The sequence below is a fragment of the Vipera ursinii genome (assembly GCF_947247035.1).
Source record: "Vipera ursinii genome assembly, chromosome: 5".
Lineage (NCBI taxonomy): Eukaryota > Metazoa > Chordata > Lepidosauria > Squamata > Viperidae > Vipera > Vipera ursinii.
Genome location: NC_139518.1, coordinates 191,495 through 326,736, shown reverse-complemented (window position 1 = coordinate 326,736; position 135,242 = coordinate 191,495). Strand labels below are relative to the sequence as shown.

At 56.7% G+C, this 135,242-nt stretch overlaps 7 protein-coding genes and 1 long non-coding RNA gene across 16 annotated transcripts in view; 1 reads left to right on the top strand and 7 right to left on the bottom strand.

Moving 5' to 3' along the window:
* The window catches only part of ATP13A3 (ATPase 13A3), a 40,540-nt gene extending 20,952 nt beyond the window's left edge, over positions 1 to 19,588 (bottom strand). Inside the window, exons 1-9 of one of the 2 annotated variants that reach the window (XM_083363874.1) lie at positions 19,509 to 19,572; positions 11,874 to 11,944; positions 7,973 to 8,047; positions 6,364 to 6,537; positions 5,284 to 5,478; positions 4,905 to 4,975; positions 4,727 to 4,807; positions 4,358 to 4,427; positions 48 to 182 (exon numbers count right to left, since the gene is read on the bottom strand). In XM_083363874.1, coding sequence (XP_083220000.1) covers positions 48 to 182; positions 4,358 to 4,427; positions 4,727 to 4,807; positions 4,905 to 4,975; positions 5,284 to 5,478; positions 6,364 to 6,537; positions 7,973 to 8,020 — 774 coding nt within the window. In that variant the 5' untranslated portion in view covers positions 8,021 to 8,047; positions 11,874 to 11,944; positions 19,509 to 19,572. Of the gene's footprint in view, positions 1 to 47; positions 183 to 4,357; positions 4,428 to 4,726; positions 4,808 to 4,904; positions 4,976 to 5,283; positions 5,479 to 6,363; positions 6,538 to 7,972; positions 8,048 to 11,873; positions 11,945 to 19,508 lie in introns of both variants that reach the window. The other variant, XM_083363875.1, reaches the window with a different exon arrangement.
* A 4,888-nt stretch (positions 19,589 to 24,476) lies between these two features.
* On the bottom strand, positions 24,477 to 41,715 carry LSG1 (large 60S subunit nuclear export GTPase 1). 2 transcript variants are annotated; one of them, XM_083363958.1, is made up of 14 exons: positions 41,596 to 41,715; positions 41,354 to 41,474; positions 41,171 to 41,270; positions 39,522 to 39,608; positions 37,623 to 37,709; positions 37,178 to 37,238; positions 29,956 to 30,132; positions 29,166 to 29,552; positions 28,233 to 28,334; positions 27,809 to 27,951; positions 27,349 to 27,473; positions 26,678 to 26,757; positions 25,718 to 25,900; positions 24,477 to 24,970 (listed from the first exon to the last, which is right to left on the bottom strand). In XM_083363958.1, exons 1-14 carry the CDS (start codon positions 41,665 to 41,667, stop codon positions 24,791 to 24,793), a joined length of 1,905 nt encoding a protein of 634 aa, XP_083220084.1. In that variant the 5' UTR covers positions 41,668 to 41,715; the 3' UTR covers positions 24,477 to 24,790. The 2 variants fall into 2 exon arrangements, with proteins under 2 accessions (XP_083220084.1, XP_083220085.1); XM_083363959.1 differs by lacking the exon at positions 41,171 to 41,270.
* Positions 41,716 to 45,669: 3,954 nt separating this feature from the next.
* On the top strand, positions 45,670 to 47,618 carry FAM43A (family with sequence similarity 43 member A). Its single transcript, XM_083363987.1, has one exon. It carries the CDS (start codon positions 45,710 to 45,712, stop codon positions 47,087 to 47,089), a length of 1,380 nt encoding a protein of 459 aa, XP_083220113.1. The 5' UTR covers positions 45,670 to 45,709; the 3' UTR covers positions 47,090 to 47,618.
* A 14,149-nt stretch (positions 47,619 to 61,767) lies between these two features.
* On the bottom strand, positions 61,768 to 67,539 carry LOC310641215. The gene is made up of 3 exons (XR_014492690.1): positions 67,307 to 67,539; positions 62,980 to 63,057; positions 61,768 to 62,566 (listed from the first exon to the last, which is right to left on the bottom strand). It is a non-coding gene; the product is annotated as an uncharacterized lncRNA (long non-coding RNA).
* Positions 67,540 to 68,847: 1,308 nt separating this feature from the next.
* XXYLT1 (xyloside xylosyltransferase 1) lies at positions 68,848 to 72,598 on the bottom strand. The gene is made up of 4 exons (XM_083364015.1): positions 72,043 to 72,598; positions 71,591 to 71,738; positions 70,539 to 70,671; positions 68,848 to 69,763 (listed from the first exon to the last, which is right to left on the bottom strand). Exons 1-4 carry the CDS (start codon positions 72,478 to 72,480, stop codon positions 69,367 to 69,369), a joined length of 1,116 nt encoding a protein of 371 aa, XP_083220141.1. The 5' UTR covers positions 72,481 to 72,598; the 3' UTR covers positions 68,848 to 69,366.
* A 708-nt stretch (positions 72,599 to 73,306) lies between these two features.
* On the bottom strand, positions 73,307 to 100,158 carry ACAP2 (ArfGAP with coiled-coil, ankyrin repeat and PH domains 2). 2 transcript variants are annotated; one of them, XM_083363926.1, is made up of 23 exons: positions 100,050 to 100,158; positions 99,262 to 99,319; positions 94,267 to 94,386; positions 93,890 to 93,943; positions 92,698 to 92,756; positions 91,722 to 91,905; positions 91,191 to 91,235; positions 90,584 to 90,679; positions 89,841 to 89,915; positions 84,446 to 84,558; positions 81,186 to 81,237; positions 80,631 to 80,731; positions 79,725 to 79,830; positions 79,291 to 79,496; positions 79,095 to 79,164; positions 78,736 to 78,830; positions 76,933 to 77,078; positions 76,381 to 76,464; positions 75,852 to 76,054; positions 75,587 to 75,696; positions 75,352 to 75,462; positions 75,103 to 75,158; positions 73,307 to 73,504 (listed from the first exon to the last, which is right to left on the bottom strand). In XM_083363926.1, exons 1-23 carry the CDS (start codon positions 100,100 to 100,102, stop codon positions 73,401 to 73,403), a joined length of 2,301 nt encoding a protein of 766 aa, XP_083220052.1. In that variant the 5' UTR covers positions 100,103 to 100,158; the 3' UTR covers positions 73,307 to 73,400. The 2 variants fall into 2 exon arrangements, with proteins under 2 accessions (XP_083220052.1, XP_083220053.1); XM_083363927.1 differs by lacking the exon at positions 75,352 to 75,462.
* Positions 100,159 to 101,217: 1,059 nt separating this feature from the next.
* On the bottom strand, positions 101,218 to 110,657 carry PPP1R2 (protein phosphatase 1 regulatory inhibitor subunit 2). Of its 3 annotated transcripts, XM_083364042.1 has the most exons (6): positions 110,406 to 110,657; positions 110,196 to 110,303; positions 110,025 to 110,099; positions 107,365 to 107,474; positions 106,338 to 106,532; positions 101,218 to 102,425 (listed from the first exon to the last, which is right to left on the bottom strand). In XM_083364042.1, the coding sequence occupies exons 1-6, from the start codon at positions 110,588 to 110,590 to the stop codon at positions 102,358 to 102,360; spliced, it is 741 nt and encodes a 246-aa protein (XP_083220168.1). In that variant the 5' UTR covers positions 110,591 to 110,657; the 3' UTR covers positions 101,218 to 102,357. The 3 variants fall into 3 exon arrangements, with proteins under 3 accessions (XP_083220168.1, XP_083220169.1, XP_083220167.1); XM_083364043.1 differs by lacking the exons at positions 110,025 to 110,099; positions 110,196 to 110,303; positions 110,406 to 110,657 and having other exon boundaries at positions 106,437 to 106,532; positions 107,365 to 108,892; XM_083364041.1 differs by lacking the exons at positions 110,025 to 110,099; positions 110,196 to 110,303; positions 110,406 to 110,657 and having other exon boundaries at positions 107,365 to 108,874.
* Positions 110,658 to 117,768: 7,111 nt separating this feature from the next.
* LOC310641125 (very long-chain specific acyl-CoA dehydrogenase, mitochondrial-like) lies at positions 117,769 to 134,472 on the bottom strand. Of its 4 annotated transcripts, none has more exons than XM_083363919.1 (21): positions 134,337 to 134,472; positions 133,887 to 134,039; positions 132,661 to 133,202; positions 127,005 to 127,123; positions 125,991 to 126,063; positions 125,802 to 125,866; positions 125,570 to 125,704; positions 123,283 to 123,427; positions 122,798 to 122,927; positions 122,561 to 122,686; positions 122,150 to 122,348; positions 121,950 to 122,054; positions 121,661 to 121,747; positions 121,290 to 121,352; positions 121,075 to 121,176; positions 120,505 to 120,602; positions 120,258 to 120,330; positions 119,661 to 119,733; positions 119,253 to 119,325; positions 119,104 to 119,179; positions 117,769 to 118,163 (listed from the first exon to the last, which is right to left on the bottom strand). In XM_083363919.1, exons 2-21 carry the CDS (start codon positions 133,940 to 133,942, stop codon positions 118,026 to 118,028), a joined length of 2,478 nt encoding a protein of 825 aa, XP_083220045.1. In that variant the 5' UTR covers positions 133,943 to 134,039; positions 134,337 to 134,472; the 3' UTR covers positions 117,769 to 118,025. The 4 variants fall into 4 exon arrangements, with proteins under 4 accessions (XP_083220045.1, XP_083220047.1, XP_083220046.1 ...); XM_083363921.1 differs by having other exon boundaries at positions 132,661 to 133,034; XM_083363920.1 differs by lacking the exon at positions 121,661 to 121,747.
* Positions 134,473 to 135,242: the final 770 nt, after the last annotated feature.

The window sequence follows — 135,242 nt, the reverse complement described above, 5'->3', positions numbered from 1 at the left end:
GAAAGGGCTCAAGTCTGCCACCCCCCCGCAAGGCTTTTCACACCCACCTTTCGGATGCTGTACAGAGAGCTGGCGATGGAGATCAGAGACATGATCACAATGGCGATTGCATAGTAGTAATATTCGTCTGTGCACCACAGGATCACACTGAACAGCTGGAAAATGTAGAAAGGATTGAGGACCTGCCAGGAACAAGAGAGAGAGAGAGAGAAAACCAGAAACCAGCGTTAGATCACGACCTCTCCTTCACCTGGACCCTCCAATTCTGAATTCCCTACTCAGGGTGAACGTCCAGAGTCCCCCCGATCGGCTAGGGCAGAAAGGGGAAGGGCTCAGCACGCAGAGTGGGCCCGAGAAGCAGGAGGCCCACAAAAGGCTTTGCTCACCCTTGTAAAAGGCTCCGGAAGGCTGAAAGCCGAGTGCCCACCCTCCGCCCCACTTGCAAGTGGACAAGGAGAGGACCCCCTTCCACCTCAGGGTGAGGCTCCGCATGGGGGCAAAGCCTTTGCTGGGGCCCAGCCAGAGGTCACCCGTGTTGGACCGGAAGCGTTTGGTCTTCCAGAAGACTTAAGTGGGCAGAAAGGAAGAAAGCGCCACCGACTTTCCCTTCGGATGGATGCGGGAGGCTGTCCTTTGCACAAACAGGCGGCAGAAGAGGTTCCCTTGGCTGGTCAGGCTGATTTTATTAAAAGTCACAGGGATCGGACCCTACGGAAATGTTACTGAAACCCTTGTGTCAAACTTCACGTCCACGGTGCAGGCACGGTGGTGCGTGACATGCCAATGGCACGTATTACTTGTGTCCGCTGTCAGTAAGCGAAGTGAGTTTGGGGAGAAAGCAGGACATCCCGTTAACTGGGGCATCTGAGGTTAAAAGGTTAAAAGCCCTTCAACGACACAGTAACTTACTTCTTGGGAGTTCTTTGCCGAGTGAAATTTTGCAGTGTGAATAACATGTCTGAGAAGAGCTCACTGGATTACGACAGAGGGCAGTTTTAAAAATTAACCCTTGGGGTAAGGTTAATATTCTTAAAATAAACATGCAATATTGTAGACCCAGCGTGGAATTCATACGCACACACAAACATACCTACAAAGTATTTTCCAACGTATAGTAACTACATCGTTTCCTAAATGGCTGTGGGGGAATGACCTTGGAAATACGTGCAGCTGTCTGTCAGAGGGGAGAATCTGGCTTTCCATATCTTGAATTAGGCCTCTGGCATGTCTTATAGCGCCAAATTGTGGATGAACGAACAAAGATTTGCAACAGAAATCAAGGCTAATAAAAAAAAGTTCCTTCCAACATATTAACAACAAGAAAAAAGTTAAAGAAACTGTAGGTTTCCTTAAAGAGAGAGGATGGCAAGGAATAACAGTCCACAGGGAGAAAGCAGAGCTGCTTAACTCGTTCTTTGCATCAGTCTTCACATAAAAAGAAACTGCAGCCCAACATAACCCAAAAAAACCACTGCAAAAGACAAACTAGAAAACAAAATTAAAATAAGCAGGAAAATGGTAAGAGAACACCTATCCAACCTTGACGGATATAAATCACCAGGACCCAATGGATTACATCCCATTGTTCTGAAGGAACTGACAGATGTTATCTCAGAACCACTGCACCATATCTATCAAAAATCCTGGAGCATCGGGGAAATTCCTGAGGATTGGTTAAGTGCTGATGCGGTTCCCATCTTCAAGAAAGAGGGGGGAAAACGGACCCAGGAAACTACAGACCAGTCAGTTTAACATCAATACCTGGGAAGATCCTAGAAAAGATAATCAAAAAACGGATCTGCGAACAACTAGAAGCAAATAAAGTCATAACTAGTAGCCAGCACAGGTTTGTTGAAAACAGATCGTGCCAAACCAATCTTCTCTCGTTCTTTGATAAAGTGACTAAACTACTAAACTAGATCAGCGAAATGCTGTGGACGTCGTATACTTAGATTTCAGTAAAGCATTTGACAAAGTAGACCACAACCTACTCCTTGGTAATCTAGGAAAAGGTGGAATAGACACGATCACCACCAGATGGATCTGCAGCTGGCTGGCAAACCGTACTCAACGAGTAGTCCTCAAGGGCACCACGTCCACACGGAGAGAAGTGAGCAGTGGGGCACCACAAGGCTCCGTCTTAGGCCCAGTACGTCATCTTCATCACTGACTTAGAATTAGATGAGGGAATTGAACGGGAACTCATCAAATTTGCAGATGACGCTAAACTGGTAGGAGTATCCAACATCTCAGAAGACAAACTCAGGATCCAGAAAGATCTTGATAAACTTGAACAATGGACCCTATTCAACAAAATGAGTTTCCATGTGGAGAAAAGGCAAAGTTTTATACTAGGCAGGAAAAAAATCAAAGGTACAAGTACAGATTAGGTGAGAGACCTGGCTTAAAACAGCAACTGTAAGAGGGACCTTGAGGTCCCAGTGGACGATCAGTTGACCGTGAGCCAACTGTGTGCAGCAGCAGCCAAAAAGCGAATACAATCCTGGGTTGTATAAACAGAGACACAGAATCAAGATCACGCGAAGTATTAGTACCACTTTATAAAACCCTAGTAAGAGCCACACCTGGAATACCGCAACCAATTTTGGCCACCATATCACAAAAAAGATGTTGAGAGTTTGGAAAAAAATCAGAGAAGAGCAACTAAGATGATCAAAGGCCTGGAGATTAAAACATAAAAAGAACGGCTGCAGGACTTGGGTTTCCACCCTAGAAAGCTGAGAGCAACTATTAAATACTAAGTCTCTCTCTCTCTCACACACACACACTCACACACATCCAGTTGCACTTCATACATTTGTGTGGTAATGAATCGGTCGGAAAGGCAAGCTTTAAAGTTACAAGAATTCCAGCTGTCTTCAGCCATTTCCCTGGGAAGATGCTATCATCAGTACCAAAAGTCTCACCAGAAACTACGCAGTACTTCATTCAACAAAAAATTACGTACAGTATTTTGGACTTATTGGAATCCATTGTGGCTATGTGGAAAAAGCTTGAATAAATATCCATTTAACCAACCCCTAGGCTGCCTGAATATCGTAAGGGCAACTCTTGGTGGCTTACAACATGCTGACGGTGCAATAAGATAAATCTTTCATTTAAATGCTGCGTGTCCCAAAAGCTTTAAAACTCAATTTGAGACAAGATTTAATATCAGAGTCTTTTGAGCTATATTCTTTATTGTGTGAAAATTGGCACCTGGACAAGGAAATCGAATCCTGTGTGTCCTACTTAAAATATTTTCCAGCACAGGAAAGATAAATACAGGGCCTCAGCTATTCAAAAGCTGGCAGAGCTGATGTCATTAGCAGTTTAGGACTGAGTCAGTTATTGAAGTAGATTAGCTATAGACCAGGGGTGTCAAACTCAATTTCATTGAGGGCCGCATCAGCATTGCGGTTACCCTCAGGGGGCCAGGTGGGTATGGCCAGGGTGGGCGTGGCCTACTGGGTGGGCGTGGCTAGAGTGCGTATGGCCTACTGGGTGGGCGTGGCCAGCTCTACATGGTTCGCATCAAGGGTCATCAAGGGTCCTATGGGGGCCTGGGCAGGACTGGGACAGGGGATCTGGGGGTCTCTGGCAGGAGGGTCTCTGGGCCAAGGCAGTGGGGGCCGTTCCCTCACTGTTTCCAGGTTGGCTTTGCGGGCCACATGAAACCACTTTGCGGGCCGGATCCGGCCCCCGGGCCTTGTGTTTGACATGTCTGCTATAGACGATTGCAAAGAAAGACAGCCTCCACTGAAATGCCTTTGTATATATTCTAGTTTTGAATTTTAATTTATTTTCCTTTTTTCTTTATCATTATTTTTCCTTCCCTTTTCTTTTGTTTTTAACTCATCCAACAGAAGCAAAAAGAAATCAGGCGTTGCAGAGTGATTCACGCTGGCTGGGGAATTCTGGGAGCCCACAGGTCTCAAACTTGCACTGGACGGACACCCCTGCACTACAGCCCCCCCCCCAGGGCGATGGCCCAGCCTGCTCCCCTCCATCCCTTTCTGTCCTTGCCTGGACCCCTCCCACCCGAGGGTCCCGGAAGGCTGAAGCAGAGCAACCGGGCTCTGTTTAACGAGCAGGAATCTTTTTTAAGACGATGTGGCAGGTTAAAAAGAGGCAGGCCAAAGATTCTGGAGCGTTCCTGTGGACAACCCAACCCTCTACCTGCGTTTTGAGATAAAAGCCAACCGATTCTCACAGAAACTCACCTAGGCAGCAGCAGTGTGAGACAGAGGAACTGAAGGGCTGCTAGTTTCTCCCCCCACCCCCGCTAACGCTTTCTCAAGACTCAGAGGGCCAATAATAGCAGTTCCCCACCTCCCTTTCACAGCAAAAGACTCACCTCTTTAATCAACAGTTTAAAAATGGAAGGCACTTTGACCGCAATTTCATTCGGTCCGTAGAAAATCTTCCTGCATCCAAAAGGGATAAAAAATGAAAGGGCATGAATTTAGCTCACCGCTGCCGCCCAACAGCCACCCAGCACCAAGAGGGCCAGCCTGGAGGAGGAAGAGCTGGCGGATGGGAAGGAGAGGAAGGCAGGGAGGGTTCCTGGGCACCCCTGGGCCCTCTCCGGATGGCCACGAGCGGTGGAAGCCGAGTGGGGAGAGTGGTGGACGAGGGGCAGGGAAGCAGCCGGAGCGGAGGGAGGCCGAGAGGGAGGCTGGCGGGGAGCCCTGCGCCGAACCCCGTGCCCCTCGCAGGGGCTCACCGGTAGTCCTGCATCTCCTTCGTCAGCCCCGTGCTGTGTTCCCGGTGGATGGAAGCGCAGGAGGTGGAGTCATCCAAACCCCTGCAGGAAAGGGAGAGGCGCAGGCGGGTTAGTCGGGAGGAGCCCTCCTGCTGCCAGGGCCTCTCTCTGGGCATGGAAGGCGCCGTCCATCTCTTACTTTATGGAAATGAAGTTCTGCACCGCGTCATCCCAGAAATACTTCACGCTGTGGTGGGTGAAATAGCGCAGCTGGAAGGCAAGAAATGCAGAGCGCGTTGCTGCTTCAGGCAGAGACTCAGCAGGTGCTGCTCATAAAGGCGGACTGAGTTTTGGCGGCCGTACACCCCACGCTTCCGCCCGCTGCCCTCCCTCCACCCACCCCGCCTTCCCTGGGTCACTTTACCCGCAGGAGAGGCCAACGGAGCGTGGAGCGCCCTTGTTTTTCTCCCCACTGCTGTGGCCCCATCAGGCAAAGCCCCCCCCTCGGGAAACGAGGCCTAAGCAGGCTGCCCTTGGGGAGGGAGGGGGGAGGGCAGCCTTCTGGCGGTGCTGGGTACCTGGAGGAGCTGTGGGGCCTGGGAGAGGCCGTTCAAGGCGCTGCTGCCCTTCTCTTCCGAGGGAGGGAGGCAGAGAGGGGTGCTGGAGCCATTGGACATCTTGTCCGAGGCCAGCTCTGCCGGGGCCTGCAAGGGGTGGCGCCCCGGGGACAAGACGGTGCGGACCTTTGCGCAGAACCAGGTCTGGAATTCATCCTTTGGAGAAAGGGGGGAAGAAGGGATGGTTTTGAGGAGGAGTTCCTGGAACCACAGGAGACCAAACAGGTCCAGCTGCCAACCCTTGTGCCGGCTTGGCAGATCCCTCTTCCTTCCCGCAGAGCGGCCTGGCCACGCCATAGGGCAGACTCTCTGGGGCCAAGGCGGCAAGGGTGGAGGCACCCAGGACAGGGGTGGCAGGGGCTCAGAGGCCAGCCCAGAGAGCCTCCCCAGCAGACACACCTGGCCTGAGAAGGCCCACTGCGGGATCAGGCCAAAAGGGCCAGTTCTGAAGCTAAGCCAGGGCTAATTCTGAAGAGCTTCTGCCCTAACCCGAAGCCTCTTGTCCCCCCCTTCTCCACGGCAGCCGATCTCTCTGAATTCTCCACCTGGGTATTTGCTAAGCCTTCCTTTCCCGAGCTTCAAATGATCCTCCTGGCCACCTTTTCTCTCCACAACCCTCCTGTCGCTCGATGCACAAAATGGCTGCGTTTCAAAAAGCCACAAAAACACAACTTCTCCTTCTCCTTCCTCTTATACCTTGAATCTCTCAGCTCTCTTGCGGCTCAAACAGTCCTCAGCTCTTTGACTAGGTGGGAACCGCTAGCGACAGTCTTAGCATGTTGAGCATTAAGCTGTTATTAACTTACGTGGCCCCACAAACTGCATTTTGTTAACCCAGTTTTAGGTGCTAGCATGTTGGCTGAACCTAACCTCGATTTTCTTTCAAGTTTTCTGCTTTTTATTATTATTACTGAGAAGGATGAAAGACAAGCAAGTCCAACTGCTTGGCGTTAAGAACAATTCTGGGATCCAGAGGAGCAGACGGGCCTTTCGAGATGCCCCCGAGGTGACCCCCACAGCCCCCCCAGGCCACGGACTTACGGTGGTTCTCAGCAGGGCCACCTGGCAGCGTCTCAGCGAAGCCCTTTGGCAGGTGGCCTTCACTCGCCACTCCGGCATCCAGTAGAGGAGGAGGAGGAGGAGGCCGCCCGAGCACAGCACCCCTCCGGCCACAAAGACCAGCTTCCACCGGCAAAAGTTGTACCCGTAGATTTTCTGCACAGAAAGAGAGCAGGCGGAGCATGGCAGTTCCAGCAGGGTATCTGGGGGGGGGGCTGGGTGCAAGTGCCCCCCTGCCCCGCAGTCCGGCTGTGGGTGGCTCACAGCTACCATGGGACCAAAGGGCTTTCGTGGGCCTGGCGCAGGAGGAGTGATCTTATGTCAACGCAGCTAAAAAACGAATGTTATTGCTTGAGAAGGGATGAAGTAGTAGCCATTTCGTATGTTAAACTTGTGTATTGCTTTAAAAGATTGAGTTTAAGGTTGGGAGGGGGGACCAGTAGGATTGCACCTTCAAGGCCATCTCTCTAAAGCAGATAAGACCTTGGCGGTCTAACGGAAGGGAAACTGATTCTTTAAATTAATTGGAGAATATGATTAATGACAAAACTAGAAAGATGGAGAAATGTGTTTTAATATATTGTGCAAGGGGCAGAGATTTCATATTCCAGCTTCCTTTGAGAAAGCATTTGCAGGTGTATTAGGCTAATAAAGGACTTTTAAAGTAAACAGTCACTTGAAAAGCCCTTAGGTCGGAAACTTGACATGTTACTGGCCTCCCCCTCAACATCGTTTTGGGAAAAATCACGCAAGAGGCCTAAGGAATCCCACCCACAATACTGCAAAGAGCAATAAGCTGACTTTGTAATAATGCCGCTTGGGGGGGGGGGCGAAAGCCCTAATAAGCAGGCATATACATAGAATGAAGGCTATTGCTAAGCACATTGGTTTGTGCTTAAATTGTAAGCCGCCCTGAGTCTTCGGAGAAGGGCAGGATATAAATGGGATTAAAATAAAAGTAAAAAAATAAAGAGCGACTAGCTCAAAGGGGCTAAATTTAAGTGGGCCAAAGTGAGAACAGGACAGAGGTCCACACTGAGTCACCCAATGACGCCCCTTTTGATCTACGAGGCTGCTCCTGCCTCAGCCGAAGGGCCTCCCAGGCTTCCCTCTGAGAGCCTGCAAGCAGACCCTGCCTTTGTTGGGGGGGGGGGGAGGAGAGGGGCAATTTCCCTACAGATGGTGTCGGCAGCTGGCTGGAGGGAATAAAGTCACCTGTGGGAACCAGGCCCTCCACACCTCCCCAGGAAAGAGGAAGGAAGGGAGGGAGGGAGGGAAAGGGAGGGACTGTTTGAGGCATTAGATTCTGTCTCACGATTTTCCAGGCCTAGGTGGTCTCTATGGGCATTTATCTCCCCCAAACAGCCCTGTGAGGTAGACTGGGCTGAGAGAGAGAGGAACTTCCATGGCTGAGCAGGGCCTGTTGAATCCTTTGCTCTCCCAGGGTAGGATCAGAAAGGCTGCAGCAAACCTTTAACCTCTGCTCCTTGGGGGGTGGGGGTGGGGGTGGGTGTCCATGCCATGCAGTGGGGGAGGGAGGGAGGGAGGAGGAGGAGGAGGAGAGGGAGAGAGATGAGGATTAAGGAACTACCAGCTCCTCCTCTTCGCCTTCCTGGAGCAGGCTTTCTTCGTTCTCCATGATGTCGAATTCTCAGTCCCAGGGAACCTAGGATGGGGAGAGACGAGGGAAGAAGCCTTGAAAACAGCCTTTCTCAAACTTGTGGACTTCAACTCCCAGCATTCCCCAGCCAGCTGCAGCCCAGACCTCTTAAAGGGCCAAGGTTGGGAAATGCTGTTCTTAAACCACGTTTACAAAGAGCGGCTCTGCCTTGGCTTCCTTCAAGCGTAGCACCCCAGACACGCTCGAGGTGGGGAATACGGGGGGAAACACCGCCCCAACTCTCCCCCCTCTCAATGTCCCCCCCAACGTCACCCACTGAGAAACAAGCCTGGGGGGGGGCAATAGCTTAGGGCAACAGCCTGGAAGAAACTCAACTACAGAGCTCTTAAAAGCACGCAAACGTTTTGCTCCTTGTCACCCTTCTGCTACAAAAGGTGGTAAACCCTTCGTTTAGTGACCGTCCGAAGCTGTAACTGCAAAACTGCATGACCATTTTTCACACTAACCAACCGCTGCAGCATCCCCGTTTGGGCACTTGGCATGTATGCATGAGGGCTGCAACGTCCGGGGGAGGGGAGGAAAGGTGTCACTTTTTTGCAACCTTCCCAGCCAGCTTCCAAGAAGCAAAGTGAATGGGGGAAGCCAGATTCGCTTCACGACCACATGTTCCACTTAACAACGGCAGCGATTCACTTGAACCATGGCCAAAAAAAGATTGCTTAGCAGCTGTCCTGCCTAGCAAGGGAGGTTCAGGTTCACTCCAGGATTACCTGCACATAAATCCTGTTTGCCCACCAAACAGAAACCAAACCACCCAGCCATGGAAGGCAGCTCAGCCTGAAGAGTCGCACCCGGCCTCGTCTCCTCCTCATCCTCCTCGGCATTTTCTCTGCCACTTAAATCCCCCACACCACCCCGGTCTCTGTCCCTCCGCTGAAGACACGAAGGGGATGCTTCCAGGCGTGCTGAGCCCATTCTTTCGCCGTGCCGGGAAATAATGTGATATTGCCATCGACGCCTCCGATAAGGGGTTTGATTAGTTTTGATTACAGATCTCAAACGAACCCAGAGTTTTACCACCGTGCATCGGAAGCCCTTGGCCACATGTAGCGCCCACCTGAAGCCCTGGGCGTTTTCCCCTTGGGAAATGGCAGAAGGACGACTTTTTTTTTTTACCACAAATCCTGAGTGGACGTTCGCTCTCCCCCCTCCCTGCCAAGGGGCTCCACCTAACTTCCACGTCTCTTGGAGGAAAAAGACCACTTCCCAGATGGCAAACGCAGAATAACAGAGTTGGAAGGGGCCTTGGAGGTCCTCTAGTCTAGGGCTCCTCAACCATGGCCACTTTAAGACTTGTGGACTTCAACTCCCAGAATTCCTCAGCCAGCTTTGCTCGCTGGGGAATTCTGGGAGTTGAAGTCCACAAGTCTTAAAGTGGCCAAGGTTGAGGAGCCCTGCTCTAGTCCAAGTCCCTGCCCACGGCAAGAGACCTTATACTACCCTGGTCAAATGGTTGTCCAGCGTCTTCTTGAAAGCCTCCAGTGATGGAGCAACCACAACTTCTGGAGGCCACTCCCGTTCCACCGGCTGATTGTTCTCAGGAAATTCCTTCTTAGTTCTAGGTTGGGTCTCTCTTCAATGGTCTTCCACCCGGTGCTTTGGAGAAGTGATCAAACCCCTCTCCCCTGGGACAGCAGCCCCTCCAGTACTGGAAGACAGGCTAGCCCTAATCCTTCTCTTCCAACAGGCTAAACATGCCTAGCCCCCTTAACCGTTTCTCATACAATTTAGCCTCCAGTCCCCCGATCCTCTTTGCTGCTCTTCTCTGCACTCTTTCTAGAGTCTCAACATCTTTTTCACATCGTGGTGACCAAAACTGGATGCAGTATTCCAAGTGTGGCCTTAACAAGGCCTTGTAAAGCGGTATTAAGACTTCGCGTGATCTTGATTCTATCCCTCTGTTAATGCAGCCCAGCACTGTGTTGGCTTTTTTGGCTGCCGCCGGACACGGCTGGCTCACACTTAGGCGATTGTCCCTTAGGACTGAGGACTCCAATCTTTCTCACGTGATGCAAATGGGCCGGTGCTACCACCCACGTGACACTCGCTAGCACCGCCACGTTTTTGCCGTGTGGCGCCCGTTTTCACTGCACGGTGCCGTTTGTGTAGCGGCTGCAGCAGCACGAATGGGGGGGTGAGTGCGCACACACACATGCGCACACTGGCCAGCCTGTTCCGGAGCCCAGTGTCCAGTAGGCCATGGCCCGGTAGTGCCCTGCAGCCCACAGACTGTGGACTGCTGCCTTAGGCCTCCATAATCCCTCTCACATTCACCGGTGCTACTGTTGAGCCTATTCTGCGCCTGTGGATTTGGTTTTCCTTACCTGTTTTGGCCTGCATTCCTATTTTGTCTTTTACGGTGCTGCTTTTCATAGATTGGCCTTCCCCCCCCCCCCCCGTTTTGTCTAAAGACAAATGCAAATAATGAATTAAGCAGTTCTGCTTTCTCCCTGAAACCTGTCACCTCCTTGCCATCTCCTCTTATTACTGGGTCAATCATTTCCTTGACTTTTTTTCTGGTTTTTTTACATGGTGAAACTTTTTAAATTACTATTTTTGACATTTGTTGCATGTCTCAGTTCATTCTGAGCCTTAGCTTTCCTGACTTCTTCGTCTTTGCAGATTCAGGCTATTTTGTTTTACTTATGTCTCCTACTTTTCATTTTTTGTACTTGTCCTTTTTGTGTTTCAGTTTATCTGAGAGTTCTTAAGCAACCATGCTAATTTCTTCTATGATCTCTTATTTTTCTTTTTCAGTGGTATTGTTTTGGACTGGACTTTTCTATAATCTCATTTTTCAGATTTTCCCAAGCTTCCTGAGTTGTTTTCCCTTTAAGTTTTTCACCCACAGAATATTTCCCAAGCTCTATCTTTCTTGGAATCAGCCCTCTTAAAGTCCAAGACACTAGTTTGATTTTTTCCCATTGCTTGTGTCTACGTTATATTGAATTCCAACATGACACGGTCACTCAGCCCCAAAGTTCCCACAACTTTCAACCCCATCTATAATTTCAGTTCTGTTGATAAGAATTAAGTCCAGTATAACTGACCTTTTAATCTCCTTCTTTACCTTCTGGGAGACAAAGCTGTCAGCTAGGTTCATCAGGAATCTGTTGGATCTCCCACCAGGTGCAAAGTCTGTCTCCCAGCTGATAGTAGCTAAACGTCCCCAAGGAGGCTGTGGGGCAACCGCTCTTTCCCACAAGCAAAGCCCCAGGCCCTGGGACAGCCTCACTGGGTAGGAGAAGCTGAGAAGCTCTTAAAACTCCTCGGAACACCCATTTTTTACTCGACTAGTAAAGCCAAGTTAGGAGCTGGAGTTAGAGGTCTGCCGTTTAGATCTGGACCCCAGGACGAAGCCCCTCCCTCCCATCTGCCGATTTAGAATCTATGCTGCTGTCTGAGCAGATCTCGGAATGTCTCCTTGGGAAAAGCGGAAACAGAAACAAAAAAAAACCTCCACTCTGCGATCACCTGTTCTGGGTGGGAAGGAGGAGGAGGAGGAGGAGGAGGAGGAGGAGGACACATACATACAGACCACCTGGGCATCCTTCAAACTGACCACGTCAAGCACACTGAAGCCAAGGAGGAGGTTAGAAACGAAGGTATCGGGGGAGCGGAGGAAGATCTTCAAGGTCCAAACTCGGAGGGGGAAATGCCGCCAAGGCCATCAGCGCCTGGGCAGTTCGAGTCACTGCACACACCGAGGGAACAGTGAGCTGGACTCAAGCAGGACTGAAAGCCCCGGATAGGAAGGCCAGCAAAATAAGGACAATGGATCCACACAGCCATGCTGACAGGCTCTACTTACCAAGGAAAACAGATGGGCGGGGAATGCTGCAAGCCCCTCAGAAACTTGAAGAAGGGTCACTGGAAGAACATCTGAAGGACAGAGAAGAAGATGCACTGAAGCTAGTACACCAGGAAGGCTTACTGACCACTGGAGAGGCCAAACTGGCCTACGAGAAAGACCAAATGGAGAACAGGAAAAGACGCGGGAAGACAAAGTAGCACACGCGGCCTCTACATTTTAAAAAAGCAAAACAGCAGGCAAAGCAGGTAACCACAAGACCTGGCCATGGCCAAGAGCAGGGAAGTCGAAGAGAGAGACCGAGAGGCTAATATTGGCCGCACAAGACCCAGCCTTGAGGACCAGTGCACTGAGAAGGCCACAACGAAGAGCAAATGCCACCTCTGCAAAGAAGCTGAAGAAAGAGCGGGCCGCTTAATTCGCTCCTGCAAGAAGATCACTAGGGCCGACCACAAGCAACAGCATGACAAGGTAGCAGCAACGGCGCCTTGGAATAGCGGCAAGAAACGCCATTTGCCTGCAAGCAAGAACCGGTGGTGTCATAAAACAGAGACAGTCATAAAAAATGAAGATGCTCTAAAGAGCTCCGGGACTTTAAAATGCAAATCAACAGAGACCAGCCACGTAACATTCCAGACTTTGCAATTTTTGATAAGACAGGCAAAAAAAATCTGAATAATCGATGTTGCAATACCTGGAGACACAGAATAGAAAAACTGGAGAAAATCCAACATACGAAGAGCTGCAAATGGAAGTTGAATGACTGGCAAAAGAAAGCAAGGCTCACACCAACAGTAACAGACGCTCTGGGTGCGATCGAAAAACGCCTGAAGCACCCCTTGAACACCAGCAGCGTTGACAAAATCGCCATCGGTCAACTGCCAAAAGCAGCCTGCCTCAGGAGGGCTGACCTTCTGATACCATCAAGCGACACCACATGCCTATCCCAGGTACCTCCGAGTGGATAAAAATGCCAAAGTCCCTCTAAACATCTGGCTGATCAACCCTAATCAATAATAATAATGTTGCCGCTCTCCATGTGTTGTCCCACGGAAGGGCTGGCTCTGCCCCTCGGAAAGGGCAAATGGCAACAACCGCTTTGCCAAATCGGAAGTCGTAAGAAATGATAAATGGGCACAGGGCTTATTTTATAAGCAATAACGCCGTGCTTGGTTCTCAAAACTATTTTGCCCTTGCAAGCAACGCACCTTCGCTGCCGGGCACCTTTGGCAGCCGAAGGGAGAAAAGCAACCCAGCCGACCTCAGAAAGCCGGAGAGCGTCAACTCCAGCAGAAAGCAGCCCCCCCTGCCCTGCCCCCTCTGCCGGTCCCCTCCTGCCCCGCTCTCTTCTGCTCCTGCCTCCCTGCCCATCGTCTCCTGGCCCCCAAAGCCACTCGCTCACCGGCTGGCTGGCGAGGTAGCCAGCGTCAGAAGGGTGAGCCGGTCGCTGGAGAGAGTTAGACGGACTTGGACGGACGGCCCAGCTCCCTCAGCGCCAGCAGCTCCCCTCCATCCTCTCCGCTGCCTGGCCGGCTTTTATCGCCGCGGCCGGTTCTTAATGGCCATCTTGCTATCTCGGAGGAAGTCCTGCCAATGAACTGTTTTGTCAAAACCTTTAAAAAACAAAAGTCTCCAAAGTGCTTAAGCTCTTTTATCAAGAAAGCTCTTGGCACAGCTTGCCTTGGAGCGCAACCACCAGAAAAACCCAACAATGGCTCGCCTGAATGGGGGGGCCGGGCCGGAGGATGTGCCGGCAGCCCCCAGACGGAGGGTGCAGCGCACTCTATTCAAAGCACACAAACGGCCTGCTCGGGGCCGAGGGCCCGTGCGGCAGGAGTCCTGATGTTATCTGCAGGGCTGAAGCACGGAGGATATGATGCCTCAGACCAAACCCTTCCTCGCTCCCACAATGGGCGGCTTTGTGCTCAGAGCTGGGGAGACCACAAGACCCCAAAACGGGAGAACAGGCGCCGGCGCTCTGGCCCTGGACATAGGGCGGTTGCCACTGGCCCTGGGGAATAAACCTTGCAGGGGGACCCAGCAGGGACGGCCGCCCAGATGTGCCGCCCAAAGACACCCGGCCCACAAAGAAGCACCCGGCACTCACAAGGCTTGGGGGCTGCCCGGGAGGGAGGGAGGGAGGCAGGTTGGGCCCAGGCTCGCAAACTGCCCGCATGATGGGTCCATCCAAGAAAGAGGACATACCTGCCCACCCCATCCCACTCTTCCCTTTCGGAGAAAACAGCAGACGAGTAAGAAAGGGAAGAAAAAGGAAGGGGGGCCCCCTCAACCCCAGCCCCGTTCATTAACAGAATTACAGAGTTGGAAGGGACCTTGGAGGTCTTCTAGTCCAACCCCCTGCTCACGCTAGAGACCGTGGCTGTCAATCTCTTCTTAAAAACTTCCAATGTTGGAGCATTCACTTCAACACTGGAAGTTTTTAAGAAGAAATTGGAACACCTTTGTCTGGAACGGGATAGGACTTCCTGCCTGAGCATTAACTCTCCATACCTTTATGCAGGCTCCTCCTGCACTCCCGTACCTCTTCTTTAAGGGTCTCAGAACAGCCAGTGGGACCCCGTCTCCACCTCCCTCCAGCTTCTTCGCCGTCACCGTGCCTGCCCTGCCACAGGGGCTCCCCCGAGACTTGGCTGGCTGCCTCTGAAAGGGCCTTGAAGACCCCCGCCCGGGTCAGAGCTGGTGGGCTAGCGGCTTCAATTGCCGGTGTGCACGAACTGTCCTTGGCACAGCACACTATGTATTTTGGGTGGATTTTTCCCTGTTTTTGTTAGCCAAAATGAATCACATGGTAAGTGGGTAGTCATAGAAATGGGTCAATCTCTTCCTTCTTCCTGTATTTATTACTAGTAAAAATAACGTCTGTATTAAGCTGCATGCTTTGAACTGGCTTTTGTTTATTTCCACATAATAAAATAGGCAGATGCATCTGAGCTCCTGCCTCCAGGGTGGACAGCTCCCAGGAAGTTGCTGGGCTGGCTAGCAAGTTCACCTTTAGCTTCTGTAGCACAGAAAGAGAATTTGGGGGAAGCTGGGCTTTGGCCGGACGTGTGGCAGCAACGAGGGATCTTGTCCGCTCCCCATCAGCAGAGACGTCTGCATGCCGCTTGGGCCGGCCTCTCACCATTAATGCAAAGCGTTCCCTCTCCTCTGCTCTTTTAGCAGGCTGGAAAGCTCAGGACAGTGTTTCTCAACCTGGCTGGGGAATTCTGGGAATTGAAGTCCACATGACTTAAGAGTTGGCAAGGTTGAGAAACACTGGCACAGAAGACAACCCTGCCCAGGATTCAAACTTGACACGCCCGGAAAGGCTTCCCCAAGAAGATATTTCCTGGTTCACGGAACAACTTCCTACACGGAAGGAACGGAAGGGCCGAGGACCAGGTGCGGCTCAAACAGGGCAGCCGGCCTCGGAGGCATCAGGTCCGGCCCCCAACCTCCATTTCACGTCTTCTTGCGAGAAAAGCTGTAACAAGCGCACAAATCCAGAAACGCTGCCAGCGCAGAAAGCATGCACAGAATCCATCCACCTTGCGTCCTTTTATGACGCAATCATTTATTTACTCATTCATTCTATTTGTATGGCTGCTTGCCGAGGAAGCAGCTCTGGGCCACTGACAACACGAAAAGCAACAATTCAATCACCGCGGTCAACCAAAACAAGACACAAACGCTGCAAACAAGCACAGCTTTGGGATCAAAATTCACCACATGCCAATCCTGGCAGCTCATCCAAGGAGGGAAGAGGCAAGCCTTCAGGGCATTCCAGACCTGGGGGGGGCTGCAAGGGGGGGGCGGAATCCACTAGGCAGGAACAGCGGCAGCCCTCGCTAGGGAATTCCGAAGGAAGTGTGTAACTTTGTACAGGGCTACGTGGGCCTTCTTAGAAGAGGCAGAGCTGTGACAGTGACAAGAACATCTGCACGCAGATGTTGTGGGATCCTCACGTGGGCATCACACCGACCCTCAGGTAGAAGTGACCGTCTGCCTGGATTTCAGAACGACCCGATGCTCGTCCGGCCTGTTTCCGAAGCAGAGAATGGTCCATTTACAGTGCATTTTCTTTGGGGCTCCCCATCTTCTGAAGAGAGGGTGAAGCTGGACCAGGGAAGCAGCTCCCCCCAGATCCCCTGGGCTCTCTGCCTCTCCGTCCCCCCCCCTGCAGCAAACGGCCCAGGACGGCAGCCGCGGAGCGTCCAAGCACATTCCGAGAAGGGCGCCTCCCAGAGCGGCCTGAATGACCCAGCGCTCAGCAGAGAGAGGGCAGGCCAGATGAAATCACAGAGGAAGTTGGCAAGAGCTACTCAGAGGCACCTAAAAATAGGGTATATTTTGCTTAAACAATACCTGAACTATGTCACGCAGCAGCAGCAGCCGCCCTGTCTGTCCTTGTTCCTATCTTCTGAGCGATAACATTTCCAAGGGGCACGTTATGGAGGCTGCAGGGGGGGGGGAGAAGGCCCGGCCATCCCTGCCATGAGGAGAACCAACCGCCCGGCCCTGCCACCCCCACCGAGCGAGATTCCCACCCCTGCCACTCGCTTGTGTCAGAGGCTCCTCTGCGACCCCCGCCTCCCCACTCTGCGCTTGGCTCAAGGGAAAATGAAAGCCCCCCCCGTAGGAGACGAGAAGGACGGCGATGCTTCCCTTTCCCCGCCCAGGAAGAACGTGCCAGAGCGCACCCCGTCACGGCCCCAAGGGACCAGGGCACCGGTCTGGGCAAGCGCCGGACAAGGGTGGCCGCAGGCAAAACGTCTGGCGCCCCTGGTTGGTGTGAGAGGGCGCACAACTGTAAGGCAGAGATGGAGACGCTCCTCCTGCCGCGAAGTGCACAATGGCTCCCTCACATCTGCCACCCCTGAGGTGTTCTCCTCAGGCAGAGGCCTTTTTTTCCTTCCCCCCCCCCCACTTTTTTCCTCCTGCCTCTTTGCACCCACTCCTGGGCAGCCCTTGCAGGAGCCCGCCTAGGAGCTTCTATGTGGCCAGAGGGACTCCTCCGCCACTGGACGGCCACTCGAGCCGCCCCCTGCAAGCTGCTTGGAAATCTGCATGACATCATCGCTGGATGAATACCTGGAAATTTTACAAATATGCCAGCAGCTTTTTAACAAAGCTCTCTTCTCAATGTGGCTTTTTATCGTTTCCCATCTTGGGATTTGTAGCATAATGTAAGCTTTTGTTTCAGAGTTTAGGCCTAAGGAAGACCATTGTATCTGGCACCCATCAAACTAAAACAATGTTTACATTGCTAAAAAGCGCATTCTTTACAGAAATATGGGTTTTGCTGTCTGTAAAAAAATGTGTTTAATTTGGACAGTGAGACTTAAGGCCAAGGGTATCTTATGATAACAAAGCCTTACATCACAGTTATGGTACAATGTACGGAGGCTGTTGCGTTCCCTCTAGGTATGCCCAGGTGGAGCGCTGCCTTCTTTCGCAACAGGGCAGGTGTGGAGAGCCGATCTGCTGTGTCAGGACATTCTGACCTGCATCCCATTTAAAATAGGGATTTGCATCAACAGCACAAGGTATGATTCAGGTCCAACCTGGCGGTTCAATCCTAACCATTTTAACTGGCTGCCAGACTAAACTCTAGGCCTGAGTCAGAAATGAAATCCTCACTTATCAGAGTCCTGACTAAAGCAACAGTCAAAGAAGTTTAATGAACCCTGCTATTAAAGGGCAGGGGTGTTTTTTTTCCTCAAATCTGGTCCTTTATTCTTGCCTGTACTAACCAAGATTACTGCTGTCCCTTCTAACAAAATTCTATGAATATTTAATATGTAACTTCAACTATGGGCCTCTCTCCTTAAGACTGCCTAGGTTTAGGTAATGTAAGTACGGTAGCACACACACACACCTTTCTGTTCCTTTTAAAAAGCTCTGACTTTTTTAGTACCACATTAAACAAAGAAGGAATGCAAATTGATTAAAACAACAAGTGCCACTGCCCTTTCAGAGACATTCCTCCCCCCCCCCCAAAAAAAATAGCTGTTAAGTTTTATTTTCTGAATGGACTGAACTCAGCAGGGGCAGCCTAGGCTTTCAGAGAAAATGCTGCCTTATGTCACAAGGACAAGTGGCTTGCACTGGCTTCTGGTTCTTTTTTTTTTTAAGGTAGGGGAAAATCTACATTATTTTCTGCTTTTTTTACCGCGAGACTCTCCTAAATGGGAAACATAAAGCATTAAAAACAAGTAAAATATCCAAAATAAGGATTTTTGGAAGGATATAACCACAGGCTTTTTTTGTGTGTGAAGAAATTAAGAATAATTTTAAAAGATGTGTCAGTTCTCCTTGTTCTTGGGTGAACAATGACGTGGAAAAGGTTTCTCTTGATAGGGAATCCATCAGACTACAAAACCAGATGCAGTGTCTGGAGTTAAGATGCTTTTCATCTATACGCTAATATAAACCCGATTCCTGTAACCTGGCAAAATGGTACATGTAGGGCAAAACTTTTTGAACCACGTTACCTCAAATGGGCTAACTTATAGAATGCATCCAAAACCCAGGACGCGGGATTCCTACGGAACTGAGATTTGGCAAGATATTTATCATAAAGCGACCTACATAACACAAAATGTCACTAAACATTTCCTGTGCCAACGCTTGACTATGCCGTACAGTTCGACGTGGGCGACTTTTAAGGCATGGCTGGAGGCATCCCATCTTTCCCAGCAAAGGCAGAGAAGCGCCTTTGACAGACACTCCGGGGAAACCTCTCGGGAAGGATAGCCCAGATGCGGCGTTTGCTTTCTCTGAGGATTTCCCATTTCGCCCCCATCAGCACCACCACCGGGACTGGGCCTCCCTTCCCCTGGGGCTCTGGGAAGAGCCAATTCGCCAAAACGCCCAGCCGGCAACACTTCCTAAAGCGCCCGAGGGCGTCTTCCGGCAATATTTTCTCAGGCAGGCAGGCAGGCGGGCGTTAGTTATTGCACCGTGCCCACATCTCTCGCCCGGGGAGGGAAACTTTGAAAAGTTTGTTTAATCCCCACTTGACAAATCCCAAAGCTCTCGTTTTAGGAAGGCGGAAGCACACACCTCGGTTTACTCCGAAAATCACACCTGGCACGCTACAGTTTAGAGGACCGCCGGTTCATAATGGGCGATCCGAGCACGAAGTCCCGGCCAGGAAGAGCCCAGGGGGGAGAAGCCGGCGACCGGAGGGCCTCTCTCGAACCCGGAGCCTCCGCTGGCTCTGAGACTGGGGGGGGGAGCCCCGGAAGGGCCAGACCCGCCTCGCCTCGCCTCGCCCGCAGCACCCGCGCCCGGCCCCGCAGCCCGGCCCGGCCCCGGGGGAGGCGGGGAAAAGAGCCTCCGCCTCCCCCCCCCCCGAGGGGCTCCCCAGACACGAGCCTCGGCCCCCGAAGGCCGCCCCTGGCCCGGGGGGGAGCAACGCCGAGGGGGTGAAACGGAGGGCGCCCCCCCCACCGCCCCCTCCCCCTCCGCCCCCTCCCCTTCCCGCGGGGCCGGCCGCCTGCCCGAGGGACCCCCCCCGCACGGAAGGGGCTCCGGAGACCCGCCGCCGCCCGCCCCGGCCTCGCCCCCCGCAGCGGCGCCTGGGAGGGTCCCGACCCCGCCCCGCCCCGCCCCCGCGGCTCCCCGACTCACCCGCCGAGGCGGCCCGGCCAGGCTGCACGCGCCTCCAACCGGCTCCGCGGCCCCCTCCGCGCCGGCGACGGGAAGTGACGTCACGCCCCGCGCCGGCCGGGCCACCCGACGGGCCCACGTGCCTCTGCGGGAGGGGCTTCCGGGCGCCGCCCCCGCCCCGCCCCTGCGCGAGACCCCCGACGGGCGCAGTCGAAGCCCCCCCGGCGCCTCCCCCCGCCTCGCCCCTCCCGGGAAGGACCCGGGCCCGTCCGTCGGACCCCCGGCTCGGACCCCCGGCTCGGACCCCCGCGGCCCCGGTTCCAGACACGCGCCGCCCGAAAGGGGGCTGCCCCCCCGGCCTTCCCCTCGGGGCCCCCTCGGCCCCCCGGCCGGCAGGGCTCGGAGGGGGCGGTCGGGGCAGCCCTCGGACGGAGGATGCTCCCCGCCCGTCTGCCGGTGGCCGAAGCTGCAGGGAAAGCGGAGGACGGGGCGCAACCTCGTCCTCCCGCCCCCCGCCGGCTTTCCTCCTGGACGTGGCCCCGGAGCAGCCCCCCTCCCCCCCAAAGGGCAGAGAGCGGGAGGGGCGTCGTCGGGGTGGGGGGCCACCGGCCCTGAGGGTGCGGTGGGTAGAGGGAGGGGCCGGCTCTCCCCCCCCCCTTTTGTCTTGGACCACCAGGCAGAGGTTGTGACACAAGACCCAAGGGGTGGGGGGGGAGGCTTGGGGACAGGGCTTCCGTTGTGGGGCTGATGGCACAGCTGCTGCAGGAGGGGTTTTCTCTCCTCTGGCACCCGGGGTAGCTGCAGAGTCCCCCAGGGCCACCAAAGGGCCACCCAGAAGCCCCCCCCCCTCCAACATTCCAGGCTGGGCAGAGCCGCCCGCTGGCTGGGCAGCTTCTTTTTTGGCCAGGGAAGCAACCCCCAGCCCCCCCAACCAGTGCTGGAGGAGGCCTGGGGCTGCTCCACGGCTCTGGACAAAAGAGCAGGAATGGAGCAGGCCCAGCAAGGCAGCGGTTTCGGCTGAGCCCTCTGGGCCCCCCTTGCGAGAGGTTCTGGGGGGGCTGGGAGGAAATATGTGGAATGTGCGGCTGCAAAAGGAATCCAGAGGAATTGCCAGAAAACACCCATCTTTTACTGGAAGAGAGTCAAGAGCATTTACGCAAAATTGTCTGAATTACACGAACAGTGAAGGCCAGCGAAGCCAGAGAGCCCTCGTCCGCTTTCTGTACAAGCACAGCAGGGGGCCCACCAATCCCCCCACCCCGCAAAAGCTGGTGATGTCATTGGTACGTTCCTTCCACCCACTCTGCTGCTTTCAAAATAATATGAAAAAGCTCTTGCTGATCTGCCATCCGGCTCAGAGCAGCTCACAGAAAAACATGAACAAGAAGGGTGTATTTTTAAAAAATAAGGGGGAAAAAACATCCAAAGGCCCCAGTGCAGAAGTCTGCTTTAGCCCCCTCCTCAGCTGTAGTGAGCAGAGCAGCCTTTTGGGGCCAATGGGTCCACTTTGGGGCAGCCTGCTCCAGGTCAGCTAAGTTGGTTCGTTCAAGCCTTTGCGGTTTCGTTCTTCTGCCATCCTGGGTCATTTTGCTGGTTCGGGAATTGCTGTGAACCCAGAAGGTGGTCAGTTCAATAGCCAAGTTATATATCTGGTGTGGATGCAGCTAAGTGTCTGTTAGATGTTTTGTGCCAGCCATGGCAGTTACCCAAAAAGGTCATCAGATGGGAGCAAAGAGGCTTCTTTGCTTCCACTGGTGGGTCAGGGGTCCCCGGCCCCTGCAACCCCATTGGCGAGAGAGTTTTATGGTTAGGGAGGGGCTGAGACCCCCCATAAATACCTCTGCTCAAGGGGCTGTTCTAGTTCTGCTCTCTTCTAGTCTACTTCTGTTCTTTTGTTCTCTCTCACATGCAGGCATGGATGCCTGCATGCCAAGTAATTCTTTCTCTCTAATCTATCGTTGAATAAAGATCATATGATTGCATCTCTGCATTCTGCTTTTCACTTGGAAGCACCTTAACGATCCATCGACCTCGTGAGACCATCTCACAGTGTCTGCATTGGTTTTCTAGCAACTTCAAAGCTGGATTTGTGCAATGGGGTCGATTTTAGAACTGCACCACCTGCTAAGCCACACAGGAATGGAACCAAAGCTTACATAACCAAGTTTATCGTTTCTGGTTGCAGTGCTGGAATGGAATGGGTGGGTGCCCTGGGGAAAGGGGGGAAGAGATGCTGCCAGGAAAGGGAAGGAGGACAGGAGCCCCCCCCTTGTCTTAAGGTCAGGGGAAGAAACTTAGGGAGGACCCTCCCTACCTTATCAGGCTCTAAAGGAGAGGGGGGGGGAAATTGCACTTTCAGATTTGCCAGGTTCTGTGTAATCAGCTTACAGTGAAGTAGAATTGATTCATCTAGTTGTGTTTCCTTGTCTGATTTATCTTGAAAGGCCAACAAGTCCCTAGATTTTAACCCAGTTAAGTGTGTTTTGTGAAACTGGTTAAGATATTGGGTGGGGCGGGGTGGGGTAATTGAAGGGCCAGAATGAAAAAAAACCTATAGGACACAAAACAGAAAGGGTCTTAGAATACCTATCCATCATTATTCAATCAATTATTAATCCCTTTAATAAATTCCAATTAAATAGCTTCGTGGGTTTGGCAAGTTAAAGATAAGAGGAGGGAAGGCGAGGCTTGGCAAGACAGCTGCCAGTGGGAACTGTTTTAAGCAGCAAAGGGAGAAAGCTGCCCGTCGGGCAGGCAAGGCCATCTGCAGACGGGGGATGTCTCAGTTCAGTGACACACTGGGGAACCGCCCAAACATTAGGAAGCAGCTTCGACTCCAGGTTTCATTTTGCCATTAGTCACTTTGGCTTCTCCCGGGCTGAAACCAACAGCAAATAAATTGAAAAATTGCTGCCAGTTTCGAGTGGCAAGCAGGAGTGAGCCCCAGGGCCGCCCGGGATGGGCAGGAGCGCACGCAGCCCCCTGGGGTGAGAGCAGCCCTTGTCAGCACCAGGGAGGATGGCCCTGCCCCCGAATGGGTTAGCTCAGGCACAGCCTAATGGCCCGGTTCACTTGTGCTGCAAGAGGAGCCAGGCTCATCCGTAACTCCCAGCTGTGCTGAGCTGCCACCACAGCCCAATAAGCCCAGAGGGCACCCCTGGGCGTGTAGTGTAGGCAGCCCCTGGAAAGCTGCACCAGAGAAGCGGATCCGGAGGCGAGTGGGAGCCGGTCCTCTCCCAGGGCTCCTGGCTTCTCGTGGTCTTCCAGCTCAGATGGGGCTGGGCAACTGGCCTGCTCAGGTCTGTGGGCAGCTGGCAGGGCTTGCAGAGGTCTTTGCACCTGTAGCAGAGCGGCTCTGCCTATCACAGCCAGCAAGAGGCTATTCAAAGGAGCTCTCTGAGGCCGTCAGGAAGAAGACTGCAGAGGCCTATGAGACTGGGAAGGGATTTTAAAAGAACTGGACGTCTATCCACTGTCCAGAAGAAATTGACAAGTGGAGATGCCATGCCACCGCATCTTTGCCCAGACCATCCCAGCCAATTTAGCCCAGGAGCAGAAGACGGGATAATGAAAGTTCCAAAATTTCATCACGAGGCCTGTGAGTAGTTCTCACCACTACTTCACTCTGCCGTTAGAAAGAAGCTGCACAGATCTGCAAGGGTGCGTGTGTGCACCTGGAGACGTCAGGGCAAGACTAACATCTGCTCAGACACCTGGGCACCGAGACCCAAGGCTCCCTGCTCTGGCAGACGAGACGACAGAGGGCAGGTTGGGCCCAAACCAAAGTCACCCTTTCACCAGAAGAACCGGACACCAATTCTAAAGCACAGGGAGAGTTAAAAGTTACGGTCTGGAAATTCTTCAAGGCAATTGGGGCCTGCGTGGCTCACCATCCCAGCAGGCACCACGAAGCCTTCCTAGTGCCAGGGGATCCTGGAGGGCAGCAGGAGACCCATCTCTTTGGGGATGGCCAAGTCAAGGCCACCTCTATATCCCATCAAGGTGCCGGGGGATGAGTTGGGCCACGTACGCAACGCCTCAAGTGTTGCTCAGCTAAAAAACAGGCCGCGTGGAGGCGAGGGGGAAACCCCCCCTCTGTTAGATGTCAAGAGTTCCAAGAAATGCCCCTCTGAGATTGCTTCTGCCAAAAGGGGAAATGACGTGTGTGTGTGTGTGTGTGTTAATTTTTCCACAGAAGGGAACACGCATCTGTTAATTACTTGTTAAATACAAAAAAATGTCAATTGCAGTCAATTTTTCAGATTTCTTTTGTTCAATTGCATCACCCTTATACTATATATTGCTAGAATAAAGATAAAATATTAATATGTCCACATATGTAAAAGAAAATAAAGCCTTACATGGGGATGTTTTGTTAATGACTTTCCCAGGCTGCTCGGCATGGGCTGCTGTCCTTCCCCAGCCCCATAAGGGGAAACAGGCCGGTTTCTGGCTGGAATTGCCTGCTGCTAAACCAGGGGGAAGAGCGCCCCCGTGTGGGAGAGAGAGGGAAAGCCCCAGGACAGCCTGCCACCTGCTGAGAATCCCTGCAAGGACCAGGCAGTCCTCACCCCCCCCCACCCCACCCGGCGGGGAAGAGGGGCAGCCCTGGTGCCCACAGAGCCAGGCCCCCTTGGGGAGCCTAAAGCAGCCTTGTCGGATCAGAGGGAGTCCAGCATTGTCTTCTATGGAGACCAACCAGCTGCCTTTGAAAGGGTGGTCTTCAGCAGGAAACGGAGACCCCCCCCTTCCCCCCCCACCCTGCAAGTGGATCTGGAGGTAACATGGAGCCTTCAGAGCAAGACCCCTGCAGCATGAGAAGCAATGACAGGCTTAAGGTGCTGCTAAGGTCATCGTGGCTTCTACTACCGACTCGGTTACCACGATAGCCCCACCAGGCTGGAGCGGGAACCGGGTCAGGGCTTGAAAAAGGCCTCGTGGAGACCAGCAGCTCCAGGACTGAGAAAGGAAAAGACACCACTTGGGGAGTAGTTTCTGCTGGCAGGAACTCAAGTTTTTATTTATTTAAACAAACTTATATTTCAGAGGTGACTCCTGGCAGCTTACATCATTTATAAATCCAGTGCATAATAAAAAAAACCCATAAAAAATCCAACCCCCACCCCCATACCGGCAGAACCACACCATCCCGTCAGCCGGCCGATCGGCTCCGTCTCCATTCGTGATGATTCGGGGGACAAGGAAGCCCACGCGACCAGGAGACGCCACGGAGAAAGGTCCTTTATTTCGGAGGGCACCCCCTCCCCTCGGGAGCCTCTGCTTCCCTCCCGGCCTTCCGGCCTTCAGGCCTCCAGGTGCTTGGTGAGGCGGCGCAGCTTCTCCTTCTTGTTCCGGTTTCCGTGTCTCTTCCACGGCTTCCCGGCTCCGTCGGCCAAGCCAGGTCCGGAAGAGAGGTGGGCGGCCGTCTCCGCTGAGTAGCCCACTCTGGCCCGGTTGCCTCTGGTCAGGGCCCGGACATTCTCCTGGAAGACAGGCGAAGCCCTGAGGCCCCGTACAGGCAGAGGCCCAGCCCGATGCTGCACCAGAAGGGGCTGCTGGCCGGGTGGACACCGGACAGAGGGCAAACCCTCCCCTCCCCGTGAAGCAGCAGTGCGAGAGGCCTTCAGCAGGGCAGGAGGGGACCCCGGGCAGGCGAGGCTCATGAGGGCAGCTCCAGGAAAAAGCTCTCTGGGCACTTTGCCCACCCACCCTCTGCTCAGCCCCAGTAAAAACACGCAACCGCTTTAGAAGTCTGTCTGCTCCTGTTGGTGTTGAGACCTTGTGAATTTTATTGCGTTGCCGTGGCTGGGTTTAGGCTAGGCTGTGTTTGCACATGTTAACTTGGTTAGCGTTAACCCTGTTTAATTTAGGCTTTGTGCAATCTGCAAAGTTAGTTCCTCTGAAGTGAGCTTCTGGGTCAATGTGTTGGGGAAGCCAGACAAGGGTGTGTGTGTGTGTGTGTAGGGGGGGGTGTTTCCTGAGAATGAGGAAGGAGAGGTGGGACTGGGTGGGGGACGGAGGCACGTAGGAAAGGCAAATGCCAGTGCAGCAGGTTCATCTGGGTAATTCCAGCAACCCTCGCCCTCTTTTTAAATTCTGGAGACCGATTCTGTCTGAGGGGGCACCGGGCACATCAGTGCTCACTGAAAGCTGCTCTGTTCGCGGATGCCCCCCCCCCCACCGCAGCCTGGAGTGGCAAGACCAGGACCAGCGCCCCCCCCCGGCCTCACCTGGTGGAAGAAGGCCACGTCCACTGGGTTCTCCATCTGCTTTGCCCTGGGGCCCCTGCCGGACGGCGGCTGACCGTTGCACTGTGCTGCTGCTGCCCCTTTGCTGGGCCGAAGCCTCTCCAGCCCCGCCTGGAAGAGCTTGGCATCCACGCCTGGAGGCGGGTGGCAGTAGAGCAGCTTGCCCTGCGAGAAAGGCCAGGAGGAGAAGCGTTCAGAAGGAGCCGTCTGCCCCCCCCCCGGGGAGCAAGGCCGTGTCCCCACTCCCGGGTATCCCTTGCTTTCTGCCTGGGTTCACACATCGGCTTAGACCAGGGCAGTTTGGCTTGGGCTTGGGGTAACGTGGGAACCCAGAAAGGTGGTTTCCACAACAGCCCAGCCAGAGCCGAGGGCCATGCCTGTGTCCGTCCTGTGGGCTACACCAACAGTTTTTCTGGGCAGTTGCTGCATACATGCAGCTTCTTTCTCTGTTCTCGGAAATATCTTCCAATCTGGATCAGAAATAGCACCAGCCATAGCAGACATATAGTGCTGAACAGCCCTCACGGTCTAAGCGGTTTACGGAGTCAGCCTCTTGCCCCCAACAATCTGGGCCCTCATTTTACCGACCTCGGAAGGATGGAAGGCTGAGTCAACCTTGAGCTGGTCAGGATCAAACTGCCCAAACGCTGGCAGTCGGCAGCCAGCAGAATTAGCCTGCAGTACTGCATTCTAACCACTGCGCCACCACCGCCCTTATCCTGGAGTACCGTAAAAGAGGTTTCTCCTTCCTTAGAGGTATTCCTTACTGAGTAGTGGGGGGGGCCTCTGGGGGGGGGTTGGCTTTGCCTCCTGCCAGGCCGAAGAGGTGGTGCAGAGACCTCCCACTCAAGCAGAACTGCCAGCCCCCGTGTCAAAAGGAGGCACCCTGCACTTTTGAAGAGTTAGGGGCCAGCACCAGGGCTCAGGTGCCCCAAAACGCACCGTGACGTAGTCCTTCAGCACGAGACGGGCTGAGCGCGGCTGGTCTGGCTGTCCGTGATCCGTCATGAAGCCCCTCATGCCTGTGTGGAGGGGAGGGAGAAAGCGAGAGGCCGGGGGTCACACCTGCAGGACAAGCATCTTGGCCCCAGAGCCTTTGCTGGGGAGACAAGGGGGGGCAGCACAGAGCTCAGTCTATCCCAGGGTCTGGGCCCTAGCAAGGCTTTGTACCGGCATGGCAATTAGACGCTCCCCATTTCCCCTTCCAAGGAGACCTGGGTCGGAGGATCAGATGAACTGCTGAGGAGGAGGAGGAGGAGGAGGAGGAGGCAGAGGCTGCATCATTCCCCGTTTAAGAGGTTCCCAGAATCTGCCCCTGGGGAGTGACAATCCCCTTCCTCCCCTTTCTGTGTCCTCAGCCAGAAAGCTGTCTGTTCTCAGCCCAGGGGGTTTCCACTAAGTGGTTTTCTCTGACCTGAGTTCTACTTCACCGCCCCAAGCCTCACCTGTCCCGCCTCACCCCCCTCCAACCCCCCAGGTCACCCTCCAGACCAGCGGTCCAAGCTGCAGTCCCTGGCCTCGTCTCCCTGGAGCTTGTGGACTCAGCACATTCAGATCCCCCACACCCCCCCACACGCACGCTCTCAGGCCCACCCAAGGGGGTGTTTACTCACAGCCCAGGGCTGAGAGAAGCTCCTCTGAGGTTGGCGTCCGGTCAGGGTCCTCATCCTCACGTGGCCGAAGGATGCTGATCCCGTAGGTGGCCTCCAAGACTGGCCGAGGGATCCGTTGGCAGACGTGAGGGAGTGAAGGAACCACCTTTGGGGCAAAGGCCTCTTTCCCTCTTGAGAGACCCCCACCACCTCCCCTCCCCTCCTCACTCTAGGACAGCTGAGCTCCGTCTGGATGAGGCCAGCACCTTCCCCTCTGCCTCCCATCGGGGACTCTCCGGCAGGAAACCTTTACGCCCAGCACCAGTTCTCCGAGGGAAAGACCAGCCCCCCCCCATGTGAAGGCTATGAAGAACGTTGGCAGCGTCATTCACAAGCCCCTTCCCCGCCCAACGGGCTTCTCCCTTGCCTGCCCCCCCTCAGTACACCTCCCCTGCCATGCTGCCCCCCGAGAAAGGATATGAGGGTGACGGGGGGGACGTGGTCCCGCAGCTGATCGATGGGCAAGATGCCGCTGCAAACCATTTCGGCTTTGGTGGAGACGAAGGAGGGCATCACCAGCCCAGGGCAGTCGCAAAGGCAAAGGGAGGGCTCCACGAACAGCGTCTGCCAAGGCCCCTCCCCAGCTTAGAACAAGCCTCTCCCACAGGCCTTCCCACCCCGGGGCTCCTGGGGCAGCGGCAAGGGCCCCTCCCCAAAGAGGAGGACAAGGCAGCCAATGAGGAGCAAGAAGGGAAGCCGCAGACCAGGGCACACCTGTGCCGGGGCAGGTGCCAGGCCTCTCCCGGATGGAGATGGGGGGGGGCTGCTCACTGCCGTGGGGTGACCAAGCAGGAGGAGGCAGGAAGGGGTCTCCAGCCATCAGCCCAGAGAGCTCCTGGCAGTACCTGGAAGTGCTTAGTGCGTCCTGGCGTGGCAGAGACGGACACCTTCTTCTTCCCGAGGATGGCGTTGATGGTCGAGCTCTTCCCTACATTGGGGTAGCCCACCTGGGAAGGAAGGGGGGCGGGGAGGGAGGGAGGGGGGTCACTCCAACCAGCTCAGCCAGGTCGTCTTTGTGTCAGCTGTGACAAAGCAGACGGCGGCCTGCTTTCATTTCAGCTCAATCCGGGCTATTTTGGGGGAAGACCGAGGCTGCTCAGGTGGGCTTCCTCCAGTTGCAGAGCGAGGGCACCGAGTGGGTGTGTGTGTGTGTGTGTGTGTGTAAGCTACAGGAAAGCAGCCCCCCCCCAAAGGAAAACCTCACGGTGACCCAGAGGGGCGAAGGGTCCCTTTCAACGGGGGGAGGCCTGGAGTGGGGTTTCTGCCCCGAGCAGGAGCCTGGGCTGAAGACCCTCTTTGGGCTCTAAGGTTCCAGGGATTTATGGGTACAGAGCAGGAGTATTTTTTTTCAACAGGCTGTGAGGGAAGCTTAGGGGTGCAGAATGTTAAAAAAAACTGTGGAAGTGAAAAGGGTAGACGAGCCCGCAAGGCCCAGCAGCCCAGGCCCCTCTGGGCCTCCCGTCCTCAGTCCGGTCACCGTAACTTAGCCAAGAGGAAAAGTGCTCGGTCTCCCCCCTGCCCCCCCCGGGCAGAAGCCTTTTCCAGGCCCGTGACAGAGTCCAAACTTCCCCCCAGGACAGCCTTTGGCCGAGTCCATCTGGGACCAGGAAGGGGCCCCACCTGGTCTCTCCTGGCAGCAGCACTGGGGGAGGGGCTCCCTTGGAGGCCTTGCCCACCTCAGCCCCCCGCCCGGCCTGCTCTGTGCCCCCACCTGGAGGGAGGGAGGGAGGCTCGGACAGGCACCCCCCAGCCTGTCCCCAGCGCAACCATCAACTCACCAGGCCAACGGTGAGCTGCCCCTCTCTGACCTTCTTCCTCCCAGCGTGAACGGTTTCAAACATCTCCAGGAGCTCCTCTCTTTGTACCAGACGACTGCTGTTTCTGACGGGGGGGTCCCGGGGGGGTGCTGGTTGTGAGAGCTCAGCCCTGCTTCTCCCCAAGGGCACAACTGGGGTCTCTTGCTCCCCATCTTCAGAGCAAGTCAGCCAGGCCTCCTCCTCCTCCTCCTCCTCCTCCTCACAGTCCTCATACACGTCACCGTCTTCCTCCACGTCGCTATCCCGCTGGGTGCCAGGGGGGCTTTCTGCATCTCCATTGGTGCTCAGCTGCTCCCCTGGGCCGGCACCCTGGCCAGCCGGGCCTGCCACGTCCCTGGTTTCCAGCTCCTGAGCAGGAGGAGGGAGGACCCCTGTGAACAACAGCTGCAGAAGGCTGCGAGAGGCCCTCCTAGGACCAGCTTTCCCCCCAGACAGACTCGGTTGCCGCTCAATACGTTCCCTTGCGGGGGGGGGGGGGGTTGGGGGTTGGCTCGAAAGGCCTCAATCACCCAGGTGGCACAGCTGCCCGAGGACACAGGCTGCTTCCCCCAACAAGCCTGGGGGAGGGGGACCACACCGGTCAACTCAGGTCAGGCAAGGAGCTCGCAGGGCAGGAGGTTTAAGGCCAGCACCTGAAGGTAACCCTCTGATCTCTGGGAAGCCGAGCAGGGCTTCTTCGACCGGCTTCCTCCCAGCACACACACACACACACACACACACACACACACACACACACACACACACTGCTTACCTCAGGGTCGGCCCCCAGCCGGTTCCCCTCTGCCAAGGCCGACCAGAAGACCACGCGGACCCCTTCCTTCTCAAAGAAGCGGGCCCAGGCCGAGCGCTGCTCCTCCGCCAGCAGGTCGGCTTTGTTGAGCAGGACGAGGTTCTCCTTCTCCGGGCTGATTTCTTTAGCGTAGCATTCCTGCAAGATCCCAAGCGGCAGGAGAATGAAGGGCGGGGATCCCCTCCCTTTACAAGGGGCCGGGGAAGACAGCTGCCAGTTGCCCTTCACGAGGGGTGCCCTCTGGGACTGTTTTCCCGCAAATGTTTCACGACCCTAACTAGGTGACATGGTCAGTGCCAGACGTTACCTAGTTAGGGACATGAAACGTTTGCAAGAAAACAAGCCAGCTCAGAGGGCACCAAGGACCCCTCATTTCAACCCTGAGCGACAAATACTCTCCTTCGTTGGAGTTGCACTTGCGAGGAGGAGCAAGCGCCCGGGGCGAGAAGGTGAACGTGGGAATCCGGCCGAGAACATTCGGGCAGGCAGGAAACAAAGCAAATACTGGCCAGGCGTGCCCTCGACTGGCAGAAGAACCGGAGGGCGCCCTCCTGGGCCTGACTTATTCTTCAGGGAGGAGAGGCCAAGTAAAAACCCACTCGGCCAGGACAGCGACGTCCCCAAACTTCCTCAGAAACGTCCAGAGTTTTGGAGAGACCATCAAAAGCAGCTCATAGAATCGCCAGCCGAGTTCTCGCGGCCAGAAACCACCAAGTCAAAGGAAGCACAGGAGAGCCGGGAGCCATTCAACAACACAGCGGCGCAAGGGCAGATGCCACACAAAAAGGACACGGGCCTCGGAGGGCAACTAAGAGCCACACTGAGGGCTCTCCGTGGAGGGAAAGGATGGGACGGACCCACCGCTAGGATGGCAACAGCCGAGGGTGGCAGCGCTCATCTGCAGCTTCGTTTCCATTTATTCCTTAAAGGGGAACTGTGTTTGAGTCGACATAACAAGAACCCCAAAAAAGGACAAGAGAAAGGAATGCCAACCCAACATGGCTGCCCAGGGAACACACGCCGGTGATTTGGGCCAAGCTGAAAAGAAGCGCCCCAAAGCAGAGCCCGCGGCTCCCACCTGGACTCCGTTGAAAGGCTGGAAGATGATCGACCCTAGCAGGACGCCACGGGACACTCCTGAGGCTTGGGAGGGCCTTACAAGTCACACTCCCGAGCAGAGACCCACAAGCTGAGCCTCAATGGGAACAAATGGCGAGTGCCGCATCATCTGGGGGGGGGGGGAAATCCCCCGGATGGGAACATTCTGGGCCACAAAGGATCCGTGGAAAGATCTCGGTGCTTTGGAGGGGGGGGTCAGCACCCAACCGTGAACCAAGGGTGTGATGCAGACACAGCCACGAGAGAATGTGGCCGTGTTAGCGTCCCTCTCTAACCTGCACTGCTCGGATTGCACCCAGAAGCCAGTCCTAGGAAAGACATCCAAAATCAAGCAGAAATCAAGGACAAAATCAAGGGGGCCAAACTGACAGGAGGGAAGTTCAAAAGTCACTTTAGAAAGAATGACTTCACAGAAAGAGTCGTGGAAGCTGGGAACCAAGTTCCAGCGGAGCTAGTGGGTCTCATTGTCAGAAACGGAGTTTAAACATGCCTGGGAGAAACACACCTCTATCGTCCAACAAAAATTTAAAAATAATTTTAAAATGGTAAATAAATAACAGCAACAACAAAAGTCAGACTCAGTGGCCTACTCTCTTCTGCCGTCGCTTTTCTGTGTTTCTATGTTGTCCATCTGGGGCAGGTCCCAAGCAGAGCAGCCAAAACGGGCCCTGAAGGGAAAATTTATGGGGGGCAATGGGAGATGGGGGGGCTTGTTTGGTCTGGAGAAGGCTGCAGAGGCAAGAAAGCTGCCCTTAAATATTGGAAGGGCCATGATGGAGAAGACGGGGCAGAATGGTCCAGAGCTGTCCCAGAAGACAGAACAAGCATCCGTGGGTTTCAGCTACAAGGAAGTTGATTTTGGCTTTGGCTCAGGAAATGTTTTCTATTGGCAACAGCTGTTCAGCCACGGAAGAGAAACTTCGGGAGGTTTGAAAGGCCGTCTGCTGGGGATGCAACGGGGGGGGGGGGGGGGAGGTCCTGCACTGGGCAAAGTGTTGGGCCAGAATTCAGGGCTCTCTAACGTTGGCAACTTCACGACTTGTGGACTTCAACTCCCAGAATGCTGCCTGAGGTATTCTGGGAGTTGAAGGCCACAAGTTGTAAAACTGCCAAGGTTGGAGACTACGCCCGGACTAAGCTATCTCCAGAATCGGGTGGTTCTGTAGTCAGGGTCATGAAAGGATGAGTGGCCTTCAGCGGGAAGTATCAGCCACAAAAACATCCTTCTTCTTTCCGAGGGAGGAGCTGCCTCTGCTCAGTCACACGAAGTGATGCCAGCTTGTATTTATAAACTCTGTCACCCTGCGACATCAGACGGATGATGCACGGTCCTCCGAGGGGAACTCCTAAGCCGTTTGCTGAGAATTTTCTCCTTCAAGTGACAGGAGGTCGTCACCTATCCCATAGTAACCGACAGGAAAAATTTAGCGAAAGGTCTGGAATAGTGGAAAGATTGGAGGAATGGGTCTCTCTAGCACTGGATTTATTGACCAAATCTGCATGCAACCGAAAGTGTATCTTGGCCTTAATTCCAGCGCTAGATAGTCCAACTGACGCACACACACACACACACACACACCCGATGCCCAGGACTGCAGCTTGCAAGATCCCCCCTAAGTCTTAAGAGTATCCCTATGCCCTAACCCTCCAGATTGGATAATCCTCCATCCTCTTACGGAGTCCACGTTGGACCCTTTGCTTCTGGGCACTTTTCAAAGGACTGAGCTATGTTCCCTGGGCAGCCAAATTTCTTTTCTCCATTTTTTTTTTGCTACGTCCACTTAAACACAGTTCCCCTTTTAAGGAATAAATGGAAGTGAAGTTGGAGGTGAGCCCGGTCCCCCCCCCACCTGTCACTGTGCTAGCAGTGATTAGCAGGCTCTCTTGGTCAGAGGGGAAAGCCAGAAACACAGGAGGAAGACAAGCACAGCTCTGGCCACCAAGACGAGTGCCGGAGCTACAAAACCCGAGAGAGGAAAACGAAACTCAGAACGAGGGTGGCGGAGGATTTATTTACTTATCAAATCTGTAGGCCACCCGTCTGGGCGGAGGTGACTCTAAGGATAAAAAACGGTTTCCGCAGAGCTGCCCAAGAGAAAAGGATCTGCACACCAACTCTGCTCCATGGGGAAGTCCAAACACCAACAGGTAACAAAGAAAAGGCAGACCTGTTCAAGGCCTATTTTGATTCAGCCTTCACTAAAAGAAGAGGGAAAAAATGCCAGTGGGAGCTGGGCTGAAGGCTGGAGCTGAGAGAAGCGGAGGTCTGGGAACGCCTGCCTCAACCTCCAGGGGCCTGAGGAACTGACCGTCAAAGGAACGAGGCGAAGGATCGGACGGTCCTCTCTGGACTGGGAAAGCCTTTGGAACTGAAGGGGGGCAAAGAGCTGGAGAAAAGCAAAGCTGCCTCTCTGCTCGAAGGCAAGGAAGGAAAAGGCCGGGCGGCCTGACACGGATGTCCCCGAGAGACCAGATGACCAACGGAACTGGGGGAAGAAGCCCTGCAGTTGGAAGAGGCAGCTCCGCCTGGGAAGCCTTTCCCCAAGGGACCCTCCTCTCTCTCCAGTCCCTAGAAAACTAGGGGGGGGGTCCCTAGGAAAACGCTTTTCTTGCCCGCCTGCAGACCAGGCTGCTTCCTGTGTGACGATCACCTGAGCCGTGGGCCCTCCTCCCCCCACTCAAGGCCCTTCCTGCGCAGCATCACAGAGAAGGATCCGAAAGCACTTTGAAAAAATGTAATTGCCAGAAATCAGCCTGGGCCCCCCAAGGATTCTCTCTTTCCTTTTTGCTGGACTAATTCTCTTTCATTTTTTGGTTTGCTAATGTACTTAATAGACGGTTAAGGAGACTATAACTCAATACACCATCGTTAGAAAAGTAATGCTAAGAATAAGAGTTGGATAATGGAGGCACACAACCCATCACGATGCTAGATTTTCTTTCAGTGGACCTCTTAAGGCAAAGACTAGACAGGCTTTTACTTCTGCAGGAAGCCAGGACTTTGTCCCAATGGTCTAAACGGCCCCTCCGAGCTCGGTCATGCCGCGATTCATACTCTTCACTAACTACTAGCAGGTCCGTTACTAAACCATGCACCATCAGACCCAAATTGGGACTGCCCTTCATTGCACGCAGGGTCGATTAAGAAATCTAGCATTACTGAGGAAGTGCAAGTCACAGCAAATTTGGGCGTGCAGAGCTGGAACCGGAAGGGTCTGAAGGCAACACTGGACCCCATGACGATGAATTCACGTGCAGCAGGAAGCGCCACCGGCCTTCCCTCCTCACCGCTCTCGGATCTATCGCAATCCAGAGCCAGCCTGGTGCTATCAGGACACCCGGGGCGTTCTCGGCTGCTTTATCCTGCGGACAACCTCCAGAGATCAGAGGAAGGTGCCAGGGAGGCACCAGAGCTATGGAGACGCCAGAGATGAACGTTTCCAGTGCAAGAGGAAAGCCTAAACCTCAAATGATGCACGGTTTCCTGCCCGAGCAGGGGGTTGGACTATAGAAGAGGCTGAAAACCCCCAGGCTGTAGTAGCTACGCTTCTTGCACGAGATGCTGCTGGTTCAGCCATTTACCAATTCACCTGCTCCGTTGTGACAGATAAGAACTACTTTTCTGCCCATCTCAGGAGTCAGACCCCTCCTTAAAGCCCCCTGGTGATTTATCTAGGCTCTTGCTAAATGCCACTTGTTTACGGTAAACCATGAACCAATCCCTCCCGCCACTCCCCCCAAAAACAGAGGTTGGCATCTAAGCTTATCTGAGCAGTTGACTGGCAATCCTGCTGGCAGGCCTTTCGGTTAGTTCTCTGCAACACCCCATAATGTTCAGTTTCCCTCCCTGAGCGTGCCAATCTGCAGGGCTTGCTTGCAGTTTTCCAAAACTAGACCTTTGGGATCAGGAAGGGGTTTGTCATGGTCTGGATACGGCCCAGCGGTGGAAACAGGATGTTCTTGGATCCCTGGAACATTCCGTCCCTGCAAGACTGACTAGCTTCACCTGTCCCTGGTCCCAGTCCCCAGGGGAGCAATGGGTCACACCCCACAATTTTCAGTCAGAGGGACATTTTCCTAGATGGAAGCACCATGGTGGGCATGAACAGACACAGCCATTGGGGTGGCTGCCAGTTTGATGAGCGTGGACTGTCAGGAAGGCAGGATTTCTTGCTCCCAGCGCATCTCGTCCGTTTGTTCTGGTGACAAACTAGTTTTTCGTTACTCTGTCAAACCCAGAGGAAATAACGGGGGGGGGGGGGGCACGGGTTCAACGTGCACCCAGGCTCTATGGTGTGCTGCCTACTACACAGATGCTCCTTGCCTTGGTGAAAACTGGAGTGAGCTTGCCTAATGGACGCTAAAGGGGGAAAACAGAGGCTGCTGTGGGTGAAAAATCTCTGATGCGCAGCTAAGAAAGAAGCGCTTAGTCCCGGCTAGTCCCTTGGGGAGAAAAGGCCATCTGGCAAAGCAGCTCTGCAACCCTCCAGCTGAATAACTGAAGTTCAGCGTTCCTGTCTTCTCCATCTTCCCTTCCTTTGCTCATCCTTCTCCCTTGCGTCTGGCACCGACTGCAGACACGGGGCTCCTTCAGGAGGCCCAGCCCCGCAAAGGGAGCCCCTTCACACGCTGGGAAGCATCGGCCCTGCCTGCTCAGTCCCGCCACTCCCGGACAGAGGTCAGCGTCTCCGAGGGCTCCGTGAAAGAGTTGGAAGGGATCGGGAATCACCTTAGAGGTCATCTCGCCCACCCCCCCGTGGTCAGCGCAGGATCCATCAGACCACCTGAAGATCGCCAGCAAAGGAGATCCATCGCTCGATCACCTCCAACCCCCTGCCGCCGCCGCCCATCCCAGCCATCTGGAGTCACTTCAGCCTTCTCAGGATGCGGCTCAGAGGCTACTTCTGAATCCATCCCTTTTCTGGACCTGCTGAATTCACCGAGCCACAAGCTAGCGGGATGAGCTCAGCTGGGCCAGGCACAAAGCTGGGGAAAAATTAAGCCAGGCCTAAATGTCTCCATGAGGCCCTTGGCTGACTCAGAAAGGTTGCCATGGTAACACAGCCAGCTTGTGAGCGTGAATGGCCACGTTTTTTGCTCTGCCAGGAGCGCGTGGGAGGCAGCCTTCCTGAGGCCCAGGAAGGCAGGGACTCCGATAGGCCTGACCCAGCCCTGGCAGAGGTCAAAGGAAGCTTCCTGCTTCTGCCAAAACAGCCACACCTGCCCAGGTTCTCCCCCCACCCCCCAAGCCTTTCAAACCGTCTCAGAATCGCCGGTCTGAAGTCACATGGCAGGTTCCAAACTCACTACCCTCATTGTAAAACTCCCTGGTGGAGTTTTACAATATCCTGCCTGACTCAAAAGAGCCAGCAATTCCCTGAACTGCTGAAGTTCCCTGAAGTAAGAAAGAGGCTGAGACTCCGCAAAGAGTGCAGAGAAGAGCAACAAAGATGATCAGGGGACTGGAGGCTAAAACATACGAAGGACGGTTGCTGCAATTGGATATGTCCAGTTTCATAAAGAGAAGGACCAGGGGGGACATGACAGCAGTGCTCCAGTATCTCAGGGGCCGCCCCAAAGAAGAAGGGGGGCTGATCAACCTATTCTCCAAAGCACCTGAAGGCGGGACAAGAAGCAACGGATGGAAACTAGTCAAGGAGAGAAGCAACCAGGAACTAAGGAGGAATTTCCTGACAGTGAGAACAATTAACCAGTGGAACAACCTGCCTCCAGAAGTTGTGGGTGCTTCATCACTAGAGGCTTTCAAGAAGAGATGGGACAGCCCTTTGTCTGAAATGGTATAGGGTTTCCTGCCTGAGCAGGGGGTTGGACTAGATGACCTCCAAGGTCCCTTCCAACTAGTATTGCGACCTGTTGTGCATGTCAGATGCAATCTTTGGAAGAAGCCAAAACACCCCCTTGCTCTCTTTTCTACTCCCACCCTAATTTTGGCCAGGAGGCAGGATAGCTTGCCTGGCCTGGAACAGGGGTGACTTTGAGTGGGCTTCTAATGCAGAAAGTGGGGCTGCTGCCTTTGTGCAGGCACCTCAGTCGCTTTACCTACCAGATCTCGGCACCTGAACAGGAGGGGGTTCCTGGCATCCACAATCTGAACCACAACATCACTGCAAAAGAGAAGGCAAGGCAGGCTATTTCCCCAGCTGAAAGCACATCTCACTCTCACCGAGGACGGAGGGCTCAGGGCAGCCCTGGCCTATGGGATCCCAGTGGTGGGGCCCCAGGCAGCCCTAAGCTGCCACACACACAAAGCCTGCAGGGAGGCAAGGGCAGCCCCCCCCCCCCCCGCGTGCTTGTTCCCAAGGCTGCTTCTTCGTGGCAGGGGCTCCTCGCCGGGGCCACCATAATCAGGCATCCTGTCCACAAGGAGGCCCCTTTTCAGAGCGGTCACCGTCCCACCTGCTCCGACAGGCCGCCTGAGCCACCCAGCAGAGAGAGCAGGCCTCACCCCAGGAGCTGACTGGACCAGCACAATCCAAGAGCAGAGTTACCTTCTCTCAAGGACCCTCCAGAGCTGACGCCAGAAATCCAAATTTCGCTCAAATGGAGTCAGCAGGAGGTTCTCCTCTTCCTCCATCCTGTAAGAACGCAGGGGAAGAAAGAGTCCCGGGGATTTTAAGGAAGCACACGCAAGAGATGGCTTTCTAGTTAACAACCACTTTATTTAATAAACAATACCATGAGTTGAGGGCACAAATCCTGCAAAATAAAACACAGATCTGAAAGAGCAATTATGTGACGTCCATCGTCACAGACCCAATGAGATGGCTGGCCCTAAAGCGAAATTTCTTTTCCCGATTCTGGCTTCTGCCAGTTTCCCCTGGAGGTGCAACTAGGAGCCCCCCCCCCAGAGATTTTTTTTTGGGGGGGGGGTCTTTTCCTTTGCAGAAGCAATCTTCTTTGTTTGCTAACTTTGTCCTCAGGGCTGTTTCTACCACCTTATAAAAGCTTTGCTGTTATCTGAATGTTATGTAATGCTATGCTTTTCAGTCGATCTCACTTTAAGGCTGGGCCATGGCAAAACAAGCAGCAGCACAAGGACAATTTTTCTATTGCTTCATTTTGGATACTCTTGTTCAACGAGCGAACTTCCTCCTCCAGTCTTCGATGTTCATTATGTTGAAAACTTCTTGACATCAGTTGAAAAACCATCTCAAAGAAGCTGCCAACATGCCCTGTCAGTTTCTCTCTCTCTCCACAATGAGAGAAAAAGCCTCTCAAACTTATTCATGGGCTCTTAACTCGTGACTTGCCTCACTGTCTGGAAGTCTCCCATTTTTTACTTTTGTAAACTGCTGACAATTGTTGCCTGAAGACGTAACTTAAGAGGAAAAAAAGATCACGAAAAGCCATGGCTGCAAACCAGTATCTGTTAGAGCAGGGGTGTCAAACTGCTGGTCCGCGGGCTAGATGCATCAAAGCAAAACCGTGCCCACCCCATTGCCGGCAACGGCAAAAAAGTCGCGATACGTCACGACACGTCACATGACGTTGCAAGTTTGACACCCCTGCATTAGAGCAAAACACCAAGGGGCATCAGCTGCTACAGAGACATGAAAGCCAGCTGGGTGACCTCGACCCAGTCTTTCTCTCAACCCAGCCCCACTCGTAGCTGTTGTGGGGGAAATAGGAGGAGGAAGAAGCATTAACTGCCTTGGGATGGCCAAATACATATTTAAAAATTGACTGGATAGGATTTTGAGACTTTTTCTGACCTCACATTAAATCTGGCTAGAGATTAAGGATGACCTCAGCCTTTATGATTGGGGCCTGCTACAGCAGTCATGAGGACACTTGTTGAAACAAAGCATTTGCCCACTGAGAACGTTATCTGAGCATAATTTCTGATGCTGATTATATTTTTCTTTTCTGTAATGCTTGGGGACAGAGGACCTGCGGCCCTTTTGCCCAGGTAGAAGTCAGCCTTGGTTTTAAGAGAGTCCCTTCCAAAAGGATTGGATAACGAAGAACTTCAACTGCCTCCATTTCTGTCTCTCCAACAGATATGAGAGAACCTTCCCAACCAAAATAAATTAACAGAACACTTCATCTATTTTTCATTAAACAGACCACTTCCCAGGAGAATTTCAGTAATGGGTGGGTTCTTCTTTCACATTTTCATCACCAAGCTCAAACTGTTCCCGCAGTGCTAAGAGACTGACAGACCAGGGATCCATGAGTGCTGGGCATCCCTCCACCCTTCAGGACTGCGTCATCTTTGAGGGAGAATAGCCACGGAGGGCCAATCCAGGCTGCAAAAGTTGACACGAGAACAGCCCCAAGTGCAAGATGAGTCTCGTTTGCTCCACCCCCTCTCCCACTCTCCTCCACAGACAGAACGTCCCCGCTTAGGCTGGTCGGGGGCTCTCTGCTGACTCCAGGGGACTCACCACGCAAGCTGCCTCCTCCACCTCAGGAAGCTGTCTCTTTCAGCCTGCTCCAATGCCGCCGGGCTTGTTTGTTCGTCCCATGGTGGCCTGGAAAAACCAAACACAAAATTAAAAAAGAGGGTCGTTAGCCTGCTGAACGCACCACAAAAAACACTTCCTTCAGTGCACAAAATGATCCTGGGAGAGAGACTGTTTTGGTAACAGAAACCAAAAGGCACTTGGCAGAGCAGCGTTTCCCAACCTTTCTGGGTTGGCAGCCTGGTGCTGGGGGGGGGAGCGGGGGAAGAGGGGATGGTTTTGTGCAAGGGGCAGGGGTGCACATGTGCACAGCTTCATTTGTGTGAGCTGCTTGCATGAGTTGTGTGCACTTGCACACTGGCCACTGCTCATGCAGCCCCGTTGAGAATAGGCCACAGCCCTGTGGTTGTGTGGGGACCCCTGTGCTAGAGGAAGGCTGAAGTCCGCCCCAAACAGAAGAGAGAGCTGGACAGGCTGGGAAGTGACTTTCTGGTTGGTGGGCCTTTCAGGCAGTTCTTCCTGCCCCTCAGGGAAGATGGGGACCAACTTTTTGCAGGCAGCTCCTGTGCCGGAGAATGAATAGTTGAACAGGGAGGAAAAGAGAAACTGAACTCAAACATTTTGTATCTATCCAAAATTCATGGGAGGATAGATTTCACAGGACATGCGAAAGAGCTGGAAAGCAAAACAAGTGGTGGAAATTAAGCTTGAAGAGAGCTATCTATGAGTTGCCTACAGGAGATGCAGAATCATACAGTCTTAGAATTGGAAGGGACCCTGGAGGTCTTCTAGCCCGACCACTAGCCCTGCATAAAGTCCTTCCTTGGTGGCCTAGAAAAAAGGCAGGGCAAGTATAAGAACACGTCCAACCTTGTTTTCCCCAAGGGCAAAGATCTCACCAAAAGGATTCCCTTCGTATCATTAATGCTATCATTAATGCTACAGCTAATAGGTTTTCACCAAAGCAACAATCCATGTTAACACACGTTCCCTACATCAGCTCAAGAACACAAAACATCGCAAACTGTCGAGTTCTTAAAAATATTTCTCCAGAGAAAATTATTTTTCAAAAACTCAGAAGAGGCAGGAGAAAGACGTCTTGCCTGTCATTATTTGTAACCAGAGGGGGAACAGTGCACAGGCATGCGGGATTTCAAGGCTTGCAGAGACAGTTCACAGGCCCTCATTCCCACAACTGTTGCAGTAGAAATATAGTATACTTTGCTCAAAATATTCTTCACGATGAAGCAAAGCTCACAAAGACCTTGATAAGGTTAAAACAAACAAAACGAGGCACTTTTTGACAGAGTCGCCTATAATTTTAGCGAGCTCACATTGAGCTGAGCGATAAAGATGCTATTATCACCGTAGGGCGTTGGATCCAATTTGCAATCACAGCGCTGGAAAGAGGAAAGAGGCTTCAGGGGGAAGAGAGGAGCGGAGGGGGAAGGGAAGCCGGCAGGACGAGGCCCGGCAGGGAGGAGCGGGGACTCCCGCATCTGGACCGGAGGGAGGGGACGGGACCGAGGCCAGGATCCGGCAGGGCCCGGCAGCAGCTTCAGCCGCCCCCCCCCCGGCCTTCCCCGGCCAGCCCACCCACCCCCGTCCGGGAGCGGCGCAGCCAGACGCACCTTCGGGGGACGCGCAGCACCCGCCGCTCCTGCTCCTCCCGCGGGCGGCCGGCCTCCTCCGCAGCCCCGCCGGGGGGCACCAGGCGCACGTCCAGCTTCTCTGCGGGCGGGAAGCGGCGGCGTCGTCGTCAGCCGGGCACCGGCGCCCCCCCCCGCCGACCCCCTCCCCTCCCCGGCCCTCACCTGCCGCGAAGGCGGCGCCCGCCAGCTCCGCCGCCGCCAGGAAGGCCTCCAGCGGGCTCTGCTCCGTCACCGACTGCGGCGGGGGGGCCCTTCCCTGCCCGCTCAGCTCGCTCGTGTGGCGCTGCGGGGGGGGGAGGGAGGGAGACGCGCCGTTAACCGGGGCCCCGGAGCGCCCCGCCCCCGCCCCGCCCCCGCCACGCCCCGCCCGGGGAGGGGAGGGAGGGAGGGAGGGGGAGGCTCACCCATCCGGCCCCCCCCGCGCGGACCCCGCGGCGGAGCGAGCGCCCCAGCGCCCCGGCCTGCTTCTTGCCCATCGCCCGCCCGCCGCTTCCGGGCACGTGGCGAGGCGCAGCCAATGAGCGGGCGCGGCCGGGAGCGCCGCCAGGAAGGCTCCGGGAGGAAACCGCGCTCCTCGCATCTGCGGTTCCGGCGGCCGCGGCCTCACGGGGGCGCTGCAGGGCCGCCGCTCCTGCCCCTCGGTGGAGGACGAGCGGGACTAGGAACCTGAGCCTGAAGCAGCGGGGGAGCGGAGAGCCCACGGAGTGGGACACGCGCGATGCCTTCGGGCGCCTCTCCTGCGCTCGCAGCGGCCGAGGGGCCAGGCTGGCCCCACTCGGGTCCCTTCGCCGAAAACGCCCCCCGCGGGCCGACTAGATGCCCTTCCCTTCCGGCTCTGTTACTCCAGCACCTGGCCCTCCGCAGGGGGGGGCGAAGTGCCCGTCCCAACTCGGGCAGCGGCGAGGAGGGGATGCTCCGCCCGGCCCTGCACCAATGGCGGGGAGGGGGGGATGGCGTGGACGGCGGAGAGCTGCCTGTTGCCGGCGTAAGGCTCCCGGCACGCTCCGCCCGAGCGCCGAGAGGCCCGGAGTCCGACGGAGCCCCCGCCGTGGGGATGAGGCCAGGGAGCGCGAGGGGAAGAGGGTCCGCCGGAGGGAAGGAGAGTTGTGGGCTAGTTTCTCGGGGGGGGGAGGGAGGCTTTTAAGATGAGAATGACAACTTGGGTGAAAAGCCGCTCTAGCCTGCCTTCTTAAGGTACTTCTGGGCTCAGGGCGAAGCCTCCGAGCTGAGCCGCCCAAGCAGCACGTTTTGGCCTCCTCCGTTGCGAGGGCTGGGTTGGGGCAGCACCAACAGCAGCTGAGGAAAGAGCACCAGCGCCCTCTTTCTGCTTACTGGGACCAGCCTGAGACCCCCCACCCCCAAGGCTCAGATCCTGCCGGCTGAAGAATCTTTTCACTGGCCTGCAACTAACCCCACCCCGACCTCCATTTTCTCTCGCAAGGGGTAGCAATGGTGTGTTTGTGTAGCACTGCTTCTCCTCCTCCTTGCCCTCCCCCCAATAGCAGACTCCACCCAGCAGAAATGGAGAAATGATCTACTCTGATTTATTTCTTAGATTTGATTCCCACCTTCTGTTTGGCAACTCATGCTTCCTCTTCCTGCTTTCCCCCACGACAGCCCTATGAGGTAGGGCAGACAGCATGTCTTGCTTAGCGCAGGGCTTTTCAACCAGTGGTACGGGTACCACCTGTGGTACGTTTAAACCTGGCAGGTGGTACGCGACCATCCTAGAAAAGTGGTAGCGGGGGAGGGGAATGAGCTGAACCGGTGGCAGCACCGCGCGAGCCTAAGCGAGAGATGGCTGAAGCTAGGCAACTGGTGGTATTTGGATGTTGCCATATCCTACAAGTGGTACAATGGGTGAAAAGGGTGAAAAGCCCTGGCTTAGGGGGCTGATTAGACAATAGAATAGAATAATAACTTTATTGTCACTTGGAATGTATGCTAATCGGCATACCTTAAAATGAAATGTTGTTGCACACAGAGCTCTCAAAGGGTCACCACCTCCAATATACTTTACATAAATAAATAAACACAGAATTATGCATATACCTACATATATTATAAGACACAGAGAAACAACACAGTCTAGTTCGGGTTATGTACACGTGTGCATGGCGAGAAAAACGAATCTTGCGAGTTTACCAGATGGATGGCAGAGGGTTGGAGGCCAAAACATAGGACAGTTGCATGAAATTGGGTGTGCCTAGTCTAGTGAAAAGGAAGATGGAAGGGACAGGATAACAGGGTTCCAATATTTGAGGGGCTTCCCCAAAGAAGAGGGGATCAACCTATTTTCCAAAACAAAGGACAAGAAGCAATGGGGGAAAGATCATTAAAGAGAGAAGCAACCTAGAATTGAGGAGACATAAGAACGACTAATCAGTGAAACGGAAGTTGCCTCCAGAAGTTGGTGCTCCAAGAAGAGACTGGACAGCCACCTGCCTGAAATGGTCTAGGTGGGTCTCCTGCTTGAGCAGGGGGATAGACTAGAAGACCTCCAATGTCCCTTCCAGCTCTGTTATTCTGAGTTCCACAACTATGGGGAACTTGGGTCTGCCCAGGGCCAGTGCAACACCTTACCTACGGTCCATGGGATAGTCCATGGCTAGCCAGCTTGAAAATGGGCTTGAAACTCAACATCAACGAAACCAGGATCATGGCATCCGGCCCTCTCAATTCCTGGCAAATAGATGGGGAAGAAATGGAGGTAGTGACAGATTTTATTTTCCTGGGCTCCAAGATCACCGCAGATGGGGACTGTAGCCAAGAAATTAAAAGACGCCTGCTCCTCGGGAGGAAAGCCATGGCAAATCTAGACAGCACACTAAAAAGCAGAGACATCACCCTGTCAACAAAAGTGTGTATAGTCAAGGCTGTGGTCTTCCCAGTTGCAATGTATGGCAGTGAAAGTTGGACCATAAGAAAGGCTGAGCGCCAAAGAATGGAGGCCTTTGAACTCTGGTCCTGGAGAAGACTCCTGTGAGTCCCTTGGACTGCAAGGCGATCAAACCGGTCAGTCCTAGAGGAGATCCACCCTGACTGCTCTTTAGAAGGGCAGATCCTGAAGCTAAAACTCAAATCCTTTGGCCACCTAATGAGAAGGAAGGACTCACTGGAGAAGAGCCTCATGCTGGGAAAGATTGAGGGCAATAGAAGAACGGGACGACAGAGAATGAGGTGGCTGGATGGAGTCCCTGAAGCAGGAGGCGTGAGCCTAAATGGACTCCAGAAGATGGCAGAGGACAGAAAGGCCTGGAGGAACGTTGTCCATAGGGTCATGATGGGTCAGATATGACTTTGCAACTAACAACAACAAGCCAGGTTAAGGTTTATTAAAGGTTTATTAATTTTATATGCTGCCCTTCTCCCAGCATCTTTGGGAAAAGCCCCCAATGCCACCGTACTTCCTGCTCAGAAGAGTCAGCTGGAACAGGTTCATACAACTTTAGGATGAAATTGGTCATCCTGTTTGTCTCTTCACTGAGACCCCAAAGCTGAGTGAACAGGTGAACCTGAGGAAGTCACAGGCTCACATTAAAATCTGGTTTGCCAGTTCTTCCATTCATTGTGGTTTGGTGCTGTAGCAAACCCAGCTTTGTCCATTAGTCAATCAATATATCGGTCAATTCAGTAACCACATTAAATGCACAGTCATATACTTTCTGAGATGGTCAGTCAGTTTACCTCTGAAAATCTTATCCCTTTAAACCTAGAAGTGTAAGATTCTCCTTAACTCCAGCCAGAGAAGCAAAACAGATCTCAAAAGGAGGGACAAAAAAGGCCTTTTCGGAAACAACTTAATCTTGAATCGGCCCAAACCCTGAAAGCATCAGAAGCGCTTGTCCTGGCATCGACAGCTGCCCCTCCTGCTGCGTATCACCTGGCCTGACAGGCTGAGCAGGGCTGGATGAGGCCGGAGGCGCTGCGGGTCAGGAAGCGGCCCGAGGAGAACGTCTTGGGGGGGGGGCGCCGGTGGGAGGGCTGGGACCCAGAGCCAGCAGACGCGGAGGCGACCCGAGTGCGGCTCCGCGGCTGGGCGCCCGCTCGCAGCCCCTCCGGAAGGTCTCCCAAGGCGAGATGGCGCTCCGCTTCGTCCCGGGGGGAAGGGGGGGCGAGGCCAGGCTCCCTCGCCCGCCATTCCCGGGCTGGTGGCGCGGGGACTCCGACCGGCCCCGGGGGCAGCGGGAGAGGGGAGGGCGGAGGGCCGCGACTGAGCCCCCCGACCCAACGCCCACAGCCTCGGCCCCTCCCGCGCCGGCTGCTTCGGCCCTCCCCTTCGGCTCGCTGCCGGCATCGCGGGCGCCGCCTCCCGGCGCAGCGGCCTCCCTCGCCCGGCCTATATGTAGCGGCGCGGCCAGCCAGCGCCAGCAGAGGCGCGGCAGCGGCGGCGGCGGCGGCGGCGCGATCCTAGGCCAGCATGTAACGCGCGCGCGGCGGCGGCGATGGCGACGGAGTGGCGGCGGGCGCGCGCGCGGCGGCGGCAGGCGGCGGGGCCCAGGCCGGCGGTCCCTCGGGATGCGCGGGCGGCCGGGGCGACGACGGGCGCCTCCAGCTGAGGACCGGGAGCAGCAGCCGCAGCGCCCCGGACTGGCTGCGCCGGCGGGCGGCGGCGGCGGCGGCGCCGCGATGCTGCCCTGGAAGAGGCACAAATTCGAGCTGCTGGCCGCGGACGAGGGGCGCCAGGCACAGTCGCAGCGGCCGGCGCAGCCGGGCCGGCGGCGAGAGCGGCCGCCGCCGCAGCAGCAGCAGCAGCCGGCGGGCCCGCGCGACGCCTCCCCTCCGCCGTCGGGGAAGGCCAAGGACTACTGCCAGGCGGGCGCCGGGAGCCTGCCCTGCTCCGCCGCCCTGGGCTCGCTGGCCCGCGCCTGCCCGGCCGAGAGCGCCCTCTCCAGGATGGGCAGCCTGTTCCGTTCCAAGCGCAAGAAGTTCCGCGTGAGCAGCGAGGCGCCCACCTACACGGCGCTCTACCTGGGCAACGCCACCACGCTGCAGGCCAAGGGCGACGGCTGCACCGACGCGGCGGTGGCCAAGATCTGGGCCAAGAGCGAGGCCGGCCGCCACGGCACCAAGATGAAGCTGACCATCGGGCCGCAGGGCATCCGCCTGGCGCCCGCGGTGCCGGCCGAGGCCGCCTCCCGCCCGGGCCACCTCTACCTGCTGCACCGCGTCACCTACTGCGTGGCGGACCCGCGCCTCCCGCGCCTCTTCGCCTGGATCTACCGCCACGAGGTGAAGCACAAGGCGGTGCTGCTCCGTTGCCACGCCGTGCTGGTCTCCAAGGCGGAGAAGGCCCGCGCCATGGCGCTGCTGCTGTACCAGACGTCGGCGGAGGCGCTGGCCGAGTTCCGCCGCCTCAAGAAGCGCGCCGACGCGCGGCACCAGCAGCTGCAGCAGGTGGGCCCCGGGGCCGACGGCGCCATCCCGCTGGTGCCGCTCCGCAAGCTGCTCCTGCACGGGCCGGGCGGCTGCTACAAGCCGCCGGTCGAGCGAAGCCGCAGCGCGCCCAAACTGGGCTCCATCACCGAGGACTCGCTGGGCGAGGAACTGGAGGAGCGCGCCGCCGGGCCGGGCTGCGCCAACGGCGGCCGGGACGAGGACTGCGACGGCGGCGACGACGACGAGGAGCTGCTGGCCCCGCTGGAGGAGGACGGGGACGCGGACGGGGAGGGCGCGGCGCCCGCGGCGGCGTCCAGCCTGGGGCAGCTCATCTGCGGACTGGGCGAGCTGGCCATCGGCAACGACGTGGCGCTTCTCCGCGCCGACCTGCGCGTCACCCGCCTGCTCTCCGGGGAGAGCACCGGCAGCGAGTCCTCCATCGAGAGCAACGGACACGAGGGCTCCTCACCCCCGCCGCCCTTGCGATCCTGCCACAGCCCGGAGCCCGACTGCGGCTGACCAGCCCCGCTTCCTCCCGCTGCTCTGCGGGGCCCCCAGACGGCGCCAGGAAAGAGGGCGGCCCGGCGGAGAAGGGCCCGGGATGTGCGCCGGAGGCCCATCTGCCTGCCGCCCCTCCCCCCACCCGAGCTACGGCCAAATGTCGGACGGGGTGGGGGAGGGGCGCATTTGTTTACAGCCGTGGAATTTGGCGTCTGAAAGGGCGGGGCTCCCTCGTGGCTCCCGCTCTGCGGAAGCTTCTCCCGGAAAGCTGAGAAGGGGGCTTTTCTTCCCAGCCCCTTCCCCGCCCCCCCTTCTCCGGATCTTTTGCTGTGCAAAAAGAAACTGGACCGCGTGGATCTTCACTTGAGCCCGAGGAGTCGCTGCTCCCTTTGTGGGGGGGGGGGGTTCCCTGGATTTCGGCTGTCTTGGTTTGTCTTGCACACAATAAAAGAAGGCAGCAGATGAGCGGTGCCGCTGTGCTTCCCGGGCAGGCAGAGTCCTGCTCTGGCCCCTCCCACAGTCCAGCTGGCTTTGGGGGGGGGCCGGTTCTGGTGGGGCCTTGGATTGGGAAGGGGCTGGCGCTGCCTGTTCAGCCTGATTCCTGCAGCCGTTTTGTTTTTGAATCAAAGAATAAGAGGATGGCAGGACTGGATCCTGCCACCTTTTCTGGGCAAGGAGGCAGCTGGTGACATTACCCCTCCCCCTCCCTGCCTTCGTTTGATGGGGCAGCCCGCACCCAGCCCTGGCACCTCCCTGCTGGTGGAAGTGTGGGGAGAAGGTTCCTCAGCCCTCCTTGCCGTAGGTGGGCTTGCTGGAGGCTCCCCCCTGTCTGTCACCTCACAGCCTCCCCCTTCCTGCTCCTTCCTGGGCTGCCTCAGCCTCTCCCAGTCCTGCTGCATCTCACCTGCAGGCCAGGGAGCCCCACCTGTATTGCTCTGGGGCCAGTTTCATTCCAAGACCTGGTTTGGGCGACCTCGGCTTCTCGGTGGCTTCTCAGTCAAGCTTCTGTCTGGCCCAAATCACTGGAGCCCCAGGAGCCGTTGTCTAGAAGGAGCCATTCCCAGGGGGCCGTGAAGGGGCCTTGGGTGCTGCTCTGAGGAACGTGGCTGCTGGGCTGGGCCTTCTTGGATGTTGCCCCTCCCCGAGGCCCACGGCCAGACGGGTGGCCTGCTGCCGGTGTGTGCTGGACTGAGCAGCATGGGAGCGGAGAGCTCCATTCTCTGGGACGCCTGTCTGGCTGTCCTTTGAGCTATAATTGATTCAGGCTCCTGGTCGGCTTGGTTTCGGTCTTCCTTGAAGCGGTTGGGTGACTGGCCTGGGAGGCGCTTGCAGCAGGAACACCAGCAGGGTCCTCCGATGGGCAGAGACCACCTTTGGCCCTTTCGGCCCAGGTGGGCCAGAACCTGGCTGTGGCTTGTGGGGCTTTGCTCGCTCTACCCAGACGGATCTCTGCTGGCAAGGAGATTCTCTGGGCCTTCAGGCAGGAAAGCAGTACCATCATCCCCAGCCACCCTGTATCCCTCCTACTAGGGCCCCAGTGCACCTCTGCCCAGAAAGGGTCTCTCAGCCTTGGGAGGGGGCTGAGTTGCTAGGAAGAAGGAAACCTGGCCCCTGAAGCGTGAGGAGGGCCAGCAGCCTTCGGAGTGGGACTCTTTCCTTCCCCTTTGCCCTCCCGCCTTTCACCACAGCCCACCCCCTTGGGCTCAATAGGCAGCAAAGGCCGGCGTTGCTCCCTGGCTGGGCTCCGAAGGGGTCGCTGCCACTACTGGCCTCCCCATGTATATTCTGCCTATCCATCAGCCACAGCGGCTCTCCATCACTTGGAAGGGGGGGCTGGTTTTCCATGCCGGCAGCTGGTTTAATTAATTAGCCCACTGGGGGAACCCTGACCCCAAGCTACCCAAGGAAGCTGAGATTGCACAAAATACTTTTTGGTTGGATAAAAATGTGGCACCTGCAATCACCTAACATGCTAAGCCAGTGAAAGAAGGTCAAAAGCCGGGCCTAGTTTATTGTGTGAATGTAGCCAAGAGGTTTCTAACCTGAGCTGCTAAGTGTGAATCAAACCATGGTCCCGGGAGAGGCAGCCATGTTTGCTCTGATAGGAAGGTTGTGGGCAGCGCGGTTTGGTCCTGAGATGCCTGTGAAATCCTTTTCCCAGTGTTTGGAAATGCCTCTGGAGTGGTTAAAGGATTTTAATGTATTTTAATGAAGGCCCACAGCCCTTACTCAGTCTAGCTATGCCCCCCCCCATTGTCCCCTTGCTTTGTAAGAATTATGGCAGTTCTCCTGCCGCCTCCAGACAACACGCTGCGTGGGGCGCTGGATCAACCAATTCTTCTGGGTTCACACAATACCTTGGGGCAAAATCCAAAGGTATTAGAACCCTCTAACCAAGGTTAGCAAAATATTGTGTGAACAACTCTAGCAGCCAAGGCCTTTGGGTGGAAAACTGGCAGGAGGAGACACAGGGCACCAGTTGCCCCTTCCAGTGATCTGCTCTAGGCGGCAAAGGAAGCATTTGCCCCATAACTTCTGGGGGAAACGGTACAGCCCACCTCCTGGGCATCGCCCTTGCCCAATGGGGGAGTGAGCTGCCAAGGAAAGAAAGAGGGCGTGGGGGGGGCTGGGAATGGGCAATGCCCAGGGTAGAAGGGTGGGGAGCAGGAAAGGGGGCCTCGCGTGGCAAAAGGGTGGAGAGCCCCAAGGGTCCCAGGCCTGCCAGCCAGAGGAAAAGGACGGGCAGCAGTCGAGAGGCCTTCCATGCTCCACCCAGTAATGCCGGATGGGTCTCTAGCACTTATGAAAAAATTATCTTTTCATGTTGCCTTTCATTTGTCATTAATTCCACTAATATTTCCCTTTGGGGTTGAATGGATGGTTTTAATTCAAATTTTAATCTAGTTTTTGTTTAAGGGTATTTTTTGTAAATATTATTGATGCCTTCAGGATTTTTAAGCAAAGGAACGGTATAGAAATGTTTTTAATAAACAGATAATGAGGCATCTATACCGTCGGAGGCAGGAAAAGCGGACGGGGGCGGGGGGGGGGCGGCGGCGTTGGGTCTCCCGCAGCCAGAAGGGCTTTCAGGACCCTCGAGCGGAGCGGTGACTCCCGGCGCGCGTCGCCCACGGATCCCGCCCTGACCGAGGCAGGAGCCAGGCCGGCCTCCCTCCTGCGAGCCAAGGGGGCTCGGGAAGACTCCGGCTGCTCCCCGCAAGCCGGCCATTCGCCTGCCTCGAGTGACGCCTTGCGCAACCGGAGCGGCCGAGGGGCCTGCCGCGCTCGAGCCCCGAGAAGGCGGCCGGAGGGTCGGTGGCCCAGCGGGGGGCTGCCTGGCTCCCGGAGGGCAAATGCCGGCGCTCCGGCCCGGCCTCGGCCGCAGCCCCTCCCTGGAAGAAGTGGGGCCGGGATGGGGCGGCCAGGGACAGCCGCCGCCCGCAGGCGTCCCCGGACGCGGCTCCTTCCAAGCCCGCCCTGGATGAGCGGCGGGAAGCTGGACGTTTCTGCCCGTCCGGGCTTGTAGTTAGAAGGGCGGCTTCTATTTTCAGGGGACTCGCGTTCCATCCGCGAGGGCTCCGCACGACCCTCCCTCGTGCAGCTTCGGGGTCCAGACGGAGGAGTCAATCCCGCTTCCCTGTGAAGCGCCACCGGACACCCTCCCACACCTTTTGCGGGCCAACTACGGACCCCGCCGCAGGCGAAGGAGGCGGACGCCTCTCCTGGAGGGAGGAGCCCTCGCCCGGGAACAGCCCTCTCCCCCCTTCAGCCCCGGCAGGGGCTGCCTTGCAGGACCCTCAAAGCCCCAGTCCAGCCTGAGGCCGGCAGAAGCCCCTGAGCTAAAAGGCTGCGCCAGGAAGCGCCAGCAAGCTCTGGTGGCAAGGGAGGAGCAGCAGGAGGAGCAGGATGGGGGGGGGGGCGTTATGGGCACAGGCCCTCCAACCCAGTTGGGAGAGGCTGGGCAGCTGCTGCCATCTGATCAGCCCAGGAGACCCCTGGCAGACGCTGCCTGGAAAACTCTGCCCAGCAGAGCATCTGTGGGAAAGCAGCCGGGCACGTGTGCCGGATTGCACCGTCCGCAAAACAAAGGCCCAGCGGTCCTCAGCCCAACCTGCTCTGGCAGAGGTGGCAGCCATGACCGAAGCAGCTGGCCCAGCAGGAACGGGCGCTGAAGACGCCAGAGGACCAGCCTGGATTGGCTCCGAGGGGAAGCCCTGCCACCGTCACCACCTGGCATGAAGAAGCACCTCTGAGGAGAGGCAAGGAAGGAAGCCGCCCCTCCTGGCAATGGCAAAACCACCCTGCCCAGTGAGGGCTGGAGCACCCAAAGTCGCCGTAGGGTCCGAATGGCCTGGGGACTCTGGCCAGAAGAGCCCCCGGCAGGAGGTCCCAAAGATGGACTCCCCACCAGCTTTCCAAGGCCAGCGAAAGCGCAAGCCGTGCTTGGCGGTCCTGGAGGCAGGTGCTCTTTAAAGGCCGCCTTCCTTGCCTGGCACAGCCAGTGCCCTGGAGCAATCCGAGGCCCTGCACGGGCCGGAAGGCCAATCCTGGCAATCCCCAGGCAGGGCCCAAGTGGGACCCCAGAGAAGCCCAACGTGGAGGCTAATGGAGCGGAGTGATTTTGCCTGGCAAAGGAGACCAGGGCAATCAGGGTGGCAAGCCCCCACTGAGGGGGAAGGGGGGTGAAACCCACAAAGTTGCCAAGGCTGGACACCCCTACTCTGGGGGGGGGTGTCAAGCACCTAGATGAGACAAAAGGAGGAGGAGGTTATCTAGTTGGCCACAGAGCAGGGAGGTGTTGGCAAGAATGTGTAGGAAGAGCGGGCTTGTCTAGGCAGCCTCTCTTCTGGGTGCTCATGAAAACACCCAGGTCGCTCACGGGACACTCGCTGGCCGGCTGGACTTGGGGCTCTCCTGCCCAGCTTCTGCCGAGGACCGAGGGGGAGAGCAGCAGGCCGTCCTTTGTCCTGCGGAGACCTCAAGAAGGACGGAGGGAGTGGCCCCCTTCCCTCTCCTCTGCTCCGGGCCTCCCTGGACAGTCTTTGCAAGGAAGCAGCTGCAGGCAGCCTCGCCCTCCCCCTGCCCAGCCCTGCAAATTCTTTCCCTTTCCTGGCTTAAACAATGGACGTTGGGCAGCTGCAGAGCAACTGTGCAGAATTGGAGGGCTCCATTTTTTCTGCTTGATCGGCTTCCGGTCTGGTGCTTTCCGAAAATCTTATGCTTTTTGCTCCCAATGGTTTACAGGACAAACTGGAAATGGGAACGTAAAAGGGCTGATTTCGTCGTCAGTGGGTTGACCTGGGAGTTTCAGCCAGGAGGTGTCAGGCACAGGCAACCAGATCCACAGGCGAAAGTGCGAGCTGACTACTTTATTGTACTCTGCCTACATTACAGGAATCTCCCTGGACTGCTCGCCTCCTCTTGGGAGCAAACAGATAAGGCCCCACTGAACTTGGGGAGGGGGGCAGCCCAAGGTCTCTTGCGGCTGTACAATGACTCAAGCCTGCCTGCCTGCTTGATTCCTCCGCCCTGCCTGGCTGGCAGCTTCCTAGTTGGAGGAGAGGGGGGCTTGTTCTGGAAATGGTCCTGGATACAAAGAACAGACTGGGGATTTTCCTCCCTCCCTCAGGGGGTTCAAAGGCCGGGGCAGATAAAATAACAACATGTTTGGCAGCACCTTCAAGGCCTGAGCATTCCTGGATGAGATGCCAGGGACACTGCTGTGAAAACGGGCAGCTCTGCCCGAGGAGACTGTGGTACGCGGGCAGTGTGTGTGTGTGTGTGTGTGTGTGCGCGCGCTGGGTTAGGGTGTGACCTGCACCCTCTTTGGCAGCTGCGGAGTAAAACCATTCAGTTGGCAAGCAATGCCACATTAGGGGCTAAGTAAAGGCAGCTCCGCAGAAGCTTGCTTGCAGTGGGGCTGGGGGGGGGGGTCCAGGGTGGCATCTGTGTTTGTGTGTGGGGTTAATGCTAGTTCGTCTTCTGGGAAGAACTTCCTGTTGAGCCTTGAGCTGGCTGCCCCAGAGTCTAGCTTTCAGCAGCTCCTCTGATGGGGTGGGGGGTGGATGCCTGGGCACTGCCTTGTTTGTGAATCTGCCCCCCCAGCCATTCCCCCCCCCTCGCTGCAGCACCCCTAGCGAAGCCCAGCAGGTCTGCGGCATAGAAGCTATTCTTGTTGGAGGCAATTGCCAGGCTGGGTAATTATGGGTTGCTGTTGTTCCAGAACGGAGACAGCAGCTGCTCGCTGAAGGGGATGATTGCAGCCTGCCTCCGGGAGGACTCACCCGCCCCCAGCTGTGCCTTGCAGCCCCCTCCCCCCTTTCTGCTCTGGCCTTCAGCTGTGAAGCAGCAGCTTTGCTCAGCCCTCTGCAGCTTCTTCTGCAGCTTCTTCTGCACAGCCTCTGGCAGGCCTGGGGGGGGTCATGTTTTAGGACCCTGCCACCCACCCACCCTGCCCTACTGTGTGCCAGTGGCTCTGTTGGCACCTGTGCCCACAGACAGGGGCGCCTGGAGCTCTGCTCCTCCAAAAGGCTCAGCAGATCTTTGCTTAAAGGCTCTTGCCGCTCCCTGCTGCCCCCCTTCCTCCCCCCCATCCGCTTGCCTTCCATAGCAGAGCCAGGCCAGCCGCTTTAAGGGGTGGGGGCTGCACTGCCCTTCTCCTGCGCCTCCCTTGTTGGGCTTCTTTTCCTGCAGGCCCCCCAGCGTTCATCCAGCAGGGATGAAGCTTGTCTTCAACCTTGGTAATCTGAGGTAGACTGTCCCTACTTGTGTAGGCTCTATAGAACCCTTCTTTCCTCTCTGGACTTGCCTATCCCCTTTCAGAACCCAGAAAGGGAGAATGGATCGATTGGTTTCTTATGATTTGCGCTTGAGGAGCCCTGCTGGCCTTTCCCAAATAACTGCTTCATTAACTTCCTCCCCCTCCCCCCCACCCCACCCCATAACATCTCTGCCTCTCCTCCTCCCGAGGCCTCAGCCTGGATCTGGATGTACTGCCTCCTCCCAGCCCCCCATCTGTCTCTCTCTCCCCCCCCCACCAGCCCCGCTTGGCCTCCTGCCTGCAGGCTTCCCCAGGCCTTCCTGTTTTCTCCCCTTACTGAGAACTGGAATCCGTGGGTCATCCGTGGGGATGAAGATGGTTGGGCTGCCTTGACGTCAGACTTCCGATGCAGTCAGGCACTTTTCCAGCTGCCAGACCTGCGGGCCCAGCAGACCTGCGGAAGCAAGAAAATGGTCCAAAGCAAACACCTATCTGCCCCTGACCAATATAAGTCACCAGGACCGCCTGATGGACCGGACCGCCTTCTGAAGAAACGGCAGATATTATCTCAGAACCACTGCACCGTATCTTTAGAGAAACCGTGGAGCGCCAGGAAACTGTCAGAGGATCGGGAAAGAGCTGATGTGGTTCCCACCCTTAAAAAAGGGGGAAAAAGAGAGCCAGGAAACTACAGACCAATCAGCCTAACATCAATAAATGGGAAGATATTGGGGGGAAAAATCAAAAACAGATCTGCAAGTATCTAGAAATAAAGTTATAACTAGTAGCCAGCATGGATTTGTTAAAAACAGATCATGCCAAACCAATCTTATTTCATTCTTTGACAAAGTGACTAAATTATTATAGTACACCAACAAAATGCTGTGGACATAGTATACTTACACTTCAGCAAGACATTCGACAAAGTAGGCCGCAACCTGCCACTTAGTAAGCTAGAAAAAGGTGGGATAGACAACATCACCACCAGATGGATTAGTAACTGGCTGACAAACTGCGCTCACACGAGTTGTCGCTAATGGTGCTACATCCACACGGAGAGAAGTAAGCAGCGGGGTACCACAAGTCCCGGTCTTAGGCTCAGGACTCTTCAATATCTTCATCCGTGACTTAGAGGAGGGAGCAGAAGGGGAACTTATCAAATCTGCAGATGACACTAAGCTGGCAGGAGTAGCCAACACCCCAGAAGACAAACTGGGGATCCAAAAAGATCTTGCTAGACTTGAAAAATGGACCCTATCCAACAACAAGAAATTTAATGTGGAGAAAAGCAAGATTTTAAACTTAGGCAGGAAAAACCAAAGCTACAAGTACAGACTGGGTGAATCCTGGCTCAAAAGCAATAACTGTGAGAGGGACCTTGGAGTCCTAGCGGACGATCCCTTAAACATGAGCCAAGCCGTGTGCGGCAGCAGCCAAAAAAGCGAATACAATCCTGGGTTGTATAAACAGGCGTAGAATCAAAATCACGTGAAGAATTAATTGCAACCTGAATAGGAGCTGGCAATGTGGTGCAGCTGCCATAGAGGCTGGTCCATTGTCTGTGGAGATTCTCCGTCCTCCAGGTCAGGTTGTCCCAAAGGGGCTTCTTCCAGGAGGCCACTGGACTTCCCTGGGGTCTTTTGGAAGTGTTTCTCATCCAAGAAGCTCCTTCAGTTCAGAACTGATGAAGTTGCTAGGATGAGAAGGGAAGGGAAAAACCAAGGTCCAGTTGCCTTGGAGAAAGCACCTTTCAGAGGCTGGATCAGCTGCAGGCTGCCCTAGCGGGGACTCCTTTTTCCACCCTCTTCTGCTTTGGCCAGTCTTCCGCCCGAGTCCTGCCTGCAGCTCAAGGCTCCACACTCTAAAAAGGCCGAGGGGAACCGGGAGAAATTCCCGGAAAGGCCCCAAAGACGATCAAGGGATCGAAAGCTGAAGTCTGCAAATGTTTGGCCTCAAAGAGGGCCGGGAACGCGGACCGTGGGAGCTGCCTTCCGAAGCCTGATGTCACAGGGCAGAAGGCCAAGAGTTTCCCCTTCCAGACTGCAGCACAAGGAATAATGGATCCCAGGGAGTCGAGCCTCACACACACATCGCCGGCATGAAGACGCACCAATTGCTTCCCATGGAGGCCACCTGCCCCCCCACACCCACACACTGCCTCTTCTCCGCTTCATCCTGGAAGCAGTTTTGGCTGTTCCGGGGAGCACGATGGTCGGGGTCTGCAATCTCTCTGCAAAATTGACCCAGCGGGTGTGCTGAGGGACCCTAACCCTTCCCACCTGGTGGCTGAGCTTGGTGCCTGTTTGTCGCTGGCCTCTGGCTGCAAGGGAGGCGTATGTGTTGTGTGCGCAGACCAACCACAGTCCTGCTGTCTGCAGCGCATGGGCCACGCTGCAGGCCTTTGTCCATCTGAGGGCTGTGGAGTAGAGGCAGGAAGCCTTCTGCTCAGCTGACCCTCCTCCTGGCACCTTGTCTGATCAAGGCAGCTCAACCTCCACCGTAACCGAGCAAGGAAACGGAGCAGCTGCCGGGGGGAGCTCAGCATACATTTGTGGACCCTTATCCTGCACACAGTGCACACTGCCGGGTGTCTATGGAAGGGTGCACCTTCCATCCCCAGAGTCTCCACCCAACACAGTCCAAGGGTGGTCCAGCCTGTCTGGAGGGCAGAGGGGGCCACGGAGGGGGCCACCATTCCCGGAAGAAGCCCGGCTGGCTTGAGGCTGGAAGCAATGCCCAAGGAAAAAGCCGAGGAGGGCTGCGGGCAGAGCGGGCTCTCCCCCAAGGGAGCATGAGGGCAGAATCCAGGCCCAGCGCAGGGTGGAGGTGCTGAGCCTGGAGTGCCTGGCAAGTCCAGGAATCTGGAGCCGCCTGGATTTCTAGAAAGACCTTCATGGTGTCGCTAGGAGGACGACGTGAGGGGGAACCCCAGGCGCAGCTTCTGCCCACCACAATTGAGGGGCGTGGTCCCGGGCCTCTCCTGCATCAGGGTCTCTCCTCAAGAGGTCCTTCCTGGCTCTCAGCTGCCCAGCCGAGGAGTTCACAGGAGGGAAAAGGCTGGGGGAGGGGGAGAAGGAGGCAGACAATTTCCTTTGGGGTGAATGGGGGAAACAACCCCTCCCAAATCTGGGACCTCGGAAGGGCTACCCCACCTCCGGTTGGACGAGAGGGTGCTGCCCCCCCAGCAGAGAGGGCTGGTGCAAGAGGTGCTCCTTGCCTCTCCGGCATCATCGGGGAGCAGTGAGGGGGGTAGGCAAGGAGGGAGGAGCAAAGCTGAGCTTAAGGAAGAGAGAAATGGGGGGGGTCTCGGTTCTCAGCCTCCCCAGCAGAGCAGAAGGCCCAGTGGCTGCTCTCTCTGCTCTGCCTTCCCTGGGCAAAGCTTCTGGAGGGCCCCAAAGCGCTTTCTCCCCTCCCCTCCTTGCCTGGAAATGAGGCTTCCGGCCCCCAGCAGGAAGTCACTCCAGGCCGGAGAGGAAGGGATGGGACGGGCTCTCCCACGGCCGAGGCCTCCGGGTGGACCTGGGAGAAGCGGAGGGCTCCAAAGCACATCTGAGGTCCACTTTCAGGGGTTCTCTTGAGACAGGAAGCTCCCGTGAAAGAGCCCTTCCGGCTGACTCTGTGCCCTTTGCTGGGCCGAGCCCCTTGCCCAGGGGACCCTCTCAGCCCTGACGCAGAGCCCACCTGCAGCTTCACGGGAGGAAGGCTTGCCCCTGCCCCCCAGGAAGCCCTCCCCCCGGGGCCTTTCCCCCCAAGGGCCCCCAAGGGCCCCTTCTATCCTGGGGGCGGCATGTGCCCTTCATGCTGCTGCTGCTGTCCTCGCTCCGGGCTGGGAGCAGGCTGGCCCCAGCCACATTTTGTGTCTTCTAGTCTAAAGGCAGCTGCATCCCAGCAGCACAGCCTCCCTTTCAGCCCCACTGATTTCCAGGCCCCACTTTGCATGCAGGCCTTCACCAAAAGTCTGCCTTGTGACCCACACCCCCTCCTTGAAGGGCATGACTGACAGCACAGCCTGAGCATCCCCTCCCCCCGCCCCTGGCCTTGGGAAGACTCTCTTGCCAGGACAGCTCAGTGGCCGCCAAGAGCAGCACAGCTCCCCAAAGCTCGACCCCCAATCCGTGGCCCCAGCACCCCGACGGCTCCCAAGTGCCCCAGATCAAAAAGGGAAGCAGAACGGGGCCAATCCAGCCTTGGGAAGCTGTTCCACGGAAACCCAGCTGTGGCCTTCCTGCCCAGACCGCCCCAGAAGAAGGGGTTCTCCTTGGGTGGGCTCCACGGCTCCAGGAAGTGGTGCTGGAGAAACACTGGGCAGGCAGGGCAGTGCGGCCTTCTGCAACTCTGGGGCTCCTGCCGGCCGCCATTGAGCAGCTGCTCTCTGGCCCAGGAGGTTCTGGATGGCCCTCCAAGCCAGTCTAGGCAGGGGGCGTGGCCATAGAGATGGTGGGGCAGGGGGCAAGCAGGAGCCCCTCTCACAAAGGCCAGACCCGAAAGAGGGGCATGGACGGACCTATTTCTCTGCAAGAGGGCTGGAGCTACCCAGCCCTCAAAGGCAGGGGCCGTGAAAAGGGGACCCTGCTTGGGGCTCCGCTCCTGGGCCTGCTCCCTGGAGACCACAGAGGTGGAAGCAGCAGCCCGCTTAAACTGCTAACCACGCTCGGCACTGAAGATGCGACCCAGTGATGTAAGGCAACGACCGCAAGGAAACAGCCACGCACAGAGATCACCCAGGACCCCACAGTAACCCTCATGGACTCATTCTCTGCACTGGCAGGAGACTTTGAACCTCCAGCTGGGTTCACACAACACGGGAAGCCTCCCCACAAAAATCTAACCCAGGCTAACAGTAACGAAGCGCTGCTTCTCGTACGAATGTGACCGTTAAGTCACTGGAGGCTTTCAAGAACAGACCGGACAGCCACCTGTCTGAAATGGTACGGGGCACCTGCTCGAGCAGGGGGTTGGACTGGATGACCTCTAAGGTCCCTTCCAACCTGTTATTCCATGTTCTTCGGATGATCTGTTGCGTGAACCGAGCGTCAGTTGTAGTTTTTAGTCAAATATGTTTCTGTGGGCGTCCCTCAGATTTGACCGCTTGGTCCAAGCCTGTGGCCTTCCTTCCTCCGGGCTGCTGGAAGGATCAGGGTGCGAAGGGGAAGGCTGGAAGTGGCACAGAAACGCTCGGAGAAAACAGGGAGGAGAGAGACAGAGCGGGCTGGAAGACTCCGTCTGCTTTCCTGGATCTTTGCTTTGCGTGGCCTCGGGGCCAGCAGAGGGTCTGCTGAACCCCCAGAGAAGAGGGGGGGAGCCCCTGGCAGACCTGTGGGGCACTCCGTCCCTTTCCCGGCCCTGGGATTTTCCATATTTGGAAAAGCCAACGCAAAACAGTGATTCCTTTTGAATGCACGCAGACTCCCTGCGTGCATTCAAAACGCTCCAAAGCGCCACTTTGGGGAACTCCTGTTCGGCCTGGGGGAGCCTCCGAGGGCAGCTGAGCTTCTCCAGATCCAGCCAGGCTTGCTTGCCTTCAGCGCCCCCAAAGAGCTGGGCAGCCCAGACCGGCAGCCACCCCTGCCCTGAGGTGGGCTTGCTGGCCCTTCTGAAGAGGCGGGGGAGGGGGGGGCGAATGGGAGATGCGCAGAGGGGGCCTCCCTGTCTTTCCCCAGCTAGAGGAGCGGGGGGGGGAGGGGAGCGGGGGGGGGAGCCTCCTTGCCTGTTCTTTCTTCCCTGCCAAGGCTGCAATTTTCTTGCCATGAACCTCCACCAATGATGGTTCTGCTGGCAGCCCTTCCTGCACTCCCCCCCCCCCCCGCAGAGCAGCTTTGCAGGAAACAGCTGCTTCCTACCCCCCCCCAGGCCCCCCCATCTCCCACTTGGGCCCCAAAGGAGCCACCAGCTTTCCAAGGGAGATGCTTCCTTTCCCTCTGGCCTCTTTCCTGGGTCTCTCTTGCCAGCTGCCCCCTGCCTGGAGGGCATAGCAGGAGAAGCCCCCTTCAGCTGGGCACCTTGGCCAGGATTCTACTCTACTCTACTCTACTCTACTCTACTCTACTCTACTCTACTCTACTCTGTTCTGTTCTGTTCTGTTCTGTTCTGTTCTGTTCTGCTCTGCTCTACTCCGCCTCTCAGGGGAAAGAGCCCCTAGTTGGGTGTAGTGGGGAGGCTGGCTGGCTAGAGGCCAGGAGATGGTGAGTTATAGTTCGCCTTAGCCATGAAAGCCAGCTGAGTGTCTTTGGACCTCCCCTCTCTCAACCCAAGGCACCTCACAGGGTTGTTGTTGTAGGAAAAACAGGAGGAGGAAGGAGCACTGTGTGTGTGTTTGCTGCTTTCCATCCTTGGGAGTATCTCAGATGTGGGCCCCAGTCCACCCCACCCAGGGGTTTCAAGTGGGGAAACGGCCCTGAACCACCCTGAAGAAGGGCAGAGTCTGCCAGCTGCAGCCTGCTTGGCGTTAGTGCTGAGGTTCCCACATTTTTGGATTGCTGATTTCATGCACATTTTATCACAGTGTCTTGTGCAGCTTCCTGTTGTGTAACACCCCCCCTCCCAAGTCTGATTTGTCAGCTCTAGCTATTTATCTCTGGATTGGAAAAGTTAAGCAGGGCTCCTTAGGAAGAAGAGGCCTCCAATTAAGGCAGCCTCAGGCTGAGGAGAACCAGAGCAGCAGCCTCATGCAGGACAGCCTGTTCTGCCCCCCCCTCGCCTCCCCCAAAGGGACACACACACACACACACACACACACACACACGTGTTTGATCTGTTCTGGCTGGCTAAGGCTGCCCGGGAGGAACCCCGGGATGGGTCTGGCCGATGGCGGCGGCGGCGGCGGCTTCCTCGGAGGAAGGAAATCTGCAGAGCCGCTTTGATTCGAGGGAGCCTTTCTGTCCTGGGGCGGCCGCAGCCCCTGCTCCCCCCATGCAGGAGGCGTCCTCTGCCTGCAACTCTTCCAGGCGGAGCTGCTGCCATCTTCCGGAGGGAAAAGGCTTCCCGTCCGGAAAGAGGCAGCTCGGCGCTGGCAGACGAAGCCAGCCGGACGGCCCGACTCGGAAGGAGGGCAGGGGCGACCGGCGAGGCGCTCGGTGCTCGGGGCGGGCGACGGTTCGCTTGCCCTGCTTTCCGCGGAGGTCTCTCCTTTGCCGCTCCCCTCGGAGAACCACCTGCGTGGGCCCCACCCCACCCCACCCCCGGCTGGTTGGAAAAGAAGCGGCGTCTTCACCCCGGAGGGTTTTGCCCGCTTTAACGGGTTCGTCGTCTGAAGAGGCGCTGGCCGGACTTGACTCTGCAGAAGTGTGCATGCTGCCACACCTAAGCACGCACGCGGTTTCTGGGCAGAGCCAGTTAGCCAAGCCAGGCTCCCCTGCCGGAGTGGCTTTGCCAGCTGGCTCTGCCCGGGGGGTGGGTGGAACACCCCCCCCCCCCCGCAGAGAGCGACTGTGCAAACAAGTGGCTGTGCCACCCATCATCCTGGGCAGATTGGCTCGTGGCCCTGCTGTGCCTCCCCAGCCCATCCATCCGGCCCCCCGGGTTGTGCCGCCCACGGGAGCGCTGGCCTCAGGCAGGGGTTCCTGGGCAGGGCCGCGGGGGCCTCTGCGGGGGCTGCTACGCTTCAGCCATCATTACTGGCTTCCGTCGCCCGTTGGACGCAGGAGCCGGTAGGTGAAGCTGGAAGCCAGGAGCAGCCTGTCCCCACGGCGGAAGCTCGCTCTGTGCTTCTCCCGGGAACGGACGGGAGCCGCAGCAGCTCAGCAGGCCCAGCCAGCGAGCGAGCGAGCGAAGAAGCGGTTAACGCGGCCGTTCCTTATCAGGGGAAACACGCCCTCCTGGCCGGGCTCTCTGGCAGCTGCCCTCGGTCCGGAGAGACTTCCTTCCAGCGCACGCAAATGGTTTTTTCTTGGTGATCTGCAGAGAGAGAAAAAAGCCACTTCCAAATCTCGGGGCGAGTTCCAATGTTTTGTTTAAGTAGCAAACGCGTCCAGGAGGAGGCAGAAGGTCGCGTCTGCGCTTGTATTTTTGTAGCCAAAAGTCTCGATGCTGGGAATGTGAGCTTCATTCGATGGGCGCGCAGAAGTTTGCCCGACGCGGCTTCCCGCAGTCTGGGTGACTGAGTCTTTCTGAAGGGGGGGGGCTTCAAGAGAGGCTATGCCCTGATGCCCAGCCCCTCCCCCCGCCTTCTCCCTGGCAGACCGAGGACTAATTCAGCAAGGAGCTTCGGTGTGTTGTGTGAATGCAAGAAGGAAACGAGACTGCAAGTGCTGAAGTGTGAGAAATGGCGATTCAGCGCCGCTACGTGGCTGTAAAACCTCTGCAACCATCAAAGATCCTGCGCTGCTTTCTGGCGTACGAGAGAGGACCGGGGGGGGGGAGGCAGGCGGGGGACGCTCCCTCCTCAGCTGAGCGGCTTCCTTGCTCGGCCTGCTGCTGCTGCTGCTGCTGCTGACGGGTTCGCGTGCCGGGAACAGGATCGGGGGCGCGGGGGGAGGACTGGGAGCGTCTTCACAGTTAAGCTGCAGAGGAAGCTGCTTCCCCCCCCCCATCGCAACGGAAGGAAGGCCGCTGTGCCGGGAGGGGGGGCTCTTCCCACCCAGCCAAACGGTCTCTAGATGCGGTTAACCTCCGAAGTGAAGGCCGGCCCTTCTCTCACACGTTTCGCTTTGTTTTGGTTTCGCCTTGGTCGGACTTCAGGCTCCCAAGACTGCACACAGCCAAGCTCAGATGGGAGGGGGGAGAGGCTGGGGGATATCCTGCGAAGGGGGGGGAGGTGACAGTGAGTAACTCTCTGGCTGTCTAAGCCCTGGGCCGCCCAGGTCATGAGCAGACCCCCCCCAGCCCTCCCGCAAAGTCCCAGCTGTGCCAGCCCACTGGGAGGAAGAGGCTCAGTGCCCCCCTTGCTCATCCCTGGTGGCTGGGGGGTCCCCGGGACCCTGGGGGTGCCAGCGGTGGGCCCTGCTGTCCTTGGGAGACTCTGCAGGGACTCCACCTCTTAAGGACCCTTCCCAATCAAAGAGGGGGGAGGGGCAGGGCTTCTCTTGCCAGGTGTCCCCTGCTTGGGGTTGTGGGGTCCAGTTGCACTGGGACTCCTGACTGCCCCCTCCAGTTTGTTGCAGGCGTTGACCCTCCAAAGGAAGCATGTGGGGTGTGGGGATGGGGGACGTACCTCCAGAAGAACGGATTAAGTTGGCATCTGGGTGAAGTAGGTTTCCAACATGGAGCCTAGACTTCCACCTTTTCTTCCCTGTAATAAGAGCTCAGTGTGGCCTTCAGAGTGCCCTCTTCATAACAACAGCCCTGTGAGGTAGGTTTAGGCTGGCCCCAAGTCAGGTAGCTTTCCAGGGTCTCTCTGGTTCTAGCTGAACACTTCTCTGAACAAAGTTGTTATGTCACAGGGGACAGACTGTATCTGCCCTCAGTGTGGAAGGGACCGCCACTCTCAAACTGGCCTTTTTAGCCATACCAGACGCTGCTTTAGGACCTCTTTCCAGAGCACGACACCATAGTCTCTCGAGACTGAAGGATGCCAATGATGGCACCAAGAGTTGGGGGGGAGGGGAAGGCCACAAGTCTCCACCGCACCTCCTCCTCCTCCTCCTCCTCCGTGCCTGACCTACATGGCGGAAGAGGCAAGAGGAGGCCAAGAACTTAATCTGGCATTTGAGATTAAGGTCAGCTGGGCCGTCTTCGTTCTTGCTGCCGCCTCCCAGGTCGCTTTCCTGCCACTGCCGAGAGCTGCCCGGGCGGGGCCTTTGGCTTCCACAGACAGGCAGGGCTGCCGTATCGTCCCCGCTGGGAGGCAGGGCCAGAGAGGGGCTCTTGGACGTCGGCTCCTCTGCAGGGCTTCAGCTTAATGTTCTCGTGACACCCCCGACTGCTCCAGGCAGTGTTTCCTGGTCCAGACGCTCAGCGCCTTCAGGGCGGGATGGGAGCTGCAAGGCCCAGATCAGGCCTGGGTGGGTGATGCTCCTGGGGGTGGGGGCGTGGGGGACACTTAAAGGCCCCCTCTCCACCAAGTAGCCCTTGGCAGTCAGGCCTGGCTACAATCAGCAAGGATGGGAGCCGGGCCCTCTGGGTTGTTGGCCCTGAGCGCAGGCTTGCGCTGGCCCTGCAGAAAGTAGGCACGCCAGCAAGGCCAAGGCAAGAGCCCAGGGCAGCCACGGAGAAGGGCCGGTCTGTGGCAGCCCTTCCAGGTAGAAGAAGCTCAGATGTGAGCGCCACCTCTGTCTTTATGGTAAGGTTACAATGGCAGAATCTCACAGGTCTGAAAGTCCCCACCCAGCCCTCACTTTCACTCTCTGGAGAATTCCTTCTGTGTAGTAGACCTCCAGTGTCTCTCCTGGAGGCCCTCTGGATCTCCTGAAGTACCATGGACAGCACCGCCCAGGTCAGGGCCTGCCCCGCCCTCCCCCCCCCAAGGAGTGGGCCTGCCCTCCTTCACCCCTAAGCCTGCCCATCCTCTGTGGGAGCCAAGCCTGGGGAGTGGCTGGGGTGGCAATGGAGAGCCAAGCCCGACTTGGCAGGGGCTCCAGAGGGAACCTGGGTTGGAGCCCCTCCCAGCAGGAGCCAAAGGGCTGCCTGGGATACCGAAAGCTGCTCCCGACGGCTAAGCGGATGAAGGTTTGCTCCTTGGTCCCTGCTGGCCTCGGCCCGAGCCGAAGGAAGGGAAACCTGACCTGGTTGCAGTGTGAATGGAGGACCAGAGAACCCTCTTTCTTAAAGGCTGCCTCTTTGTTGTGCAATCAAGGCAACCAGACACTGGCTTAAGTCTGACATCCTGGCTTGCCTGGAAGAGCAGGAATATGCTCTCTGGGACATAGCAAGGCTTGGGTGAGGCCAAAATGTGCCCCACTCAGCCATTAGCAAGGACCACTGCCCTGGAGCTGCCAGAAAGCCGAGCAGTAGCAGAGGCTGCCCATCACAGGGAGAGGGCATAGGTCAGGACCCTGAGGAATGGGGGGTTCCAAGCGTCCCCCCGCACATAGAAAAGCCTCTATGGCAGACATGTCAAACACAAGGCCCGGGGGCCGGATCCGGCCCGCGAAGTGGTTTCATGTGGCCCGCGAAGCCATCCTGGAAACAGTGAGGGAATGGCTCCCACTGCCTTGGCCCTGGCCCAGAGACCCTCCTTCTGCCAGAGACCCTCAGATCCGTCCCACTCCTGCCCAGGCCCCCATAGGGACACTTGATGCGAACGATGTAGAGCTGGCCACGCCCACCCAGCAGGCCACACCCAGTCTAGCCATGCCCACCCAATAGGCCACGCCCACCCTGGCCATACCCACCCAGCCCCCTGAGGGCAACCGCAATGCTGATGCGGCCCTCAATGAAATTGAGTTTGACACCCCTGCTCTATGGGGCTTTTCCCACTGCCCTGGAAGACCTTGGCAGACCCTGTGGGGCAGCTCTGCAGTTCCAGGCCTTTTCACTAGGCATTGCCCCAGGGGAGGGAGGTGTCCAGGTTCAACCAGGCCCCAGTTGCCCTGGCACAGCTTTGCACCAAACTGCCCATCTTCCCCCACTGCCAGCCAGCCTGGCAGGTTCACACGCTGTGCAGGGCGCTTAAAGCGATCCTGTTAAATGTAGACTCTAAACTGGATGCTGGCGAGGCGCTGCTCCCACAATGCGCTTAAGTAGGAGCTTAAAACCTTTCGGAAGCATCACTGGGCACAACTTGCAGCGGCCTGGGGACTCAGGGCACGCTGGGTCTATTTGCGTAGTGCCAACAGTGCAGGAGCTGCACTGGCCACCAATCGGTCCCCTTGTAAAACTCCTGGTGTTGGGGGCCAGCAGCGAAGCTCTTCCTAGCCCAGTCTGCTCCTTCCCAAGAGTGTCCGCTCTGAATCAAAGACAGCTGCAGGGGAGGGGAAGGAGAGGGGGCCTGCTGTCTCCCCCAGTGGTCCAGTCCCCACTGGAAGTGAACCAGTTCCCCCCCCCCAATTATGTTTCCAGGGATTCCAGCACTGCACCCAAATGGGGATGAGGAAGTACCATGGTGCTCCTCGGTAAAGCTGCCCTGGGTTGATTATTAGCTGGTCTTTCATTGTTTTTATTCTTGTTCAATTCAGTTTATTGCCTTGATTTGCTCTAAGCCCCTCTGGGAATAAAGCCTATCGCCACTGCTCACTGCAGGACCATAATATTGGTGGCTGTTTTCCAACTTTCCAGCCTCAGGGAGGAAGCGCTATGTGCCGTGGGACAGACCTTGGAGAGGGGAGGCAGAGTGGGCAGTTGGTCATGGAAGGGACAGCCGAGTCCACAGAAAGGTTGGGGCCGCAGGAGGCCTCCCCAGTTTCTCCTAATTTCTTGGGATGTAAAAGGAAAGGTGGGGGGAGAGATGTGTTTCCAGAGTTGTGAGAGTTTGTTAATGTAACCTTGCAATCAAGATAGACTTGTACTTCTGGGCAAGTACCTTTTTGTCTGGACCACCCGGCACGGCCATTTGTTCCTACCCCGGCACTGTCACTGCCTCCCCACCAGCAGATTGGCAGCCAAACTCATAAGTGATGGCCTTGAAATTAACAGGTGTGTCATCATCAAAGCTGTTTTGGATTCCTTGAACTCTGGACACGCCTGCTGCTAGTTAAGAGGGGTGCAACCACAACAACAGCAAAGCCTTCAAAGCAGGTCATATAACACGTCTGCTCCCCACTTTTGGGGGACTATCTGAGGTACACAGGTATCTTTCTGGAAGCCTGGAAGCAACTGACCAGGCACCAAAGAAGCAGAGGCCCTCCGTGCTCTCCTGCTGAGGCTGGGCAGCCAGACCAGAGACCACCGACAAGACCCCCTCCGGCCAGGGGGAGACACCCGGCAGCCTTCCCTGCCCCCTCCCGGGGATTTGGGAAAGACCGGGCAAGCCAGACCACAGAGGCCGCACAAGCAGCCGCCCATCCCAGCAGAACGGGCTGGCCGAGTTCTCCATCGGAAGGTCTCCCGAGACGCGGCTACCACCCACTTCATTTTCTACCACTTGACAGCAGCCAGGAGGAAGCGAAACGAGGCTGCCCCACCTTCCGCCCACGGCCCAGGCCTGCGGTTGGCGTCTGCACCAGCCCGGAACTGGCATGGCCACCTTGGGTGTCAGAGGCGGGGCCAGATGGGGGAATCAGAGCTACCAGCCCTTGGCAAAGAGTCTGTGGGGGCCTGGTCCAGATGCGGTTATTGCCACCCGGCCCTGCCCAAGCGTAGCTGGGTGGGGAGGACCTGGGAGGCTGCGGGTTCAAGCTGCAGAGCTCCGTCAGGCACAGAAAACAAGCCAGCTGGATCAGGCCAAGGCCCACCTGTCCAGCTTTTCGAAGTTGGCACCCGGAGCCTTTCACCAGCCTGCCACCCACTCCAGACCTTCTCCCCCTCCACCGTTTTCCTGTCACTGATATTTGGGGCAGGTAACCCTGCTGAGTCTTCTTGACTGACAGCCCTGGACAGGCTAGCCTTTTGAGGCTTTAGCCTAACCCTTCTGAAATCACCCAGGTTAGAAGCCATCGCCTCACCTTGTAAGGACATGATTGGAATTTTCTAGCTCTCTGGACTCGTCTGTGGGAGCTTCTGCCGTAACTCAGCACGCTCAAGTCCCCCGTTGCTCGGACGGCTGCTGGCTCCCGACTCCCCGAGAAAGACCGGGCAGAGCCTGGCATCTGGTTGGAGGGGTAGACGCTGACCGTCACCCAGCTGCGGGACACAGAGGTCCACACACGCACACCCCCATTAGCCAAGGGGTCTCTACGACCAGGAGGGCCACACCCAATGGCTCCCCCCAAGAAACTCTTCTCTATCACTCAGCTCAGTCTCCTGTAATGGCTCTCTCAGGCCCACGTGTGTCATGCACCATCACTGCCCCCGTCCCACCATCTTTTCTGCCATCAGGGTTTCTCTGACGCTGGCCAGCTCGTCCAGCATGGCGCCACACACGCAGCCTCACCTCAGATGCAGCGGGCATTTTTCAGCAGGAGGTTCAGGCCCAGCTAGGACTGCTGGATGCCAGACGGAGCAGCAAAGGAGAGGGCACCCGTGCCAACCTCAGAGGGCGGTGGAGACGCAATGGAATTGGGGAAGCCGGGGCACAAACTAGGCCCAGGGTGGCTGAGGGCTGGAACACCTTGGCCCAATAAGGAGTCTCCCTGAAAGGAGGTCGATTTCTGCCAGCACTCGGCTGCCTTCCCCCCCCCCCGGACTCTAGTGACCAGCAACCCCTGACGCCCCCCCATCAGTGCAGGTATGTCTAGTTCAAACCACCCCGCCCCCTCCTTTTTGGCCAGAGAACTTAGGTCCTGCAAAGCCCCCACCCCACATTAACTTCCACAGGCCAATTGAACAAAGGTCAAGCATTGATAAGGGGGGGGGGTTGTCCCACAATTCCAGACCAGGGGCCGGAGGACGGCTCTGAGTTGTAGCTTCTGGACACCCACTGGCAGTTTGTTTCCCAGAGCTGATGCTGCCCGTTCATTGTGCTGCCCAGAACGGCTACATCCGAGCAGGGGAAGGCCTCGGATGATGCCGGGAACAGCTGGGCAAAACTGACAGCCAGGTCCCCTCTTTGCCAGCCCAGGGGCTTCACCCTTCTCTGCCAGCAATAATCCGTTCTGGACCTTAAATGTAAGAACTGCATTTATTGTTACCAGAAGCCTCCAGAAGAGGCTGCAAACGGCCAAACCTGGAATTTGGCTGGAGGATGTGGCGTTTGCGACCTGACCCCCTGTATGCCCTCTCTGCTTGCTGCAGCGCTCTAGGCGGCCTAATTTAAAGGATGTGCAAGAGCCTCTTTGTGGGCAGCATCAGGGCCACAGAGACCCCGCCTGGGGACAACATCCCAGGGGGTCTTCCTGGTCCATGAGCGAAACTGGTCAAGGGGCACTCGGCTGTTCCATGGACACCCAGGGCTCCTTCACTGACCGCTGGGACAGCTTCTGCCAGTTCTTCCGGAAGGAGGAGGTACAGAGCATGAACAGCAGCCGGCCGTGGCTGGTCCTTGTTCCGTGGCCCTAGCTCTCCCGACTATCTTGACTTGGACAAGCAAGTGGGTGCAGGCAGAGGGTGGTGTTGGTCCTCACATTTTTATTGCAAAAGGGGAGAGAAACCGCCACAGCCCCCTCCCCCTTGTGGGGGCGATAGCTCACCAGAGACCCCCTCCACGCACCCAGCCCAGGAACCCAGCAGCAGCTCCAGCCAGGAATTCAGGCCGGGATTGGCAGGTGACGGAGGAGATGGAATGGCGGCTTGGGGTCCCCTCAGACACACGCTCTGAGCATGGAGCCCAGCGGCCTCCAGGCCCAAGAAGCCCTACACACTTGACTGTCCCACCGACAGGACACACCACCGCACAGGCCCTTCTGCCCAACACCCCCCCTCCCCCTGGTCTGAGGGCCAGGAGTGGTTGCAGGTCCAGGCAATGGCTCTTTCCCAGAGAGTGCGCACGGCCCACCCAGGGCAGACGGCTTGGGCTACTGCTGGACTGTTTCTCAGAAGGCCCCAGAGGTCACCCCCAATCCCCTCCCTTGCTGCTGCCCCTCGGGTCCGACCTGTGGCAGCCTCCCCGCCCCCTCCTGAGCAGCCACTACTCCGCCGGGATGGGCGTGTTGCAGTTCCCGTGGTAGATGCGGACGTGGCCATCGCAGCGGAAGTAGTGCTCAAAGACGTCGCTGTAGCCGTGATCACGCCACCAGGTGCACAGCTGGCGGTTCCAGGTGCAATCCAAAACATAGAACAGCTCGGGGTGTTCCATGCCCACCAGGGTGAAGAAGTCCTGGTCCCCCAGGTGGCCCTTGAAGTGGAACTTGCTGGCCAGCTGCTGCACCATCGCCGGCTCCAGCAGACGGTTGTACTGCTCCGACTGGCGCATGGCCTCCAGGTCCAGCAGCAGCACCCCACTGTTGAAGCCGGGCAGCCCGTCCGGGGGCGGGTCCCCCACCTTGGTCCCGGGGTGTTCCTGCCTATACTGCCAGAAGATGTGCCTGGGGAGGGAAGGGGGAAGGCCCAGGAGAGGTCACTCCTGCCCACAAACAAAACTATGGCTCGAGGACCCTCTGGTCTATTTACAGCTGCAGTTTCCTTGTGGTTGAAGCAGCGCACCTCTCTGCCCCTCAGCAGTGATGAGATACATGAGGACCAGGAGCTTTAGATGGCTTCTTTTCCAAGACTCCAAGGCTTTTTCTCTGGCTGGCCCCCTCCTCCATCCCAACCGTGCCTTGGAGGGGGTGGGGCAGGTCATTTGAGCACCCAGTGTATTCCGATGTGCACTAACAGGCCTGGGTGCGTAACGGGGCCAGTCAAGGCTTTCCCCCAAGGGCGCAACAAGACCTTGCTCAGCCTGGGGAGGCAAGTGACCAACTGGGGCTGCCACAGTAGCCGGTCTTTACCCGGCTAGCTGCCTTGGCCTGAGCCTGGCCACACATTCACCCTTCCATCGCCTGGCCCTGACGCCGTGCAGGCTCTTCACCCACCCTAGTCTGAAGGCTGCGAGGCAACCTCCGCTTGTTGGGCAGGGGGGCTGACCGAAACCCCCGTGCCCTACCAGCGCCCAGTAAGACCGCCCACAGCTCAACCTGTGGCTGTCACACTGACTGCTTTCCTGCCCCACCAGGGTCCCTTCTGCCCAGTGGGCTTCGTCTGACATCCAGCCGCTCACGCAGGGCCAGAGTTGGCCTGCTCAGCAACCACCCCCAATCCTCAGGGGGCCCAGCAGGGAAGGGCCCAGGGAGTGGCACCGTGCCTGGCATGGCTACGTACCGATAGACCGGCTGCATTTCTTGGGCGATGCCGATTACTGCTCCTTCTGGGAAGTTGTCAAATTCCTGAAAGAGTTCCCGAATGTTGGCACGGTACTCCACATCCAGGTCCACCTGTATGACCCGCGAAACCTCTGGAAGGGCAAAGCAGAGGACAGCTGGCAAGACGGGGCCTCCGCTGCCTTCAGCGCTCCCCCAGTCGCTAAGCAGCGCAGCCCCCCAGAAGACGGAGCCAGAAGGGAGGGGGCCTCCAGATGTCCTTTCAGAGCCAGGCCGGGACTTCTGGGGGGGCAACTTCAAAGCACCTGGAGGGGTGCCGACTGGGTTGACAATTGGTCTTTCAGAGGAAGGGTCCTGCCTTTTCTCCCCCAGCCCCCGTGAAGGCCTGTCCTGCCCAAAGCCAAACCCCACAGCTGCTTCAGCCATTTGGCGGCAGGTGCATTTTCTCCACCCACAGAAGCCCAGAAGAGGCTGGGCTGAGGCCGCGTCCAGCCTTGGGCTCTGCGGAAAGAGGAAACACTCCGACTGTGGACCTTGAATGTCCAGTACACCCCTGGCTGGGTCCCCTGAAGGGGGCAAGGGGGGCTCTGTGGCCCTTCACCAGCTGCTCCTGCCCTGGCTGGTCTCTCCTTGGAAGAATGACCAACAAAGTAGAAAGTACAGTGGGAGGTCAAGCACGCAAGCAACTCCTCTCTGCAGAAAATGAACGGTCAATGTGAGCGTTAAACATTCAAGAGGAGAGGAGGCCGATTCAGACACAGGCGGATGGAAAAAGCCCCCAGGCTCCCAACGGCCGAGAAGACCTGAACAGGCACATCTTGAGATGCCTCTATTCAGCTCCAGCACCTCACAGTCCTGCAGGTCCTTTTTAGAGGGGGGGGGGGATCCAGACTCAGCTGGGATGTTATAAATATTATTATCCTTTACAACCAGTTAGTCCACAAAGCTCCTCCCGGGGTGGCTCTGAAGGAGGGTCTGAAGAACTGAGGCAGCGGCCCAGGAGGGCTGCAGGCAGAAGAGGGGCACCGATGCCCCCCCCAGTTGCCCACTCACCTCCGGGCATGATGTGGTGCATGGCGACCGAGAGGAAGAAAAGCGAGTCCCCGTAGTAGCTGCCAGCCCCCGCACTGAAGAGCTTCTGCATGGCCTCCACCGTGGGCTGGAGCTTCTGGGCCAGCACCTCCAGGTCATGGAAGACCACCTGCCGGGAAAAGGGGCTGTCAGGGCAAAGGGGGGGGTCTGCCCCCGACAGGGCAAGAAAGGCAACCCCTACCTCCCCCCCCCCCTCCCCTTTGGGTGCTGTCCGGATGTCAGTTAAACTACAAGTAACGAGGGACTGAAACGGGGAGAGAGCTGCGGGGGGGGGGGAAGAGGCCCAAGGGAGGCGACCGGCAGAGGGAGGGCGGGCAGAGGAGGGGGACATCCACGCCGGAAGGCGGCCAAGCTCGCCCACTCCCAGGCCCGGGGAAGGCTGCCTCTGCCCGCTTCACAGGCTCCCCGCCCACCTTGTACTTGAAGGCGGCCGGGCGCAGCGCCTGGTGCAGCAGCTGCCGGGCGGGCGCCCTGCTGGGCCCGTCGCAGAGCAGATGCAGCGCCAGCGCCTCCCGCGGGCCCAGCTTGCCGAAGCGCACCAGCGAGCGCAGCGCCGCCGCCGCCTTGCCCAGCAGCGCCTCGTTGCGCTCCGCCTTGGCCAGCACCGCCAGCACGTGCAGCTCCGCCCGGCCCGCCGCCCCGCCGCCCCGCAGCGGCGGCGGCTCCTCCTCGCCCGCCTTGGCCTTGCCCTCCGGGGCCGGCGGGGACGCGGGCGGCGGCGGCGGGGCGGGCGGGGCGGGCTGCGCGGGGCCCGAGCCCGCGTAGTAGAGCGCGCAGGCCAGCGCCATCGCCGCCGCCGCCGCCGCCAGGGCGCAGGGCTGGGCGCGCAGCATTGCCGGACGCCGCGCCATGGCCGCCTCCGCCTCGCCGGGCCCGCCCCCGCCCCGCCCCGCCCCGCCGGGGGAGGGCGGCCCGGAGGGGGCGGGCTCCGCTGCCTGGACCGGGAGCCGCTGCGGAGGCAGCCCAGAGCCAGGTCGCCGCCGCCGCCGCCGCCCTTGCGGCTCTTTAGGCGTCCGCGGAGGAGGAGAGGCGAGGGCGGAGTAAAGGCGCCTTCCTCGCCCCGCGCTTCGTCTCCGAGGGCCCCGGCGGAGGCTCTCCCAGTCCCCCGAGTGGAAACCGAGCCCGGCACCGGGAAAGGGGGAGGCGGCGGCGAGGAAGAAGCGCCAGACCTTGAAAGGAAGCCAGACGACGGCGGGCCCCGGAGGCTCTTTGGGAAGCGGGCATCTCTGGGCAGTCCCGGTGGGTGCAAAGGCCCGGGCTGCCTCACCCCCTCCTCACGCAGGAGGAGATCGAGAGACCCTGGGGAGGGCCGTCGAGCTTCGCCCCCCCATTTCTAGAGGCTGCTCCTTTTCAGGCTCTGGGAGCCCCAAAGTGCAAAGATCCGGCAGATCAGCTGGGAAACGTGGCCCTGAAGGCCCAGGGGCGACCGGGAGGAAGCAGCTGCTGCAGGAGCCCCATGGGGGGGGGAGGAGCCCCAAGGAGGGGCCGGGCTGCCCCGGGATCCCCTGATGTCTTTGCTGGAGGGCCCAGAGACGCCCCGGGGTCCCCCTCCCAATTCCGGGATGCCAGGCATGCCCTGTGGCACAGGAAGGCCCCTCCCCTCCCCAGCTGCCCAGTCTTTGGGGGGCAACCGCCCAATCTCCTCCACCCAGCCCCATCACAAAGTAATTGCAAGTAGCAAGTGAAGCAGATTTATGTATAAAAAAAGAGGGGGGGAGATAAGGGTACACGGTGGGGTGGAAGTCTCATTCGTTGCCAACTCTCGGGCCTTTCAGGGCTCCGGTGTGTCAGGTGGCTGGAAGCGTTTCAGCTTTTCTGGATTATTGGAGGCCATCTGGGAGAAGTCCCGAAAAATGTCCTGGTAGGTTTCATCGCCTGTGAAAGAAGGGAAGACATAACAGTGTTGAAGAGACGCTGCTGCTGCTGGCTCCTCCTCCTCCTGATTGGACACCCCACCCACCCCCGGCCTGCCCTGGGGAGTCTGTCTGCTCAGCCATCCGGTCATGCCCCCGGCCAGCCCCCTCCTTATCCAGGCCCCCACAGTGCTCTCTGCAGCCGCCTGCAAGCGACCTCCGGGCCGCCGAGCACTTGCCACCAACCTCAGGCAGGAGCCCCGCGGCTCCCCCTCCCTGGGCGCTGCGGCACCCAAACTGCAGGGCTTGGAGATTATTTTGGGAAATCCAGCTTGGGCAAAGAGGAGCCGCAGCAGCAGCAGCCAAGGGCAGAGGCGGCCCCCCAGGGGCTGGAGAGTTGCAGACCTTCCCGTTCCCATCACTCCCGGCTGACCTCCTCCAACCCACCCACTCTGAGCAGAGCCCCCCCCCCTTTGATTTCAGGGCGATCCCTCCTTCACCCCCTGCTCCAGCAGCAGACCCTACGCCATTCCAGGCAGACGGCTGCCCAGTCTCCCCTTAAAAACCTCCAGGGTTGGAGCACCCACAACTTCCCTTCCCCTGGTTGATGGTTCTCACTGTCAGGAAGCTTCTCCTTAATTCCGGGTTGCTTCTCCCCTTGGTGAGTTTCCATCCGTTGCTCCCTCCTTCATGCACCCCCAACTGGCCCCAGAAGCCCCTGGGCGAGCGTGGACCTGGCAATGCCCAATCCCTTGGCAGAGCTGGGATCAGTCCCAGGGCACGCAAGGGGGGGGGACACGTGTTGCTGCTTCGAGAATGGCCTTCCGTCCTCAGCCCTTCAACCCGGGCAGCTTTCATTTTGGGTCCCCAGCCTCCCCTCTCATGGGCAAGACAGGCAGAGAAGGCACCGCCCAGTGGAGGAGGCCAAGGGGAGGAGAAGCCTGGAGGGAGGAGCCGTGGCAGCCGTACGGAGGGAGGGAGGGAGGCTGATGCAAAGAGAACCAAGAAGGACGGCAGAGGAAGAGGCAGCACAGACGCCCCCCCCAACAGCTCAGATTGCCAGGAATCCCGGACAAGAAGGCCGGAGAGGGAAGAGCGTGAGGTGCAGCTGGACAGAGGCCCCAACAGCCAGTGTGTAGGGGGGGGAGAGCTCCCTCCTAACCCAGTACAGGTTGGCGGTCCCTCTGTTGGGAAGGCTTGGATTCCTGCACCTCCAGGGACCCCCCAGCTCCAAGACTCTGTCCTGCACCTTGCTCTGTGCACTGAGGCCACGGCAGACCCAGCCCGGGTGATGCAGTTCCACCTATGGCGCTCCTCCCCCAAGGGAGACGCAGCCAGGTCCAAGCGGCTGCTGGCCAAGACCTGCGGTGCCCACGGTTGGCAGAAGCGATGCAGCCACCAAGAGTTTTTTTGGGGGGGAGACAGAGGGTCTGTGGGAGCTGGTCTTTCAAAGGCTTCCCTGTGCTGCCCCCCTCCCCCCAATTCTGCTGGCATTTATGGCAGGCAGGGGGGACCTGGGGAAAGCGGCCCTGAGCATCTCCTGCGCCCAACAGCAGGGAGAGGGTCCTCCCAAGCCCCGGAGACCCCTCGGCAGTGGGAGCTGCCCCTTGGCAGGCAGACCTGGCTGGCCGAACTCCGACTCTCGCATCTCCTCGTTCATCCTGGCCAAGCGCAGCCTGCGGAGAAAGGAAAAAGAGCCTCAGGACTCCTCAACGAGTGCCTGGCGCACCGTCCCCACCTCTGCCCACCAGCCCTGCTCCCCTCAGGGAAGGGCCGGGCTGGCTTCCAGGCGCAGAGTCCAGGCCACGTCCCTGTGAGCTCGGCCTTTCCCCGGGGGCCTGCCCGGAGAAGACGAAGCTCCGTCCTTACAGGGTCACGATGTCGGCGTTGGCGGCTTCTATGGCGACGCTCAGGGGGTCCTTCCCGTCCTCGTCCCTGGCGTGCTGGTTTGCCCCCCTTTTCAGGAAGAGGCACACCTGCCTGTTCAAAGGGAACCGGCACAGCGGTCAATTTCCTCCAGGAAAGAACCTTGGCGAGATCGGCAGGTGTCTGCGGAGAAGCCTTCTGAGGAATCCGGCAGGACCCCCGAGGCCAGAAGACCTACCCAGTGTGCCCCAAAATGGTGGCGTGGTGGAGCGGCCCTCTGCCCTGGGCGTCTCTCAGGTTCACATTGGCCCCGTTCTGGAGGAGGAACTCACAAGTGACCAGGGAGCCCTGAGGGGGAGACGAGGGAGATCCAGGCTAAGCTGTCGGCCGGCAGCAGGCCTCCCCTTCCCTTCCCCAAACGTGCAGAGTTCAACCCGAATCCTGGGCCCTTGGATGTGGCTGCCAACCGGGCCAGTGGACAGGGCAGGGAAGGCAAAGCTCACCCCACGAACCGCCTGGATCAGCGGAGTGAAGCCGCTCTTCTCCTGGTTGCGCCAGTTGACCTCTGCCCCCTGCGCCAGGGCTTCGGCCATGTGGGGAAGACTCTTCTGGTAGGCCGCCTGGTAGAGCTGCAGCCCTGCGACCCACAGCTTGGCATCCTGGGCAGTGGCGGTGGCGGAGGAGGCCTCCCCCTGGCTTTCTCCCTCTGGAGGAGGAGAGGCACTTCCTGTCTTGCCGCTCTGCCCTCGGCCCGCCCGACAGCGGCTTCCCCACCCTGCGCTTGGCTGGAGAGGGCCAGGCGGCCGAGGGGCCTCCCTCCTGCAGACCAGGCTCAGAGGCAGAGGCAGAAGGGGCTGCTGGACATCTTAAGACTTCTTACTTTAACTGGACATTTAAACACCCCCACCCCGTCCAAAACACGTTCCTGCTGATGCTCTCAGGCAAAACCTGGGGGGACGGGTGGGGATCCCACCCAAGCAAAGAAGGTGAGGGTCCCCCCACACACACAGCGCCCCCAGCAGTAGCTCCTACCTGGTTCATGCAAGACGCTGCCTGGGGCAACGGCTGCCAAACGCTCTTTGCTCTCCTCCCCGCCGGCTTGGCCGCTGCCTGGGACTGGTTTAAGAAAAGGCCGTCCTTAGCGGGGCCAGCAGCCGTGGGCGTGGGGCATCCGCCTCGGCACACTGGCAGACACTGGGCCTGCAGCACGGCACTGGCCCTCAGCTCGCCTGCCCCCAGAGCCCGGAGGGGACCCAGGGAGGCCTCAGAGCCGGCTCTCCCTCCCCAACACACCCAGAGCAGTCTTACTACTACGCGGATTTGAGGAGGAATCAAAGCAGAACGAGAGCAAACCCAATTCACTGAGATGGAGCAGAGCCTTTTCTCCCCTCACCGGTGGCTGGGGCCATGCAAGCTGGCCTGGCTCAGCGCAGGCAGCAGACAGGAAGGGGGAGGAGGAGGGCGGCTTTGGCAAGCATGAATGGGAGCATCTCCTGCAGTTGCAAGGAGGGGAGTTTTGCCCACCCTCTCCCCCACTTTACAAGACACAGGGTGGGGGGGGGTCTCTGCGACCAGCCTGGGTACCTTTTAGAGGGGCTGCTGTGCTTTCAGGGCTGCCCCACTTCTTCGCCTCCTGGTTGGGGGTCAGGGCTGGCTTTCCTTCTGGGTCAGCGGGGGACACAAACCGCCGCTCCACGTACTTGGCTCTGATGTACTCTTCCTTCTCCTGCCTGCGTGTAGAAAACAAGCCAGGTGAGCTTCCGGGGGCAGGCCCCAACACCCCCCCAGTGAGCCAGCCACCCTCTCCTGTGGGCATTCGGGGGCAGGCTGCTGGGGCGTGGGGGTCCTGCCTCTTGCCCCAGAAGCAACGCAGGGCAGTGGGATGTGCATCTCAGCCCTTCCACCCACAAGGTAGGAAGCCGCCGGCATCAGGATGACTCCTCCCACAGACACACAGCAGCCCTTCCCTGCCCTAAGGTGAGCAGGAGGTGGGGGGACCTGGAGGAGCAAGAAGGAAACCTTACACGGGGGGGAGGGGGCGCCTAACAGAAGGCGCTGGGGAAGAATCCAAAAACACCTGAGACACAGCCCCACCCCCATCTAGGAAAGGCTCCGGGGCAGAGGTGTCCAGCCTTGCCAGCTGAAGTCCACAGGCCTTGAAGTGGCCGAGTTTGGACACCTCTGCCCCAATGCCAGGAAAGGGGGAAGGAGCGAGGAGGAGAAGAGCGCCAGGGGCAAGACGGAGGGACTCGGTGACCGTGGCCAGGAGCAAACTAGTGGGTGGCCGAAAGGACCAGGTCAGGGGTGGACTGTCCCAGAGAAGAATCCATCTATGTCGCTTAAGAGTCAAGAACGCGATGGTGTACAGTCCATCAGCTTGACGTCTCTGTTATGCAAGGTCTCCAAGAAGATTGACAGCGTGTTTGTGAGCACTTGGGTAGGAAAGCAAAGCCAGTATTTATTTATGGAACAAATTTGCACAGCTGCCCATCTCACCAAAAGCAACTCTGGGCCGTGTACAACAAACATTACTTTGTCATGACAGATTAATGTTATTACTGGTTTAGTAGATAGGGAGAACATACTAGGACTACAGTAAAGTAGTAAAAAGGTTTTCCATGCTATTCCTATTTTAAAAAATGATAAATATGAAGTAGATGATAGAAGTGCTAAATGGATTCCCAACTGGCCCAAGAACAATATCCAGGGAGTGATCATAAATAGCTTTCCATCAATTGGGGGGGAGGCACCAAGCAAAGCGCCCCACAGAGTGTTCATTATTGACCCCCTGGGCAGAGAGGCTGAGGAGCGAATCTGGGGCCAACGTCACACCAGGGCTGGCAGGAAGCGCCGCAGGTGGCTTCATGGAGGGCCTCAGCTGGGCTAAATGGGCATCGGCCAGAAGCAGGTCTTGCACTAACCAGTCATTGGACTAGATCACAGGTCTGCAACCCGCGGCTCCGGAGCCGCATGCGGCTCTTTCAGCCATCTCCTGCGGCTCCCAGTCCTCTGCCATGTGCAGTCCAAAAAAAAAAGTGGGACTAAAAAAGTTCAACCAATCAATTCAAATATGCAGGGTAGGTGCATATCTCGCATTGGCTCCGCTCTTCAGTCAAACCCTGTTCTGCGCATGCACGCATGTATGCGCACGTGCACACATTTTTTTGCGGCTCCCAGTTTTCCCTTTTGCGAGGGAACCGGTTCTGAGTGGCTCTTTCACTGTTTCAGGTTGCTGACCCTTGGACTAGATGCTCTCTGAGGTCCCTTCAGTTTTATGGGAATGAAGCACATAATCTAACGGGGACCGTGACGGGTTTGAGGGAGAGGGAAAAGAAACTTGACACCCGCCCCCCCATGCAGGACGATTCCCCCCCCTGCGCTAAGTACCTTTGGCTTCCAGGATGGGGCTTCTTGGCTCCCATTTTTTCTCTGTTTGCTTCATACACCCTGTTTATGACATTGTTCCCCAATTCACACATCAGCTGTAGGAAAATCAGGAAACATCAAGACCTAAGAGGGGGGCCTCCCTGCGCTGCCCCTGAGGCAAGTGGGGGGATCGAGGATGCCGACTCAGCTGTCCCTTCCCTGCTCCCTTCAAGGGCCCCGTTGGCAGCATCCGAAAGTGCCCAGGGCTGATCTGGGCAGACATCCTGCCCTGGCTGGACCCCAGCCCCCCTTCCCCCACCAAGAGCCTGGGACTCCCCCTCCCGGACGGCCTCTGCCACCCCCCTCCCCACGGGCGGTACCTTCAAAAGCTCCGGCTCCCACGAATCCAGCGTCAGGGACCGGACCTTGGAGAAATGGACACCCAGGCTCCTGCAGGGCAGATGGGAGGCACTAACTCAGGAAGAGGGCAGGCAGGCCGGGAGGGAGGGAGGGGGCCCCCAATGGCCGCTGCCTCTCGGAGAGCACAAGGGGAGGGGGCTGTGCCTGCTTGCCCACCTGTGAATGCCCGAGCACTCGATGCACAGCGTGATGCCAAGGTTGATGCTGGCCCAGCGAGGGTCCGCCTGGCCACAGTCGCAGCACCCCTCGTTGCCGGCAATGGCCTGGACCCTCTGGAGGGAGCCCTCCCCCTTCAGCGACTTCTCTCTGGACTCCTGGCTGGACTCGGGGCTCCCTGTGGAGGGGGGGCGCCTCCTCTCCACCTGCGGAAGGGGCAGGAGGAAGACTCTGGGGCTGGCCCTCCTTGGGCCCCAGGCCCCCTCCCGGCCCTCAATGGCCTGGCTTGCCTCGTGCCAGGCCAGAGCCGTTGCTGACCGCTGCGCCCGTGAGCCCCCCGCCCGCAGCAGGAGGAGCTAAGGGCGCTCCTCCCGCCCTCGAGGCCTCCAGACTGGGGTAGGGCTGAGACTGGAAAAGACGGGGGGGGCACCCACCTCAGCCTCCTCCCCTTTCTCCCTGTAGGCACTGGCGATGCTGGTCTGCACAGCCTGGATCCACGCTTGCCGCAGCTTCTCTGAATCGGCCTGCAGGATGCAGCTCCTGCAGGAGAGACCCCGGCCGGCTTTTAGCAGCAACTGCCCCCCCCCAACAATAAGGGTGTAATTGGGAAATCAATTCATACCTTCCAGCCTTAATGTCACCCCGCCCTGCCCCACGGGCCCCCAATTCATGCTGCTGAAGTTCAAGCCTTTTCCCAACACAATCCTGGCATTTGAGGGGGGGGGTTGTTGACATTAAGATAAAGTGGGAACAGCATCAGCTTCCTGTCCGTAAAATCCTCCCACCAATTTTTTTCTTTTGGGGGGGAGCTAAACAACCGCATGTGGGGAGGGGACAGATGAAGACGGCTTTGGGAGGGGGCTTCTTGCAGAGTTAGGAGGTTCCCGCTCAGAGGAGACTGAGCGGAGGTCTCCCTGGCCCAGAAGCGAGAGGGGGGGGGGAGCCGGGCTCAGTTCTCCTTGGGCCGACGGAGGAGAGAAAAGCAGAGCGTTGAGGCTTCCTCCCAAAGCCAATATTCGCACCGGACCCATTTCTACTCTTGCTGAGCGTGGCCAAGTTCAGTCTTGCTTGGGAAGGTCCTTTCTGCCTTAGCATACGGTGCAGATTCCAACTGGCCAATTTGTGCTTTCAAAAATTGCACCAGCTGAGAAAGGGTTTAATTCAGGAAGCAACGGGTGAGGAGCCGAGTTCCACTCCAATTCACCAGGAAATTAAGGGCGGGGTGACCCCGTCTCCCATCCTTCCCTTCCGGCATCAGATGGCCGGAGGGAGGGGCCTCCTTGCTCCCCCTGGGGACCCCCGGCTGCCCCCAGGAAAGGCCCCGGAGCCCTCCCACTCACTTGGTTGGAGACACCACTTCGAAGCAGAAGCGCCTCTCCAGGTCCTCGCAGGGCTTCACCGAGCACAGCCGCAGGTCTTCCACCACCACGGTGGGCACATCCTGGGGAAGGCAGGGAAGGCCGGAAGCTGAGCTCCCGCCGCATAGCCGGGCCCCGCCTGGAGCCGCCCCGAGAGGGGAGACGCTCGCAGCGGCAGCACAAGCCAGGGGGCAACTTCCTGGGCAGCTGGGCGGGAGGCTCCTCGGGACCCGCGTGGGCCCAACTGGGCGGCCGAGCGCTGGGCTCGAGTGAGCGCAAGGAGGAGGGAGGGAAAGGCCAGGGGAGGCCCAACGTGCCCGGCCAGGCGAGGGAGGGCTCCTCCTGAGCCAGGCCAGCCTTGCGCTTGCCATGTGCCCACCTGGCCCCACCCGTCTTGGGCGGAGAGGGTGCCGGCTTTCCAGAATCATTACCGAAAATAACCAAGCCAACGCAAGCCACCCCTCCAGACGGGGGGCCCAGCCCCTCCCCGGGCAGGTTCCCCAGCGCCCCTGGCGACGGAGGCCCTCTGGGACTCACCCGGAACTTCTTCTGGTAGACCAGCTGGTTGTTCTGGATGGAGAACCAGCGCCTGCACCAGGGAAAGAGGAAGAGTCAGGAACCCCCTTCGGACCAGGAGACGGAGGCCGACTCCTCCGGACCCCCTCCAGCTGACTCTGAGAGGCTCGGCAGCCCCCTCCCTGAGCCCTCAGGGGGGGTTGCGTGTGTGTGTGAGAGAGACACTCAAACCCAGAGAAGGGCTGCTCCAACAGCCAGAGGTCTGTGTGTGTCTGGGAGCAGCTTCTGGGCTTTCCATCCAGACACCCCCCACCCCCTTGAACTGCTTTTCGGACTCTCTTTAACCTCAGCCCCAAAAGGAGACTGGCTGGCTGCAAATCTCTGGCACCAGTGACGCCACGATGGGCGGCCGGGACCCAGAGGCTGCTTGGAAAAAGGGCCGAAGTGGGGGGGAACCAAAGGAGCAGAGAGCACGGGGGGGGGAGCTAATGGGGGGAGCTGCACCCCTTTACCTTTGGGTTCTTTTCTGAACGCCCCCCCCGTGACAAATGCTGGTAACTCCAGAGACACACCCTTCCCCCTCCAAGTGACCACCCCCAACGCAGACGTGAGCCGCAGCTGCAGGGGTCCCCCCACTGCCAGCCCCGGACCGACCGGAGGATTCCTTTCTCAGACACAGCGAAGTGACTGGCAGCCATGCTGGGCCCTGCTGCCCAGCTCAGCTGGCACTGGGGTGGCCACTGCTTCCCACCGTGCCAGGCAGATGCTGCTCTTCTGGGATGAGGTCCCTGGAGCGTCTGCAGGCAGAGCAGGGCTGGGCTGGGGCCCCAGAGACCCTCGCGTGGCAATCCCTGGCAAGAACGGGCACCGGGCTCTCCCCCGCCTACGGAGGGCAAGGGTGGCCTTCAACCCCACACACTGCATCTCAGCTGGGAAATCTGGCATCTGTCCGGCAGGAGAGGCTACCACGCAAGCCGAGAGCCGCCTCTATCGAGGGCGACTCTGCCAGGAAACAAACCCCGATCCAGCCGGGGGCTCTTGCTGCATTTTAAGAGGCACCAGACCCCCACTCAAAAACGGAGGAGGGGGGAATCGGGCACCTTCAGCCCCCCAAGAGAGAGAAATGGCGGAGGCAGAAGCGGAACAAATGGAATGAGGGGAGCCCACAAAACCGGCAGGCAACGTGCGCAACAACAACGGGGAAGGTGCTGCTACCACCGGGGGGGGGGGGGAGGCAAGCAGAGGAAGCACCACCTGGTCTGGGGATGGGGGAGCACAGCTGCCATTTTGATTCAGCTTGGAGGCAGAGGACCCCCCTTCCCATCATCCTCAGGAGGGGGGAGTGTTCCCTGAACGGGCCGGAAGGGCTAAGCTGTCCTTGACCCCGACCGTGGGCAGCGCCCCTCCCCTCCGGTGCACCCCCCGGCCACTTTGTTTGTTTTTCTCATATTCATGTGGCCACCCCTGTCAAAAAAGGGGTGACTCTGGGAGGCATACAACAAAGCTAAAAGCAGTAAAGATATTCAAACAGGTATTAGTATTGTTATCGCGAAAAAACTCTATAACAGCCATAAGCTGAAAGGCAAAGGAAGAAAGAGCCACTGGGGGAGAGCCAGGTTAACGGTCCTGGAGCCACGGAGCCAGCCTCCCCTCGCCTGGGAAGGGAAGTGGGCAGCAGGCGCACGCACACACACACACACACACACACACACACACATGGGGGGGTGGAGCCGAGCGAGGAGGAGGAGGAGGAGGAGGAGGCAGGCCGGGCTCAGGGCCATGGCTGGCATGCTTGGCCACACAACCAGGCAGGAAGCACCGAGGAGGCCCAAGCCGAGAGGTACCTGATGCCACTGGGGGGTTTCCTGTCGTGTGGAGAAAATGGAGGGAGGGTCAAAACAGAAGCAGGAGAAAGACGGACGGAGAAACCAAAGTGAAAACAACCAGGCAGGAAACAAGCCGAGCAGGAGGAGGAGGAGGAGGAGGAAGAAAGAGCCCATCTAAGGGGCTCTTGGGCACGGCCCCCCTCCCCCCACGGCTGGGCGAGAGGGGGCAGCGGCTGCAGCCCCTGCCCAGGTGACTCAGCCCCACACCTGGACGAGAGCAGTGGCCGTGGCCCCACGCAAGCTCAGGAGTTGGAAGGGACCCTGGAGGTCTTCTAGTCCAGCCTCCTGCTCACGCAGAGGACCCCGGACCCTTTCAGAGAGGGGGCTGCCCCATCCCTTCTTAAAAAACTCCAGTGACGAAGCACCCGCAAATTCTGGTGGCAAGCAGTTCCACCGGTGACTGTGAGGAACGGCTTCTCCTTAGCTCCAGGTGGCTTCTCTCCTTGACGGGTTCCGACCTTTTGGCCTTCAGGTACTCTGGAGAAAAGGCTGGGTTCTCTCTAAGCCCCCCCCCCCAATACTGGAAGGCTGCTGTCATGTCCCCCCCTGGCCCTTCTCTTCATTAAACTACTAGACAGACCCAATCCCTGCAACGGTTCTTTGTATGTTTTAGCCTCCACCACCACCCCCGCCCACCATCTTTGTTGCTCTTCTCTGCACTCTTTCTGGAGCCTCATCACCTTCTCTACATCGTGGTGACCAACACTGGACGCCCTATTGCAAGTGGGGTCTCACCAAGGCCTCACAAAGCGGTACTAGAGCGAAGGGACCCTTCCTCACGTGCTTCTGCCAAGCGAGGAAGACCCCTCCCAGGAAACGGGCCAGCATCCCTGCCTCGGGCAAACAAATCCAAGGGCTCTGGAAACACAAGCCCGGTGCTTTGCCTTTAGAAACAGGCACAGCCGCAGAGCATCCCTCGGCAGCTCCCGGCGGCCTCCCTCTGCCCCTCTGCTCCTGGGAGATGGTTCGGGCCAAACGCGCCCTGCTCTTCCCCTGCCAGGGGACTGTGCTGGGAGGGAGGGGAGCAAAGAGGCAGAGGGGCCTGGCATCTCCGGTGGGCAGAAAGAGGGCCGAGGCGGGCCCTTCCCTGGCAGTTCGCAGGGTGGATCTAATCGTTATGCAGGCAAGGGCCTCAGCCTGGCCAGCAGCCATAAACAAACTGCTCCGAGGGAAACTCTCTCGGCTCCTTGGGCCTGGCACGGACGGTGACGGGGCGCCCCAAAGACGCAGCGCTCTGAGAGGCCGAGGCAGTTGGCCTGCAAGCCGGGCAAGGGAGAACCCCTGGGTGCTGGGGAGGAGGGGGCTTGGGGCTGGCGGTCAGTGAGTCACGAGGCAAAGAGAAGCGCCCCCACATGGCGCCTGCCCTCAGGGCTCCCTCTGAGGGAACGGCCTCACCTGTTCCAGGTCTTGAAAGCGTTGCTGGCTCGCTTGAAGAGGTAGCCCTCCATGACGATGCCGTTCACCGCATCGACGTTGTACTCGAGCTTCAGGTCGTCGCTGGAGAAGCCCTGGCACAAAGAGAGGAGCCCCGTCAGCCTCTGCAGGGCAGCCCGGAGATGCTTCTCGGCTCACCTGGCAGGGCGGGAGGGAGCTGGGCCGAGTGCTGCTCCTCGGGTCCCCCAGGACTGTCCCTGGCCTCCTGCAGCAGCCTGAGGAAAGGGCCGGGAGGACTCCGGGCCCAGGACCAGGCCGGGTGCCCAGGAGCCGCGGCTGGCTGCCAGGGGTCCCCTCCCGAACTCCTCCTGAAGGAGAAGTTGCCTGGTCAGGCAACAAAGTCTGCAGGCAGACCACCACATTCGGCAACACCGAGGACTCGTGCGCTGCGGAGGCTCCCCTCTGTTGGCACAAGGAGACTCGCAAGTGGGGGGGGGGAGCCCCCTCCCGGCCACTGCCTCGGCTGGCCCGACAGCTAGAAAAGCACCCAGAGGCTTCAATGGGTCCGGAACAGGGCAGCAGCAGCCACGGCACCGATGGATGCACCTCCTCACGTCCACGTAGCCCTTGCAAGCTACGCTGGCTCAGTGGGCCTCCAGGTGTGACTGAAGCTGATGGGGGCCACGTTTAAAGCCCCACCTAGGGGCCACTTTCTCCCAAGAAGGTCTGCAGGGAGGGCACGCGACTGGTTCCTCCTTCAAGACTTGTGCCTTTTCTGTGGCTGCCCCTGTTCTCTGCAACGACCTCCGACAGAGGCAAGCCAGGGCTCTCCCCACCTCTAGGAAAGCCGGGAAGAAGAGCCGGCTCTTCTCCCAGGAATTACGGCCACCTGGGCGGGAGTCCTCCGGCCGGTCCCTCGGGTGCCACTCTGCATCTGAGCTCTGCGCATCTATCACCTACCAAAGGTCTCTCCCTCCCTCCCTCCCTCCCCTCTCTCTTTGCCATCTACTCATCTGTCTGTCTGTCTGTCTGTCTTGCTCTGAAGCAACTCTGGGCGGCTTGTACCGTATTTTCCCCAAAACAAGACCTAACCGGAAAATAACCCTAAGGCGTCTTTTGGAGCAAAAACTACAGAAGACCCGGTCTTATTTTCAGGGAAGCACGGCAGCATTAAAAGCAGCAAAAGCATAAAATGTTCCAGTGCTGCTTTTTCAAAGGGCAGCTGGAGTTTCCCTTGAAAGTGTTTCGCTTCTCATAAAAGAGGCGAAACGTCTTCAGGGAAAGACAAGGCCCAGCTGCCTTTCGGAAAAGCAGCACTGGGACAACCATGGCCTGAATCTCCAAACATAAAACTATCAAAAAATTAATATTTCTAAAAACAACAAAAATGGAATTGCAGTCCAAAGTAAAGTGACGGTTAACAGATGGGGAGGGAGGGAGGGAGCAGGAAGCATTTAACAGCCAGGTTGGTCAGCTGCAATGATTCGCTTGGCAGCCGTGGCGAGACAAAACTCACTTCACAAACTTCTCACTTAGCCACATAAATTCTGGACTCCATTGTGTGTTCGTAAGACGAGGACTACCTGTATAGCTTAGAATACAACGTATGAAAAACGGCTGCAGGAACTGGGTATGTCCCGTCTAACGTAGAGGACCAGGGGTGACACGACAGCAGTATCCCAGTACTTGCGGGGCTGCCACAAAGATTTATTTTTTATTTATTTTAATTCCATTTATATCCCGCCCTTCTCCGAAGACTCAGGGCGGCTTACAAGCTTAGCAGTAGCCTTCATTCTATGTATATGCCTGCTTATTAGGGCTTTCACACACACCCCAGCGGCATTATTACAAAGTCAGCTTGATTGCCAAAGTACTGGAAAGCGAGATGAGAATCAATGGATGCAAACTGGCTAAGAGAAGCAACCTGGAATTAAGGAGAAACTTCCCGACAGCGAGGACAATTAACCTGTGGAACAGAAGTTGCGTCCAGAGGTGGTGGGTGCTCCATCACTAGAGGCTTTTAAGAAGTGACCAGCCACTTGTCTGAAATGGTATAAGGTCTCTTGCTCCAGCAGGGGGTTGGACTAGGATGACCTCCAGGGTCCCTTCCAATTCTGTCATTCTCTCTTAGGGTGCAAGGTGTGTGTGTGTGTAGAGGTGGTATTTTTTCTTAATCCATCAACCACCTCCACTCTGACGCTCCCCCGCTGGGGCTGCAGGGCAGCCAGCTGTGCCAGCTCTTCCAGCCCTTGTGGAAGAGCCCACCTCACCTCTTTTTTTATTTTTGTATTGATATTTTAAGCACCTTGTAAACTGCCCTGAGTCCTACGGGAAAGGGCGGTATATAAATTTAACAACAACAACAACAATCATCATAATAATCATGTTCCAAAGGGCAGGAGCCACGGAGGAGAAGGCCCTTCTCTGGGACCCCGCCAGCTGAAATTCCCCGACTGGGTGGGCTGCAGCATGCCTCCTCTGCAGCCGCATGGGCCATTCCCACTGGGGGTGAGACAGTCCATCAAGGAGCCTGGGCCCATCTGCTGTGGGGGGCTTTCACCAACACCCTGAATTGCACCTGGAAGCAGACCGGCAGTCGATGCAGCTGGCAGAGTAGTGGTGTAACAGGAGCCATTCTTGGGGCCCCCAAACTGCCTGTTGCAAGACAGCTATCATTTTGGTAGAATAGAATAGAATAGAATAGAATAGAATAGAATAGAATAGAATAGAATAGAATAGAATAGAATAGAATAGAATAGAATAGAATAGAATAGAATAGAATGGAATGGAATGGAATGGAATGGAATGGAATAGAATAGAATAGAATAGGAATAGAAGAGAAGAGAAGAGAAGAGAAGAACAGGAGAATAGGAAATAAGGGAATAGAATAGAATAGAATAGAATAGAATAGAATAGAATAGAATAGAATAGAATAGAATAGGATAGGATAGGATAGGATAGGATAGGATAGAATAGGAATAGAAGCTGGAATGAACCTTGGAGGTCTTCTAGTCCAGCCCCCTGCTCAAGCAGGAGAACCTATACCATCTCAGACAAGTGACTGTCCAGTCCCTTCTTAAAACTCTCCAGTGATGGAGCGCCCACGATTTCTGGTGGCCAGCTGTTCCACTGGTTGAATATCATGTCAGGAACTTTCTCCTTAGTTCCAGGTTGCTTCTCTCTCTGATCAGTTTCCAACCATTGTTTCTCGTCCTTCCCTCTGGTGCTCTGGTGAACGTGACCTCCTTCTTCTTTGTGGCAGCCCCTCAGATACTGGAATGCTGCTATCATGTCACCCCTATTTCTTCTTTTCTTTAGACTAGCCAAACCCAAGTCCCGCAGTCGTTCTTCCTATGTTTTGGCCTCCAGGCCTTGGATCATCTTAGCTGCTCTTCTCTGAATTTTTTCCAAACTCTCAACATCTTTTTTGTGATATGGTGACCAAAATTGGTTGCAGTATTCCAGGTGTGGCCTCACTGGGGTTTTATAAAGTGGTACTAATACCTCACGTGATCTTGATTCTATGCCTGTTTATACAACCCAGGATTGTATTAGCTTTTTTCCACTAGGACTCTAACCCTAACCCTCTCCCAGTTACTGTTTTTAAGCCAGGTCTCCTTACATTTCCTGCCTAAATGTAAAGCTTTGCTTTTCTCCACACTGAAACTCATTTTGTTGGATAGGGCCCATTGTTCAAGTCTGTCAAGATATTTTGGATCTTCAGTTTGTCTTCTGGCTGTTGGCTACTCCTGACAGTTTGGTGTCAACTGCAAATTTAAGTTCTCTTTCAATTCCCTCCTTTATGTCATTTATGAAGATAATGAACAGTACTGGGCCTAAGATGGAACCTTGTGGTATCCCACTAACTTCTCTCCATATGGATGTAGTAGCATTGAGGACTACTCGCTGAGTATGGTTTGTCAGCCAGCTACAGACCCATCTGGTGGGGATGTTGTCTATTCCACCTTTTCCTAGCTTACCAAGGAGTAGGTTGTGGTCTGCTTTGTCAAATGCCTTACTGAAATCTAAGTATACGACGTCCACAGCATTTCGCTGGTCATCTAGTTTAGTCACTTTATCAACGAATGAGATAAGGCTGGTTTGGCATGATCTGTTTTTGACAAACCCATGCTGGTTACTAGTTATGACTTTGTTTGCTTCTAGTTGTTCTATATTCTAGTTGTTCTACTGTATGTCTAGACGTTGTGCACTGCCCAAAGTCACACAGTCCGAGTGGGGTGACCTTGTAGGTCTTGAAACCAAGCACCCTTCTTTCTTGCAGAGAGGACGGCAGGCCCCTAGCGGTCTCTATCCAGATTACTTTGCGTGGTGCTCAGAACAATTCCGGGGATCAAGGCTTTGCTCTGGGCATGCCAGTTTTTCATGAAAAAGGAAAAGAAAATAAAAATCAGAAGAGAGGCAGAGAGAGGCTAGGCGTGGGCACCACGGTGCCCGTTCCTTTCCTGCCCACAAAGTGCCGGATCCACCCCTGCTCTTCCCAAAACCTCACGGCAGAACTGACCACACCGTTTCGCCTTCACGAAAACCAGGAATGGGGCAGCTGGGAGCGGAGCCAGGGGAAAACCATTCATGATCCGGCTGGCCCTGAATCGAATCCAGCAAATATGGACAATTCAAATGTTTTGTTTCTCCTTAAGGTTAAACCTTTATAACCATCCCAAATTACATTTTCATTCCTTTAGCACACTCTGAAGGATTATTCTGTTCCTTTTCCCGTTTTCAAGGTTTTATTGATCCCTGCATAAATACTTTAAACTGCCAGCGAGGTATCAGCCGTTACTTCTGTTTTACCCAGCATGGCAGGAAAAGAGCGGAGGATCTACCAGAAGCCCCTGCTTCAAGGTGGGGGCCCAGGACCCTCCCTGGAGAACACGCAACCCCCCGGGGCAGAGGGCTGGGAGGCTGAGCCCCTGAACCAGGCCGGGGACACTTTTCCCTGGGTGTCAAAGCAGCACTTGGCCAAAAGCCACGGAAATGCCCATTCCTGCTGCTCGGCGCTTGAGACACCCGGAGAGCAGGTGCTCTGCCTCTCCAGAGGGACATCCAGGCTCCAAAGGGCAATGGCACCTGGCACCGAGGGGGCGGGCCCGGGGGGCAGGTAACTTGGGTGATGACTGAGGCCTCCCCAGGCCACCCTGGCCCCACCTGCAGTGGAGGAGGCAAGGCTCCCCGCCTTTCCTCCAAACAGCGGCTGCCCTGGCCCCGCCAGCCCCACCGAGAGCCATCTCTGACAGGGCCAGACGGAGATCTGCTCCGCGGCCACCCAAGGCGAGGGTGGGTGGGTGGGTTTCCCCAGCCAAGGCTGCTCTTCCATGGATCTCCCGCACGCAGGTGCCCTGACCCGCAAGAGCCCACGCGCGGGGCAGGTGCTCTCGGCCGGCACTCCCTCCGGTACCTTCTGCTGAATGGTGGAGTGCTTCTGCTCCATCTCCGTCTTCTCCCTGGCCGCGTCCAGAGCCAACTGGTCCAGCTGCGGAAAGGACAAGGAGGAAGGCCACAGAGCCTTGGCTTTCATGCACCTGCGCCCGAGGGGAGCTGCCCTTCCCCGGGTTTACCTGGACAGGTGAGGAGGCCCTGCCCCTCTCCCACCGTGCTGGGTCAAGCTCTGCCTCTCCCCCTGCCTTTCTCAGGGGGGGCTGCTGGAGTCCAGGGAGCCCCGGGGTGCCGAGCACATGCGGCTGGACTGGCGCATCGCTTCGGGCTGGAGAAAAGGATGACTCATGCAGCCTTCGCAGCCTCGGCTGCTTGGCCAGAGCCGCTGGGAGAGCAGCAGCAGCAGCAGCAGCAGCGGAGGCAGCACTGCTGGGCTCTCGCCACGCTGCAGGAGGGAGAGCTCTGCTCAGCGCCTGGCGCGAAGCTCCTGCCTGCCAGCTGAGGGTCCGGGGACTTCTGGACCGACCTCAACCCCACCCGAGGTTGCCAGGAGCAGTTGCAGGAAAATCCTCTGAGCCTGGGAGAGCAGGGGAGGGCCTTGGCCTCCCCCACTGGAGGCAAGAAAGGGGAGGTGCTCCGGCCACAGAAACACGCCGTCCTTGGGTCAGTCTCTGTCCCCTCATCGGCTGACTTTCCCCCCTCGGGGCTCCCCCCCCACAGCCCTGCCTCCTCCTCCCTGCAGCAGCCCCGTCCCTCCCTCGTTACCTGAGTGCCCAAGTCCTTCATGTAGGGGCCCAGTTCACTGAAGAGGTCGTAGCCTTGGTGGAAGAAGGCCAGGTGGGCACACATGAAGGACAGCATCTGTGGGCGGGGGGGGGGGAGGCAGGTGAGGCGGGCTGGGACAGGGGGACCTTCCCCTTTCCAGAGCCAGGAGGGTGGCAGGCGCTTGAAACACCTGCGGAAGCCACCTCCGTCTGCACTGAACCCCAGTTTGAGCACTTCGGGGATAATGGGCTAGGTAGTTCCTCTGCAGGTCGTAGAGGCCGTGTATCGAATCACCCACCCACCCAACCCAATTTTGCGACCTCATTTATGGCACTTGTTAAGCGACTGCCAGCTTTTCCTAACACGAACCAATGGGTCGCTATGGGCGGTTTTGCCAAAAAACAGAAGTAAATGCCAGGTTTCGGCAAAACCACTGTAAACCAGAGTCGTGTGACTGTGGGACACTGCAAACCACGAATGTGATCACAAGGAAGTGTGGGGGGGAGGGGGTTGTCCAGCAGAACCTCAGAAGAGGGTTGTAGGTGCCACCCTCGGGGGAGACCTGTGGGACCCCCAGTCCTTTCCCCTGTGCAGTGAAACCCCCTACCGATTTCAGGATCTCCGACCGCCTCTTCGATTGGAGGACGTTGATCTGGGAGAGAGAGAAAGGCCCGTTTGCTTCACTGGGTGAGGAGAGAAGAGGGCGGGGGGGGCCCCTGCAGTGGACGGCAGGCAGCCCCTGCCCTGGGGGGGGAGGGGGGGTCTGGGAAAAGTTCCCCATTGCTCCCAAGGGAAGCTCAGCGGGAACTTCAGGCTCAGGAGGAAAGCAGGAAGGCAAGGTGGCGGTCAAGCCTCGCCAGGGAACTGACCAGTCAGCAGGGCTGCCCTCTCGCCTCTCAAGACCCCTCGGGGCAAAGACCCCACTTCCACCGCTCTTCGCCCAGCCCCCTCTTCCCCCCTCCCCCCCGGAGGCCTCTTCATCCAAATGAGACCCTCCTCCTCCTCCTCCCCGCCCCTCCCCTCCCCAGCCAAATCGAGCAAGACCCCCAGGAGCCCCCGCTCTGTCCCCGCCGGCCGGCCGCCCTGACCCGGGGCTCCCCAGCCCTCCCAGGGCGGATGGGGCCGGCGCCAGGCTCACCTGCAGCACGTAGTCCAGAGCGATGTGCCGGAAGCACTTCCGGGTGGCGGTGAGGACGTTGGTGGCCTCCTCGACTTCGTGCTGCTTGTTCCGGGGCGCCTGGGCGTTCTTGGCCAAGGCGTTCTCCTTCTCCTCGCTCACTTTCTCAAACTGCTTCTTGGCATCTTTGAACTTCCGTATGTCTCTGGTGCGCGTGGAGGAAATGAAGCGGCCAGGTTCCCTCAGGCCTTCCCCACCACAAAGCCCTGCCCTGAGCGGGATTCAAGGGGGGGGAACCCACTCCTTTCCCCGACGGGGGCCTCTGTCTGCCCAGAAAAGGGATTTCTGGTGCAAGCAGGGCCACGAGAGGGCGCCTTCCGGACCCTCCAGAACGGGCTGAGCAACGGACGGGTGGCTGGGCTTCTGGATGTGGGCCGCCTGAGCTCCTGGAGGAAAATATCCAACTGCCTCCCACCTCTGAACCCCCCTCACCCCCCCACCAGGATGACCTGGAAGACTCCCGGCAAAGCCACACCCTGCACGAAAGGGGTCCCAAACGAGGTGCTGCTTTCGGCCTTGCACCGACACCGGAGTGGGACACACGTTCACGGACACACACACACACAGCACTTTTGGTGTCCTTACGTCTGCCCTGCGCTCTCCTCTCCCCCCTCGTGCACAACATCTCCCTTGGCCTCAGCACAGGCAAAGCCGAGCCCTGCCGGAGCCCCTCGGAGACCCGGGAACGGGAGCAGCCTCGCTTCTCTCCAAGCCAAACAGGCTACACCTGCACCACAGCCTCAGGGAGGTAAGGCCAAACCCAATGCTCCCCCCCCGGCCCAGGAGTGCTCGTTTCGGGGGGGGTGGTGCGTGTGTGTGGAGACAGGGCACCGTCCGCACTTCCAGCCTTGGGCCAGCCCAGCGTGAGGGCCTGCCCCCCGCTTTAAGCCAGGCTCCCATCACGCCTCCGTCTTGGCAAAAACGAAAGCTCACTTACTCTTTAACGAACATCTGAAGCTGGGCTTTAATGGACCTCTGGGTCTGGTCAAAGAGAATCTGAAAGGGGAAAAAGCTCAGGCTGAGAGAAGCCCAGCCAGCCTCCCCTCCTGCTCTTAGGCAGAAGCTTCTGAGACTCTCCAGGTGGGCAACAGCGCAATTTAAAAACAAAAACAACAACAAAACTTGCCTGCTACAATTTGCCTTGGTTAAAAAAAAAATTGTCATCATACATCGCAACATCTCTTGATTTATTTACTTGGCTTTTACACAACCTTCATTTCAGCACTGTTTTAAGCGGACGGCAGTGCAATAAACCGAGTCCAACCTACGGATGCAACGTGCTGAAATCGGCCAAGAGCAGAAGGTGCCTCTTCAGCCACTTCGCAGCCCTTCCTCCTGGCTTGCTAGGACCACCTCAGGCCACAAGGGGTTACTCCACCCCCAGGCACACGAGCCTGAAGCCCTGAAGGGCAACGGAGGAGAGAGCCCTCCGTGGGGCGGGGGGGGACGTCCTGGGGCCCCCTTCCCAGCCAGCAGCCTGGCGGACTCCGAGCTGCTCTGCTTTGCCAGAGAGGGAGAGAAGAGCCGCCAGCTTAACTAGGGGGACTCGCTCTGAAGCAGCCCAAGATGGCTTCAACCAAAGGGGGGGCCTCGCAAGCAAAACCCCAGTACGCTGGCTCAACACCCTCCCCGCCCCCCCCCCCAGCCTCAGCTCTCTCCCCAAGCAGCTCCGCCCTTCAGGGAACCTTGTCGGCTCCACTTGGGAGAGTTGCAGAAGGATATTTCCCACTAATGGAGGCTCAGCTGGGACTTAAGAGCCGCCACCCCCCACTCGAAGCGTGGCCCTCTTGGGCTCTGCTCCTGCCCACATCGAGACGTCCTTTCCCACAAGCCTGCATAATGAAGGAAACATTTCAAAACTCCGGCTGCCCCCCCTCTGCATTTTGGAGGGAGGGGCAGGGCGGTATTCCAAACGGGAGGCCACAGCAGCAGGGGCCCCGTGCCAAGAGCAGAGTTCCAGGAAGTCTGCTGGAAGAACTGAGTCACCGCTTGCCGTGCGAGTTCACAAGTAACTTTAAAAAGAGGCACCCAAAGGCCACGAAGGGCATCCAGACGCGGCTACAACCAACCACTCGCTTATCAGATACGTTTCACCTTCTGCCTCAAGGAGATTTGCTTCCAAAACTTACCGTGTGGTAACTGATCATCTCCTGGAGGCTGTCGGAGAACTTTGACAAGCTGCCCTAGAAGGGAAAAAAGGAGGGATGAAGAGCAGCCCCCAACGGAAGAGGCCCAGCATTTCCTTCTGAAGACCCAAGAGGCTCCCTCCCACACACCCCCAGCATCCAGGCTGACGGCTGCACTCGGGACCAGGGACTCGCCAGGCGGTTGGAGGCCTCCAGGGACACGGAGGGATGAAGGAGCAGCCAGGCCTTGCCGGAGCCTCTGAGGAGGCAACTCCGGGAAAGAGAGGCTGGCCTGACCTGGCCGCCCTGGAGCTCAGCTCTTTGCCCCTCCAGGGCCCAGATCTGGACGGGAGCCTCCCGCCGCCGCCACCACCACTTACCTCCACCAGGCCATCCCTGCTGGAGTAATGGGCCAGATCCCGGAGGCCATGGATGAACTGCTTGTTTGCCACACAAAAGGCCTTCCCAGTGTCAATCATGGCAATGCAGAGCTTCACCAGCTGGAAGAAGAGCAAACGCCCTCAGGCCTAGGGCTGGGGGGGGGCAGGCCTCCCCCAGCAAGACCTGGATGGAAGTGGGAGGCCCGTGTCCCTCTCTGCTAAACTGGGGGCCGCTTCCCCCCTTTCTTGCCCTCCCGCCACGCTCTCCTTTCTGGGTGGGCATCTTGTGGCTCCTGCTGGGTCTCTTTTATCCTCCCGGTAAAATCCCGAGACCCCTCAGCCCCGCCCTGGAAAGCCAGGCTGAACTCAGGCCCTCCATCTATCCCCCCCCCCCCGGTATCTCTGTCTCCCGAGAGGGAGGCGACCGAGGGACATGGAGGTCCAGCGTACCCACCTGTGCAGGCAGGCTCCCACTCTCGGCTGCTCTGGAGAACCCAGGCCAGCCCATGGGACCCTCCCCAAGGACACCCCCCAGGGGCTAAGCCTGGGCTTCTGCTCGTTCTGGGCTCCAAAAGCCCCTCCCCAGGGAGAACTTCCCCTCTCCTGCCAGTTCCTTTACTCCAGGGCAATGTGGCTCATCCATCTGCCACCGAGGGGAAGCCCAGGCCGAACTAAGGTTCCTTCGCAAGAGAACCGCAGGCAGAGAGCGCCTCGGTCCCCCCCCGCCCGCCCGCCGTCTGTCTCTGTCCTCAACTTACAGCAGTTCAGGTAATGACTGTTTAAAGTTACAACAGCTCTGAAAAAAGTGAGTTATGACAATTTTTCACACTGTTGCAGCATCCCCATGGTCAAGTGATGAAAATTCAGACGCTTGGCAACCGACTCATATTTATGACGTTTGGATCAACATATCTAACACATAACCAATTGATCTGTGGCCACTGAGCTTCATCCAGTGGGACCGGCCACCCACCCTCTCATGGCCAGCCAATCTGGGGGTTCCCAGCCCCCCCAAAGAAAGTCTTGACACATTTCGCTCCGCTAGTAGAGGAACGTCCGTTCGCCCCTCCCCGTCCCTAGCCTTCCAGTTCATTCTTTTGTGGGTCTTAAAGTCTAATTTGCTCCTCTGTCCTGGTCCTATTAGATCTCTCAGCGGCTTTCGATACCATCGACCATGGTATCCTGCTGCGGCGTCTCAGGGGGTTGGGAGTGGGAGGCACCGTTCTACGGTGGTTCTCCTCCTACCTCCAGGGCCGCTCGCAGTCGGTGTTGACAGGAGGGCAGAGATCCGCCCCGAGGTCTCTCATTTGTGGAGTTCCTCAGGGGTCGGTCCTCTCGCCTCTCCTGTTCAACATCTATATGAAGCCGCTGGGCGAGATCATTCGTGGTTTCGGGGTGGGGTATCACCAGTACGCTGATGATACCCAACTTTTTCTTTCCACCCCGAACCAACCCAGCGATGCCCTCTCTGTGATGTCCCGGTGCCTGGAGGCGGTTCAGGTCTGGATGGGGAGAAACAGGCTTCGTCTCAATCCCGCCAAGACTGAGTGGCTGTGCATATCGGCATCTCGGGTTAACCAACTTATTCCACCTCTAACGATGGGGGGTGAGGTGTTACCCCCCGTCGATAGGGCTCGCAACCTGGGCGTCCTCCTGGACTCACGGCTCAATTTTGAAGACCACATAGGAGCCGTGACCAGGGGGGCTTTTGCACAGGTTCGCCTGGTGCGCCAGTTGCGTCCCTATCTGGACCGAGACGCCCTACGCACAGTTACTCATGCGCTTGTTACCTCCCGTTTGGACTACTGTAACGCTCTCTACATGGGGCTGCCCTTGAAGACCACTCGGAGGCTTCAACTGGTGCAGAATGCGGCCGCGCGAGTTGTAATGGGGGTCTCCCGATACTCCCATGTAACACCTCTACTCCGCGAGCTGCATTGGCTTCCGGTTGCCCTCCGGGTGAAATTCAAGGTGCTGGTTATTACCTATAAAGCCCTACATGGCCTGGGTCCGGGCTATTTGAGGGAACACCTGCTGCCGGCATCAAACGCCTTTCGCCCAGTGCGCTCCCACAGGGAGGGTCTGCTCAGGGTGCCGCCGGTGAGAGATTGCCGGCGGGTGACAGCCAGGGATAGGGCCTTCTCAGTGGGAGCGCCTGCCCTCTGGAATCAGCTGCCGGTGGAGCTGAGGACTGCCCCCGACCTCCGATCATTCCGCCGGGGCCTGAAGACCTGGCTCTTTGAGCTCTCAGGCCCAGGCTGAGGAGAAATTTTTAATTAGGGTTTTAAGTATACAGGGTCAATTTAATATTTTTTAATTTGGTTTTTTAACCTTTGTATGGTGGATTTTTTAATTCCCTGTAAACCGCCCTGAGTCCTCAGGGAATAGGGCGGTATATAAATGTAACTAAATAAATAAATAAATAAATAAATAATTACGTCCCTCTCCGACTTTAAGTGTTTGCTTTTTTAAAAAAAAATCAGTTTTATTACAGCCCTTTTCAACATTTAGACTGACTACATCCACTTGCTGTGCCAGACAGCAGCTTCCAAAGCTGCTGGGGGTTGTGACCCTGCCTGCCCTGGTCCCAGAGTTCCTCTCCCACCCAGCCAGCAGAAGCAGCCCGGATGAGTCCCTCACTTATCCAGCAGCCACCAGCCGTCCTGCCGCAGAGAAGCCCAGCAGAGCTCCAGAGCTGGATAAAGGGGAGCAGCCGAGATGACAATTGGCCGCTTGCCACGGAAACTCCACGCCTCGGGTGCTCTTCTGGCTAGCTGTCCAGTGTCTTATTGTTGGACTGCAACAATGCAATTTGCTTATCCTGAACGGCCCCAGCTCGGCCACAAACCCTTCGTGCTGGCAGAGGAACGGCAAGGCGGGGAGAGAGGAACAAGCCAGGGGCCGAGGCCAGTCAGGGGCCGACAAGTCTCCTAAGCAGCACCTCAGCCCAGGCCACAAAAGGCCATTTCAAATCCAGGAGAGGGTACCCCAATTAACCCCCTCTGAATCAGGGCGGGGAACCCGTCAGAATACCCATGATTCTGCATTTGCGCCAGACAAACACGGACGGCCTCTGGCCACAATTGGGACGGCGCTTGCTTGCTAGCGCTCCCCCAGCAGTGCGGGTCAATATCCCTCTTGGAAACTGTACACAGTAGCTCAGCACCTCAAGGGGTCACTGTGGCAGATGCAGCCTAGAGGCTTCAGTAAGGGGAGGCAGATGAAAATCTTGACCATGGCTGCCCCCCCTCCCTCCGTGGAGGAAACGGAGCCAAGAGGGGGTCAGGATTCCACCCCTGGATGGTTTCGCCAGCGGTGAACAGCCTCCTCGAGAGCGGTCCATAAGGATCCGCACTGGGGGAGGCGGCACCAGCGGGGAAACAGGGCTCTCTCCTGGGCCCGGTGCCCTTTGGCAGGTTTATAAACGGGGGACAAAACCCCGACTTCCCTGGCGTCCCTACCGGCTCCTCTCTCGACCAGGGCTGACCCCTCCTCTCCCCACACTCCCTCCCTCAGCTGAGCGCAGCAGCGCAGTCCCTGGAAGAGCCCCACCCACCCCAGCAAAGCCTCTCCAGACCGGCTCCAGGGGCCAGGAGGAAGGAAGAAGCTGCCTGCGTTTCTGAATGCCTTCCCCAGAGAGCAAAGTGGGGCAGGACTCTCGCCAGTCCCTTCTAAGCTTCCCAGAGATTAAGGACGGACATTTTGGCAGTACGACTGGCAGCCTGCCAGCTCGCCTACTTCTGGGCGAGTGTGAATGGTGTGGCCTACAAGCCCTGTCACCACTGAGGGAAAGAACTGCTTATCCAAGACTTGTGAGCAGCACGGAAAGCAGAAGTGGGGAAAAACTCCCTCGGAGGCTGCACTTCCATGGGCCACAGGGGGAGCGTTTACCTCCAATCCTCAGACCTCCAGCTGGCCTGCAGGAAGCCCGTAGGCGGGGGGGGGGGGGGGGGAAGAGACTTCCCAGAACTGAAAAGACGAAGCTCAGAGCTCCAGAGCCTCAGCCAAAGCTGCACCTCCTCCACCCCTGCGGTCCTCACACCTCTTTCTCCTGCACACAGGAGAGCAGCGGCTCCCAAGGGGCAGAGCAGCTGCTGGAGAGCAGATCTCACAAGTCGGAGGGAGTCATCAACATGGAGAAGATAACAAACGTTACTCAGTGTCTCCACCCTGCGCCAGCCTGGAAATGCAGAAGTCTTGAGCGGCTGCTCACCGGCTGAAAAGGCTCAGGCTAAACCCGAGTGGAGTGGAGAGCAGTCCACAGGTTGGCTGATTCTGAGGCGCTCCCCTTGTTGGTTCTCGAGGACCCTGTCTTCCCTGGGAAAGAGTGGTTTGTACTGGCAGCTCCTGCAAGGCCAGCAAGGAGGAAATTGTGGCCAGGAGGCCTTTGCCTGGCTGCAGCTGGTATATTTCAGTTTTGTTAAGTGCTGCTTTGCTATTGCTAATCAAAATGCCATAGCGATTATGATCATCAATAAGCCAGGCCCCTTCTACCCATTATTTAACTGGATGTGCACCGTTTTATGGAGGAAGGTCTTCATTTGCAAATACTTCCCACAAACGGCACCCCAGCTTCAGCAGCAAAATGAAGGCAAGCTTTGAACATATGTCGAGAATAGGATAGGAGGGCCGCGTCCAATTCTAAAGCTAGGCATGCAAATTGCTGCCCTCGTGCAAATTGGCAGACCGGGTTCCATCCATTTCATGGCAAACGGGACTGCCAACCAGGCCAGCTATTTCGCGAGGCTTCCTCTGAGCCAAACTTCCTTCCAGAAGAGGATTCACAGAGGGAAACACAAGCGGTGTGTGCCAAAGGGAGCGGAGGAGCCCAGCAAATAGCCCATCCACGTGAGGACAGAAGTCCCAGAATTGCACAGAAGAGTTACAAAACGCAGAAGGAAAAGCCAAGGCGGGTGGGCGATCCGGAAGGGCTCCGTTGCCCCCAGTGGGGAAGGGGGAGACCCTCGACTCGGTCCCAGAGCCGGGTTTGCTCACCTTGTCCAGCCTCAGCTCCAGCTCAGTGACGTCTCCTTCGACGTCCTCCAGGGCAGCCCTGCAAGACGGGACGTGAGATTTCATCAGCACTGATCTGCGCTGCCTTCAGTCCGGAAAAGTCCCAACGGTTAACTACCCAAGTAAATTTTTCACAAGGGGGAATCAGAGCTGCACCGATGTCCTAAGCGGAGGGAAGCCACCGTCCAGCCTGAGGCCGAGAGCCTTGGGGGACCCCCAGCAGCTCGAGTCACTTCCTCGTCCGACGGAAGGCTTTCAGGATCCCTCTCCGGGGGATTCTCCTCCCGCTGCTGAAGCCGGGCCTTTCGGAGTCCGATGCTCAGCAGCGGCCGCTCCTCCTCCTCCTCTCCGCGGCTCCCTCGCGCGGCACGGACGCATCAGCCCCGCTCCAACCCGGCCGCCCTCCCCGGGGTGGCGGGGCAAGGGAGGGCGCTCCTGCCGGGCCGAGGCCAGGGGAGAAGCCCGGAGCAGGACCGCTTCTCCACCGCCCGATGAACGCGCCGGGAGCGGGACCCTCCTGGGGGGCACTCGGGGCTCCCCCCCTTTGGAGATGCCCCTCCCCAATTCGGGGGGTGCGGCGGGGCCAGGGAGCCTTTGCGGCCCGGCGCAGATGCGGTTGGCCCTCTGCCCGGCCTCTGGGCGCCGGGACCCCCGGCGCTTTCCGCAGCGGCGACGGGAGAGCGCGGGCGGGCGGGCCGGGGGACGCCGAGGGGCCCTCCTCCAAGAGGCGCCTCCAGAGGAAGCGGGCCCGGGGAAGCGGAGGGGCCTACCGGAAGCGGGGCGAGTCCTTCAGGCACTCCTCGAAGTCGACGGCCACCCGCATCCCGAACGCCGCGTCCGCGCTTCCGGCTCCGCGGGACTGGACGCGGGGGGGAGGGGGCAGAGGCGGCCCCGCCCACCCCGGGAGAGGGGCGGGCGCTTCCCCAAAGCCAATCCGGGCCGCCGAGCGGAGGGCTTCCGCACGCCGCCCTCTCGAGCCGTGACGGGCGCAGCCGGCACCCAACCGCGGGAGGCCTCCGTCCCTCCGCGCCAATCGCGGGCCGCCAGGGACGACCGCCCAATCGGATCTGTCCAAAGCGCCGCCAACCCGCGAGGAGGCGGGGCCGGCAGCTGGGACTTCAATTCCCGTCGGCCCCCTCCAACAGCGCCTCGTTCGCGCGGGCGGGGATCCCGAGCGGCGGGCTGCGCGGCTGCGGCCCCCTCCGCCCCTCGAGCTCCTCCTCCTCCTCCCCCTCCGGGGCCCCCGCCAAGAGGGAAGCGCTCTGGCCCCGCCCCTTCCCAGCCGGCGCTTCCCTCTGCTGCTCCGGCGGGCTCCGGCGACCGGGCTGGCCTTTGGGTGTCCCAGCCGAGCCCCCTTGCGGTCAGCCGGAGCGCGCGCCCGAGGTCGGCCGCGTGAGCTCAGAGTCGCCTCGCAGCGGCGGAGGCGGTTGATAAAGCAGCTAAATCCGGAGACCCCCCCCGCCAGAAAAGCCCGGCTCCTCCTCGCAGGGGTGCTGGGGGGGCAGTGGGAGCCTGCAGGTTGACCCAGATCCCCACCCTGACCGGCCAGGGCGGGGCCGCAGGGGCCAGAAGTAAATCGGCAGGGCTCGTGGAAGCCGGCCGGCCAGGGCTACTGCGGGGGCCTCCGTTCGGGCCCAGGCCTGGCGAGGCGCTCCAGACTCCCTGGAGAGGTTTTTCCGCAGACCGGAGGGGGCCCGGTTTCCCCTGCTGCCTGCATTTGCACCGCCCAGCAGGTGCCTGTCCGTGGAGCGGGGGTTGGGGGCCCTGATCTAAGACGAGAAGAGTAGAGCAGAGTCCGGCCGGGGAACGCGGTCCGTTGGTGCCGGGCATCAGAGCGAGGTCACCCGCCTACGGGGATTTTGCCACCGTTTCAGTCTCAAGTCATTTTGTCCCAAGGAGGGGATATTCCCCTGATCTGCTTGTTGAAAAATACGCTCGGTGGTTTCTTTACTTTTAATAAAGCAGTTACATGGAGGAAACAAGCCAGTGAAACGGAATCCAGAAGTGAAGGAGCAACTTCAGTAGCACAACCTGGGTATTTTCTAGGCAATTTCAGCATGCTAGAACATTCGAAATAATTTTATAAACATTAGCTGACCGACAGATGCCCCTCCCTCTTCCCAGGCTTAAAAAGCCCAAATCTTAAGAAAATCACAAAGGCAAACTACAAAACAACTGTTTGATTCAGTTTCATTTAGGACATAGGGAGCGTGGAGAGGTTACCGAAAAAAGATCACAGGATACCAGAGGGCTGTGGGACTGCTGCCTCTTCTAGTTAAGAAACAAAAGCAGGTGGCTGCGCATTCTGTCTGCCACGCCGGTGTCTCAAGAGGCGTGCTCTGGCTGCCGGGCGCTATCATTTAACTTTATTTTCTAGAGGCTGGCAGTCTTCGACCACGTTGGGAAGGCACCCTGAGAAGCAGAGAGGCTCTGATGGTGGAAAGAGCCCCCCCCCGTGGGGTGTTCCCAATCCTGGCCAACTCGAACAAAAAAAAAGGTACGGCAGCTCCTGAGACAGGCTGATCCACTCCCACCTCCGAGCAGGCAGCTGGGAAAGCCACATCCAACTGCTCTTTCTCTCTTGGCGGCTGCGGCAAGGACCGCCTGCCCCTCCGGACCGGCTAAAGTCTGCAGGAGGGGAAGGGGAAAGGCTATAAAAAGACCCTCTCCCGCTAACCCTTTTGCAAAAGGCCTCGTCAGTTGCCAAGAGGCTCGTTCTTTTCCTGGCTGCAGTATGGCACGTTAACATCGAGCCCTTATGGGGATTTTTGTGTGTACTCAAATACTACAGCACAATAAAAGAGGTATTTGTCCAGAGGTTCAAACCAAGGAAAGGGGTGACACCAAAGGGTCTGGCTGACTGGCGCTCCCCCACGCTGTGTTCTTCGGCAGATGAGCAACGAAACCCTCTTCTGTGACCACCAGAACCGGCCACGTCAGCAACATTTTCACCGCCAAACAGAAAACCTTGAGATCACCACCATTTTTGTCAAATATCAAAGTGCAAGCCAACCTGCTGAAACAGACCTGCAGAAGGGTGAGGTGGCAAGGAATACAAAAGGGTGACTTTGGGAGCTATTACAGTCCTGAGCAGACTTCTTCTAGGCTGTGTGCCATGTTCTCAAGCGGGTCACTAGGAGCAGGTACTGTGGGGGGAAAAAGAGAAGAGCAGACGTGGGTGGTCACAGCAGGCAACACGAGGCACCCCAGCGGCGGGACAGCCCTTTGTGGTCTCTGAGGAAGACCAAGAGGCTTGCTAGTGGAAGGGAACCCTGCTGGGCTGTTTAAAAATACACACGTTAAGTTTCAACAGCACATTCCTAGTTTTTGAACTCTTAATACTTCTTGTGGAAATCAAGAAATCCATATTTATTTATTATTTATTTATTTAATTAGTTTTTTTTATACCGCCCTAATCCCGAAGGACTCAGGGCGGTTTACAGGGCAACATATAAAAGACAATATAAAATTAAGATAAAATAGAATTAAAATGAATTAAATTATTTATAGCCCAAACAATTAAAACAATGTTTAAAAAAGCTTAAAACCCCTTCAGTCTTATTCAGACTTATTAGTCCTTCACGTGCCAATTCCTGAAATGAGGTGGAATATCTGGTTTTCCCGAGCAAATCCACACAGCAAACTGAGCATCCCTAAAGGCACACGCTACCCTTCACCACCACATCCCCATTCGGGACTTCTGGGCTCCCAGTGGGGTTAAAATGGTCTTTCCATTGCCAAAATCTGCCTGTTGGACGTGGCTGTAGGGGATCAAATGATCTGCTATTGCCCGACCGCAGCATCTACCTCCAACTGCTACTCCGGACAACCCTAAGGGGCAGAAAGCATACAACCCACCACCAGTGTCTGCTGTTGCCGATCCCACAAGCCTGACCCCCGCACGGACAAACGCTGCGCTGGGAAGAAAAGGCCTGCCTACCCAGACTCTGATTTACTGACTCCCCTGAAGCACAAAGGAAGCGGCACGGCTCCTGCAAGCGGAGCAAAGGGGGTGGCGGGATCACCCTCAGCGCCCCACTGCGGGAAGCACAGAGTGGGTCAGACTCAAGAGGCCCCCTCAGAGACTGTGATATACGGCAGGCTGATCAGGAGACGAGAGACGCCTCCGCTTTAGTATTCTTTCTTGAATGTTTTTTAATCCAAAATTCAAGACTACATGTGGACTATTTACCTCTGTGCCATGTCACCTCGAGTCACCCACAATTACCCCAAGGAAGAGGAAGTTAAAGGCTTCGATTCCAGAAGGGAAAAAGGCTTTTAAAAGCGTCACCAAAGGTGCGTTGGGCGTTGTATCCCCGAGCTCTACCTGCAGGAGCGTTCAGAGGCAGCAGAGGAGAGCCGAGGCCCAGGGCGCTTGCCCGACTCACAGCAGAAGCCTCTGACATCCAGAGAGGCGGGACCCCAAGTTTTGGACTAGCCAGTAGCCTGCCAGCACCTGTGAAGAGGCTGCAAGGGTTCACCTCCTGCCCTGGTCATCTCCGAGGGGCTTCTTGCATTTTACATGAGACCACCCCTGAAAAGCAACTGGAGGCTTTAGTGGGATCGGCCCAGAACCAGGCGGGCGGTTGTGAGTACACCTTGGTACGCCCATGTTGCACCTCTATTCTACGAGCTGCACTGACTGCCCAGGTGCTTAAGGCGGCAATTCACGATGATGGTTGTCGTGAACAAAGCCCTTCACAGCACAAGGGTGAGCTATTAATCCGATTGTTTCTACCCGCCCCACCACTTTCGACATAGGGGCCTCCTCCAGCAGGGGAATATCATCCAGCAGTCCTTCAAGACCCGTCTCTGCTGGCATTTTGGAAAGTCTCAATCACACGGCTGTTTTCCTGGGAGGTTAGTGGAGCCCGAAATGGAGGCTGCTTGTCTTTGGCTGCTGCGTTATCATTGCTATTGATTGATTTCACAGAGTTTGACTCCCACGTTAAGTCACCCAGAGTTGCTGTTTCAAGATAGACAGCTGTATCTTTTTACTGAAATAGTTTGGCAGCTTTTGGACAGTCCCTGATAAGCTGGTCCCTTAAGACCCCAAAGAAAACCTCTAGCCCCTTCCCCACTCTTGGATGAAAGGTAAAGCAAAGATCTTGTCCAGATCAAGACTGACTAGGAATGTTTCAGAAAGACATCACAGTACTAAGACTCAGGAAAAGTTAAGAACTTTGGATTCTAAGGTAGATTTTTCTATTCTTGTTAGAGCAGCTGAATTCTATGATATATCTGTGGCCCACAGCCAGATATTAAACATTTAAACATATGTAAAAGCCAAAAAATCCAAGAAGCCGTTTCTGGCAGACTCGTAACAAGCGTAGTAGCCTTTAGCTCACACGGCCACCTGAGAAAATCAACCGTTATTGATCCAAAAAAGCCCACCGAGAGACAAAAAAGTAAAACTGGATCTTTCTGCCCCTGTCTGGAAGAGGCGGTGTGTGTGTGTGTGGGGGGGGGGTGTTTCCCCGCTTCTACTGAGAAGCAGGAGGGAGGAGGAAGACCCCAACTTTTTCCTACTGCTTACTCAGACCGTTTCCACCTTTGGTCTTGCGTCCTCCCTAAGGTGCGGCTGAGTTGTGCACGCAGGCCGCTGCCGAAGGCCACCCAAGAAGTAGCTGGGAGTGCTTCCCCAGCACTACCTTGGCTTCCCAACAGGCCAGCATTGCCTTGTCTTCCCTTGGCAAAGAAGGGAAGAGGACTGCCCCACTCTCCTCCCGTTCCCTGCCTGCTGTCTCTGAGGCTGCTCTTCTACTTTTTCTTACACCCTTGTGGTTTGAGGACGCTTCTAGCCCAATTTGCAACAACGCTGACAGCAAAGGAGAAGTTTAGCTGACAGACTCTGGGTGCAAATTATTCAACTAGAGGCGGCTGACACAGGGCACCCCAGGTTTCCTTTTGAATCCCTCCCGACATTCACCATTCTTGGAACTTCAAAGAGAAGCGGTCAATTTATTCAGGCAAAGAACACCCCAGCCAAGGAAGGGTCTTGGAGGAGAAAGCTCTTTCCCTCTCCAAAAGGGACCCCCGGGGAGGAAGGGATTCCCCCCCCCCGGGAGACACCAACAGGCTCAAAGGAAGCTGATGCAGAAGGAGACGCCCTGTTTCTGGCCTGCTGCTGCAGCTGGAATGCAAATACAAAGTGTTAGGCATATGGTGTTAGCCTACAATGTTGGGTTGAAAATATATTAACCATAATGCTATGTCTTTAAGTTGTTAATTGGCCAATGGGTGTGTAAGTGTTCTCATGGCCATGAGAGGAAGCTAGGAACGTAGCTTCTCTGAATTCACTGCTCTCTACTATTACTGTTTTTGCTCTGCCGTTGGTTTACTACTGTTGTAAACCTGAACTGTGTATTGACCTCTGGACCGGTAAGAAGACTTTGTATTTTGGATTACTTCTTGGACTGTTGCTATTGTTTATGACCTGGACTGTTTATTTTTGACTGTGCATTTTTGTTTTTACACCACCTTAAAGTAAACTACATTTTGTTTTTTACAACTCAGTGTACTCTTGTGTGACTCTTGCTGCTCTCAGTACCCTTCCTTGTCTGTGCAACTCTTTGGTAGCACAAGGAGACCTCTGCACAACAAATTCCTTAACACAAAGGGGAAGGCTTTGCATTCAGAAGGCAAGCCCACCAGCAGCCTATAGCTAAGGGTCCGTCCGCACCGCCTCAGCCTGCTTCCTGGCACAAATGGAGGCTCCCCTGCAAACCGAGAGACGAGGAGGGAAAAAAAGCGAGAATAGCTGACTGTCTCCACCTTGCCCTCCACTGTTCCCTCTCAGCTGAGAAAGACGGCCCCATGGAAGGGACAAAGCAGGGGGACATTTAGAAGACATGGGACGTGCCGGCAAGCAGACATTAAACCAAGGCTTCTAACACTCGGCCTGGCACAAGCCAAGAGACTCTTCCACATGGCACAGAATCTGGGCACACGGCGAGAGGCTCCAGGGCGGCGGCAGCAGGGAGGGAGGGAGGGGTGACCAGCCCAGCCATCGTGGGATCCAAGCTAAAAGGATTTTGCCCGCAAGTCCCAGGCCTCACCTGATTCTGTGCTTGTTTTACACTCATCCTGCATCTCATCCTCATCGTCTTCCTCCTCCTCCTCACAATCTTCCTCCTCCTCCACCTCGGCAGCCTCACCGTGCATTTCCTTTGCGATCAGCTGTCTGGCTAGCTTGATGTTCTGCGCTTCGTTGTAATGCATCTTCCTCTTCATTTCAAACTGCCTCTTTTTCTCTGTACCAGGAGAAACAGAATATGCGACTCAACATGGCACCAGCCACAAATCTCATTCCACTGAAGTTATGCAAGTTGCAATCCAGTGCAATCAGACTGACGGGGGGGAATCTCTGTATCGTTGCAGGAATGACTACAAGCCAGGTTAGGGGATGCTCAGCAGGGACGCCTGCCTTTTCTGACAGCTGAAAAGCTCCGGGGGGGGGGCAGGAGGGGGGGACGGAGGGAGCAGAAGAGCCCTTCATCAAATGCAAAGCGTAATTACTTATGCAGAGGCCAGCCATACCAGTTGGCCTTGCAACACTGACGTGCAGCCACCTGAAGAAAAAATGCCTCAGGCCTGGAAAGAAGGCGGAGGAGGAGGTGTCAGAAGCCACTGGACCCTCCGTGTTGCTTTGTGTGTGCAAGAGTCGCAGAGCCCTTTTGGAGGAACAAGAGAGAAGCACTGCACTGCACCCACCCTCCCCTGCAACGAGCAAGACTGGGGGTGGGGGGTGGGGACACACATGGGAGCTGGCCAGAAAGAGGGCCTGCCCTATTCTTAGACTGCCACGCCCAGTGGGCCATTTCTATGGCTATCTGGGGACTGTGATAAAAACGCAATGCGCCCCAGCCCGTCCTTCCCAGGAGAGCCCTTGCTGAGGGACGTCACGGCATTGGGGTCTAGTGCAGGGATGGGCGACTGGTTTTCCCCAAAGGGCCACCTGACAAACTGGGACCGTGTGGAGCACTGCACCGACGTCACTCCCTCAGCTGCTGCTGCCCTCCCCCCTCACCCAGGCTGGACTGGGACCACCTACGGGCTGGGTGTGACCCGCAAAGCCCCACCTACCCAATTCTTCCGGAGTCAGGTCTACCTCGTCGTCCTCCTCCTCCTCCTCACTGCTGTCCTCCTGCCTTGCAAAGATTTTGGGGCCCTGTCCTTCTGCTGCGGCTGCCAACCTGCATTGAGAAAAAGGGGAGCGCTGAGCTGAGGCCGCCTGCCCACAACCCGGGAGGGACGGGGAGCCGGCCTCCCCGGACGACGCCTTCAGGGGCCTCCTGGCCGATACGGGCAATGAAGTCACCACGAAATGAGCGGCATGGCTCCTTGAAACAGGAAGAGCCGCCAAGGGGATGAGCAAATGCAATTTCAGCCGCGGATTTAGTTCAAGACAGAATGCACTAAAAGGAAATTGGGGAACTCCGGAGAGGAACCTGTGGTTAATGGCCCGGGAGGCCGGCCTGGCAGCTGAGCTGAAGGGGAAACCCACTCGAAAAAGCTTCAGTTCCTCCCCGCTGCTCCCAGGCACACTCCAGTCTGACAAGTTAAAATAGAAAGTCGCTCTTGAATTAAAAATAAAAAAGACCTTATGCATTTTTTGTTTAGAATAATATTGAGGGGTGTTGGTCATGCAAACAGCACTGTACGTAGGATTTTATTTGTTCAGAATTAGAAAGTGCTCTTTGCTGGTCAATCAAGAAATCCTGCAAAAGGTAATGAAGGTAATGCAGCAAGTGATTCATAGTGATCAAACTGGATTCATAAGTGGTAGACAAATGAAGAATAATGTGAGACATATTGTAGATTTATTGGAATTCTTGGATAGAAATAACCAGGTCTCTGCAGCGCTGATCTTTTTGGATGCTGAAAAAGCCTTTGATCAATTGGATTGGCAATTTTTAGTTAAAGCATTGGAGAAAATGGAATTTTGGAAAAAAAAATTTACAACCTATTAGAGCAATATATCAGAAGCAAACAGCTCGAATAATAGTTAATACTAGTTTGACAGAAACATGTAGTATTGAAAAGGGTACAAGACAGGGGTGTCCGTTGTCACCTTTGCTGTTTGTTCTAACACTGGAAACATTATTGATTAAAATACGAGACTCAAATAAAATTAAGGGAATTAAAATAAGAGATCAGGATTATAGACTGAGAGCGTTTGCGGATGACCTGGTTATTACAGTAAGTCAACCGACTTACTCAGTTGTATAGTTGATGGAGATAATAACGTCATATGGGAAAGTTTCTGGATTTAAGATAAATATACAAAAAACTAAAATATTGTCTAAAAATATGACTATAGAACAAAAGGTTGTTTTAGAAGAGTTAACGGGATTTGAAATAGTTAAAAAGACTAAATATTTGGGGGTTTACCTTTCAGCTTCAAATGTTAAGTTATATAAGAATAATTATGAATTGTTATGGTCAAAAACACAAAAAGAGTTAGATGGTTGGAAAAAAATACAACTATCCTTATTGGGAAGAATTGCAGCAGTAAAAATGAATGTGTTGCCAAAATTTTAATTTTTGTTTCAAATGATACCTATACTTAAAAAGGATTCGAACAAGAGACCTCACACAAAAGCACACTGTTTGTTTACGATTAAAGCTCACAAGACGCACCACGCCACGTCCCTGGGCATTAGTTTTATTCTATTCTGTGGGAACCCCATCTGTCTCCTTATTAGCAGTGCTTCTTTTTTAAGAGAACTGGAAACAGAAGCAGACCTTAAGAATCATCGGGAAGGCAAATGGATTAGGCATTGAAAGCCTGGCGGTGTTCAGCCTGGGTAAGAGCATTCAGACGTGGTCCAGTCTCCAGAAGATCTGAAAGAACTGCATCCAGGAAGAGGAGAGCATTCTGCACTGGAGAGTCTAACCAGAGCAAGGAAATGAACTTCAAATAAGGAGGGTTTTTTCCCCCCTTAATTGCCCCACAGAAGAAGACAGACATGCCTAAATGAAGGCGATCGCGGACATCCCCACATAGGTGCTCAGGGAGTTCCATATACATTAGGAGAAAGGACAAGGCTTTTTAAAGATACCCGTAGCAGTGGAGACCTATAAAAGCGGATTTACAGAAACGAGAGACAAGAGTTAATCAAAGCCACGGAGAACTTTCTTACAAGCATTAAGTTGCCTTCAGTAAGATGGGTAGCTGTTTAAATTTGATTAGTAACTTTATTTTATTTAAATTTTATATTTCTTTACTGCTCATCTCCCTCCCTTCATCCATGAAGTTGATAAATAAAATTGTTTCTTTTGAAGAAGAAGGGATAAAATACTCTTCTGGTCAGGGGAGGATCAAGGTGAGAGTTTTTCATCAGAGTTTTGGATCGAGAAGGGAGGAAGAAGGTACGACCAAGAGGCCAAAGCCACAAGTGACCTTTTGGGCGAGCCAATCAGGGCTGCCTTGCTTCACGTCCTTCACAAAAATCACTTCCGGGTCCTTGGCCTGCAGAGGCAGCAAGAAAGCCCTCCCCTCTCCTGCCCCAAACCAGCCGGACCCGGAGCTGCCATCGGGCCACCACGCCGGGTTGGAGACAGCTCTCCTTCCCGCAGCACCCTCGAGCGGCGGGAGACCCCGGGCCCACCCTCAGCGGGGAGAGCGGGGCCGGGGGGCCGCCTCGCGCCCCGCAATAAGGCCAAGCCTCCTGCTCCCCCCCACAGGGCCCTCCCGACCAGAGCCGCCCTCGGGCCAGGGTCCCGCGCCGGCCCACACCTACTTCTTGGCCAGGAGGTCCGCCGTGGGCACCTGGCTATCCTCGGCGTCGCTGCCGGCGTCCTCCTCCTCCTTCAGGCTGCGGGGAGAAGGGGGGAAGCTCGTCAGGCCGCCGCCAGCAGCGGGAGGGGGGGAGGGGAGGGGGGGAGGGGAGGGGGGAGGGGAGGGGGCTTACCTGTGGTAGGGCGTGCTGGGCTCGTCGATCTTCATCAGCCCGTAGTCCTTCCCGGCCGGGTGGTAGGTGGCCAGGATGTTCATCTCGTCCCACTTCTGCGTCTTCCTCCTGGCCGGGGAGAGGGGGGGAGGGGAGGGGGGGGTTACCGGGGCCTTGAGTGCGGGGGGGAGGGGCCCGCTCCCGCCCCCTCCTCCCCCCCCCGCGGCCCACCCTTGCTCCTCGCCGCGGGTCTCGCCGCTGGGCTGCGCTTGCAGGCGTCCCCCGGCGGGCGGCAGCGGCGGGGCCTGCGGGAGCGCCTCGGGGTCCTCGAGGCCCCTGCCGCTGCCGCTGCCCGAGCGGTTCTTCAGGATGCCCTTAACGGGCCGCCCGCCGCCCGCCGAGCCCCGAGCCTCCATCGCCGCCTCCGCCCGGGCCCTACGCGCGGCCTGCGCATGCGCGGCCCGGGCGCAGGACTCTGTCGTCACAAGGGCGGGGCGAGAGAGGAGGGGGGGCACGTGCGCTTGCGGAACGCGCCTCCGCCGGCCAGGTTCGGGCAAGGCGCTGTCTGCGCCGTTGCCGGGAGACCCGGCCCCGCCTCCGCCGCCCCTCGGCGCCTCCTCCAGCGAGGCCTGGGTGGCCCCTCCCCCTCTCGCCCCGCCCCCCCGCGACCCCCGGAGACGCCGCCGGCCAGGCGGGAGGGAGGGGGGAGGGGGGAGGGGGCTTCCCGGGCTCCGCCAAAGGGGGAAGCGGCTCAGCGGCCCAGAATTCCCCGTCGCAGGGGCTGCCGGGGGGGGTCCGAAGGCCGCCCGGGGGGAGCCCGTGTGGGGCAGGGGGCGGGGATCGGGGGCCTTGGTGGGGGGGCGGCGAAGTCGGGGGAGGGGGATCACGTGATGCGCTAATGCCGCTTTACACGGCCTTGGTGAGGCCCCTCCCGGAATCCGCCATCCAGTTTCGGCCCCCGCGATGTGAAAAAGACGCGGAGACTCCGGAAAGAGGGCAGAGAAGAGCGACGAAGACGATCGGGGAGGGCTGGAGGCTGAAAGATACAGGGAACGGTTGCTGGAATTGGGTCTGTCCAGTTTAACGAAGAGAAGGACGTGGGGGGACACGATAGCAGCCTTCCAACATCTCAGGGGCTGCCCCAAAGAAGAGGGGGGGGTCGATCTCTTCTCCAAAGCACCTGAGGGCAGGACAGGAAGCAAGGCATGGAAACTAATCAAAGAGAGAAGCAACCTGGAACTAAGAAATTTCCTGACAGAACAATTAACCAGTGGAAAAACCTGCCTCCAGAAGGTGTGGATGCTCCAACACTGGAAGTTTTTAAAGAAGAGATTGTATTAATCACTGTCCATCTTGAATTCAGAGTGGAAAGAGGAAGCTTGAGAGTTCACAAAGTTTACACTGTAAGGAACAAAACTGCGGCTGAATCTGGATGTTCTGCTTCAGGTGCCACGAAGCCCCCTCTTCCCAGTGGGGAACAAGGAAAACAGGCCTGACATGTGGCGTCCCAGACAATCCTGCAGATCCGCCTGAAACAACGTTATATACCATGTCCTGGATGGAAGGGAACTGCCAATCACCCTTTATGTCGTCCTCACCACTCCGCACCTGAAGCAGGGATGCTTCCAAACCAGACAATACTTCAGTGTGATAAGATGCTCTCGATCCTTCCTCTGTAGAAAGCGGAGAGGGGAAGATGTGCTTTTTCCATGCGACTCAGAAAATTTTACCAGTGTCTCGGTGTTGAATGACCAAGGCAGCCTACTCGTTAGCTGCACACCCAGAAACCTGATGCTAGAAACCGTCTCCACAGGTGAACCATTAATACACAGAGGAGTATTAATTCCGCTCTGTGCTTGGCACGGCCTCCTTCCAAGGCTCTGCCTGACTAGACAGGCTTCTCCCCTTGCTGAAGAGCTTCGGGATGCTCAGCAGCCACAGACCTGCCTGAGATGAACAGTCCAGCATACCAAAGTCTGTTGCGCGGGCTGAACCCAACTAAGCCGGCTGGACTGGACTGGATTCAACCTGCAGGCAGTTAATGGCCCCTGCCTCACTCGGCCTCTTTCAGGGAAATTGCTGGTGGATGTTAAACTGGAGGAACCGGCCCGACTCATGTGGGGGGTCACCGAGCTGGCTGTTTGCCTTCTGAACATTTTGGCATCAGGCTAAACATCATCAGTGGAACTTCAGTTAAAGCATGTTGTTTCAATCCTCTGCTTTTAAATGGTCTTGTGTGATATGTGGTCGGTTGGCCCTGACGTTGACAGGTCACATGGTGCAAAGATTGCGTGGGGGAGAGGTGACCCTGTTTGGGGGTCACATGAGACAGCTGGGTGAGGTGGCCGGCTGTCAGTGATGTGGTCGGTCCCTCAATTGATCTGACTCTACAGGCTTATAGGCTGCTTCTAAGTCAATACGCTTTGTTGAATGGACTGATTGTCCTGGAGAAAATCTACCCGTCTGGTGTTGGAATAACCATGATCTCTGTTCCTATACATGTAGCTGGCTAGTACTTTTCTGGCTAGTACTTTTCTACCATGGAAAGTCTTCAGTGAACCATGTGCAAGGAAGTAAGCCATAAACCCAGAGAGGCCATTTGGCTACAGCCAGATAAGGTCAGTGAACCATGTGCAAGGAAGTAAGCCATAAACTCAGAAAACAAAGGAACCTAGGAGAGGCCATTTGGCTGCAGCCAGATAGGGGCATGGTCACAGTATTCCTCCACACCATTGGCTATTCAATTTAAGGCAAATTCTGACGCCTCCTACAAATGATTGGTCATTACTGTATTTGAATCTACCTCTAACACCTATGTCCTTTTAGGATAGTTTAGAAGAACACATGTGTAACCATGATTGGTCTATTTGAATAACAATAAAATGTGATTGGTTGCTTTTGCTATAAATAAACAAGGTCCACTGCTCCTCGTGGTTCAGTGTCCAGCATCCAGTGTGCATCCCAGGAGCAGCGGGGCCCTTTCCCCGAGAGATCTCTGTGTCTTTCTTTCATGGGCGCTAACCCTGGGCAGGAGCAGCCTCTGCCCAGCTTCACCAGCAGCATCCCAGCAACAGCAGCTTCCCTGCATCCCTGCAAATGGTGACCCCGATGTGATTCTGTGGAATACGTCTTCAGCCATCTATACTCATTCGCCCGACGGTGGCCGCGACTCATCCTCGTCCGTTGCTAGACGCAGGAATTTTCGTGAGTATGGGTGGAAAATTCTCTCAACAGCAGACAGCGTATCTGCAGGAGTTGAGGGAATTAATTGATAATGGCAGGAAATTGGCTGCTTTTAAAACAGGCAAGCACGTGTGGGAACAATGCCCAAAATATCCTGAAAAGGGATCACTCAAATTGGCTACATGGACCAAATTAAAAATTTTAAACTTGTGGAGGATCATAATGGAATGTTTAACTCTCCACTATGCATGTTTTAACCAGGTAGGAGGGACCGGCGAAACATTGGCCTTCTCCGTGCCGCCCCCACCCTATGAAAAATCAGAGAAACTTCCTCCTATTGCTGTGCCTCCGGAGAATCTTCCTTCTGCCTCTTCTCCTTCCCCTGCTGTGCCTGTCTCTCCCTCTGACAAAGAGGAAAAAGCCTCTGAGCTTGTTGCCATCACTATCCCTAAACCCACTCCTCCCCCCTTCCCTCCTCCTCCTTCTCCAAATCTCCCTCCTCCGCCTCCCCGCCCCACTCAAGGGGCACCTTTTGTTCACTCTATGCTTGCAGCTCATGCCTCCGGGTTATTAGATCCAGAGGATTTAGAAGCTTGTGCTGCCTATCCTGTCACTTTTGTACAACCTGTTTATACTCCTCTGACTCCAAAAACTATTGATTACCTTGGCACTCATATGACCATCGCTGATTATCGCGTGCTGTTTGGCCACGCCTCTTCTGGTTCCCAGCAGGGAATCTAGAGGGGGGGCAGTCAGCCAGCCCGACAACAAAGGCTGACATTTCTTTTCCTCTTAATGCTTCTAACCCCTCTGAACTTTTCACTGATTCTCTTTTTCATTAAGCCTTTTCAGTTTCTCCGGCTCCCCCTCCTTATGAGGATTCAGCCGGGAGAAACTCAGCAGGGCACCTCAGAAAATACAAGGCAAATAGACAATGAATATGCCCGAAATGAACTCCTGTTAAAATTGGCTTATGTGGGGCTTGAAAGAGCCTCTTGGGGCGAGCTGTTCTCAGTAAAGTCCAGGGGCGCGCCTGTTGATTTCAACTGCCTGGACTTGTCTGAGATCTAGCTTCCCATTGCAGGCTCCGAGCCAAGCTAAATTGACAATTCTGGTCTACCAAATCAAAGAATAGGAAAGTAGTTGTTGTTGTAACCTAAAGAAAAGAAAAATCAAAGAAATAAAATCAAGTTTTTCTTCTATCTTTTTCTTTTAATCTAGCTCTTTGGATTATTGTTTTGGCCTAAAACCCCAAATTGATATGTGTGTTTTGTTTTGTTATAATAGTATCTGTGTATATATGTCTGTCTGTGTTGTTCTGTGTTATTTCCAAGACTTGGAAGAGGGTCAAAATCCTCTCTGATAACACCAAACAAAAAGGTCTTATTTAACAATGTATGGTTTGTCTGGAGAAAGTATGAAATGGAATTTTTGTATGTGAAATTGTTTATGCAAGCAGTCAGAATGGAAGTGAATGAGTTAATTTGCTGATATGTAAATGTGAGTGTGTTAGCCCTTAAACCCACCTACCACCCCTCACCCCGTCCCAGGCTGTGAAAGGGACAGTAAACTGCAGATTCTATTGTTGTAAAAGCCATGGATGATGTGTGAGAGAAAATGCATGTAAAGGAGAGCAAACTATTTTTTTTTGGTGGTGAGATTTTTGTAAAGTTTCTTTTACCCCCCCCCCAACCCCACTCTGTTACTTTAAGAGTGAGAAAGGGAGAGACAGCCAGAAGAGGGGGGGTGGCTGGTCCTTTTAACCATTTTTTTTCCCTCTGCTTAGAATTCCAGTCTGAGAAAGGGGGGTGGATGTGAAACTTGATGCCAACTCTTGCAGTTTCAGCTTGCATTTTTTTTTACTCGAAAGAGGAGAGATTATTTGTTGGACAAGTTTTTTGAATTCTTTGAGTTTTAGTTAAACATCACCCAAAAGAAATTACTCTGATCTTTTTGTGGAGTTGTTTTTTGTTTTTGTTTTTTTTGTTTTTGATGTTTTTGTGTCTTTGTGCAGGACACATTGATAGAAGGTGATATCTGGGAGAATTTCCCTCCCTTAATCAGCACTAGCCTAAACAATTTTGCAGATCAGGCTGCCTCCGGACCCTCGGCCTGTTCTTTGCAACCCCTCACCCCCTGGGAAAGTCATTCATATTTCCATCAAAATTTCAAAGCTTTGCAGAGGCAGTTTGGCATTACCGCTGCAGAAGCAATTGCAATTCGCCAGCAGTGCCCAACATGCAGCAAACAAGCAACTGCAATTCCTATGGGTGTAAATCCAAGGGGATTGGAGCCTTGCCAAATTTGGCAAATGGATGTCACACAACATGCACCATTTGCCCCATGTAAGTATTTGCATATTTCAATTGACACCTTCTCAGGATTCATCATGGCCACCCCCCAAAGGGGTGAAGCCACCAAACATGTAATTAATCATTGTATTCGGACCTTTGCAATGCTGGGATGTCCAAAAGAACTCAAAACAGATAATGGCCCTGCCTACAGCAGTCAAGCCATGGCAGAATTTTGTCATCATTGGCAAATAACACACAAATTTGGAATTCCATATAATAGCCAAGGCCAAGTCTTGGTGGAAAGGGCTAACCAAACTTTGAAACATGCATTAGATCGTTATAAAAATCAGAACGGGGGAAAACGAAGCCCCAACCTCCCAGCAGTGCAAGAAACTCTTAACCTTTGCCTCCACACTCTGAACTTTTCAAACTTGACTGGCCATCCCTTAACCACAGCCGCAGAGCGGCATTTTTCATCTCTAGTTGCAGATCAGCCTAAACCCAAAGTGTGGTATCGCCAACTTCCAGACCTAACTTGGAAAGGCCCTGCAGACCTTCTCACCTGGGGCAGAGGCTACGCTGCAGTCCAGCTGCCAGACAAAGTGCTGTGGATCCCAGGTCGCCACGTTCGTCCGTATCATGCCTCCACAAACACAACTGCAGACCCCACTAAAGATGACAGCATGGTTTGTGACTTTTTTCAGCTTTGTTCTTACACCACTGACTGATGCCACTAAAACACAATTCCATCTGAAAGCTTACCCCAGATGTCAACTCCACTTCACCAGCTATCCCATCCCGTTCTTTACACCTTTGACATTGCTTCCAGTCAAAAATGACTCTTTTCACACTGTTTTTGCCCCATCGCATGGACCCAGAAGGAATAACCTGTTGTTAACAACGAGTCTACCATCATCATCCATGTCGCCACTAATACTCAGACTGAGGGACAATGTGAACTCTGTAGCTCATGTTCCTGTCCAAACTTGAAATGGTTTCAACTTTCAGGAATTATTTGGCTCCTGGTTTCCCAAAGTACCTGGTTTACAAGCTATTGTAGCTTTTATTAGTATGATTGTATTAGGATGTACTATTTTACCTTGTGTCTTGCCTATCTTTATCAAAAGTATTACTAACAGTATCCTATCTTTATCGAAAGTATTACTAACAGTATTTCTTTGATAGCTGAACAGAGAGCTGTTAAACAAATTAATTCTTTATGGTACAGTAAGTATCAATCCCTTCCCCAGGAGGATCCAGAAGAGCCTAATGCTCAATTTGAACTAGAGACTCCTTTGTCTCCTAAAAGAGGAAAATAAAAATGCCTTTTGGGCTTGTTCGCCTCTTGAGTCTCCCGAAGGTGCGTCTCTAAAGAGCCCATCCCTCCTCAACTTTGAAGTGGAACATGCAAATTCTGCATTTAAAACAAAAACGGAGGAGATGTTGGAATAACCATGATCTCTGTTCCTATACATGTAGCTGGCTAGTACTTTTCTGGCTAGTACTTTTCTACCATGGAAAGTCTTCAGTGAACCATGTGCAAGGAAGTAAGCCATAAACCCAGAGAGGCCATTTGGCTACAGCCAGATAAGGTCAGTGAACCATGTGCAAGGAAGTAAGCCATAAACCCAGAAAACAAAGGAACCTAGGAGAGGCCATTTGGCTGCAGCCAGATAGGGGCATGGTCACAGTATTCCTCCACACCATTGGCTATTCAATTTAAGGCAAATTCTGACGCCTCCTACAAATGATTGGTCATTACTGTATTTGAATCTACCTCTAACACCTATGTCCTTTTAGGATAGTTTAGAAGAACACATGTGTAACCATGATTGGTCTATTTGAATAACAATAAAATGTGATTGGTTGCTTTTGCTATAAATAAACAAGGTCCACTGCTCCTCGTGGTTCAGTGTCCAGCATCCAGTGTGCATCCCAGGAGCAGCGGGGCCCTTTCCCCGAGAGATCTCTGTGTCTTTCTTTCATGGGCGCTAACCCTGGGCAGGAGCAGCCTCTGCCCAGCTTCACCAGCAGCATCCCAGCAACAGCAGCTTCCCTGCATCCCTGCAGTCTGGTTGCTAAGAGTTGTCACCAACTCGATAGCATATAATCCAAAAAGTGTCCAGCAGGAGCTGCAGGCTTTTCTCCAGTATGTGCTGCTTTGCATTTGGGGCAGGATTGGGACTTTTGGGGGCGTTGAGCAAGGGAACTGACTTCCTTCATCTTGAACGCCAGTCAGTCAGTTCCCCAGATGTGAAGAGCTGCCCACACACAACGACAAGAGCACAGAGACACCAGCAAATCATGTGAAGACTGCTTTAGTAGAAGGATCATATAAGCATTTATTTGGTTCCATGCTAAATAAAACCCAGTTTTAAAAACCCAGAGGGTGGGGAGCCACGATGCTCCTGTGCTGCACCAAGGCGTCCGAGATCAGCTTCATGCTGGTGAAGACCTCTTCCCAGCTGGCAGATTTGGCTTCCTGCAGAGATGCCTGCACTCGCTGGAAGGCCTATGCAGAGAGAGAGAAGCCTGGATCAGTCCACCTACGCTGGGGAGAAAGCCTCCCCCAAATGGAAGACAGGTTGTGCAGTGTTTTTGTAGGAGGGTCTCACCACGTTCCCTTCTGGCAACAGGGTGCAAGCCACGCTATTATCCCCGTGAATAACAGAGGTGGAAGGGACCTAGTCCAACCCCCTTATGCTACCGCAGACACGTGGCTGCCCAAACTCTTCTTAACAACCTCCAGTGTTGGAGTACGCACAACTTCTGGAGGCAGGTTATTCCACTGATTGATTGTTCTAACTGTCAGAAAATTTCTCCTTGGTTCCAGGTTGCTTCTCTCCTTGATTAGTTTCCATCTGTTGCCTCTTGTCCTGCCTTCAGGGGCTTTGGAGAAGAGGTGGACTCCCCCTTCTTTTTGGCAGCCCCTCAAATATTGGAACACTGTCACCCCCAACTCCTCCTTTTGAAGACCCTCTTCTCAGAGGTGCTGAATCAAGGGGGAAGGAGTCTGGGCATCAACTGGCGCAGCCCACCTTCAGGCCAGCCAGAGGAGTTGTGATCCGTGGTGAGGGGGCTGCCCCTTCAAGCCTAGCACAAGGCAAGGGTCCCTGATGTGGCTTCTGCGCTGATCTGTCTGGGCTCTAAGAAGGCCCTCAGCTGAGGTCAGAGCCAGACAGCTGACAGGAAGCTGTGGCTACTGCCAGATGTTTTGCCGAAGCCTAACCCCTCCATTGGTAGGAGGGAAGCAGGGGCTGTCATGCTACACCTTGCCTCGTGCCCCATAGCTTGGGAGGAGACGGCCAGCAGGCTGCAAGGGGGAAGGGGCAGCAGGTAGGGAGTCAAAGCCGGCAGGGCCCCGAGCAGCCCCCCCCAAACTAGGAACCCACCAGGCAAGCAGTGCTGCCCAAGAGCAATCGGAGCCCGGGAACTGCCCCTGTCTGTGTTACCTGCAGACACCACGTCTGGCACAAAAGCTTCTCGTGCTGAGCGGTGGGCTGGCCCAGGGAGAGGGCGCGGCTGGCCCTGGAAGGGGAGATAGATGAGGCTCCTTTCACAGGCACCTGCTTCCCATCCCATCCCCCCTCCTTCCTCCTACCTGGATAAAGCCACGGCCATGGCATAGGTGTCTATGGCAGCATCTGCCACGCGCCTCAGGTGGAACTGCTTGTCTGGGGAGAATCCCGGAAGGGCAAGTCAGGCCCCTGGGCAGCTCTCACCCTGCACCTCCCTCCGGGTGACGTCCAGCTTCTTTTGCAGCCACCCCCAATGTTGCTGTGGGTCCTGCAGAGCAGCCCCCCCACACACATTTCCACAGTGGAAACATCTGTCACTTTGGCTGGTCTGGGGCTGTGAATTCCACCTTCCACCACCCCCACCCCACCCCCGAGAGAATCAGCCTTGCTTCTGGAAGAGTCCAGCGGAGGGAGCCTCTGGGCCCCAGGAGGGAGTGGGGACGATGGGTGCCCAGGACGCCTGGCAGAGCCGCTCCCCTCAGGGCTTGTACCTGTCACTGCTGTGCCGTACTTCAGGAGCAGACTCTCGATGGCCTCTCCGAACAGCTCCACGGCTCTGGTGACCTTGCAGGGGAGGAGAGACATGGGGGGCCCTCAGCTGAATGTGGCCCCATGATCCCCAAGGCAAGGGCCCTCTCCTCCAGATGTTCCCCACCCCCCTCATGTCTTGCTCAGCTCTTCTTCTCGCGCCAGTGGCTGAGCCTGAGGCACCAGTGTGGGGCGTCTGTGGGGAAGGGGCTTGGGCATCGCCTGCTTGCCCCCAGAGGAAGAGGAGGCGTGTAGGAAAGCCATCTTGGCTTCTTTCCTGGGGACACCCAGGAGCCACCCCTGGAGGAGGGCAGCCGCTCTTGGAAGCCCCTCAGGGCATCTTCTAGCCCTGGAAGGGGGTCCAGAGAGGAAAGGGTTTGAGCAGAGCTCCGTCCAGAAGGGCCCTTGGACGAGGCCCCCGGCAACTTGGAAGGGTCCCAGCTGCATGGAAGGCTCCTTCGGACAGGAGCTCGGGCGCCCGGAACAGAGAAAGCTACTAGGCTGCCAACTATACCCAGAGGAAGCTGCCTGCCGTGCTGAGCCTCCCCTGGCTCTCTCACCAGAGCAGCGCAGTCCTCCAGTTCTGGGTGGACGAGACCCTGCAGCGTCTGGCCAGTGGGGACCCCAACTTTGCTGCAGGAGAGAAAGTGGGGATCTGCTGAATAGGAATGTGGCACGGGGGGGGGGAATCAGAGCGGCACCTTGGAAGCCCTGAGAGGGCCACGGGGGGGGGGGTTCTTCAGTGCAGCTGTTGCGGAATGGGAGAGCCTCCTCAGCCCCAGATCCCCCCCAGGGAGGGAGCCTCACCGTTTCGCTCGTATCACCACCTCCTTGTAGATGGATCCCATGTGCACCAGGGGGTCGGAGAGGTTCTTGCGCAGGCCGCTCAGGGCCTGCCCAGCATACTGAGAGCAGAGAGCACGTTCTGTCCTGGGGCAGCCTCCCCAAGTGGTCAGAACTCCTCCCCCCCACACACACACACTTTAGGGCACCAGGGTGGGATGGCTGAGCTCCAGGGAAAGGGATGCTCTGGCCCGGCAAGTGTGCAGGGACCAGAGCGTGCTTCGGCCGGGCACCCAGGCAAGGAAAGGGTGGGCGCTCTGCCAGGGCTTTAAGGGGGAGGCCGCTGCTTGAGTGCCGGGGGGGGGGGCAAGAGGGTGGCTGCACAAGCTGGAGCAGCAAAGGAGCGGAAAGGTTTCATGCTCAGCCTTGGGGAGGGCAAAGAGCCAGGTTGACTCTGAAGGGGGCTCTCTCCGAAAGCCCCCCCGAGAAGTGGCTTCTCAAGGTGGGGAGGGGATCCCAGCGCTTCGGGCACTGCTTGTCCTGGACGGGCTGCCCGAGAGGACCACACTGGCTGCCCGAGATGGCCTGACTTGCCTCCATGCCTGACAGAGCCACGAACAAGCGCAGAATGTCGTTGGTGCCCTCAAAAATGCGAAAGATCCTCAGGTCACGCATGACTTTCTCCACGCCGGTCTCCTGCCCAGGGAAACCAGCAGCCTGAAGGGGGTCCTGCTGGGCCCCGACCCAGCCTGGGAGGAGTCCGTCCATCTCCTGACTCAGGAGACCCCGCCCAGCCCAGCGGGACTTACCTTCATGTACCCCATCCCACCCAGGATCTGGATGCCTTCGTCGGTCACAGTCCAGGCCGCCTCCTGGGGACACGAACAGCAAGGCTGACTGGCCCAGCCCCCCACCCCCACCCCATGGCCAGGAAGGGTCAGCAGCCCCGGCTCCAAGAGGCCCTGGAGCTGCGGCCAAATGCCAGCAGGCCGGGCACGGAGACTTGCCCAGAGCCAGTCGGAGCCTCCCGGCCCAGACGGTGCTCCACTTAAACTGCAGGGTGCCAGTGGCCAGCCGCCTAGCCCCCCCTGCCCCCCACCCACCGGGGACCAGGGCAAGCCTCCACAGCTGCTGCTCACCCTCCTGGAAAGCAGGGGTGCCCCCCTCCCAAGCCACTCACGGAGGCAAAGATCTTGCTGATGGCCGCCTCCAGCTTGTAGTCGGGCGCCTTCATGTCCATGTTGGCACTCAGCACGTAGGCCATGGCCTGCAAGGGGCAGGGCACTGCTGGGCAGCCTCACACCTGGGCCCTGCCCCCCCAGGCTCTGCCCGCCCCCCACAATGGGGAGTCTGTGGCAGCCGCCTGAAGCCCATCTTGCAGGCGATTTTATACTGGCCGAAAGTCCAGGAGGGGGGCACCCAAGACCGAGGGGGGGGACCCAAGGGGGGGGCCAGCCGGCCACACTCACCTCAGTCACATAGAGCAACAAGGCCATGTGTGCCAGTTTCTCCTGAATGCCCCCAAAGCGGCTGATGGGTTTTCCAAACTGCTGCCGGTCTGCCGCGTGGTTCACCTGCACAGAGCCAGAGTAAGCAACCTCGGGGGGGGGGGCTTGGCCCAGGGGAGGGGCCCCCTACCGCAGGCACGGCGGCCTCCTTGCCAGCATACCGCCTTGAGGAGGACACCACGCATGGTGCCGGCCAGTGCTGAAGCCATGCCGAAGCGGCCGTTGTTGAGGATGTGCATGGCTACCTGGAAGCCTCTGCCGAGCCCCCCCAGCAGGTTCTCCACGGGCACCTTCACGTCCTGAAAGTGCACCTCGGCCGTGTTGGAGCACGTGATGCCCATCTTCTGCTCCGGAGGGCCGCTGCAGGGCACAGAGGGACCAGGGCAGATCAGAGCCAGCTCAGCTGGGCAACCCTCCCTCTCTCCCTTAGATGGGTAGGGGGGCTTGCAGGGGCAGCAGCCTCTTCCCACACCCGAGGGGACAGTGATGAGTCTCAGAACAGATGAGGGAGGGGAAGGAAGGCCCAGGGCTGCAGCACCTTCCCCCGCTCTCGCAGGGGCCCCTCGACTCACCTGCTCACCCCCCCAAAGGCTCGCTCCACAATGAAGGCCGAGATCGTCTCCCTTTCCTCCCCCGTGGTGACATTTTTGATGCGAGTCTTGGCAAACACTGTGAAAATCTCTGCCGTGCCCCCATTGCTGGAAGGGAGGTGAGGAGGACTAGGCTAGCGGCTGGCCACAAGCCATGGAGCCCAGCGACCAGCCTGGTGGCCCCCTGCCCAACTCAGCGCCCCCCTCCCTCCTCCTCACCTAATCCAGATCTTGCTCCCATTGAGCGTGTAGAAGCCCCCGCAGGGGCTCAGCTCGGCCACCGTCTGGATGGAGGCTGCGTCCGAGCCGCTCGACGGTTCGGTCAGGCAGAAGGCCGCGTACACCTCGCCTGGGACGAGAAAGAGGGGAGCCCGGTCTTTCTGGGAGACGAGGGCAGCCCTGCCAAGGGCCCGCCAAGGACCCCCCCTCCCCGCCCTCCTTCCACCTGGAGCTCTCTGGCCTTCGGAAATGGTGCCAAGAGGCTAACTTGCTTCCAACCATGTTTTTTTTGGGGGGGGGCAAGAGTCCAGACCTAGCAGATATTCACACATACAGGCACATTGTGCGTTGAGATCTGGGCCCGCTCCTGCCCCTCCCTGGCTCAGCTCAGGCCGGGTACAGCCATCCCTCCACCTGGTTCCTTCGGTATGGGAGGCCCCTCACCCAGCCAATGTGCTTTTTTTTAGGGGGGGGGCTCAGCCTACCAGATGCCAGCCTGGGGAGGTATTTTTCCTTTTGGCTCTGGTTTCCGAAGAGGAGGATGCCCTTGAAGCCAATAGACTGGTGGGCACCAAGGGTGACGCCCACGCCGAGATCGTGCATCCCAACCACCTCCACCATGCGAGCGTACTGCCACGGAGGAGGAGGAGGAGGAGGAGGAGGAGGAGGAGGAGGAGGAGGAGGAGGAGGAGGAGGAGGAGGAGGAGGAAGACAGCGTCAGAGGGCTGCAAGGCGGCTCAGCCATCCCCACCCCCACCCCACCCCATCCTTGGCCTCGGGGCTCTCTGAGCTTGGCTGTCTCTGACCAGGGAACATGTGCTCAGGTGGAGAAGCCTTCTTTGCGCTCTGTTTGCACACAGCGGCTGCCCCGCCAGCGTTGGTGGGAATGCGGTTTTCTCCTGGCTTGTTCCTCGGTTGGGCCGTTCCTTGCTTGATTCTTTCTGGGTTGTTAAGCAGGGTGCAGCAGCAGCAGGCAGGCAGTCAAGCAGCACCCAGATCAAGGCGCTACTAAACCTACAGGCAGTCCTTGGCTTACAACCATTCGGAGTTACAACAGCAATGAAAAAAGTGACATGATCGTTTTTCACTCTTACGACCGTTGCAGCATCCCCATGGACAAGTGATTAGTATTCGGGCGCTTGGCCTGTATTTATGATGGTTGCAGCATCCCAGGGTGTCGTGATCCCTTTTTGCGGCCTTCTGACCAGGAAGGTCAATGGGAAGTCAGGTTCACTTAACAACCATGTGATTAACTTAATAGCTGCAATGATTTAACATTTAATAATAATAATAATAATGATGATAATAATAATAATAATAGTAGTAGTAGATTTGGTGCGCCAGTTGCGGCCCTATCTGGACCGAGATGCCTTGTGCACGGTCACTCATGCGCTCGTGACCTCCTGGTTAGACTACTGCAATGCTCTCTACATGGGGCTGCCCTTGAGGACCACTCGGAGGCTTCAACTGGTGCAGAATGCAGCCGCGCGAGTTGTGATGGGGGCCTCCCGATACTCCCATATAACACCTCCGCGAGCTGCATTGGCTCCCGGTTGCCCTCCGGGTGAGATTCAAGGTGCTGGTGATGACCTACAAAGCCCTAAATGGCTTGGGTCCGGGATATCTGAGGGAACACCTGCTGCCGGCATCAAGTTCCCTTCGTCCTGTGCGCTCCCACAGGGAGGGCCTTCTCAGGGTGCCGCCGGCAAAGGATTGCCAGCGGGCAACACCCAGGGGGAGGGCCTTCTCTGTGGGCGCGCCTGCCCTTTGGAACCAGCTGCCTGTGGAGCTCAGGACTGCCCCTGATTTTCGTTCGTTCCGCCGGGACCTGAAGACCTGGCTCTTTGAGCTTTCCGGCCAGGACTGAGGATTTTTTAATTTTTTAACTTATTGTAATTGGGTTTTTAATTAGAGATATAGGGGTTTTAGATTTTAATCAAGGAAAATTTAATCTATTTTAATTGCTATTAATTTTTGTATTGTAATGTTGTTTTAATTGCCTTGTGAACCGCCCTGGGTCCTACGGGAGAAGGGCGGTATCTAAGTTTAATAAATATAAATATATAAATATAGATTTGGAAGGGACCTTGGAGGTCATCTAGTCCAACCCCCTGCTCAAGCAGGAAACCCTATGGCTGTCCAGTCTCTTCTTAAAAACTTCCATTGTTGGAGCATTCTCCGCTTCTGGAGGCAAGGAGTTGCTTCTCTCCTTGATTAGTCTCCATCCGTTGCTTCTTGTCCTGCCTTCTCCTGTGCTTTGGAGAATAGCTTTGCGGCAATAGATTTGTGGCAAGAAAGGTTGTAAAATGGGGCAAAACTCACTTAACAACTATCTTGCTTGGCTACAGAAATTCTGGGCTGAATTGTGGTCGTAAGCCTGGGACCACCTGTTCTGTTTATAAACAGAGGCCAAGCCCGCCCGTCCCCCCTTCTAGTGCTAGTTCCCTAGTTGGGTCGTGAAAGTCTGCAAGGAAACAGCCAGGCCCAGAGAGCACCCGGGACCCCCCAGGACAGCCCAGAGCTGCAAAGAATCTTTCCTCTTAGTCCCTTTGTCTCCCACCACCCCCCCCGGCCAGCAGCAATGAGGAAGAGGGCCCTGGCCAGCCTTTCCGCCCTCCTCCCTTGGATGCTGGCCCAGGGAGCAACGGGGGAGGAGGGAGCTTGCCTCTTCTGCATCGCAGACGGGTGGGGGTGCTCCCAACCCCCAGCGGTGGGGGAGGACAGACCAGGAGGACCACCTGCTTCCCTCCAGGAGTCTCCCAAGGGCCTCACCTGGGTGTTGGTCAGCCCGATGCCCCCCAGCTCCTCGGGCACCTGCAGCCCGTAGCAGCCCATCGACTTGAGGCCTGCCACGGTGTCCTCTTCGATGCTGCCCAGCGCTTCATTCGCAGCCGCATCGTTGACTTCCTGCAGGTGTTCGGACAGAAAGAGAGCCAGCACAGCCCTCCAGCCAGGACGTTCTCTCGGGGGGGCTCGGGCGGAGGAAAACCTCAGTTGGCCTTACCTCAAAGAATCGGGCGCAGGGGTCCACCATGGCTTGCAAGACCTGGGTCTGCTCCGGTGAGAGAGCTGAGGGCGACGGAGAGGCTGCCAGGACAGGAGGCTCACGGCCAGCCCCGAACACCCGGGGTCTGGTCAGCTGTCCTGCCTCGCAGCACCCTCGAATCCCTTCTCTCTGCCCCGACCCCCTTACCTGAGGGGAAAGGAAGGAGGTTTTTCGTCTCCAAGTGTCCGTTGAATAGGTTTTCCACAAACGATGTTGATTCCTGGCGGAAAATACTCCTATTTAGTCTGGTCCTGCCTTCTCTGCCATTCTCACAGACAGACACACGTGTTGAAGGTCAGAAAGCGGAGTTGGTGGGGAGCACAGAGCACGCCCCCTCCCCCTCTGGGAGATGCCACCCTGCAGCACTCGCCCCAGTCTCTCTTCAGGTGGGGTCTGTCTCCAGGGTGCCCCCGGACCAGGAGCCACAGAGGTTTCCCCATCCCGGTCTAGATGGTCAAAGCCGCTTCTAGAGGAGATGCAGCCATCTCGTTGGCTGGTCTTCCTTACCTTCTTGATGAGTCTAGAATATCTTACTTTCTGGTTGGTCACAAAATAGGAAGGAGACAGCAGCCTGCAAAAGGAGACACCATCCAATTGGAAGGCGGGAATGGGCCTCTGCCAACCCCTCGAACTGCCGAGAGCTTAGGATTTCGATCTGGAGCAGAGATTCAAACTTCCCCAGCCCTCCTGGGGCTCTTCGCCCAGTCTTTGGCCAGGATGCCAGACGCCCTCCGTTGCTCCCCACTGGCTTTTTCACAGGCATCTTTGGGGAGATTCATTTAGGCCCCCATCTTCTTTGGTTTTATTCATATGGAGCCCCAAATAAGCCAGGCACAGATGTTGTGTGAACCTGGGCTCCTGTGTGTTTTACAGCGTGTGTAGCCTTGGAACAAATTTCAGGGCAGAAATCGTTGAGCTGTGGCTGCTTCTGTAGGCCTGACTCCGTCTTCCCTCCCAGGTCGATGAAAGGGGCTTCCACCAGCAACCCTCTTCCCACCATCTGGCTCACGTTCCCCGCCCCCGCCCCTGCTGCTGACCGTACCAAGCAAAGCCTGTCAGTCTACGGGGCAGAGTCCCGTGGCCTCTTTCTGACCAACAGGTGTGCTAAATGCACCTGGTGACCAGATATCAGGCTGGTCCACTGCGGCTGAGCCAAAGTACCTGAGTCTGGACTTGGCCAATGACTTGCTGCACAGCTGCCTCCACCTGGCCAGGGTCGCCCTGCCCTCCATCAGCCGGATCATCCTCTCTGCCCTGCTTGGAGAAGCCCAGGCCGGTCGCTGCAGGAAGGAAGTAAGGAAGGAAGGAAGGAAGAGGCTCCAGGGCAGTGGGTCTCCCTGCAAAGCTGACTCCAGCCTCCCCTTCCCCATTATCTTCTGCAGCCCTGAAGGGGGCAGCTGAGGTGACCTGACCCCGTGCCCCATGCTCTCTCCTGCAGCAGCAGAAGCCTCTGTGAGGCAGCCCTTCGAGGCAGACCAGATAGGGAACGGGACACTGCAGGATAACCTTATTGGGAGGGTCTGCCCACGTTACCCTTCTTCTTCTTCTTCTTCTTCTTCTTCTTCTTCTTCTTCTTCTTCTTCTTCTTCTTCTTCTTCTTCTTCTTCTTCTTCTTCTTCTTCTTCTTCTGGGTGTGTTTCCCTAACAGCCCCAGTGCCCCTTTTCTGAGGTCATCAGCCTCTTCCCCATAGCAACAAGGCCTGAACTCACGAGGAAGAGCGACACCCGTGGGCTCCAAGGTGCCCCGTGGAACAGGCTGCCGCAGTGTGACGTCACTGGGCTCCGCAGGATGACGTTCTGTGACATCATCCAGAACCGGGCCTGGAACTTCCCTGGCCGGACGAGGCTTTTTTAAAAGAAGAAGTCGCTACTGAGGGCCCCAAAGGAGAGAGGGGGTGAGGTGGTGAGAGGGGCTCCCAGGAGGAGGCCAGGCGGGGATACACCTCTCCGAGTCGCCCAGAGGTTCTTGCCTTCTTTCAAGGTGAAACCCTTTCACCCTGCAGCTGCCCCTTCTCTCTGTGGGGCCAACGAGCTCACCATGCTGGACATCCTCAGCTCAGTCTCCCACACTGGGCAGGAGAGCAGACGGGCAGGTGACCTGCAGGCTGAATTGTGGCTTTGGCAGTTTAAGGTCCCTTCCGACTCTATGTTGTTGTTGTTATTAATCATCGCAGTCAGCCAGATGTTCAGACTGGATTTGGCATTTTTGTCTACCTATCGAATCCTTACCGAGGACCTGGGATAGGCAGATGTGGATGTTTGGTGGAATTACAGATATCGTGGCAGGATGGAAGCAGTTCCTAGTAAGGCTGCCTTTTGCAATTGAGTGATGGGGATTTTGTCAATGCCGATGATGGTGTTCAAGTGGTGCTCCAGTTGTTTTGGGATTGCACTCAAGGCGCCTATTACTATTGGTACCACCCTTGCTTGCCTTTGCCACAGTCATTCTGTTTCTATTTGTTAGTCTTTGCATTTTGTTATCTTCTCCAGGCACTGTCACGTCCACCATGCAGACTTTTTTATCTTTCTTATCGACAGTTGTTAAGTCTGGGGTGTTACGTTGCAGATGCTTGTCTGTTTGAATTCTGAAGTCCCAGAGCAGTTTAACTTTACCATTTTCTATGACTTTCTGTTTTATGATCCCACCAGTTCTTGCTTATAGGCAAATTTTATTTATTTATTTATTTTATTACATTTATATACCGCCATTTCCCGAAGGGTGATTAAAAACAAAAATACAAAAGTTAAAAACAAATTTTAAAAAATTATATCCGTCCCTGAATAAATAAAACCCCAGTTAAAATTAAAATTAAAATTCTCAGCCTGGGCCAGAGAGCTCGAAGAGCCAGGTCTTCAGGTCCCGGCGGAATGAATGGAGGTCGGGGGCAGTCCTCAGTTCCACGGGCAGCTGGTTCCAGAGGCCTTATCCCTGGGTGTCGTCCGGCAACCTCAATATTTCTTGCAGATCTTTCAATGCACCATTGTTGCTACTTTGTCATGCCGCTGCTTGTAGTCAGTCTGTGCGATCTTCTGGCAGCAGCTCACCAGGTGGTCCACTGTTTCTTCAGCTTCTTTGCACTTACTGTCTGTTGCTGTCTTCTCAATTTTGACTTTGTATGCATTTATTGTTATATAAAACTTTTATTCATAAAGCATGAAACTCAGTCAACTGAACACTCAAATTGACTGGCGCTGATGGTTGGCACGGGTTGCTGCCAGCATCCTAGGTATCAACCAGGTACCTCCTTAAAATGTAAGATGTTCCGAGTAGCACAGTTTTTTGTAGCTTTGCTGGAGCTATTGCAGGAAGCTGCAGTTTCTTGATGTATTTTGCAAAGTTTTGGGACATAGTTCCCAGTGCCCCGATGACAATGGGTATCACGGTTACACATTTCATCCATAATCTCGCAGTTTTGATGGCCAGGTTGCTGCATTTTGTAATTTTTTCCAGTTCTTGAAAAAATGCAGGATTTTGCCTTCTCTCAGCGTGGTGGTCTTCTTTGAGAGCAGAGCCCGTCTCCGTTCTCCCCCAGCCCAGCTCTTCCTCCCCTCCACCTGGCTTGGCGTCCCCCCAACTGCAGGGAGGACCTGCAGGAGTGCTAGGCCCGGCAGGATCGCTGGTAGAGCGACCCCAGTTAAGTAACTTTAAGTAAATGGTCAGCCTGAACTCCGTTTTGTTTCCCATCCACCCAGCTGGGCTGATGTCCAGGCAACCCAAATCTCCTCCCTGGGAGCCTTTAGCAGTCTCTCTCTCTCTCTCTCTCTCTACCTGCACAGCATCCATCATCCACCGACTGCCTTTTCCTGGCCTGCCTGCAAATTAACCCAGCCTTCCCTGTGCTTCTCCTGCCACCCCTCCCCGAAATCAGTGTGGCAGCCAGAACAGAGCAGGCCGATGGGTGATGGGAACACTAAGAAGGGGCAGACATAACGGAGAGCCAGGAATGTTGATCGGCTCCTTTAAGGTAAAAAGGTCTGGAACAAAACCAAAGGGAGCTGCACGGATGGACTGGCGGACGGCTGCACCTACCTGTCCAGCCCTCGGTCAGCCCTCATCTTCTGCCCTCCCCCATTTTGAGGAGGATGATGGCCTTTGGCAGGAGGGAGGGCAACAAAGGCAGGGAAATTCACCCACCTGCCCTTCACACGCCCTGCCTGTGGCAAGGAAGGGCCTCCTCCCAGGGGAGGGATGGGCGCAAAGCAGCAAAGGCCATGCCAGGATAGGTAAAGGCCTAAGTGGGGCGCTGTAACCTGCCGTGAACTGAAACGGGCTGGGCTGTGCCCTGAGCGCCCACCAAAGTCTTGGGCCAAAGTGGCAGCTGCAGAGATCGAGAAGGGGGGGCAGCTCAGCACACGACCCTCTACTCTTTGAAATGTTCCTGCCAAGGAGGGACTCAATCTGCAATGGCGGCCATTTGCCCCCCACCCGGACAGAAGGCCAGCGAGGGTCTGCAGCCGGCCCCTCCCTCCAGCTGCAGGAAGGAGGGGGTGGCAGCAGCAGGGAAGGCCGGCCTCTGCCCAAAACCTCCAGCAAGGACACTGCAGGGACAGTCCGGCAGTTGTGGCAGTGCAGCCTTGGCTCCCTTCCTAGGCCCGGCCTGGCTGCTGGCCCTTTCCAGATCCCCTCTGCAGATGGCCCCAGGGAGGCAGCCCTGGGTCCCCTCGGCCAGTGTGGCGGGAGGCCCAGCAAGGCTTTTAGGGCCCCAGCAGACGCCTCTCCCTCCCCAGGGAAGAGGGGGGGGCACTGCTGCCCAAGGGAAGCAGACTTTGGCCTTGGGGGCTATATGGCCCTTCCTTGGCAGCGACTGGACCGGGTCTCCTAGCAACAGCACAGCCGGGGTCACCATGGGCAGGGGGGGGACGACGCAGACCCCAGGGCTGTTATGAAGGGGAGGACCCCCCCTCCGCCCCCTGAGCTGGTGAGGAGAGGCCCAGTCTGACTCAGGGGAGGCTGAGGACGGTTGTGAGGAGTTATGCTTGCCTCCCTGCATAAGAGCCTTGGTGGAGCAGTGGGCTAATGCCTCCTTAAGTAACACCAGCTGCCTGCAATTAGTGCAGGTTCGCATCCCACCAGGCTCAAGGTTGACTCAGCCTTCCGTCCTTCCGAGGTGGGTAAAATGAGGACCCAGATTGTTGGGGGCAATTAAGCTGACTTTGTAATAATGCCGCTTGGGTGTGTGTGTGAAAGCCCTAATAAGCAGGCATATACATAGAATGAAGGCTACTGCTAAGCTTGTAAGCCGCCCTGAGTCTTCAGAGAAGGGCGGGATATAAATGGAATTAAAATAAAACAAATAAATAAAATAAACTGAGTACAGAAAGTCATGATCCAGGAAAGGCTGTAGCTGGTGCACAAACTTTGTAATTTTATTAAAAGTTTAAGAAGGAAAATAAAAAACTAATATAAACTAATATAAAATGAGAAAAAGAAGAAACCAGAGAGAAAGCTAAGCACGCAAGAAAGGGGGGAGAAAGTAAAAGAAAAATAGAAAAAAGGGTACGAAGAAATGCCGCTTGGGGGGTGTGTGAAAGCCCTAATAAGCAGGCATATACATAGAATGAAGGCTACTGTTAAGCTTGTAAGCCGCCCTGAGTCTTCGGAGAAGGGCGGGATATAAATGGAATTTTTTTTTTAAAAAAAGGATGCCAAAGAGGCACAAGGCTGGGCCATTCACACAACACGTTTCACCCAACTGAAGTAACCCTCTTCAACTACCCTCCCCTAACTCTCCATGCATGTAACATCCCCATGTGGCCTGCACCACAAAAGAGTAACCAATATCCATCAGAATAGAGCTGGAAGGGACCTGGGAGGTATTCTAGTCCAGCCCCCTGCTCAAGCAGGATTGAGCCTATACCATTTCAGACAGGTGGATGTCCAGTCTCTTCTTATAAGCCTCCAGGGATGAAGCACCCACGTCTGAAGGCAACGTCCGTTCCATTGGTTAATTAATTAATTTTCTCCTTAATTCCAGGTTGCTTCTCTCCTTGATTATTGTCGTATTAGATCAATAGAGCCCCCAGCTAGGTCTGGTTATGTCTCCCTCCCCCCCCCATGCAAACAGAGCAGAGACCCCCCCCAGGGAGGCGCAAGAGGGTGGGGGCTCCCCAGCCCTCCAGCTGGCTCTGCTTGGGGTGGTTGGCCGCATGAAAAGTGGTCCCCAAGAGCGCCCCCTGGTGGGAAAGGGAAGCTGGGTTTCATCCTCAACCAGGTTTGGGCCTTTCTTGGGTCTCGTCTTTCCCCAGCAGGCCTAGCCAGGCCAGAATGCCAGGCTGCTCGGGTGGTGCCGATCCTGGCCAGGCTACGGTTCGGGGTTGCGGCCCCAGCAAGGAGGCAGGCAGGGCAAACATTAAGCCAAGTGTACTTAAATCTAAAAATTTAATTAAGGTCGGTTGAAATTACATAGTTTGGACCACGTACGAAAACCTCATTCCCGCTTCCAGGCATGTTGTCTGCAGGCGACTCGGGTCCCACTGCGGCTCCCCCTCACCGTGGCTCCAGCCGGGTGGACTCGGCGGGAGGGTTGGGGATTCAAGGGCGCACCAGGCAAATGAGGGTTTGCACCATCTTCTAAAAAATTCCTGCCTGAGTGGGATGCGGGTGGGGAGTGGGGCTGGACTAGAAGACCTCCAAGGTCCCTGCTAACTCTTGTTATTCTGTTAAAATGGGCTCCCCACCCCAAGCATCTTGCACTAGCGGGGAGTTGCGCCTATTTTGTGACCCTTCCAGCTGTGCTGATTAAGAGATTGTCTATAAGGATTTGGGATGTTTCCCCTCACCTGGCTAACTTGGCTACTACGATTGCTTTTTATTCACCTGGACATGACTCCGCAACACCCCCTCGGAGTTGGCAGCGAGGGACGGCTTCTCCGCTTGACCCGGGGCAGCCTAGCTGACAAAGAGCCAGTCGGCCAGGGCGGTGGGCAGGTGGGTTGCAGCCTGCAGACGGAGCCACCAGGAGGCTTCCATGGGGGTGTAGCGGCTGTAGGGGTGACGTGCGGCGAGGGCTTCGGTCAGGGCATCCAAGACCGGGGAGATGTCCCGCAGGCCGCTGTGCGCAAAGCCCTTCATCCGAGAGAGCTTCTCCTGGAAGTCGGCCTCTCCGTAATCTGTCCGGACGGCCTCGCTGGCCCCACGCCACATGCGCTCGCCCTCGCCCTCGATGCCCTCGGGGGTCAGGATCCCTGTGGCTGCGACGAAGTTGCTCGGCTCGATGGCCACCACCGAGACGCCCCAGCGATACATCTCCTGCCGTAGGCAGTCGCTGAAGGCCTCCACCCCGAACTTGGAGACGCAGTAGGAGGAGCGCATCGGCCTGGCCATCCGGCCCAGCATGCTGCTCATGTTGACGATCCGCCCTGGAGGGGAGCAGAGACCAGAACTGCTCTGGGGAGGGGGTGACGTCAGTGGGAGAGAACAGCACGGAGGGAGGGGAGCCGAGAACCAGTAAGGTCACCCAGCTCAGGGTCTGGCCTTGGAAAGAACTCCCCAGAGGCTCCACCAGTTGTTCTCTAGAAGGCCCCCTTCCTACTGGGAGGTAGCCAGGCCACAGAGGTAACTGCTTGGGCAGAGTCTCAGTCACTTTTGGGATCTCATTATCCCAAAATGGGAGACCTAAGTGCGGTTGGCTTCTTGCCCTGGGGGGCGTGGTAGAACATGCAAGTCCCTGGCAGGCCTCTGCTTTCCCCTCCCTCTTCCTTCTTCCTCCATGCCTGGGGATCTTTCCTCTGCCCACCCCCTAGCCCCCCCCCTGCTAATTCTTGCACAAGGCACTGCTGGAATGCCAGTGTTACACGGAGGATGCAAATTCTTGCAGACCTGCTCTGTATGTTAACTCTGCCACTGACTCCCCGGGCATTGGAAGTCTGAGTGTACATGTGAACAGAGCCACCCAGCACATCGGCTAATCCTTGCTGGACAGGGCAGGTGCAGGCGGAGCTCTGCTGCCCGTCACTCCTGTGCAAGATGCTGTGCCCAGAGGCCAAAGGGCCTTCAGAAGTGTGTCCTGGTGGCCCCCAATCCCTGTAGACCCTCTTTCCTACCTCTGGCCCTGCGAATTAGGGGCAGAAAAGCTTTTGTCACACGGATGGTCCCCCATAAGTTGATGTCAGCCACCCTCTGGTACTTCTCCACGCTGGTGAATTCCACGTCTCCAAAAGAGGCGATTCCAGCATTGTTCACCAAGCCCCACAGACCTGCCCCGCAAGAGAGGAGACCCTCCTTGAGGATTTGTGAGTGCAGGGCAGCTTCCTCCTCCTCCTCCCAAGGAAGCCCATCTCACCAGCCGCCTGAAATGACCTGTCCAGAGAGGCGAGAGACTCGGCAGCACAGGCGGCCAAAGAGTTGGGTGCAGCCAAACAGAGCTGGGGAAAACCAAGGGACCCACACATGGAGCCCAGTTTGGCCCCTGCCCGCTGGGAAGCCCGGCGAGATGCGCTTGTCTGCCAGGTGCAGCCGGCCCCTGGGCAGGTGGGAGGGCCTGGGGCGATTACCTTGGGCAGGGTCCTCCAGCCGCGCCTCCACGTATCGGAAGGCAACGGCCACCTGCTCTTCGCAGCACACGTCCAGCTGGAGGACGTGCATCCGCTCAGGGCCCAGGCGGCGCAGCTGCTGGGCGCCATCTCCTCCTTGGTCCTGTCCGACAGGCAGGGAGAAAAACCATTAAGGGGAGGTCCGCTGAGGGCAAGCCCAGCCCTGTTGGGGCTGATGGGAGCTGTACTGTTGCCTTCCTCCCTGCCCACCTCCCGCAGAGGGCCAAAACTGAGGAGGAGGCATGAGGTGAGTCCCCCTCCCTCCCCCACCCGACTCCTGGAGGAAACCTGAAAGCCTCGCCCAGGTGATGCCAGCCCAGGGTTCCTCACCAGGAGCAAACAGCCGGCAAAGACGGTGAACCCTCTCCCGTGGAGGTGCCTGGCCAAGGCGTGGCCGAAGCCCTTGTCACAGCCTGTGATCAGCACCGCCTTCCCCTCGGCCTGCAGGAGGGGAAGAAGGAGGAACGCCAGAGTGGCACGGATCAGGCCCAAGACTGCCCAGCCACGAAGCAGCCGAGGGTCAGAAGAAGAAAACCAGGCAGGAGCCAAGAAGCGAAGACGGCAGGAGCTTCTGCTCCCCCCCCCAATGAAAGAGGCTGAGAGGGTGGGGTGAACAGGAGGCAGGGGACGCAGCTGTGCCTTGTGAGAGAAGCATGGAAACTCCCCCCCCCCCGCCCTACAAGGAGGAATCGAGGTAAACACACGCCAGACGGCCACGGTCCAGCCTGCCAGAGCTTTGGCCAAGGACACGACAGGACAAGGAGTTGGGACTTATCACCTCCTCCGCTCCGATCTTGCCAGGAATCTCATTCATCACTGCTATGACTCCAAGAATTTCTTAACACCCTGGCCGGCAGGGGATTTGAC

Coding starts and splice junctions, on each gene's coding strand:
- LOC310641125 (XM_083363919.1), bottom strand. CDS start 133,942: ATGGGGGACCATCCGTGTGACAAAAGCTTTTCTGCCCCTAATTCGCAG. Junction 121,353..121,660: donor TCAGCAAGATCTTTGCCTCC/GTGAGTGGCTTG, acceptor TCGTGTCCCCAG/GAGGCGGCCTGGACTGTGAC. Junction 119,734..120,257: donor TGGAGGACTGCGCTGCTCTG/GTGAGAGAGCCA, acceptor CTCCCCTGCAAG/GTCACCAGAGCCGTGGAGCT.
- ACAP2 (XM_083363926.1), bottom strand. CDS start 100,102: ATGCGGGTGGCCGTCGACTTCGAGGAGTGCCTGAAGGACTCGCCCCGC. Junction 93,944..94,266: donor GCAGGGATGGCCTGGTGGAG/GTAAGTGGTGGT, acceptor TTTCCCTTCTAG/GGCAGCTTGTCAAAGTTCTC. Junction 78,831..79,094: donor GGGAGCCGGAGCTTTTGAAG/GTACCGCCCGTG, acceptor ATTTTCCTACAG/CTGATGTGTGAATTGGGGAA.
- PPP1R2 (XM_083364041.1), bottom strand. CDS start 107,926: ATGACCAACACCCCTCAATATTATTCTAAACAAAAAATGCATAAGGTC. Junction 106,533..107,364: donor CCTGACTCCGGAAGAATTGG/GTAGGTGGGGCT, acceptor CTCCTGGTACAG/AGAAAAAGAGGCAGTTTGAA. Junction 102,426..106,337: donor TAAAACAAGCACAGAATCAG/GTGAGGCCTGGG, acceptor TTCCCCCCACAG/TACCTGCTCCTAGTGACCCG.
- FAM43A (XM_083363987.1), top strand. CDS start 45,710: ATGCGCGGGCGGCCGGGGCGACGACGGGCGCCTCCAGCTGAGGACCGG.
- XXYLT1 (XM_083364015.1), bottom strand. CDS start 72,480: ATGGCGCGGCGTCCGGCAATGCTGCGCGCCCAGCCCTGCGCCCTGGCG. Junction 70,672..71,590: donor GCACCACATCATGCCCGGAG/GTGAGTGGGCAA, acceptor TTGCCCTTCCAG/AGGTTTCGCGGGTCATACAG. Junction 69,764..70,538: donor GAAATGCAGCCGGTCTATCG/GTACGTAGCCAT, acceptor TTCCCTCCCCAG/GCACATCTTCTGGCAGTATA.
- LSG1 (XM_083363958.1), bottom strand. CDS start 41,667: ATGGGCAAGAAGCAGGCCGGGGCGCTGGGGCGCTCGCTCCGCCGCGGG. Junction 37,710..39,521: donor TGGAGGAGGCAGCTTGCGTG/GTGAGTCCCCTG, acceptor GCGTTCTTACAG/GATGGAGGAAGAGGAGAACC. Junction 24,971..25,717: donor ACGTGGCCTTCTTCCACCAG/GTGAGGCCGGGG, acceptor CCTGTCTTCCAG/GAGAATGTCCGGGCCCTGAC.